General features: G+C 38.5%; 2 protein-coding genes, 1 long non-coding RNA gene and 1 pseudogene across 11 annotated transcripts in view; 1 reads left to right on the top strand and 3 right to left on the bottom strand.

Annotated features, from left to right (window-relative positions):
* The first annotated feature begins 48,552 nt into the window (after positions 1-48,552).
* LOC140859403 (uncharacterized) lies at positions 48,553-54,544 on the top strand. Its single transcript, XR_012142857.1, has 2 exons — positions 48,553-48,933; positions 54,282-54,544. It is a non-coding gene; the product is annotated as an uncharacterized lncRNA (long non-coding RNA).
* Positions 54,545-54,768: 224 nt separating this feature from the next.
* LOC105048976 (uridine kinase-like protein 3) lies at positions 54,769-131,605 on the bottom strand. Of its 5 annotated transcripts, none has more exons than XM_073261081.1 (17): positions 130,956-131,601; positions 130,667-130,708; positions 129,348-129,510; positions 112,847-112,938; positions 110,360-110,429; positions 102,302-102,417; positions 101,483-101,579; positions 99,466-99,545; positions 90,291-90,485; positions 90,089-90,172; positions 89,952-90,012; positions 61,708-61,768; positions 59,103-59,196; positions 58,956-59,028; positions 56,643-56,725; positions 56,153-56,350; positions 54,769-55,080 (listed from the first exon to the last, which is right to left on the bottom strand). In XM_073261081.1, the coding sequence occupies exons 3-16, from the start codon at positions 129,499-129,501 to the stop codon at positions 56,201-56,203; spliced, it is 1,410 nt and encodes a 469-aa protein (XP_073117182.1). In that variant the 5' UTR covers positions 129,502-129,510; positions 130,667-130,708; positions 130,956-131,601; the 3' UTR covers positions 54,769-55,080; positions 56,153-56,200. The 5 variants fall into 5 exon arrangements, 4 of the variants coding, with proteins under 4 accessions (XP_073117182.1, XP_073117183.1, XP_073117184.1 ...); XM_073261082.1 differs by having other exon boundaries at positions 130,960-131,601; XM_073261083.1 differs by lacking the exon at positions 130,667-130,708.
* Positions 79,597-89,334, bottom strand: LOC140859132 (uncharacterized; annotated as a pseudogene).
* A 2,782-nt stretch (positions 131,606-134,387) lies between the features above and the next one.
* The window catches only part of LOC105048974 (uncharacterized), a 15,973-nt gene continuing 6,181 nt past the window's right edge, over positions 134,388-144,179 (bottom strand). For 3 of the 5 annotated variants that reach the window (XM_010928495.3, XM_073261077.1, XM_073261076.1), the window contains exons 2-6: positions 139,441-139,708; positions 139,218-139,324; positions 138,938-139,070; positions 138,590-138,784; positions 134,388-134,868 (exon numbers count right to left, since the gene is read on the bottom strand). In XM_010928495.3, the coding sequence (XP_010926797.1) occupies positions 134,599-134,868; positions 138,590-138,784; positions 138,938-139,070; positions 139,218-139,324; positions 139,441-139,692 (957 nt within the window). In that variant the 5' untranslated portion in view covers positions 139,693-139,708 and the 3' untranslated portion in view covers positions 134,388-134,598. Of the gene's footprint in view, positions 134,869-138,589; positions 138,785-138,937; positions 139,071-139,217; positions 139,325-139,440; positions 139,709-142,438; positions 142,494-144,179 lie in introns of all 5 variants that reach the window. The other 2 variants (XM_010928493.4, XM_010928496.4) reach the window with 2 other exon arrangements.

Raw genomic sequence — 144,179 nt, 5'->3', positions numbered from 1 at the left:
GGAGAGAGAAAAAAGAGCCAATCGGGGGGGTCACGTCGGACGGATAGCCAGCTGGCAGAGGGCTCAAGGGGGTGGGGCACCGTGGGTAGCCACCACAGGGGGTTGGGGGGGCAGCCGCTGCTAGAGGGGCCGGTAGCCACCACCGAGGGTGGGTCGGGGCATTGGGGGGGGGCAGGGCAGCCACCGTGTGTGTGTTGGGGGAGGGAGGTGCGGCCAGCCACCATGTGTGGGGGGTGGGGGGGTAGCCACCGTGTGTTGGTGGGGGGGAGGGTGGCCACCGCCAATAAAGGGCCAAAGGGTGTGGGGGTGGGGGTGGGGAGGGGGGCGGCCGCCACCGGCAGAGGGCCAAAGGGGGGGCGGCCATTGTCGGAGGGGCCGCCGCCAGTAGAGGGCCAAAGGAGAGGGGGGCCGCAGCCACCGGCAGAGGGCCAAAGGGGGGTGGTAGAAGCCGTCGGGGGGGGGGGGAGAAGGTGCCCCGACGGGGGGAGGGAGGGGGCTGTCGATGGCAAGCGGGGGGAGGGTGTCGGATGGGGGGAGGAGAGGGCAGCCGGCGGGGGGCGGGAGGGTGTCGGATGGAGGGGGTAGCTGGCTGGGGGGGTAGCCGATAGGGGGAGGCATACCGGGGGGCTGTCAGATGGGGGGAGGAGGTGGCTGGGGGAGGAAGAGGGAGAGAGAAGGAAGAGGGGCGACGGTGGCTTACCGGCACGGGAAGCTCACGGCGGCTTATCGGCATGGGGAGATCGTCGAATGCCACCGGCACGGGGAGGATCGTTGAAGAAGATTGATGCCAGGTTTGTTTTCTTTTTTTATATATATATATAACTGAAAAAGATCATTTTGAATGGCATTTTTAAGAAAACGCCATTCAAAATGACGTTTTCTGAAAAATGCCATTTTGGAGGGCGTTTTTTAGAAAACTTCATTTTGAATGGTATTTTTTGAAAAATGCCACTCAAAATGGTATTTTTCAAAAAATACCTTTTGAAATGGTATTTTTCAAAAAATGCCCTCCAGTATGGCATTTTTCAATTTTTTTTTTCATGGTAGGTTTTCTAGGTGGGTGATGATTGGGACTGAAGAAACGCCATTTCAAATGCTATTTTTTCAAAAAAAATATCATTTGAAATGATATTTTATAGGATTTGCATTATTTATGTAAATAAGTTGATATGTGTATTAAATTGGTAAAAAAAATTTTAAATCAGATTGGTATGGTAAAGGACTCAATAAATTCAAGAAAAATTTATGACCGTCTCAAAGACATACTTTTTTTTATTTTTTTAATAAAATAGATTATTTATATAATTTTTAGAGAATTGAAGATAAATTTTTAGTCCTCCTTTAAGTAACTTAAAAGTAGCTTTTCAAATAAATTTTATATAAAAATATCTATCCATTTCAAATATAAATGAAAAGTAACTATCTATTTTGACTGAAATCATCTTTATATCCTTATGTTCTTTAAAATACTGTAATATTACACTATCATAATACGATATTCCTTTATAATAAGATAGTATTACATTATATTAATATAGTATTTCTTCATAGAAATATAGTGTTGCTTTATTATATTATATTAGTGTAGTATTTTTTTATAATAAGATAGTATTACATTATGTTAGTATAGTATTCTTTTATCATAATATAGTGTTACTTTATTGTATTATATTAGTATAGTATTTCTTGACAATAAGATAATATTACATTATCATAGTATAGTATTTTTTTATTATAATATTATTTTATAACAATACAATATTACTTTATAATAATATAGTATAATTTTATAATATCGTAGCATTACTTTATAATAGTATAATGTTACTTTATAACTGCAAAGATAATTTGATCATTTCATCCCATTTGGGTAGTTGCTTTAAGTTATGTTTCAAATGAAAAGAATATTTTAATTGAAACTTAAGTGGATAGCTATTTTTAAGTTTAAACTCAATTCAATATTTTTGATTAGTTTTTTTATAATTTTTATGTATATATATCCAAAAATATCAGAAAATAAAATATTCTTAGATGGTCTAGGGATCTCCCCCACATCCTTCCAAAGCAACCAACTAGAATACTCCATAATAAAAGCTGCCATCCAGTCAGTTGCTGAGTTCACCTCCCAAAAAATATACCTGATGGTGATGCTTGCATAATTGGTCAATGAGATCGCTATGTCCCAAAGAAAGGGACGGGTGGCGTCACCCTGCACACACCCTCGAATCCAAGTCACAATCGTGGTTGAGTCACTCTCAATAATCAAATGGTTGATCGGAAGGGTTCGACGAGTATAAGCGATCCCGACCCATACAACTCAAAGCTCAGTAGATCGAGGGCTTGAAAAGATATGTGCCCTAGCTGTTACTAGTCTGGACACAAGATTGCATATCACAAAGCCAACACCTCCATATCTGCCCTTAACGCTGTTGTTAAAGTTGACCTTGAGATGCATCAAAGGAGAAAACTTCCAAGTGATGAAAACTTAATGGATTGCCGCATGAGCAGGGTGGGAGTCTCAGTTTTTTGACGATCTCAAAGTCACATTAGTCATTTCAACTGCCAAGGACAGTGCTCTCTCCATAATAAATCTCACCAAACACTTCTTCACCTCAAACACCAGGTTATTCCTGGACAGCCAGATTTGGTGGGTAATGTAAGCTACTCTAATGCCGACCATCTGCAATGCAACCACCTTCGCATACCATCTCAACAGATCTAGAAAAACCTAGATCGGAGCCCTAGTTTGGGAGGCAAGGCTAGGCATACCCACCAGGTGCCACACCTGTGACACTCTTAAACATAGAAAGAGCACATGCTCAAGGGTCTCATTGTCCATACTACAAATCGAGCAAATAGGTTGGTGATTCATGCCTCTCTCTCTCAAGAAAGATCTAGTTAGAAGTCGCCCCCAAGTGACTTTCTAGATGAAGAGACTCACTGTTGTGTGCACACTAGTTCTCCAGATCCACCTAATATTAAGGCACATGGTAGGCTCTCTCTGATACAGACAGTAGAGATCGGCTATTAGGAATGTTCACTAAATGGTTCAAATCGTTAAATCAAACTAGACCAAACCATTTTTATCAATATGGTCTAGTTTGAAAACTAAAATGATATGGTTTGGTTTATGATTTTCATATAAAATGGTTTAACATTATAATCTGATTTTGCAAAAATATTAGACCATACCAAGCCTACCTTTTGATTGGCCCTTTTATCCTTAGCCACCCACTTCTTTATCTCTATCTTCTAAGCTTTTTCCTTTCCTTTATTGAAGTCTGAATTAAGGAGCCCTACTTCTCCTTCATTATAAAATCACTTCTCTATCGTTCACTATGGAGCCTACTTTTCCATCTATGTTTCTCTCTTAAAAAAAAACTCCATCTTTCTTCATATAAGTCTTAGGGCAAAGTCTAAATTTTGAACTTTGGAGGGTTAAATACATCTCATAAATTTTATCAATTGATACAACTGCATCATCTTGTATATCTTGTAATGTCAGTTTGTGCTTTAGATTCTAATTGTAAATTATCTTTCATTAAGATTGCTTCTTTATTTTGTAACTAAATTTTTAACTTTTAAAATCTCATATTATTAGATGACAACTATGGATGATATGCCACATACAACAAAAGTAACAAGTACAATTTCAAAGACGATAACTCAAATAGAGAGAGCAACAACTTAAATAGGTGGAGGCTTGAAGTCAAAAGGAAAAAGAAAGTAGATACAAGAAAGAGTAGATGCATGGCATCATTTTATCAAGTTTAAGAAAGAAAATGATTCCAAGTGTAATGTAACTACTATGGTCAAGTTTACAAATGTGACACTAAGTTTTTGAGTATTAGTACACTTAGAGGTCATTTGACTAGATATGCAAAGTACCTATATGGCAGTTGCAATTAGACCTCATCTAGGCAAGCACAATTGAATTTCCAACCTACCCCTAACAGTCAACAAGGAGAAGATACTTTAACAACTTGGAAGTATGATTCAGAGATTGTTAAGAAAGCATTAGCACACATGATAATTGTTGATAAGCTCCACTTTAAATTTGTTGCGGGTCAAGGCTTTAGATACTTTTGCAGTCAAATACAACCTAAGTTTCATGTTCCTTCTCGAGTCACAGTTGTAAGAGATTGCTATAAAATATTTATGGAGGAGATGCTGAAGTTAGAAAATTTTTTAAAGACTAACTATAAGAGGATTTGCCTTACTACAGACACATGGACTTTCATACAAAGACTTAATTATGTGTGTCTAACAGCTCATTTTTTTTATTACAAAGTGAATTTATACAAAAGATCTTGAATTTTTGTCCAATTTCTAACCATAAGGATGAAATCAGTAAGGTAATTGAAAAGTGCTTGCTTGATTGGGGTATTGAGAAAGTTATGACTATTATGGTGGATAATGCAAGTTCTAATGATGCTACGGTTGCATATTTGAAGAAAAAAATAATAATTGGAATGGTCATGTTTTAAAAGGAGAGTTTATCCATATGAGATATGTAGCTCATATTATGAACTTAGTCATGAATGATGGTTTAAAGCTAGCAAATGAGTCAGTTGTGCATGTTTGACTTGCGGTGAGATATGTGAGGCAATCTCCATCTAGATTGTAAAAATTTAAAGCATGAGTAAAGGAGGAGAAAATACAAATCAAGAGCTTATTATTTAATGTTCCAACTAGATGGAATTTGACTTATTTGATGCTACATGCCGCCCAAAAGTTTGAAAAAGCTTTTGAGAGATTTGAGAAACATGACCCCTTTTATGAAAATGAGCTTGATGAAAGTGAAGATGAAAAGGAAGGAAGAGGAAAACCTGGAGAAAAGGATTGGGAGATGGTTAGGAACTTGACACAACTATTAGAACACTTTTATGATTTTACTATGCATGTTTCAAGTTCAGTATATGTTACTTCCAATATTTGTTTTCATGAAATAGGCAACATTATTATTCTTTTAAAACAATGGTGTGCAAGTGATTTTAAGTTTAGTGAGATGGCCAGGAAAATGAAAAAAAAGTGTGGTAAGTATTGGGAAAATGTGGATAAACTCATGTCATGTTATTCATTTCGATTGTGCTTGATCCTGCTACGAATTTAAGTACTTGGATTTCAAGATATCTCAAATGCATGAACCAGAAAAGGCTTCAAAAGCAATTAAGAAGATGAAAAAAGCTTTTTATGCTTTGTTTGAGGAGTACAAGACTAGAAACTTGAAGCCAAGTGACCATCCAAGTGTCTCAAAGTGGTAGTGCAAGTGGTGATGATGTGGAGACCCAATTGCAAAAGAAGTACTGGGTTTGGTACATGTACAAGAAGTTGAGGGCTGAAAAGGATTGTAAGGATTTAAAATCAGAGTTGCATCGATATCTAGAAGAAAAGGTAGAAAAGGATGCTGATTCTGTTGATGTTTTGAGATAGTGGAAGGTCAATAGCACATGATTTTTTGTCCTCTCAGAAGTAGCACGTGAGGTGTTCATGATTCCTATCTTTAGCATTGGAGTTGGCATTTAGCACCAAAGGCCATGTACTAGATACCTTTAGAAGTTTTTTGACTCCTAAGGTGGTGGAAGCTCTTATTTGCACTCAAGCTTGACTTCAGGCATCTTTTAAACCTCTTGATGTTGAAGAAAAGTTAGATGAGATTGAAAAATTGAAAAATGATAATAACTAATCTTTATTTTTTTGACATCATTTATTTCATAATTATATTTCAATATTGAATTATGTTATTCTTTTATTTTATAGTTCTTAGAAGTATAGCATGTAAACCTCCTATCATTGATATTCTATGATTCGAGTCCTTACCAGCTCAAAGGAGGCATGCATGAATTGGTTTCTAAGATCAGTAGCATATTCACTTTAGATATCAAATTTTTGGAACATGTTTTTATTTCAGATGATGTCATGATGCTTATGTATTTATTTGGAGGATTATGTACTTTTGTTATGGCCAATTTGGATGGAAATTTCTATGGTTTCATAATCATGTTGCACATGCTTCTAAGCTTAATTATGTTCGTATTGTTTTTTCTACAACTTTTGCTTTTCCAGCTGTATTTATATTTTTTGAGTTTTCATTTCTATAGCAATGAAATGAAAACAATAGTAGCAATTGATTTTCAATTAAGGTACTTCAAAGTAATGAAAATTGAAGTAGCTAGAGACTACTTTGACAAGGGTTATAAATATTCTTTTACATATTTCACTCTAAATAGTTTTCATAGTGCAACACTTCTAATTTCTAGTTGGAGGATTGAAGAATTGAATGTCAAATTTTTAGTGTCTTGATTTCAAAAATTTTAATACCTTCGTTTAGTAATAGTAAATTCATTTTACATTTTTGAGCATTGCATATTCTAAATTCTCTAGAACTTATAGGTATTTTTGTTGCATTTGTAGATTTCAAATAATACCGCATAATTGGTGAATATACTTATAGAATAACAATGAGACCTAAAAATGTAATCTTCACTTTAATGATTTCAGAAACCAAAGCTATACATTGGTCCAAAAGCTATCCTGATAATTTTAATCTTTATTTGGCTAGAATATTTTTCTTTCTCAAGATTTTTCATCTTTTCTGTTGTAATATATCAAATCATTAATCAAACTAAATCAAACTATAATTCACTGGTCTGGTCTGGTTTGATTTGAGTGACAAAATGGTTTGGTTTAGTTTGTTAAATTGGCAACCATAATTTATTGGTTTGATTTAAGAATATCTCCCAACAGACCAAATCAGATCGTGTACACTTCTTTCGGCTATCACCATCCTTGAGGAGCATGAGGATCTCCAGACTTTGAGGTCTCATTTATCATGGATCGAAATTGCCAAAGAGTACACACGATCAACCAAGTGCTCACCAAACAATCAGGCAACTATCCTTGCATCCTAGCTTCTACCATCCTTGGTGAACAGCTCATATATCCTTATCAAATCCCAAACCTCCATGTTGATAAAAGTCACCACCTGCTCAATGACAGATCAACAATCCATGAATCCATTAGGACGTTCACGGATTAGCCATCCCCCACAAGCTATCTCATTTGGAATAGAACCTCAGAGGCCTATGCACAAATCTCTTTCCATAGGAAAGAGCAGCTTTGAGATACATGAATCTCCTCTCCAACCACCCAAGATCCATACTTGGCTCTCATCACCCTACTCCATCAACTGTTAGGGTCAAAAAGAAATTGGGCCACATGCTTGACAATCAAGGCCTCTCTCCTAGTGACTAGAGATTGAATCCCCAGACCATCATCTGTCAGTGGCTGGCACACAACCTCCCATGCCAGCAAGTGACACCCCTGCCTCTAGTGCTCAATCCTCACATGAATCTTCAAAAATACTGCTCGAGCTTCCCCACCAAAGTCTTGGACAGGACTGTATTTGAAAGGAGATAGACAGGCATGAAACTAAGAACTAACCTCACAAGGATGACTCTATCCATCATAGAAAGAGCTCTGGCTTGCCATCCCTCAAGTTGCCCCCGAATCGACGGCTCCACCTCCACACACTCAGATCTCCTGAGTCTATACCCTCACATGGGGACCTCCAAGTAACATAGAGGCCCACTATGCTCCATGATGCCAAGGGTGTCTCTAATGATGTATGCAACTGAACTAGCATCCTCAAGCTAAAATGCACAATGGACTTAAGGAGATTTACTCTCTAGCTCGATGCTGAGTGGTACTCCTCCAAAACTCTCCTAAAGCTGACAGCATTCCAAAAAAAGACTCGATCCATCAGCAAACAATCATCTACAAAAAGCAAATGCAAGATCGATTGGGCCTAGAGGGCCTACAGATAAGGGTCTAGATTTGGATCCCGAGATGTAGCACGCAGGTCTCATGAGAGGACGTCATCACATAGAATGAAGAGATACGAGGATAAGGGATAACCTTGTCACAGTCCGATCGTGGAAGAGAAGAAATTCGAAGGTATCCCATTGATCAAGATTATAAAGATGGGACTATAGATGCACGCGATAATCCTTCAGATCCAGCAGGGGTGAAACCCAAACTCCTCTAGGGCCCACTCTAGAAACCACCAACTCATATGATTATAAACCCACTCTATGTCTAGCTTGATCACCATGAGGTAGTGATGGACAGATGCATAATGAAGATCATGCATGAAATCTTGAGTGATGAGAACATTATCAAAAATGCTACAGTTACCGACAAATATTTCCTGCTCAGGGCAACTTAGTTGAGGAAGAATAAGTTTCATCATGCCCACCATCAACTTGGTACAAACCTTATATTAGGTCGTATACAAGCTAATGGATCTAAAGTGGCCCGACTTCGATGCATCTTATCTCTTCAGAAGGAGGGCAATGAAAGTCTACTTCCAAACAGTTGGCATCAGACCCATAGTGAAGAACTTCTGCACCACAGCCACCACTGCAGTCTAGATAATAAACCAATATCATCTGAAGAAGAGCACAGAAAAATTGTAAGGTCTCGAGGTTTTGTCCTCGACCATGGACCACACCACCCCCCGCACCTTGTCAACAATCACAGCTCCAATGAGGTTTCTATTCTCTTGCTCCATGACCATCTCACTTTGCAAGGCTGACTGAAAGGTGCCACCTCCACCCAACACCATCATCCATCTCGATCTGAAAAAGCGCACAATCTCCTACCTGATCTCCTTCTCCTCAGTCAGCCACTGCCCATCATCTCCCCTAATCGCACGAATCTGATTTCTATGTCTATAGCTAACTGTAGTCTAATGAAAGAATCTCGTATTTCGATCCCCTTTCATGATCTATTGAACTTTGGATTTCTATCTCCAAAAAATCTTCTGCAGTCTTAATAGGAAATGGTGTTCTAAAAGCTTGTCCTGGAGGTTGGCAAGATCATGGTCAGCAACCCCACCCTCTTGGTCCTCATGCTCTTGGAGCTCCATAATGACAGCCTCGACAACCTTGAGCCTTCTAAATATATTGCCCACTTCAATCTTGTTCCACCATCATAGCCTCCTTCTAGTCAACTTGAACCTTCAAGTCACTCGGTACCTGGCATCGCTATTATTGGTAGCCTCCAGACCTCCCCCATAATATCTTAAGAGCGATGGTACGAGAGCCAAAACTTCTCAAATCAGAATAGGAACTAGTAAGAGGGAGAGGTATCAGAAGTAAGCAAGATCGAACAATGATTCGAGGCTATCCTCAGCAGGTGGCAAACTAGGTGATCGAGAAATCTCTGAATCCAGCTGGCCGTCATGAGAACCCTATCAATTTTCTCCCACACTATGGCTCCATCCTGGCAATTGTTGCATTAGATGAACCTCAAACTAACAAAGCCAAGATCAACTAAGCCGGCAGAGTGAATGAAGTCCCTGAATTCTCTAGATTCTGCTTCATCCACAAACAACCTATCACCTCTTTTCTTATAGGGACCAACAATGTAATTGAAATCACTGACCACCATAGTAGGGATACTCTGACCTATCAAGCATGATACCCCTCCCACACAGTCCTTCTCTCCCTATAGTCAGTGCTTGCATACACAATAGACAAAAGCCAAATGAGATCATTCATTTTTTAAATGACAATAGCCACTTATTGAGTACATCGATAGAAAATATCCACCATTACGATATTAGTTCTCCATACAACAATAATACCCTCGACCAATCTTTGAGACTCTATAGCATAAAACCCCTAATCAGCCAGGAAGCAGCAGCGAGCATGAAACAAACTCGAATCATAGAGCCTCATTTCAACAAGCACATACAAGTCTAGATTATGAAGTTGCATGATCCTCCTATACTTTGAGCGAAAGGAGGGCTTACCAACCCCTCGAACATTCCAGAAAAGCACCTTATTGGTCAATTACTCACTAGTTGGGGGTGGGGCCTGAGATCCCATGGTCGATGCATCATCAGTTCCAATTTGATCAGTATTATTCAGATTGGGCTCAATCTACTCCCTCATAGCAAACAAAGCTGTCTTCAATTGGCCCACAATCTAACTGTGGCCCATAACCCATCCTTCTGCTACCGACTCTCCCTCCTTCCTCAATATGACTGTATTTCCTCTCTCATAGCTGACCGAGGAGGATCCACTGAAGGATAAAGATGGCATCGGTGATTGGTGCTCCTCCCCTTATTGTGAGCCATCGAGGGTCTCCTCCTAGCCCTTCTTGGTCACCACACCCATGGAGAGAGATGGTATGGACTGGTGAAGCCCTCGATCGATCATCGGCAGATGGGTTGATGAGATAGAGAAGGTCATCAGAGAAGGGGACGTGGTAGTGGGGTCCTTAACAGGCATCAGGGAGTCCTCATTCAATCAAGACAATGGCAGCTTACCTCCAATGGTATGGAAATGCAGTTCCAACAACCCTAGCCCGCTTCAAAAGGCCTAGGGCTTAGCCAATAGGGCAATAGCCCATCACCTGGGCCCACATCACTTAGCCAAAATATAGATGAGCCAGGAGAGTGGGTTGGGCTCAGAGTTTGGGCTACAAGCTATTGGACCTTAAGAGATTAAACTAGTCAAGCTGGACTCTTATCCTACGTCAAGAAGAGCTCACCCACCTTAGCCATGTACTGGTCTTTCGGGCATGGGTCGATATCCAGGCCCACATCCATAGCTACTTAGTCCAGGCCCACCTCATTAAGGATCTGGAACCTCGACCTGATTAAGTTGACTTGGCCTATCAAGGATCGACTCCTTTCTTCTTTGATAAGTGTCGACAAGTGAATTTCGAAGGTTTCTGCCACCCATCAGAATCCGTTGGCGAGCCTGGTGAGCTCTCCCACACCCTCAGCAAACTCAAGTGGGAAGGGAGGAATTTGGGGCCGAAGAGTCCAGATTGGACTCAACCTCCTTCCATGGCTTGGTCGGAGCCCTAGCTGGCCGAGGCTGTCGAATTCATGATGTCGCCACCCAGGGGCCGTGCCACGACCGCACCACAGATGCTACCACCTCACCGTCCATCAGATCTCCTCAGTCTACCTCTAGGGAAGCAAAAAAGTTCGCTAACTGCAAAGATCTTCCATCACTCATTGAACCTTCCTGAGGGAACTAACACTCATCATCGGTGTGGCCCAATCGACTGCACTTGTTGCAAATGGTCGGAACATTCTCATACACAAAGGGTTGCCAAAAGATGCCTTGGTTCCCTCGAATCGAAACCTCCAGTTTCAAGGGTTCCAATGAGTCGAGCTCCACTCGAATACGTGCAAATCCTATTTTTCAGCATCAATTAATGAACTCTGTTGGATTCCACTGATGCAGCAGAATATAAATTTTAAAAATTTTTACATACATTCAATAATTGAAAATAAATTTAACATTTAAACTAGACTATTGAAATACAAAAATCCTAGGAATACCTTGATGATTGCAATCAAATAATACAAGCATACATAACAAAAAAAGATTAGAAGCCATATACCAACATGAAGATCATGAATTGATAATCTTGAGATCTCCACAAGGCTCCAAAGTAGAAACTCTCCAATGGTGATTCATACGGAACTGATCAGGATCCTTTCTAATTTGACGTAGTGCTGCAGCCTTCTTCGTAAGCTCGCCGTTGATTGTCCTTCGTAAGAATGGATTGCACCACTACTTGAATGTCTTTGAGACCTCCACTAGGACTACTCTAGGAATCAATTTTCAAATGATCTCACCACACAAAAATTTGATCAGATGTTCAACACTTGAACAATCTGATTTTAGGACAAGCATCACATGCTTTCCTTTTTCTCTTCCCTTCCTTTCTATTTTTCTCTCCCTTTTATTTATCTTTTTCGCTTCAAATTTTTTCTATCTTTTTCTCATCTAATCTCACACCTAAACCACTCTTGGATGAGAGATCATGCCATATGGGGTGCCCCTTATATAAGGTATGAAGGGGCACCAAATTATTTCCCAAGGGGCGCCAACTCTTGGCATCCCACCTCCCTTACACGATGAAATTAATTTTCAATGTGCAAACCAAAGGAATATGGCATAGAATAAAAGGTTATTGACCAGCACAAGGACTCTTTCTCTACGTAGAAAAATTTGAACACTATTTGATGGTGCATGGATAAGAGAACGTGTGAGAATTCAAGAGTCCTTGACAATAAAGACTCTTCCACATTCAACGCATATATGAAAGGGTGTCCCAATTTATTTTGGCATGTAAGTTTCTTCCAAGAGAAGGACTCCTCCTTCTCTTCTGTACCCACAATCTGAAGAGCCATCACATGACACGAGGAATTAAAAAGAACGCATGGAACTGGGTAAGAAATTTTAGAGACTTTGTTAAGAAGGACTCTTCCTTCTTAACGCCAAAAATTAAATGGGTGTGGATTTATTTCTTGCATGTGGTTGTGGCATGGAGGAGGTTTAAAAACCAGATAAGCTATCTAATAATTAGATGGTTTAAACCTAATCCCATTAGGTCAAAGCATCAAGCTTGGATTTAGCACAAATACCTTTGCGCTGAACCATATTGGAAACTTCGGTTAATTCATATGCTAGTAATTTAATTAACCCATTGAATTTATAATAAATTTAAATAGATTGGATCAAGATCAAATCTCTATTGTGTATGATCTATTGAGTTTCAAATCTAGCCAGCAATAGATCCAGACTCTTGACGTAATCTTAATCCGATTGGATTATGCCAACTCAAGAGTCCCAATCAACTAGAACTTTTTCTAATTAATTTTTGAATTAAACTCTTTAATTCTGATGAGTCCACAAGTTAAGATTGACGTCTAGCAATGTGTCATGACTACTCGAAAGATTTGAAATTTGATGGAAATACCAAAATTTTTCTTCCGTGGTGAGTTACTATACAATTCAATCCTTCGATCACACAACATCCCGAAAAGATCATGGGCATGAAAATATGTCAAACTCAAATACTTATCCATATGTATCTCGATCTGATGATGATGACTCAATTGATGAACCAGTAGAAATTATTTCTACTATTCATCCCTGCTCTGGCCAGAGACTCTTAGAGTCATCATCTTATGAGATCACATAAGATGTTCTCTCTTCCTACAAGAAGTGATCGATTTCTTATTGACCACTCATAACCTCCATGCACACTTCACCATACCCAAAATATTCTACATACATCTCTAAGTGGCATGCTAGGGAATAAACCAAAATAAGGATCCATGTACACAAGGTACCATGGTGATCTTAGGTCAAAAGATCACATGCACCACTCTCACTAGAGAACTATCTGTCGACATGTTATAAGGCTCCATCAGATGTTCTTCTTGTGGGTTAGTTCAGTGAACTCATTCTCTAATGAGCACCTACATCCTTGTATTAGTGTCACCACATAAGTGATTGTGAGATCAACCACCCTCTGCATCGAGCATACATAGGATATATCAGTCTTACCGGTATCATCGATCTCTGACTCGATGATCCAATGACTGAAAATATTTTAGATTGAGGCTATCAAGATTTTAGGTCTCATTAGCATGATCTCGTCATGGTCCTAAAATCATTGTCTTAATCTATGAGGTTTATCATAAGCATAAAAATATATTGCAGTAAATGATAAAATACAACATCTTATAAATAAAATAACTAATATCATACAAATGAGTAGGAAGATAATACAGAAAAAGACCTTTCACATCCCCATGCGATTGGTTTGTAGGGCACTATTCTTTCAAACTCATCCACATCCATCGGTTGTCCAGCCTCTGAGGCTATTCCTAACAACATCTCCGACTACCAATACTCCATTCGTAGCCCTAGAAATTGAATCCAGACCGTCATTCATCTCACCACATTAGTATAAGGAACAAAATCAATGATCCACGATTCTGTGGCGAGAAGCTGGTTGGTAACAAATCAAGGGCCTCCGGTAAATATCACGTGGTAGTATTCCTCCAATCAAAGTCAAATGAGATGATGGTCCTCGGCTAGAGCAAAGGGTTCTGGATCATACTAAAACTTGCTCAGCTCCTTGAACTCTTTTACAATCTAGTTTGTCAGGACCCACCAGCAAAGACTTTGAACCAACACGGAGATGCCACCCCACTGCCTCCTCGATTCTTCCATGACCTCTTCTGAAAATTCTAGCACTTTTGTTCGATACCATTGCAATTGTTCTACCTCCTTCAACAAGATCTTGAACATCATCCATCGGGCCGCCTTGGTGGTCCCTGAGCCACCCGAGCCTAGGACCACTCTCCCACAGCCACATCCGGCAACAACCAGCTATTGTCACTCGGACCCTTCCCTTTCTCAGCCATTGGAAGCCCAAGCCAATGCCTTGTCATGGTTCGCCAAAATGCTCGAGAGAAATGCATGAATTTAGATGTAATCACGCGAATGACTTGGGCGCACACAAATCATCCTAATAGCTTGATTCGGAAGGTTCAAATGGCTCAAAAAATAGGGAGACTGGAGGACGTACTTAAAATAATTTAGGTTTTTCTTTTAATTTCTTACAATAGCATTTTTTCACGTGCTTTACGCATGGGTGATCCAAAATGGGTCTATAGAAATAAGGAAACAAATTAAACATCACTTACTAGATAACCAACCACTCCACCTGCCCAATGTAAAAATCAATAATTGATTAATCAATAGGCATGGTCTGACCAACACCACAGATCCTGTCATGTACTACATCATTTGACGATTAACTGAAGGGTGATTGGTATTCATATTCAGCAATAGATCATAAGTTCTTATTCATTTAACTAATTTTATGGATTAATTCAAATGGTATGCAATAAATATGTCTAGCATAATCATGTGGCATCAAACAAGTACGGTGATGTGGCACAATCTTTGAAGTTACATGTCACCGATGTAAAGCACCGCAACTTGAGTGAGAATTCTTTCAACTCAGTATCTTTCCCAAGCCAACGAAGGTCCTCTCATCTCGAACAACAACTAAAGATCCGCTTATCTCAGTACTCTTGAAGTTAAAACTGGCACATTCTCATCTGGATTATTATAAAACATTCTGTTACAGTTATTGCACAATCCTAGGCTGTTACAGCATGATCCTAGGTAGTTGTAGCTGAATCTCATATGATTACAGTAGAATCTCAAATAATTATAATATGACTCCAAGCGGTCGAGGCACTATCTTTAGGGATTTCATATCCCCCAACTATAAAAAAATTTAGAGATCCTCTATAAAAGGTAGTCACAAGATTATAATTAGAATGTTACTCTATCTCTCTGATTTCTCCTCCATTCCCATATAAAAATATTTGCACTGACTTAAGCATCAAAGGGCTTGGGCAGAGTAAGCTTTGATGAGTTCTTTGACCTTCATTGCTATCTTGTTGATCCATAGAAGAAGATAGACAAATAAAAAAAAAGGAAAACAAAAGAAGAAAAAAAAAGAACAATCAACAAAAAAATACAGTAAAGATACTTTCTCCTAGGGCTGAAATCGGATCAGATTTGGATCGAATACTAACATATCCATATCCATATTTATTTTATCTGATGAATATAAATACAGATACGGATATTATTCAGATAAAAAAATATATCTATATTTATTTTAAATGGATATGGATACAATTCAGATATTGAAAATATAGATATAATTACAGATATAACTTAGATAATTAAATTTTATAACTACAGAATCAAAGATATTACTAAATATATGATAAATCAAGTTAATAACATATTTATATGTTGTATATTTTTTTAAAAAATTAATAAATACTATATAAAATTATATAGGATTGCATGTATATTTGAATACAGATCGGATAATTGTTTATCCATATCCATATCTATTTTTCTTTGATAGATATGGATATGGATATGGATATTAGTCGGATCTTGAAAAATTTATCCATATACTGATTGATCGGATATGAAAATAGATCCAGACGGATCATATCCATACCACTTTCATCCCTACTTTCTTCACTCTCATCCTTTCTAAAAACACCTTATAATACCTCCATGCTTATTGTTCCACACTAGAATTTATGAACATCTGCCTATTCCTCTCTAGCTAGACCTACCAACAAATTTCTATGACTAACATATCCCATCCCTTTGCCTGGTGCTTCTCTAAATCTTTAGTAATCTCTAAAAGTTGCTCCAAAACCCTTCTTGCATGAAGAGGCATTGCATGAATAGATGATTTGAAGACTTCTCTAGATAATTATAGAAAACATAATGCACTTAGACATGCCAATTTCTCTATTCATTACTGCTCAAATGAGCAATATATTGTTTCGTAGCAACCTCACAATAGATTTTTTTTCTTTTTTTCTTTTACGTTAAAAATCTGATAACTTCCAAAGAAGGGAGAAGAGAGTCACCCATTATAGACAAAATCATAGAAATGGTTTGTAGTGATGGCACTTGGCTTAATCGATCTAAAAATCACCTAATCTCTACCAGAAAGGCCTACTTGCTGGAGCATTTTGTGCATCTTAGAAGTCTCCTACTCTTCTTCGATTATTATAGATCTGAACTTTGATCAAATAACTATCCTCTCTCCTTCCAATACCTTACTATTTTGATTCTCTACAACCCGCAACCTGAAATAGTATACAAAATATAAATGAAACAATATTGCTCCCCCACCTAATGATCCTCCCAGAATGAGATACCTATGCCATTTCTAAACCTTCACCTTTGTACTTCTAACAAAAAAATCTTGGAGAGAAGTTGATTGTCTCAATATTTTGCTTGAGAAACCTACTCTTCGTACCCGACAATAATGAAACTTGCTGAATAACTTCCAAGATAAGCTCCCTCTATGACTATGCATCAACCACCACCATCATTTATTAAGAAAGCCTCAATGAAGGTTTTAAGATCCTTCGCTCCAAACTCCCCTTTCCTGTTTTATCTATAGACCCACTTCCAATTTGCAAGGCTGGATCCTCCTCTGATTGAACCCCTTCCTTTCCATAAGATTCCTCTTCTAATAGCATTAATTCTTTTTCTAATGAAAGAAGGTAGGATAAAGGAAGAAATATAATAAATCGAACTGAAGAGAGGATAAAGTTGACAAGTTGAAGCATTGTCATACTAATGATCATACCAATGTACAAAACTATAATTGAATCATTTAGGGATCGCAAGACCTATCAAACATGTCAAGTTAGTTTTACTTCCTGCTGAGGTTGCTTCTATGAATCAATAAGCTGTGATTAGAGAATCAAGCTCTTCTTATGCCAACATTTTTTTCTTTTTTTTTGAGAGAAAGGAGGGGTGAGGCCCCACTTGAATTTGATTAAAGGTGAAAGGGGAGATATAAGGAAAAAAGGAATACCACCAGAAGAAAAAAAGAAGTTAAAAAAAACTCATATCCACTTGCAATCACGTTATAAAGATCTCAAATTCAAAATTCAAAATACCCCCACACAATCATCATGCATCATTCAAATTCTAAAATTTAAAATTTAAATTTCAAAATACAAGTTAGCCTGCTGCTAGAAATCCATCGATAAAAAAATAGGCTAGAAAATTCTAAGAGGAAGCACAATCAGACCATTCACATTATAAGCATAGTAGCATACTAGCAATGATCATACATGGAAAAGAGAGAGAGGCAATCATACCAAAAGGGGAAAGAGGAAGAAGAGGAGGGTTGGATTGGGGTAGGTTCCAACAAAGAGAAAGAGATAGGTAGAAAAGATAAATAGAAGAATGGAGTACCATATAGGGGTAGGAACCATCAAAGCAGCAAAGAGGTGAAAGATAGGAAAGAGAGAAGGAGAGAGGGTTGGATTTTGGAGCCTGCATTCATTAGAGAGAGAGGGGGGGAGGGGCATCATAAAAGGAGAGAGAAATAAAAATAGATGAAGAAAAGAAGTAAAGGCTAAATCGAGACATTTCAACGAAAGAGGGGGGGGGGAGAGAAGGTAGGTTTCAAATCAAGGATAAAAAGATAAGGAGAAAAGTGGGGACAGATTCAAGAGGGAGGAGCTAACATCATGTCATAGAGAGAGAGAGGATCAAAGACGAAAGAGAAGGAAGTGCCTGATTCTCATGAAGAGGTTGATAATCATACCATGAGGAGAAAGAGCAGGGGCGATAGAGTCGGCACTTAAGAGAGAATGGTTTGGCGAACTCACATCAATGCAACCATTATTGCCAAAGAGGAACAGAAAGGAATGGGATAAAAGAAGGGAAATGGAGGGGGAATAGTTTCTTAAGGGGAGGAGAGAGCATAAAGAAACAAAAAGAACTAGAGAGAGAAGATAGGGAGAAATAAGGAGTTCTTTATCGTACTATTTTTTTTTAAATTTTTTTTATCCATTTGATGCAAGTTTCAACTTATTTATCAAAATAATATAAAAATTAAAAAATACCATTTAGAATGGCATTTTTGCTGAGAAAATGCTATTCCAAATGATATTTCTTTAGTCCAGTCAGCAACTCATTCCTGGCCTACGTGGAACCCCGCAAAAAAAAAAAAAAACTATAAAAATACCATTTGGAATGGCACTTTTAAAAATGCTATTCCCAATGGCATTTCTAAAATATTTTTTTATTTTTTTGATGCTTTCACCTTAATTTAATTTTTTAAACTAATTTTTTTGGTGCATGATATGTTTCTTATTTGTACTTTTTAAATTAATTTTTTTGGTGGGTGATATGTTTCTCATTATTATTTATATTTTTTTAGTGTGTGATATTATTTTTTAAACTAATTATATGGCTCTTTTAGCATGGTATTTCCTTTCTCAACTTTTTGAGACACATCTGAAGATTTGTATCCATGTCCACAAACCACAGCATCCTAACACTTGAAATTAAATAAATAAAATATCTAAAATTTTGATAAAAATAATAATTAATAATATAAGATAGAATAAAAATATAAAGTCTACCAAAAAAATCTCATAATACTACAAATCCAAAAAATACTAAATCCCACAAAGGCATCGTGGTGCCTGTGGCCACTTGGACCTTCTCAGAAAGATCCTCAACGATCGCTCCTGCTCCTGTGTTACCTATGATGGCCCCTCTCCTATATCAGTGGACATCTCCTGGGCATACATATGAGGAATAATAGGTGCTATCGGAGCATCTACGAGCTGAGTGACCCCCTCAATCTCCTCATCTGGATCCATTAATGAGCCTATAATAAAAAGATCAGACCACTCAGATAAAGACTCATGATGCCAACTCAGACTCGGTGCTGTCATCTGGGGCATGTAGGAAGATGAAGACCATCGCATCTATGGATAAAAAAATGATGGCATATGTGCAGCATGCGATGATGATATCTGCGGAATACATGGTGATGGCATATGTAGAACATGTGGTGATGGTGTATATCTCATATCCCTAAACATGCTTTAATTATTGTCAATATCCCTAAATATGATCTCTCTATCTCCCACAGTATCTGGATCTGCTCATCCTCATCAGTCATAGATAGAGCACGATGAATGTCCCACATAAGATCCGACAAATGATCAGTTTACATAATAAAAATAAAAATAGCAATATATTATAGAACATAAAATAAAGATATAATATAACTACATAAAATATTTTGCATTAACGATTAGAAGTAAAATAAAAAATTAATGAATTGAAATTCAATATAAGATTGACATAAGGCATAATTTTTGTGGCCTTACCAACATGCACAGTAGAACTCTCACCCTCGTATTCTGAAACTGTATATCGAGACTGTCCGATGATCGATACTGTAATGCTAAGAAACCAAGCTATATAGTCCTCGGTATATGGATGGCCTCCAATATATCATTACCATGAATTATATGATCTCACCGTGCATTCCAAATAGTGATATACTCTGCATATTTGATATGTCAGTCAATATGAGCTCTCTCTCGTCGATCAACACGATGAGGTCGCTAGCTGATATCAAACTACTCTCGGATGCTCTGAATTCGACCAAACTGCCATGGCATATGATCTGGAAGGTGCCACTCCACCATATCAAAACAAATAAGCAGCATCCTAGCAATCCATATATCATGTCCATCCATACAAATCTGTGGTAATATGGATAATATTTGATCTGTGTATGGCTCCCATAAAAATTGATAGAATTAAAAATAAAGTCAGATTAATAAACTCATTTTTCAATAGACTATGAATACTATAAAATAATATTTATACATAAAATAAAATTATCCATCTACATGATCAGTCAATGTATCCAACTGACATATATAAACTCGTGTCACCTTTGTCAACACATGATGAATGTTGAATGTAACATTCCATCTGCTTGACAGTATGTTCATATTAATTGAATTTTATCAGATTAAAAATAGTACTAAATTTTAAGTAATAGAATTAATATTTATATACCTATATCCTCAAGGTGCGTCTAGTCTGAATGGAACATCAGGATTGTGCTGCTTTGGTGGCATCTCAAGCAATTATCTTCACAATGGACTGATAGTCGGCATCCTCTTCCATGCCTAAATTTATCAATTTCAAAAAAATCATACATAATACACCCAATCAGAGCTATAATAGAATGTAAAAAAATAAAATAATTTATATATCACATATCTTCAATAATACCAGATAATCATCAATCTTTGATTGATCTGTCATAGAACCCCGACACATAGTCCTATACAGACAAGCTAGTATTGCACTGTCCCAACTGAGCTTACGAGTGAAATCTAAATTTTTTAATAATGGTAAAAATATCAACTTTATCTTGTTAGATGAAGTATCAGACAAAAAGGCATCTCTTAGTAACTGAAATACGTAGCCCCTGACATACTGCCACACTATCTCCTCTAGTGCATCATCTCTAATGTGCAAATATCGATAATGATTATCCAAACACTCCATCCTCAATCGTGAATGATCAAAAAATTATACCTCAGCCTGAAATCCTAGTAATCGGTAGCACATAGCCTGCAACTCTGGAATGCTAAGAGTGGGATCAGCTCCTGTAACTACCTCACCATCAACTGATAATCCGGTGAGGATACTAACATCCTATAATGTGATGGTCACCTCACTGAATGGAAGATGAAATATGTGTGTCTCTGGGTGCCATCTCTCAAGCTTCTGTATCCGCCTAATCCGATACACTCCATAAAATCTCAGATATCGTAAATATTCTATAACTCTATCTGGGATGTCTTCTATCATGTCAACATCGGCTCATCGTAATCGGAGGTATCTGAGCTCCTGCAATAAGATAGAATAATTAGATAACGTATATACCTTTAACAAGATTCTTTTTATAAAAATATAAATAGTAAGAGTAGGAATAGAATGCTTATATTACCATCTAAGATGGTCTGTGAGTGATGGATCTCTTACAATGTAAGAATACTATGATCTCGAGGGTCCAAATGTCATTCCTCGTATGCCATAATACACTAATGAATCCAAAATAATGACATACATCCCAAGTGTATTAGAGCATGAAAAATATGATACTAATTCATTATATGAGAAATATAACTCTGCAATCATACATAGAATAATAGATAGAACAATACATAACTCTGGACATAGACTGCACAACAATTCAATTATCAGAAATACATAAAATAATACACAATTCTGAAAATACATAGAGCAATATATCTGCTGCCTTTAATTTCTTCCACTACTTGAAGTTGATGTGTGTGGAAGTAACTTGGGACAGTGACGACAATTATGATCCTATTCCCAACAAATGCCATAATAATTTTTACTTCTTATTTGCCTATCATCCATCTCATTTCACAGCTTTGTTGACTTTGGCCTACCTTTTTACTTAGGTCTCAAACGATGATGATCTGGAATACATGCAAACATATATGTAGACCTCCAATAGTCTTCATATGGTAATAGATAAAACTCACCGCTCCAAGCATTCACATATGCCACAACTGTGTATACATCATCCACAAATTCACTAAAATGTATAGTAATTTCTTGACACAGCTAAAATATGAGAATAAGAATATCTATAGATGCTCCACTTTCCACAAAAATATTTTCTGTCACTTAAAGTTACAGTTTGAAATTTTTTTTTACTTTTTAATCCTGCACTTGCTCTCCTCACAAGCACTTCATATATGCCTCATTGGATATTGACTGCTGTTATGGTATGCTGGTTAGCTTTAACTTGATCTTCTGCAATTTTAATTTCAACATGAGGAGTAAAAAAATTATTTGAGTTCTCTTGTACATATCTTGAGGCTTGAGCATATCTCGTATTAAAATATTTCATAAGACAGCAAAATATCATTTGAACACGAGCTGTAATTGACATATTTCTCACTCCTCGTAAGTTACTGTGAAAAATCTCTGATAAATTTATAGTTAAAACACCATAGCGCATGCCAGTATCATGTGCCAATGTCCACTTCTCTAGTTCCAGCTCAAACAGCCAACTCCAAGCCTTTGTATTCACTATCTTGATCCTACTCATGATAAAGTGGAACTTGCAAACTTGATGAGTGCTCCCTACTTGCCATACTGCTATTTTGAGCTGTGTATTTTTAAAGTGAGTACTGAAATTACTACAAATATGTCTTAAGTAGTATCGATGATAGGCACATGGCAGATTCCATTCAATAGACTCATCTGTAATGATATTTAATATACCTGAATGTCTGTCAGAAATTAGATATATTCCATTTCTATTTTGTGTGACATATGTTCTGCATCGAAAAAGAAACCAACTCCAACTAGCAGTCATCTCCTCATCCATAATTGCATATGCTAAGAGATAAATTCCATTCTTTGCATCAACTCCTATTACAATTAGCATCTTATTTTTAAACTTTTCATACAAGTACGTTCCATCAATACTGATCATAGGACGACAGTGCCTCCAATCCTAGATTGATGGTTGAAAAGTTTAAAAAATATAATTTAAAATCTGCACATCAAAATTCTCAGTTGGAAAAAAATTTCATAAAACAACAGTATCAGAGTTTGCATTTTGGAGTGCAGCCATATAATAAAATAATTTTGTATGAGATGACTCCCATTCTCCAATAATATCAATTAATGCCTTCTATTTTCTACACCATGCTTTCAAATATGACACTATATATTGAAATTGCTAATTAATGGCTACCATAATAGCCTCAACTTTAACATCTAGATCTTTCTCAACTAAATATCAGACTAGTGTGCCAATCATCCTTCCACTAATATATTTGTGGTCTCGACTCAATCCCGTAAACAAACAAGTGTAAGAACCCTCATATCTTGTGATCTGAAAATATTCATGCTTTTTCAAAAATACAGCATGAAGCCTCCATTTACATAATTGTGCAGTATCTGATGATGCATATTGTATGGAACATAATTTTGAATATAACTGAACTACATTGTATATCCGATGCTTCTAAATGTGATAAAGATCAACAGCTATCTTTAGCTCATCTTTACTTGAAAATATCAGAACTATAAAAAATTCAATCATTGAGGAGTTTCAAAACTGATAGTCAGAGTTCAATCTTTGACCATTACTAATACCACCACCATGATCTAAATTTAAGTTGCTAAAAAATTATGAAGGTTTATGAAGGAAAAGAAACCTGTTTTTTTGGAAGAATGAGGTGGATAGACTGGGTGCATCTAAAAATTTTCTATAACAACTTAATAAAGATTAGATCTTTACCTGATAAATAGCAGAATAGAGATCGAATCCTCAAAGATTCTGAATCCAAAGCCTTGTGTAGGTCTGAATCCACAAACCCTCTACTTCACACGCACGTCAAACTTTGCAAAAAAGTGGGATGAAGCCTCGGATTGAAACATCTTCATAAGGCAACAAGGGAGGAGAGAGAGCCTCTGGTGTGACGCCTCACACCAGCAAGAGAGGACACCCAAAGGACCTTCACTCCAAGGAGAAGAGGGATGCCAAAGGGGGAACACACCAAGGAGAAAGGTGATGCTTACTTCTTCATGCCTCTTCTCTCTCTCTTTCTCACCTTAGCACACAATCTAATTATTATGCTATAATAATTAGAGGTCCTCCTTATTTATAGATAATTTTTTATGATCCATAAGATTAGAATTTCTAATTTAAATAGACTTTGAATTAATCCTTAACTTATCAAAAAAGGAGTTCTAAGGGAGAAAGAATTGGTGCCTAACTAGGCACCCTCATGCACCTATGCCTACACCCAAGTGTAGGACGGCAACAACCAGCACCCCACCATCTCTTGGTCGGCCATGAGGAGAGAGAGTTCCAATAAAAGTAGACTTTAAAAATCTAATTCAAATATGGATCAATTTGAATCCAATTCAAACCTGATTCGAATCAATTTTGAATATGCTATCAATCCCAAACTGTTTAAGATTTAGGATCAAGTCTAACTTAAATTTATAAATCTAATTAAATGTAATTAAATTAGATCTAATCTGAAATTAATTAATACTTAAATTCAATCTCTCATAAACTTCTTGGATCAATGATCAAATCTTATTCATCTCTGAAATTGAATCTGAACCTCATGTTTAGTGCTAGCTAGACATAGTCAATTGTTTAATCCCGTATGATCCATAACTTAATTCTCAATCAAGTTAATCTATTTGTTCAATCAAGTCATGTACTTTCAAATTGAATATATAGACTTAGATCCATTCTTTCTTATGTCGCTTGACTTTGTGCGTGACTCCATAAGTTCGAATACTAAGTCGGTAGCACAGAAATAATTTTTTGTACTAATCAAAATTACCTTCTAGCAATAGTTTCTGACATCTGGATAGGTCAAATAATTATAAGATAATATTCAAGAACCTATGCATATGGTTACCGCATAATTCATCCTTTTGATCTTGAATGCTTTAGGATGGTTTAGGATTAAATTATCAACCCTGAAGGATCATCCATATTGTATTCCAACCTTTCAAATCCATCACATAGATTATCTTGATCAAGATTTTACTAATTTGAAATACAATAATGCATCAACTCTTATAATCTAGAGAGGTCAATTCCAACTTAATCCATACATAGATTTTACAAGTATTTGACTGCACTCAGTAGGCTTCCGTCACTGCATTAGAAATGTAGATAGTCCGGCACCAAAATACAGTGAGTTACTTACAAGTCACTATAGTGAACTCAGGTCTGAGGGATACTTATTCCCATACGCTTCACGAGCTACTCTTGATGGTAGAGCGCTCAGCAGATGAGTTACTTATTCTGTGACGATATACTCCTATATCTCACTTATATGCCATATCAGTATTTTCATACTCCTTGATTAAGAGGACAACCAACCTATATGGCACACAATGACCTTTACTCGATAAACATCATAGTTCTTTAATGATGTATCATTTGATCACAAACATGTTTAAGAACTATACGATAAATCCTCCTTCATCAATTATTTTATAGTTCTAAGGATTTCATCACAATACAAGAGTTCTAGCAAGGATGATATAACTTTGTGATGAAAGATGTCAAAATAATTTTTATTCATTAATTAATAATTCATATACATATTACAAAATGAGCACAATCATCCAAACGATTGGCTTTAGAATACATTTTTCAACAACTCTCATTTGAACTAAAGCCAACTGGAGCAGTATCTTATACCCATCTTCTACTTATGATAATCAAACTATTTGATCCTGAGAGCTTTAGTGAAGGGGTCAGCTATATCCTCCTTTCCGTCAATCTTCTGAAGCTCGAAGTTACCTCGATCTATGATCTCACATATAAGGTGATAGTGATGCAAAATATGCTTGGTATGCTGGTGTGACTTTGATTCTTTTACTTGAGCTATGGCTTCAGTGCTGTCATAATACAAGAGAATAAAGCCGTCAATAGAGGGTGTAACTCCAAACTTGATAATGATTTTTTACAGCCACATCGCTTTCTTTACAGCATCGGATGCAACAACGTATTTTGCTTCGCATACAGAATCGATCACTGTATGTTGCTTGGAACTCTTCCAGCATATCGCTCCTCCATTCAAGGTAAATACGTAGTCTGACATGCTTCTGCTATCATCATGGTCTGACTAAAAATTAGAATCAATATATTCCATAAGTCTCAAGTCAATGTCTCCACAGATAAGCCATTGGTCTTTAGTATTTCTCAAATACTTAAGGATTGTCTTCACAACCTTGCAATAGTTTTCATCCAGATCAGACTGATACCTACTCACTATCCCTAGTGAATATGCCACATCTGGCCTCATACACATCATCGCATACATGATAGACTCCACTACTGAAGTATATGGGATCCTACTCATACGCTCTCTCTTCTGAGTGATTATCGGACAATCTTTCTTGGAGAGAGTAATTTCATGGCCTATCGATAGATAATATTTCTTGAAATTTTTCATATTGAACTGTTTCAATATGATATCGATGTACGTGGATTGGGACAATCCAAGCAACCTTCTAGATCTATCTCTATAGATCTTCATCCTTAGAATGTAGGATGCTTGTCTCAAATCCTTCATGGAGAACTGTGATAAGAGCCACAGCTTTACACTTTGCAAATCTAGGATGTCATTTCCTGTTAACAGTATGTCATCTACATATAGTACAAGAAAGATAATTACAGAATCGTTAGCCTATTTGTAAATACAAGGCTCTTCTCCATTCCTAACGAAGCCATATATTTTGATCACCTTATCAAAACACATGTTCCAACTCCTATATGCCTGCTTCAGTCATAGATGAACCTATTTAGTTTGCACACCATAGATTCGTCTATGGATGTGAACCCTTTATGTTGTATCATATACACCTCTTCTTCTAACTCTCTGTTTAGGAAAATGATTTTGACATCCATCTATCAGATCTCATAATCTAAGTGTGCTACTATTGCAAGCATAATTTGGATAGATTTGAGCATTGCCACAGGTGAGAATGTTTCGTCATAGTCAATACCATAATGCTGATGGTAACTCTTGGCAACTAGACGGACTTTATAGATCTCCACCTTCCCATCCGCTCCTCTCTTTTTTATGAAAATCTACTTGTACCCTATGGATTTTATCCCTTTGGATGGATCAACTAGTGTCCATACACCATTGATCTCCATAGACTCTGTCTTGAATTTCATGACCTTAAGTCACTTCTAGAAGTTGGACCTTTGCATGGTTTCTATATAGGTGATCGGATCCATATCGTTATCATCTAGTTTGATAGGATCATCATCCCGGATCAAAAAATCATAGTATCTATCCGATTGATGCGACACTCTAACAGATCTCCTTAATGGTACCTCTACAGACTTTGGATTTGATTCTCCAATCAAATCCGATTCTGTGTGTGCTGATTCTTCTACCTAATAAACTTTATCAAATTTAATTTTGTTGGCATTAGTTCTTTCTCCAAATTTTTTTTTTTCAAAACGATTGTCCTATTACTGACGAACACTTTTTATTCTTCAGCGAGGTAGAAGTAGTACCCTTTAGTTTTCTTTGGATACTCAATGAAGAAGTATTTATCGGACTTTGATCCAAACTTTTCTATCTTTAAATGCTTGATATAAGCTAGACACCCCCAAATTCGAAGGTACGAGAGCACCGACCTACATCCTGTCCATATCTCATATGGAGTTTTATCAACAGACTTGCTCAAAATCTTATTTAGAATATAGCAGACAATTTTAAGAGCATATCCCTATAAAGAGATTGATAGATTAGCAAACTCCATCATGGACTAAACCATGTCTAATAGGATTCGATTCTTTCTTTCAGGCACCCAATTATGTTATGATATTTCAGGAGGGGTCCACTGAGAGAGAATTTTATTCTCCTCTAGATATGTCAGAAAATCACTGGCGAGGTATTCACCTCTTCGATCTGACCAAAAAGTTTTAATATTTTTTTCAATCTATTTTTCTACTTTACTGAGAAATCGTTTGAGCATTTCAAATAATTCGAACTTATGCTTCATAAGATAGACGTACCCATACCTCGATAGGTCATCTGTAAACATAATAAAATAATAATATCCTCTTTTGGCAGCTATATTTATGGATCCACATACATCACTATGTATTCGACCTAAAATATCACCAGCTCGTTCATCTTTTTTCTTAAAAGGTGACTTGATCATTTTACTAAGTAGACATGATTCACAGATCAGTAATAATTCATAATCATTAATTTTAAAGACACCCTCCTTGATTAACCTATCTATCCTATTATTGTTCACATGACCCAGCCAACAATGCCAAAGGTAGGAATCACTGACTTTATCTAACTTAGGGCATTTGTTCGATATGTATATTACACCAACAGGCTGTGATAATATATATATGTCCTATTTTAATTATCTATGTATAATTATAGTACCATTCATAATGATATCATAAAATTCATCTTTTATTAAAAATTTAAAATCAAATTTGGCCAAAAGGCCTACAGAGATGATATTCATCAAAAAAGAAGGACAATAATGACACTCATCTGATATGATATTATTAGACTTGAAAATAAGCTATATTGTTTCTAAAGCTAGAATTGGAATAAGATTTTCATCTCCAATATTTAAGAACCGCTCACCTTCTCTAAATTTCTTACTGATTTGTAGTCCCTGCTACGAATTACAAATATTAATGGGACTTTCGATATTCAATACTCAAATAGTAGTAGCATAAACAGAGAAATTACAACGAGTTATCATATAAATATCTTACGAAGTAAGTGATTACTTATTTTTCTTATTCTTTGACCTATTTGGATCAAAGAAAGCAATATATATAGGATAATTTTTTTTCAGTAACCCAACATTTTACAAAAAAAATATTTTGCCTGATTCTTGTCGACTTTCAATTTTTTGCTTTGCTTTGGCTTGGGATCGACGGCATGATTTTTTTGGACCTTTTTCTTTCCTCTCTTAGAGGATCGATGACTTGCAAACAAATCTTCCACTATATGCACTGGTTCCTTCTGGAGCTGATGGTCCTTCTCGAATGTCTGCAGCAATCCTAGCAAATCATGATAGTTAACTACAGGCTTGGTCATTATACAATGACTCAAGAATGATAGATAGGATTTTGATAGCAAATTAAGGATAGCATCCTTGCTTAACTGTTCTTATAATAAAAAATCAAGTTTGTTTAAGCATTCAATCTGCTTGATCATGTACAATACATGATTGTGATTGACGCGCCCTCTCATATACGAACATTGAATATTGCGCAGGAGATTTTGTGTCTCTCTGCATCCTCTGGGGTGCTGAAGGACTCATTCAATATTTGAATCATATTCTCTGATTGTGCATCCTCAAATTATGACTAAACTTGTCATTCATGGCCATCCTCATAATGCAACGCACCATCGTACGGTCACTAAGCCACTTCAAATAAGTGTCTCTTGTAGCATGGGGTGCATTAGCAGTAGATTCTTAAGGTGGTAGATCCATAAGCACGTATAGGATCCTCTCGTACTGCAGGACGATCTTCAACTTTTGATACCAACTATCGAAGTTGGGTTCGATAAGCTTGTCGTTGTCTAACAACGATCTAAATGATAGTGTGTTGGTCATAGCTAAAAAGAAGAAATATAAATCTATTAGTATATGAATTATTTTTAATCCTAAAGATATGAACTTTAGTCTAAAGGTTCTCTCACTATTTTTAACAAATTGATAACCTCTATCTCCAATTCAAAGAATTACATTAATTTCTTAACGAATACTATAATCCACACAGACTATATTTGAGCCCAAGTGTGGCTCGACCAACCCTAGTCATCCATAGATAGGTTCATAATTAGTTATTTCTCTAAACAACTTCTAGCAATTAGGTTTTGCCCCCAGATCTCTCTTTAGCAGGCGTGTAGTGCCTCCACTAAAAATTCTGATTAGGTCCAACCATTAATATGACTACACCAAGCACATCCAACAAATAAATATTCAGGTCTGAGTGTGGCTCGACCAATTTGAGCATTGATCTGAAGGGCACAACAAGATAGTTATATAAAGAATGATAATTCTAATACTTAATAGATATCAGGCATGTGGTGTCTCTAATGCCTATTTAGAATATTAGACTCATTATCATGCATCTTAATGGGAGGCTATGAACAAGTTATCTCCACAACTATATCATTTTAAAGACCTAATAATTTAAAAGATTTGATTTTATTGATTTGAGAATAAGAGAAAAAATCGATCTGTAAGTCGTAAATTCTCTCACTAACTTCATCAAGTCATGTAAAGGATTAGACATAAGCTGGTCTAAAGACATCTGAATCAGTCATCTTGACTTATCTTAATGGCATGGGTCAGATCAAATCGACTAGTGACCTAATCAAAATATAATCTACCATGTTGGCCAGATAAGTGAGATCAGTGGAAGGGATATGCCATTAACTCACCGTAGATGCCGTCTAGATCAGTAGCTCCCAATTAATAACCACTTGATCAAAATTGTCAAACTTACTTTCTATCAAAAGATTCAGGCTCAACCACTGAGCCTTGATTATGGTCCATTTAGTAAGATCAAAAATATAGACCTGATCAAGCTTCAACTATTGAGGTTAATTTAAAAAATTTTTGATCTAATCTAATTCAACTCTTGATTAGATTTAATCAATTTTTCTATTCAGTCTATATTTATTTCTAACCCTAGATCTAATCTAACAGAAGAACCTGATTCATGCTAACCCATTGCCCATCAATTTATATGGTGTCTTAGTAATCTTCAATTCTCAAATCTAGATCGTTTAAACTTAATTTCAAATTAAGTATGTGAAATATATATTTTAATTTGTAGAACTATTCTACTAAGATTTCAAATGAAGGATACCGTATGTTTTTCACATCATGAAAATAATTTTTTATACATATGTTTAACAATTAAACATGCATAAGTATGATCTAAACTTCATACATACATCACATGTATCATGATTATTTTTAGATCACTTTTGATTACATCTAATGTAATATGCTTTTTAAATTTTAAAATAATTTTTATATCTGAATCTATCTTATTGTAATGAATCACCAATCATTTTAGATCTAATCTAAACTTATTTATGATTAAAATAATTTATGAAAATCTATTCATTTTTTTTCTTCATAAAACTATATTACAATGATATCCCTACACATCATAAGAGAATCCATCAAATAGACAAAATAGAAAGATTAATCCCTTCTATCTCTTATGATCGGACAATCTGATGATCTCATCAATCCGAGTACTGAGCTACTAAGATTTGAAATCTTATTTCAAATAGGATTAATCAATATGTAATTTGATAAAATATTGTATGTCATGAATATGATTTTGATGTCATCAACCATATTCTTCATCTAATCTAATTAGATTTGATGCATCATATACATCATATCAGATTTGAAATATATTCTATACTGATTATAAAATATCAAATTCGGATCTGAAATCTTATAGAAAATTAATTAGATGCACATATGAATATATAAAGATTAATTTTCTGGTTAGATCTTATTTTGATGTTATATAGAATTTTATTAGAAATCAGATTTGAAAATCTGTCAAAACAGATTCAATTCATATATGAAATAAGTCTAACTTCATAATCAAAATAACAACATTAAAATTTTATTAAAATTAATTTAAAATAGTTTTTAAAATAGATTATTATTCTAACAAAATTCAGTAACAAAAAAATTTTGTTATAATAAATTTATAACAAACTTTAACCAACTATTAATTAGATTCTTATAATCTAATCAAAATCAGATCATAAATTTTATTTAAACAGATGTAAATCAGATTTAATATCTAAAATAAAATTTTAATTATATATAATATATAAATAAATCAAAAAAAATTAATTATGCATCTATGTATCAAAGCCTGGCTATGATATCAATTGAAGGAAAAGAAATCTGTTTCTATGGAATAATGAGGTAGATTGCCAGGGTGCATCTAAAAATTTTCTATAACAACTTTATAAAGATTAGATCTTTATCTGATACATAGCAGAATAAAGATCAAATTTTTAAAGATTTTGAATCCAATGCCTTGCGTAGGTCTGAATCCACAAATCCTCTACTTCGCGCACACGTCAAACTTTGCAAGAAAACAGGATGAAGCCTCGAATTGAAGCACTTTCACAAGACAACAAGAGAGGAGAGAGAGCCTCTGGTGTGATGCCTCACACCAGCAAGAGGGGATGCCTAAAGGACCTTCACGCCAAGGAAAAGAGGGATGCCAAAGGGGGACCATGCCAAGGAGAAGGGTGACGCCTACTCCCTCATGCCTCTTCTCTCTCTCTTTCTCATCTTAGCACACAATCTAATTGTTATGACATAATAGTTAGAGGTCCTTCCTATTTATAAATAATTTTTTTTGACCTATAAGATTTGGATTCCTAATTCAAATAGTCTTTGAATTAATCCTTAATTTATCAAAGAAAGAGTCCTAAGGGAGAAAGGATTGGTGCCTAACTAGGCGCCCTTATGCACCCACTCCTACACCTAAGTGTAAGGCGGCAACAACCAGCACCCCATCACCTCTTGATCAACCATGAGGAGAGAGAGTCTCAGTAAAAATAGACTCTAAGGATCTAATCCAAATATGGGTCAATTCGAATCCAATTCGAACCTAATTCGAACCAATTTCGAATATACTGTCAATCCCAAACTATTTAAGATTTAGGACTAAGTTTAACTTGAATTTATGAACCCAATTAAGTCTAATTAAGTCAGATATAATATGAGATTAATTAGTACTTAAATTTAATCTCTCATAAACTCTTTGGATTAATGATCAAATCTTGTTCATCCCTGGAATTGAACCTGAACCTCATGTCTAGTGCTAGCTAGACATAGTCAACTGTTTAATCCCGTGTGACTCATAACTTAATTTTTAATCAAATTAATTTTTTTATTCAATTAAGTCATATACTTCTAAATTGAACATATAGACTTAGGTTAATTTTTTTCTACGTCGCTTGACTTTTTGTGTGACTCCAAAAATTCAAACACTAAATCGGTAGCACTGGAACCGTTTTCTGTACTAATCGAAGTTACCATCCAGCAATGATTTCCGACGTCCGGATAGATCGAATAATTGTAAGGTAATATTCAAGAATCTATGCATATGGTTACCACATAATTCATTTCTTTGATCCTGAATGCTCTAAGACGGTCTACAGTTAAACTGTCAATCTTGAAGGATCATCCACATTATATTCTAACCTTTCAAATCCATCACATGGATTATCCTGGTCAAGATTTTACTAAATTGAAATACAATGATGCATCAGCTTCTATAATCCAGAGGGGTTCATTCCATCTTAATCCACACACAGACTTTGTAAGTACTTGACTACACCTAGTAGCCTTCCATCACTGTATTAGAAATATAAATAGTTTGACACCAAAGCATAGTGAGTTGCTTATAAATCACTATGGTGATCTCAAGTCTAAGAGATACTTATGTCCATACGCTTTGCAGACTGCTCTTGATAGCAAAGTGCTCAGCATGTGAGTCACTTATTTAGTGACGATGTACTTCTATATCTCACCTGTATGCTATACCAGTATCTTCACACTCCTTGGTTAAGAGGACAATCAATCTATATGGCACACAACGACCGTCACTCGATAAACATTATCGTCCTGTAATGACGTATCATTTGGTCATGAATATGCTTAAGAACTATATGATAAATCCTCCTTTATCGATTACTTTATAGTTCTAAGAACTTCATCATAACACAAATTCTAATAAGGAAGATGTAACTTTGTAATGAAGGATACCAAACTAATTTTTATTCATTGATTAATAATTCATATGCATATTACAAAATGAGTACAATCATCCAAATGATTAGCTTTAGGATATATTTCCAAACAGTTCATGCAAATGAGATTTAGATTATCTTATAGTACCACCTTTATGCAAATGAGGTTCAGGTTCTCCTACAATATCGGGCTGATCATCTTCATCACCATCTTCATTTTCATCATTATTACTGTCCTCATCAAGCCATTCTTCTTCAACCTCATTCTCATCTGACTCAAAATCTCGATTATCAGAATTTATTCCAGTGCTGATCTAATCATCGTCTTTCATTTGAGTATCGTATCCTGCACTTACTGCTATTTTCACCATAGGAGAAGTCACCAGAGAAAAAATCATCATAGAAGAAGTCATTATAGGACTTTGAATAATGAAACAATTAGGGCTAACAGTATTAGAATATTATTCTGCAAACATGATCTGAACACCAATGGTTCGCACCATAGGACTTACGAAAGGTAAGGAAGGTCCAGGAGTATTGCCTTCTTGGGTTAAAAGCCTGCTAGAGTATCCAAACCTCGGTACCATCATTTGAGTAGTATTTTCAATAGAAGATACATCTTTCTTTTTAATATATAATTTAATATATCAATATTCTGAAAATTTCAAAAAAAACATCAATATTTCTTGGACATCTTCATCATCATCAATAAGAACTAAGATATGTTTGCTCTGTATTAACTATCCTGATAAATTAGGAGATCTTCACCTTCATTTAATTTCATATTTTTCTTTATCTATAGGAATACCACTGTATAAATGATCCAACAATTCTGGACATGATAATGATGAAGACAGCCTAACCATCTGGCTCGCAGGCTGACCGTATTGCATGCTATCTTCGTCATTTTCTATTGTGCCATCATAATACAATAGTAGATGAATCCGAGCACGGACCATTTTCTTAAAAAATTTTATAACAATATCAAAATCAAAATATTTAGTATTAATAATTATTTTAATAAAATAACTTATATGATAAATGCATCCTATCATCTACTAATAGGTAAAGATAGATCCTATCCCATTCAAAAATTATATTAATTCTATAGGTAATTATAGTAACTAAACGATATGTAATAAGGATCAAAAAAAATTTTGACAGTATTTTCTCTTAGTTCTCCTCACACAACTGAAGATGTATGAGGAGAACTAAAGAAAAATACTGTCCAAAATTTTTTTCGAATCCTCTGTATATCGTTTGATTACTGTAATTATCTATAAAATTAATTATAATTTTTAAACTAGCTAAACTATCCAGTCAATTGATCAATGTACATAATTCTTCCATCCATATAAAAAAATATAAATATACGGATACCGTAGAATATGTATATTAATCCAGAGACAGATCTACAGTTCTATGCAATGCAATACATTTAAATTTTTTAAATTAGCCATCTACCACAGTATCGAGTAGTATTGCAAATGGACTGAGCTGGACCGGATATTAACCCGAATCAAGTCTGATCCAAAAATTTCTTTTCGAGCTTCGGATCGAGCTTAGATCCGATGATTTTAGAAAAAATCACATCCGGACTCATTTTCAATAATATAACAAACAACATCAACATATTAACAGATACATTAAATTAATGAGTACATTAGCTAAAAAGAAAAGACGACGGAAAGAGCCCGAGGGGAGAGGGAGAGAGACAAAGAAAAGGGGCATTGGGGGGGTGTCGGATTGAACGGGGAGGGGGTGTTGGGTGGGGGGCTGGTAGTGGGGGTGGTCGGGTGGGCAGTCAGGCAGGCAGAGAGCGAGAGAAGGAAGAGAGGGCTCAGTGGGGAGAGGGAGAGAAAAGGAAGAAGGGCATGGGGCAGAGGGCATCGGGCGAGTGGCCGGGTGGGCAGATGGAGAGAGATATTGGGAATAGCGTCCCAAAGCCAATCGTCAGCCTGTTAACGGTTGTGCTCCTTTTGTATTAGTACATGAATTATAAATAAATAAAAGTTATTTTGATATTTTTTCATCACAAATGTTTCATCTTCTAATGAACTCCTGTGTTGTGGTAAAGTCCTTAGGACTATTTAGACTCGACAAAGGAGGATTTGTCGCTTAGTCCTTAAACATGTTCGCGACCAAATGATACGTTGTTACCAAGGATGACAACGTTTATCAAGTATAGGTCGTTGTGTGCCATATGGATTGGTTGTCCTCATAACCAATGAGTGTGGAGACACTGGTATGGCATACAGGTGAGATGTAATGGTACATCTGCACTGAACGTGACCAACTCCGGAGCAATTTCTGCTGTCAAGATTTGTTCCGATGGGATATGGATATAAATGTCCCTCCGACCTGAAACTGCCACGGTGACTTGCAAGCAACTCACTGCACTTAGGCACTGGACTACCTGAATTTCTAATTCAATGACGGAAGGCTGCTGGGTGTAGTCAAGTACTTGACTTGTCGGTGCGTGTGTCAAGATGGGATTGACCACTCCAGTTTAGGAGCTGTGCACAGTCGTGTTTCAATTTAGCAAAACCTTGGCCAGGGTAGTCCTAGTGAGGAGTCACAGGACTAATTTAGTTGAGCACGATTCGGATGATATCATCAGGGTTGACAGTTTAACCCTGAGTCGTCCTAAACACAGGGGTCAAAAGGGATGAATTATACGGTAACCATATTCACGTAGGTTCTGAATGTTGCAATTATAATTATTCGACCTATCCGGTCGTCGGGTATCATTGCTAGATGGTCACTTCGATTAGTACAGAAATTGGTTCCTGTGCTACCGACTTAGGTTCGAACCTACGGGGTCACACACATTAGTGGTTCCTTTCTGATCAGATGGCTGATTATGAGTCTTATGTGTCTGGGACTCTATGATTGAGAATTAGGATTCTCTGATCATGAGTTCCACATATTTTGGGTACTGGGGTCAAAATTTTGAATTTTAAATTTTGAATTTGAAATTTGAACTCTTTGATCAGGATTTCATATCGATGGTCTCTGATGTCTGATTGCCCATCGAATTTGGACTCAATATTTATGAGAGGTTTAATTAGTGATTTGATCACTAATTAACTCAATTTGATTGAGTAATTATTTTTGGATCAAGTCCAATTGAATTGGATTCAGTTTGGATTGATCCGATTAGGTTAAATGTTGACCTAATCGCTAAGGTGGTTTAGTCCCTGATTTGATCAGGGGTTAGGTTTAGTTAATTCTTGATTTAATTAAGATTTTATTGAGCTTAATTAAGCCTAATTAAGTTAGATTTAATTTATTCTAATTGTGCTTAACCTATTTAGATTAGGTTGGCTCAATTAGGTTCAAACCACCTTGACTTTTCTCCCTGCGCCACCTCACTTCTTCTGTGCATATTTAAATTCACGAGAAGCAACTTCTCATGAATTTTCTCCACACAGAAGCCATCCCACGCCCACCCTTGTGCGCCAAATATCTGGATAAAAATAAGTTGGTTGGCCATTCAAATTCAAAAGAAAGTTTGAATTTGAATGAGCAACCAACTAATCCATGCGCCATGGTCTTATCTTGTGCGCCCCATATTTTACATGAGAAAATATTTCTCGTGTAAACTCTCCATGCACAAATCAACTCACGCCCCTTCTCTTCTCATGCACAAGTGGATAGGGATGAGTTGGTTTTGCATTTAAATTCAAATTTGATTTGAATTCAAATGTGCAACCACTTATCTTTATCCTCTCACACGGATAAGACACGTTCGATGATATTTTAAAAAGAGGAGAAAGGTGGGACGTGCATAAAAATTTTAGTAGAGAAACTTTGGGGCGTGAGGAAAGTTTGTGCATAAGGTGAAGGTCTAAAACCTTCCGAGAGAAAAAGAAAGAAAAGAAAGAAAATTGAGCGCAGGGTTTTTAGTGTGTACCCTAGGGTTTCTACCTAGGGTTTGGGAAGTGAGATTGGTATGCCACGAGTGTCGTGAGTCCACCAAATTTTAGAAAGAGATCCATCAGCCTCTCAAAAAACCATGCAAACGATCTGGAGCATCCGAGGAGTCGGCACACATTGATCGAAGGAGTTCGATCAACATCTATCATCAAAAGGGTGAAATCACGAACTAGCATTCATGAGGAGCTGATCAGACGGGAGCTTCGTGTGGACGATCCGCAGAGGCCAGATATTTGTATGGCTGTGATGTGATGATCAAAACCCTCCGACGGTGATCAGATTATGGTGATCGACTACCCGCAAAAGGTGATGTGTTCTGAACACAGTACTGTAAAAGGTTTACTGATTCAAATTTGAATTTCAAATTTAAATGCATGCTGTTGTATCATATTTAGATCCTAATGTAGGGTGAATTAGTATTAATTAATAATTTCATTGTAAAATAATAATTTTGAAAAAGATTTAAAATTACCATTTTGCCCCTGCACTAAATTTTTGCTACAAATGGTATCAGAGCATGGTTCTAGAATATGATATACATATGCATGCGTAGATTAAGGTGTAATCTATAACTTTAAATTTAAAATTTAAAATTTAAAATTCAAAATTCAAAAATTTTAAAATTTGAAATTTGAAATTTGTTAGAAGTTTCAAATTTGAAATTCAAAATTTGAAATTTAAAATTTGGTTGAAATCTCAAATTTGAAATTTAAAATTTAAAATTTAAATTTTAAAATTTGAAATTCAAAATTCAAAATTTAAAATTCAAAGATTGGAAATTCGAAATTTGAAATTTGGTTGAAATCTCAAATTTGAAATTTAAAATTTGAAATTTGAAATTTGAAATTTGAAATTTGAAATTTGAAATTTAAATTTTGAAATTGGTATATTTAGATATACTTGATCCAAGTAGCAAGTAATCTAATTGGGTTGGTTGCCATGGCCGTCCGGTCATAGGAGAAAAGTAGGGTTTAAAGGTCCTCTCTTCCCATTCGATGGGGTCTCCTATGACGGTAGGGGTGCCGATGCAATTATATCCCATACCGATGAAGCAGCGAAAGGACTTAATTAAGAAATTTATGATTTATTTTGAGTTATTTTTTATTATGAAATGAGCAATGAGATTGCTGTTTATGAAATGTGCTGATCCATTTGTGAAATGAGTCAACACATTTGGTGAACAAAAAATAAAATCTTTCAAAATTTTAAAATTTATTTTCGAAATGCCAAACCCTGACCCATCAGCCCAAGTACTTAATTAAAAGAATTAAGTGATGTCTAGTAGGTCTAGAATTGTGAATTAAGACCTAAGACAATCGCATAAACTTGTGGGTCAATGGGTTAGATGAATTAGGTCCATAATTGGGTTAGACCTAAGGTTAGCTTAAAAAATGGACTAAATGGAGTAATTGGTCAAATCTAATCAAAAATTGAATTAGATTAGGTCAAGGATACTCTAGACTCAACTTCAATAGTTGTAGTTGAATGGGTCCATGTCTTTAACTAGATCAAGATGGACTTAATTCATGGCTACGCGGTGGAGCCCTATTTACTAAGTTGATCAAAATTAAAACTAATGAACCGGTTGGTGTCTAAGGTAAGTTCGACAGTTTTGATCAGTGGTTCTTAAGTGGGAGCTACTCGCATTGATTCGATCATTGACGAGTTAATGGCAAATCCCCACCACTGATCTCACTTACCTGGCCAATCTGGTAAGTTAGATTTTGATTAGATCATTTGGTGATTAGAGCTCACCCATGTCATTAGGTAAATCAGTATGACTGATTTAGGTGCTCCTAATGCCAGCTTTAATTAAATCTTTTTTTAATCTGACTTGGTGAAGTCAGTGGGAGGATTGAAATTGGCTGGATGATATCTTCTCTACTATTCTTTAATAAAATCCTCAAAATTATTAGGTCCCTAAAATGATTAAGTTATAATGATAACTAAGTCATAGCCTCCCATTAAGTGAGTGATAATGAGTCCATTAGTTCAATGATCATTGGAGGCCCAAAGGCCTGGTGCTCATTGGCTAATGGAATTATTATTCATAATATGATAATTTGATTGAGTCTTTCTGATGGTGGTTAGGTTGGCCGGCCAAAGTCGGGCCTGATCATTTATTGATCCGATTCACTAAATTAAGTCATGTTAATGGTTGGACCTAACCAGATCTTTTCAGTGGAGGCCAAAGCCTACTGATTAGGTTCTGGGGCAAAATCAATTACTAGAAGTTGTTTAGAGAAACAACTGGTTAAGAACCTATCCATAGATGCACATGGGTTGACCAACTAAAGTTGGGCTCGTGTGTAGTCTGTGTGGATTCTAGTGCCCATTAAGGAATTAAAGTAATTTCTCGAATTGGAGGATGAGGCTACCAGTTCGTAAAAATATTGAGAAAAACTTTAGACTAAAGTCCAAGTCTTTAGTATTAATTTATGTACTAATAGAGGTCTCGTTTTTCTTTATGCAGCTATGGCCACTACCCTGTCGCTCTGGTCATTATTAGATAATGACAAGCTCATGGGACCCAATTTCGATAGCTGGTATCGAAAATTGAAAATCGTCCTAGAGCATGAGCGGATCCTTTATGTAGTAACGGATCCAGCACCTGAGGAGCCAGCTCCGAACGCTAGTAAGGCGATCCGAGACACTTACTTGAAGTGGCTCAATGACCGCACCACCGTTCGATGTATTATGCTGGCAGCAATGAATGACGAGTTCAGCCGAAGGTTTGAGAACGCCCAGCCACAGGAGATGCTTCAAATGTTGAACGACTCCTTTGGCACGCCTGACGACGTTGAAAGGCACAAAACTAGTTGTGCCATTTTCAATGCTTGGATGAGGGATGGGGCCTCAGTCACTGATCATGTACTGTACATGATCGAGATGATTGAGCGCCTAAGCAAATTGGGCTTTCCTCTGCATGAGCAGCTCGGTAAGGATGCGATCCTTAATTCCTTGCCCAAGTCCTTCCTCCCATTCCTTACTCATTTTCGAATGACAAAGCCTGCAGTAAACTACCATGGATTGTTGGGGTTGCTGCAGAACTTTGAGAAGGATCACCAACTCTATAAGGAGTCGGTGAATGTAGTGGAAGGGTCTTCTTCTCATCATCAACCCTTTGGGAAGGGGAAGAAGAACAAGAAGAAGAAAAATAAGAAGGTGCAATCTCATGCTGGGACAGTAGCACAGGGTCAGACCAAGAAGCGCAAGCACGACCAGAGCCAGGCGGAGTGCTTCTTTTGCAAGAAGCAGGGGCATTGGAAGAGGAACTGTCCTCAATACATTGCCTCCCTAGATCCGAACAGGTCAAAGAAGAAGCAAGGTAATTATATGATAACTCCTTGCAACTTTTCAATTTGTGATACTACTGCCTGGGTATTGGATACCGGAAGGCCTTATCATATTTGTAATTCGATGCAGGATCTGCAGGTCAGTAGGAGATTTGATGAAGGCGAGAGGTTCCTGAACGTTGGAGATGGAAGCAAAGTTCCAGTTCTAGCTTTAGAAATCATGAGTCTTGTGATCAATTCTCGTAATGTAATTCTGAGTGAATGTCACTATTGTCCAAATTTTTTATTAAATATTATTTCTGTAGGCCTTTTGGCCATGTACGGTTATGATTTTTTAATAAAAGAAAATATTTGCAATATCATTTTGAATGGTGTTACAATATTTGTTGGATAATTAAATAATAAAATTTACTTACTATCACAGCCTGTTAATGTGGTTCAAAACTTCGGTAAACGCTCTAGAATAGATAATGTGTCAGAAGTCTACCTTTGGCACTATAGGCTAGGTCATATCAATAAGAACAGGATAAACAGGTTGGCTCAAGAAGGAATTCTTGAAGTTAGTGATTGTGAATCACTTCCAACCTGTGAGTCCTGTCTTCTTGGGAAGATGACCAAGTCACCTTTTACTGGAAAAGGTGAGCGAGCTAGTGAACTCTTAGGTCTGGTACATTCTGATGTATGTGGACCCATGAGCTCAAGTGCAAGAGGTAGAGTTTTCTACTTCATAACCTTCACAGACGACCTATCTAGGTATGGGTATGTCTATTTAATGAAGCATAAGTCGGAATCATTTGAAATGTTCAAACTATTTCGAAATGAGGTAGAAAAACAAACTGGGAAGTGTATTAAAACTCTTCGATCTGATTGAGGAGGTGAATACCTTTCCAATGAGTTTCTGACGTATCTAGGGGAGAATGGGATTCTCTCTCAGTGGACTCCTCCTGGAACACCACAGCATAATGGTGTGTCTGAAAGGAGGAATCGGACCCTGTTAGACATGGTTCGATCCATGATGGGGTTTGCTGGTCTGCCGATCTCCCTCTGAGGATATGCACTCGAATCGGCTTGTTACCTTCTAAATAGAGTTTCGAGTAAGTCTGTAGCCAAAACACCATATGAGATATGGATAGGACGTAAGCCAGTACTCTCGCACCTTAGGGTTTGAGGGTGTCCGGCTTATGTTAAACGTTTAATTACAGACAAGCTTGGACCTAGGTCCGACAAGTGTAATTTTATAGGGTACCCAAAAGAGACCAAAGGGTATTATTTCTACCTTGCTGATGAGCAAAAGGTGTTTGTCAGCCTTAAGGCAATTTTTTTAGAAAAAGAGTTCCTTAGTGAAAAAACTGTTGCCTCTAAGGTCGAACTTGACGAAGTTCGACAGGTGAAAAAACTGACACATATTACTGAACCTGAACCAAATTTGATTAGATCAGATCCGGAGCCCATTGATTATACACCCTTAAGGCGGTCTGGTAGAGTACCACATCAACCGGACAGATACTATGGTTTCTTGGTCCTGAATGGTGATCCGGTCGAACTTGATGAAAACGATGAGGATCCGATCACCTACGTGGATGCAATGCAGAGACCTGACTCTGAGAAATGGCTAGAGGCCATGAAATCCGAAATGGAGTCCATGAAGGTCAACGATGTGTGGACATTGGTTGACCCACCCGAAGGAGTAAAACCCATAGAGTGTAAGTGGGTCTTCAAAAGGAAGAGGGGCGCAGACAGAAAGGTGGAGACCTATAAAGCCCGTCTAGTTGCCAAGGGATATCGTCAACGTTATGGTATAGACTATGACGAGATATTTTCTCCTATGGCAATGCTCAAATCCATTCAGATTATGCTTGCGATAGCTGTCCATCTGGACTATGAAATCTGACAGATGGATGTGAAGACAGCTTTCCTAAACGGAGAGCTGGACGAAGAGGTGTATATGATACAACCTGAAGGGTTCACATCCACAGATGAGTCTAAGGTGTGCAAGCTACAGAGGTCCATTTATGGACTTAAGCAGGCATCTCGGAGTTGGAACATACGTTTTGATAGGATGATCAAAATGTATGGCTTCGTTAAGAATGGAGAAGAGCCCTGCATTTATAAGTGGGCTAATGGTCCAGTAGTAGTATTTCTTGTATTGTATGTGAATGACATTCTCTTAATCGAAAATGATGTCCCTGCATTACAGGGAATAAAGATTTGGCTATCGTCACAGTTCTCCATGAAGGATCTGGGAGAAGCTTCCTACATCCTAGGGATGAGGATCTATAGGGATAGATTCAAAAAGTTGCTTGGCTTATCCCAATCCACGTACATTGATACTATGCTGAAAAGGTTCAGCATGAAAAATTCCAAGAAAGGCTATCTACCGATAGGCCATGGAATTTCTCTCTCGAAGAGGGATTGTCCAACAACACCTCAAGAGAGAGAGCGTATGGATAGGATTCCATATGCTTCGGCAGTGGGATCTATCATGTACGCTATGACATGTACACGACCAGATGTGGCATACTCACTAGGGGTAGTGAGTAGATACCAATCTGATCCAGAAGAGAATCACTGAAAGGTTGTTAAAACCATCCTAAAGTATTTAAGAAATACTAAGGACCAGTGGCTTATATATGGTGAATCGGACTTGAGACTTATAGGGTTTACAGACTCTAGTTTCCAGTCTGATCGCGATGATAGCAAGAGTGTGTCAGGATTTATTTTTACCCTTTATGGTGGTGCTGTCTGCTGGAAGAGTTCCAAGCAGCACACTGTGGCTGATTCAGTATGCGATGCGGAGTATATTGCTGCATCAGATGCTGCCAAAGAAGCGGTGTGGCTGAGGAAATTCATCACCGAGCTCGGAGTAGCACCCTCCTTTGTTGGTCCAGTTCTGCTCTACTGCGATAGCTCTGGAGCCATTGCTCAGGCGAAGGAACCAAAGGCACACCAGCGGACGAAGCATATTCTGCGCCGCTACCATCTCATCCGAGAGATCGTGGATCGAGGTGACATCGACCTTCAGAAGATCGACGGAAAGGAGAACTTGGCTGACCCATTCACTAAAGCCATTGCGGTGAAGGAGTTCAACGACTACAAGTCGAAGATGGGTATTAGATACTGCACCGATAGGCTTTAGGCCAAGTGGGAGATTGTTGGGAATAGTGTCCCAAAGTCAATCGTCAGCCTGTTAATGGTTGTGCTCCTTTTGTATTAGTACATGAATTATAAATAAATAAAAGTTATTTTAGTATTTTTTCATCATAAATGTTTCATCTTCTAATGAACTCCTGTGTTGTGGTGAAGTCCTTAGGACTATTTAGACTCGACAAAGGAGGATTTGTCGCTTAGTCCTTAAACATGTTCGCGATCAAATGATACGTTGTTACCAAGGACGATAATGTTTATCGAGCATAGGTCGTTGTGTGCCATATGGGTTGGTTGTCCTCATAACCAATGAGTGTGGAGACACTGGTATGGCATACAGGTGAGATGTAATGGTACATCTGCACTGAACGTGACCAACTCCGGAGCAATTTCTGCGGTCAAGATTTGTTCCGATGGGATATGGGTATAAATGTCCCTCCGACCTGAGACCGCCACGGTGACTTGCAAGCAACTCACCGTACTTAGGCACTAGACTACCTGAATTTCTAATTCAATGACGGAAGGCTGCTGGGTGTAGTCAAGTACTTGACTTATCGGTGCGTGTGTCAAGATGGGATTGACCACTCCAGTTTAGGAGCTGTGTACAGTCGTGTTTCAATTTAGCAAAATCTTGACCAGGGTAGTCCTAGTGAGGAGTCACAGGACTAATTGAGTTGAGCACGATTCGGATGATATCATCAGGGTTGACAGTTTAACCCTGAGTCGTCCTAAACACAGGGGTCAAAAGGGATGAATTATACGGTAACCATATTCACGTAGGTTCTGAATGTTGCGATTGTGATTATTCGACCTATCCGGTCATCGGGTACCATTGCTAGATGGTCACTTCGATTAGTACAGGAATTGGTTCCTGTGCTACCGGCTTAGGTTCGAACCTGCGGGGTCACACACATTAGTGGTTCCTTTCTGATCAGATGGCTGATTATGAGTCTTATGTGCCTGAAACTCTATAATTGAGAATTAGGATTCTCTGATCATGAGTTTCACACATTTTGGGTATCGGGGTCAAAATTTTGAATTTTAAATTTTGAATTTGAAATTTGAACTCTTTAATCAGGGTTTCATATCGATGGTCTCTGATGCCTGATTGCCCATCGGATTTGGATTCAATATTTATGAGAGGTTTAATTAGTGATTTGATCACTAATTAACTCAATTTGATTGAGTAATTATTTTTGGATCAAGTCCAATTGAATTGGATTCAGTTTGGATTGACCCGATTAGGTTAAATGTTGACCTAATCGCTCAGGTGGTTTAGTCCCTGATTTGATCAGGGGTTAGGTTTAGTTAATTTTTTATTTGATTAGGATTTTATTGAGCCTAATTAAGCCTAATTAAGTTGAATTTAATTTATTCTAATTGTGCTTAACCTATTTAGATTAGGTTGGCTCAATTAGGTTCAAACCACCTTGACTTTTCTCCCTGCGCCACCTCACTTCTTCTGTGCATATTTAAATTCACGAGAAGCAACTTCTCGTGAATTTTCTCCACGCAGAAGCCATCCCATGCCCACCCTTGTGCGCCAAATATCTGGATAAAAATAAGTTGGTTGGCCATTCAAATTCAAAAGAAAGTTTGAATTTGAATGAGCAACCAACTAATCCATGCGCCATGGTCTTATCTTGTGCGCCCCATATTTTACATGAGAAAATGTTTGTCGTGTAAACTCTCCATGCACAAATCAACTCACGCCCCTTCTCTTCTCATGCACAAGTGGATAGGGATGAGTTGGTTTTGCATTTAAATTCAAATTTGATTTGAATTCAAATGTGCAACCACTTATCTTTATCCTCTCATGCGGATAAGACACGTTCGACGATGTTTTAAAAAGAGGAGAAAGGTGGGACGTGCGTAAAAATTTTAGGAGAGAAACTTTGGTGCGTGAGGAAAGTTTGTGCGCAAGGTGAAGGTCCAAAACCTTTCGAGAGAAAAAGAAAGAAAAGAAAGAAAATTGAGCGCAGGGTTTCTAGTGTGTACCCTAGGGTTTCTACCTAGGGTTTGGGAAGTGAGATTGGTGTGCCACGAGTGTCGTGAGTCCACCAAATTTTAGGGAGAGATCCATCAGTCTCTCAAGCAACCGTGCAAATGATCCAGAGCATCCGAGGAGTCGGCACACATTGATCGAAGGAGTTCGATCAACATCTGCCATCAAAAGGGTGAAATTACGAACTAGCATTCGTGAGGAGCTGATCAGACGGGAGCTTCGTGTGGACGATCCGCAGAAGCCAGATATTTGTGTGGCTGCGACGTGATGATCAGAGCCCCCCGACGGTGATCAGATTGCGGTGATCGACTACTCGCAAAAGGTGATGTGTTCTGAACACAGTACTGTAAAAGGTTTACTGATTCAAATTTGAATTTCAAATTTAAATACATGCTGTTGTATCATATTTAGATCCTAGTGTAGGATGAATTAGTATTAATTAATGAGATTAATTAATAATTCCGCTGTAAAATAGTAATTTTGAAAAAAATTTAAAATTACCATTTTGCCCCTGCATTAAATTTTCGCTACAAGAGAAAGAAGAGAGGGCCATGGGGGGAAGAGGGGGAGGGCACGGCGGCTTACCAGCAGTAGGGCGTCGGATTGGCGTCGGGAAGAAGGAGCTTAGGCGCGGGAAGAAGAAGAAGGATAGCTGACCAATCTTTTATATATATATATATATATATATATATATATATATATATATATATATATATATATATATATATATATAACGATCTGAAAATACCATTTCGAATAATGTTTTTAAAAATACTATTCAGAATGGCATTTTTAAAAGCATTATTCTAAATAGCATTTTTAAGAAACATCATTCTGAATGGTGTTTTTTTAAAATACCATTATGAATGGCATTTTTTTTTTTTTGCGGGGTTCCATATAGGTCGGAAATGAGTTGCTGACTGGATCAAAGAAACGCTATTTGGAATGGCGTTTTCTCAGTAAAAATGCCATTCCAAATGGTATTTTTTAACTTTTGCATTATTTTTATAAATAAGTTAAAATCTGTATCAAATGGATAAAAAGGTTTTTTAAAAAATAGTACGGTAGAGGACTCGAGAAATAAGAGACTGCAATATTTGACCACCATCCCACCATATCTAGCAACTAGGTAGTAGATCTATGCATGGGATAAAGAGAGATAGAAAAGATGGGAGGAAGAAAAGAACAAATGAGAAATAAAAAAAGAAAGGGGGAGAGGGAAGGGAAGAGGGGAAAATGGCTGGGCGACGAGCGAACAATCATAGAATAACATATGGTTCTGCTAGCTTTTGCTTGTGTGTTCTCATGGTTTTGTTGCGATAGTTCACTTAGGTGGGTTTTACTTTTGGAGGTACTTTGCGAGGTGTTTCATATATTATGCCTTAGTCCTTGACGGTCCAGTTCGTTCTCGTTCATCCATTGAAAAAAAAATTTGTGCACGGCGCGCTCACGCACGAAGCTGGACAGTGCACGGAAAAAAATTTTTTTTTTTTACTGACCCTGTGCATGAGACAATCACCGCATGCGGTGCACAAAGAATTTTACTTATCCATTGTTGTTTCTGCCCATTATGGTTGACGTATCAATATATTCAAGTCGACTCATACCTCAAGTAGGCTAGGTTTAGAATCAGATTCAGATCTAAAGGAGTTTGGTTGGGTTTTGACAGAGCAAATCTTATTCCTGCCGAGCTTAATTTGTCAAATTCTTAACATGAAACCTGTGTAAGGATGTAGAGTGCAGATGATATATTAAACTCATTTCTAAAGCTCGTATTTCTAAATTTATGTATGCATGCATGCATAACAATCCATTAAGTATAATGTTATTCAAGTCATAATATTATTTTTATTACTTATGTTTACATGAATTTAAAATTTTATAATCATATTTTGTTTCCCCTCTCAATGTGCATTGCAGATGGCTGTTGCATGTGCATGCAGCATGCAATCAATCATTGGATCTAATGTAACATATGACCCTTCACCTTTGGCCAGCTTAAAAAAATAATATTAAAAAAAAAAGATGATGATGTGGAACATCAAAGTGCCAAGCTAAGCTTGAACATTGACTCAAGCTTAAATTAAACTTCATCTAAGCTCAAATTGATTTTAGCTCAACAAAAAGTTATCGAATTGATCGAAGTAGGTGTTCTACTATTCAAGATTTAGGCTCGATTCAGTAACAAATTCTCTGAACTTTATCTCAACTTCGAGACTCGAAAATAACTTTAAGCTGAGCTTAGTAAGAACTGAGCTGGATCTAGCTTTGCTCAGTTAGCTCCCTAAAGACATCTATCTAAAAGAATTCTTTGTGCACCGCGGGCGGTGTAGAACTATGCACACCACCCATGATGATTGATTCACGTGTGGGGCCGGGGTGCCACGTGCGAAAAATTTTTTTTTTCGGTCCCGTGTGGGAAGCAATCACCACGGACAGTGCGCGCGGTTGTGCACTGCTTGCAGTGCACAAAGAATTTCGCCACCTATCTATATCAACTTATCTATGTAGTTCAACTTTCTCTCTCTTCAAAACAATGAGGGAGAAAGAGAAAGAAAAATAACCGATTAGGATTTCCTTAGCTCCTTCTAATGGTGATTCTTCCATCATTAGTCAATCTAATCGACCTTGTTTGGAGAGGGTTTCCTCTCCAGGAGGGTCGAAGCGAGTGGATACACTTCATCAAGAAAAGAGTGGTGCATCATCGGCTGCTGCATCGACTCGAAGTGATGCTTATCCATTTGATCCTTCCAGAACCTAGTCTCAGGTGGCCCAAGGAGTTTGCAGCCTCAGGAGGGAGTCTTTGAAAGCCACCATGGAGCAAGTGGAGGCATTGGAGGAGCAATTCTCGCAAGTTGTCTCCTTCACCGACGAAGAGATTAATCGAGCCTATGCTAGATGGAAAGCTTTGCTTGTTGGTAAGTTCTTAGGAAAGGACTTTGCTGTGGATTTTATTGAAAAAGAAATAAAAGCAAGATGGGATGTGGTGAGACACTTCCAAGTCTCCACCCTCTCTGAAGGGGTTCTCCTCTTTGATCTACCCTCAGAGGAAGATCAAAGTAAGATCTTAGCCAAGGGCCCTTGGCCCTTGGCAGGTCAGTTGCTTGCTCTGGAGAGTTAGCATCCCAGCTTCAACCCTGCCCGTGATGATGTGAGGTAGGTTAGGGTTTTGATTCATTTGTCAGATCTTCTTATGGAGTTGTGGGATAAGGACAAGATCCTTAAAATAGTTTCCACTGCTGGTTCTCCTCTCTCCTTGGACGAGAGGACGGAATCTTCTTCTCAAAAAAGCTTTGTAGGAGTTTGTGTCCTTATGGATTCCTCGAAGGCTGCCTGCCCAGGTACTAAAATCAGAGTGAAATCGAGTATCATCTGGCAGCAATTCACTTATGAAAATCTATCGGAGCTCTGCTACTCGTGTGGTCATCTGGGTAGAGCGTTGGAATCCTGCAGCTGCTCTAAAAATCAGGAAGGTATATAGGTGTATGGCCCTTGGATCAGGGCAGCCAAGGTGTCGATCTCATCCTAGGTACCAAATGAAGGCAAGATGTAATATGATCCTGTACCTGTTGGGGGACAGTTCTCGAGTGATTGGGTCCAACCAAAAAAAATATCGAGTAAATCCCCCCCAAAGCACCCGAATGATCCGGTCTCATCTTCTAGGGCGGGTAAGGGTTCTAGATTTTCTTCTTTAATATTTGAGAATGAAGAGGTGAAGGGGTCTACTAGTATGGAGATAGTGGTTACTGATCCTGTCTCGGAGACTACCGCTCCTAAAGAAAAATGGAAGAGATCTCCCAATAAAAACCTCGAGCTTTGTAAATCATCAGGGTCTGAGTCTCCTCCAAAATAAAAAGTCCTTGTCCGGGATGAATCAGCTCTCACCCATCCACTGCCGACTCACCCATCCACTGCCCTTGTTCTAAAGTAGCAAACTTCTTATAAGGAGGTTTGGCGGCCTGTAGCTGGTGGTGGTGCCCAAGTGCAAGGTTCAAAGCAAAGCCAAGCTGAAGCTCCTTTGGACAAACTTGTTTTACCCTCACATGCAGAGGAGTCTTCTAATGTAGTGAGGGGTAATTCTTCTCAATCTCATCACTCTCATTTTACAAATCTACAACACTTGATTGGTTGTCCTGCTGTTGAGAGCAGTGATCATTTCTTTTTGTCTTCATCTGATGTGGTTGGAGGGCATCTAGCTGCATCTTCCTCTAATCAACTATGAATATCCTTTGTTGGAACTGTCGGAGTGCCGCAAAAAAATCCTTTAGAAACTACACTAAATCCTTGATCAGATAGCACAAATCCGACGTTTGTTATTTTCTTGAAACAAGACTATATGATCATGCTTCTCAGAGGGTCCTAAGGCTTCTTGGCCCCATGTGGCATTCATACATTGCTCCTGCTGAGGGCCTCTCTAGAGGAATTATTGTTTCTTGGAAGCAAAATCTGGGTAGTATTAGCTTCACTTACTCGGATCATCAAGTTATTTTTGGGATTGTCTCTTGTGACCAAAAACCTGATTGGATCCTCGAAATTGTTTACACTAGTACTCATGTCTTCAAAGAAGGAGACCGTGGGAACAAGCTGAATCTGTTCTCTCTTTGGGTCTTCCTCTGTTGTTAATCAGTGATTTCAATTGCATTCTCAGTGCTGAAGATAAGAAAGGAGGCAAAGACTTCTCTTTTGATTGAGACATTAAAGAATTCAAATCCTTTCTCATGACAACTAGTCTTGTTGATTTGGATTTTCTTGGGCCAAAATTTATCTGGTGTAATAACAGGTTGAGCTTGGGCCATGTCTGGGAGCATATTGATCGGGGTTTTGTTTCAGATAGCTAGCTTAATCTTTATCCTGAATCTAAAATTTCTCATCTTCCTAGATTTGCTTCTGATCACTATCCGATCTTGCTCAATTTATCTGATTCTCAAAGGAGAAGGAATATTCTTTTCCGGTTTAAGAAGATCTGGATGTATACCGAAGGTCTCTATGAAGCTATCAATAGAGCTTGGAAGTATAATGGCAATCACTCCTCGAGTATCCGACTCTCTATGCTTCTTCATAATACTAGGAGAGCTATTAATAGATGGAAGTACACTGTGGGCAACATCTTTGCCAAGGGGCAATGCTTGTATGACGACATTGCCCATCTCCAACTCTTTGAATCTCAACAAAATAGTCTCATCGACCGACAACATTTTCAACTCCTCAACACTTAGTGAATATAATAAAAACCTTCACATGCAAGAAGTTCTTTGGAGACAAAAATCTAGGGCCATTTGGTTGTAAGAGGGGGATGCCAATCCTGCCTTCTTTCATAGATCTACTATCTTAAGGAGGTGAAGAAACAGAATCTCTCTGATGCAAAGGGACAAAAGTGATATGGTTGATCAGTCAACTGAAATTCATGATTTGCTTCTTTCTCATTTTCAGCTCAGATGGACAGCACAATCTAATATTGAAGCTATGGACTATCCCATCTTATCCTCTTCTGTATTTGATGAACAAAACCTCAATCTTATAAAAGCTGTCTCCATTGATGAGATTGAAAATGCTCTATGGGGTATGCATCCTGACAAAGCCCCGGGGCCGGATGACTTTCCTATATTTTTCTTTCAAACCTTTTGGCAGCTCATTAAGGGTGATGTGGCCTCCGCTATAAAGTATTTCTTCTCCTACTCTGTGATGCCTGACTTGTGGAAGTATACTTATATCACTTTGATTTCTAAAACTTCTAATCTGATGAGAGCTAATGATTATCGCCCGATTAGTTTGTGCAACTCGATCTATAAAATTGTGGCAAAAATTCTTGCAGATAGATTAAAGCCTCTTCTTCATTCTTTGATATCTATTGAGCAGGGGGCTTTTATTTCTGACCGCAATATTTTTGATAATCTTCTATTAGCTCAAGAGATCACGCACTCTTTAAATAGGGCGGCTCCTACTAAGAGCTTGGTGTTGGTGAAAGCTGATATGGAGAAAGTCTTTGATCGGTTTCATTGGCCTTTTTCTTTTTACTGTACTGTCTCAATTTGGAATCAACCCTACTTCTATAAATTGGGTTCGGGTCTGCATTACTAGCCCTCATTTTGCATTACTGATCAATGGTTCTCCTTTTTGATGGTTTCTTGCCTTGCAAGATCTACCACAAGACTGCCCCCTGTCACCATACTTGTTCATTATGAGTTCGGAGGTTCTGTCCACTCTTCTTAAGTGTGCCATTTCCAATCATCTTTTGAGGGTGTATAAATCCCCTAAAGGAGGACCAATGGTTTCCCATATTCTCTTTGCTGGTGATTGTTTGTTCATTGTTAAAGCTACTGTCAAGGATGTAGAATGCTTAAAAGCTATAATTAATGCCTACTATTCTCTCTCTGGCCAAGCTATAAATTTGACTAAATCTCACCTCACCTACAGCCCAAAGATCTCGAATTCTATTAAAGCTCACATTCGGCATATTCTTTCAATTAGGCTAGTCCAAGGTGCTTGGACGTACTTGGGTCTCCCTTTGTCTCCTCGGTGGCTGAATGCAGGGGATTTTGCCTTTCTTCACGCAAAAATGATCCGGAGAATCGCATCTTCGCAATGGAAAACTCTCTCTTTGGCTGGAAGGGCTACTCTACTGCAATCTTTGCTCTCATCGATTCCACTCTATACCCTCTCTTGCCTTCCTATTCCCAAATGTGTTCTCTACAAATTGGAAAAGGAATATCGGGCTTTCCTCTGGGGCCACCCCATTGATCGTAGAGGAATGCATCTTGTTGCCTGGAGTAATGTATGTAATTCTAAACAACTTGATGGGCTAGGCCTTGTCTCTCTTGATACTCGACGGGAAACCTTTCTTTGCAAGCTTGCTACCCAGATTGTTCTTAATCCCACTTCCCTCTGGGCTATGGTCGTTAAAGACAAGTATCTTTTTGCTGGTTCCTAGAACTCCTACATAAAGCCTAGGCATACTTCCTCAATCTGGGCCAAAATCTGTGGAGCTGCTGCTATTATTCGGTATCAGTTCATATGGCCAATTGGAAATGGCCGCTCTATCAACATTCTTGAGGATCCACGGCTTACTTCTATTCACCTTAATGCTTGGCCAACTTTTATTGATATTGACTCACCATTGGCACAGCTTCCTATCTCTGAACTCATTGCCCCTGGTCGGATGTGGGATGAACACAAGATTGGTGAGCTCTTTCCATCTGATATGATGAGCCAATATTGCTAAGATCCCTATTGCTACTAATGAAGGCCCTGATCAGATTACTTGGAATTCTACAAACTCTGTGCTCATCTCCCTCAAGGATCTTTACCCTCTGGTTGCTCCCTCTCACCAGCTGGGTGGGGACTCTTCCTTCCAACGGATTTGGGGCCTTCATTTGCCTATAAGAATCAAGTATTTTTGGTGGAAGGTGATTTGGCAGGGCTTACCTTGCAAAGTTATTTTAGCCTCACGTGGTATTATTGATGTATCTCATACTATTGCGATCTCTATGAGGATATTGCCCATGTTTTGTTTGAGTGCCCATGTGCAGCTAGCTGTTAGGAGCAATTCCATCTATCCACTGCTGATAACACTCGTCCAATTTCTTTCCCCCACTCGATCACTCTCACGTACTCTTCGGTTTCAAAGAATTTTAAAGCTCTATGGGCTACCCTTACTGGGCAGATCTGGAATGCTAGAAATAACCGTATTTTCAGCGATTCTGTTAGTACTCCTACCCAGGTAGCTCGCAGCATCCACTCCTTTCTTATCCCTGATATCATAGCATGCTCTTTTACCACCGGACAGGCTCAATGGAGGCATTGGTGTAGCTTACAACTGTCCAGCTCTGCTGGCAGTAACTTGATCGCCCACCATCCTTGGCTACGCCCTCCCTTGGGATTCCTTCAGGTGAATTTTGATGCTGCAGTGGCTGAAGGTAAAGTTTATTCTGCTTATATTATAAGGGATGCTGGAGGCATTATTTTTGCTTGGGGAGCTAGAGCCTTACCTCCTCCTCCAGTTTTTTATGCCGAATTAGTGGCAGCATGGCTTGGCTTGTTGGTTGCTGTCGCATATCTTAGAGCATCTAGTATCTGGTTAGAAGGTGACTCTATGAAGGTTATTTCCTTGATTAAATGTTCTTCACCAGATGCTGCTAATAATTTGCCCATTTTAAATGATATCCTCCACTGGTCGGCTTCTTGTTCTAATTTTAAAGTTTCTTACACTCCAAGAGGAGCAAACCAGGCTACTGATTGTATTGCTAAGGCTGGTCTTAATGAAAAACAGGATGACATTGCTCACATTGTTTCAAACCCCTCTTTCCAATCTATTCTGCAAGCTGATGTTTCAAGAAACAATGCTTTGAGGAGGGATCAACATGTATTTCCTTGCCATATGTCTTCTGCTGCCGGTTCTTCAAAAGGGAAAGTTTTCAGCCATGCAACCCCTACTTCGTTTCTCTGCTACGCGCCATTTTGAAGGAGAACTCCATTTTGCTGTCTCCTGTATTTTGGTTTTCAGTCTTTAAGCTGTTTATTTTCCTCTGTTTCCAGGCTGTGTATTCTCTCTTTTATGTTTAACGCAAGCTGTGCTCCTTTACCAAAAAAAAGACACCTATCTATACCCGCTCACCGGTAAACCAGTGAATATAGTTCTATTACATCTAGATAATTAGGAATAGCACTACAGTATGGTACATATCAAAGGCAGGCTGTAATCTTCAGGCATGATTGAATTCAACAGAACAATGAATGAACACCAGATCTTACACCAATTAGGAGGAATCAACAACAAGATTTCCATTAAAATGGCAAAACTTCTACAAAATCTGGAAATAGGCCAGAAATAAACATCCTAAATGATAAGAATTAATACAACTCAGAAGATTAAGCATCAACATATGTAATGACAGATTATATTTTTGCTCAACATAAACTGACGTTGAAAGTGACTTTGCAGGCATTCACAGGTCCAAAAGGTTGGAAAAAAAAAAAAAAACTCAAAAAATGCTTGAAGTTGCCGCCGAAGAACCAGGATATTGTTGTTCACAATTTTCATTTAATTGGAACCAAAAAATCATCCATACCTGCAACAAATAAAGCAAATTTAACTGTTCTATTTTTATTATTTAGAAATGACTAACATTGCAAACTGATATAATACCAACAAACTCACACCCAATACTCAATAAAGCATGCCCTTTCATCAACATAATCACTAATAATTTTTGAAAGATAACCAAGGTGCTGTCTAATAAACCACAGTCATCCTTGTCATCGTTCAAACCTTTTACCATTAAATATAGATTCACATATGACGCCAATCAAAAGGGAGGACTCATTAGAGAAGATTTTAGAATCGTCACTAAAATTGATGGCAACCCTCTAAAACTGGTGCAACAGTTCTAGCCAAGGAAAATTTAGGCAAGAGAGGGGCCTGCAATGGAACCTGTATGGTTGGTTGGCAGGCAGGGAAATCTACCTTATTAGTTATACTTTATGCTCAAGCAACCTAGTACCGACCCTCCAAAATCACTTCAGATTTACAAGTCTATAAGGAGAGGCAAGACAATAACATTTGATATTGGGAGGTGTCAAAGGCACAGAAATTATAAGGCAAAGAGTGAAATGAAATGCAATCTCAGAAAATATTATATACTTGCAACCTCCCCTCGAATGCAAGATTTGCCAATAAAAATCTTCGAATATTTTATTATAAATCATTTACTTGATTTGAATGGATATCTGTTACATTACATATTTTTCCTTCTAAAACTGAACTCACTTCTTAGCTCAAGCAATCACACAGCAAACTTGTGCTCAAAGTCAGCTGACAAGCTCATTTTATTAGCACCATGCATATCCCTCATTATGCAATATTTACAACAACAGTGATATTATGCAGAAATCTTCTCACCTAAGCTCCAATGAAGTATTTAAAATATAATTTATTTTTTAAAAAAAATACTAATTGAAGATGAGAAAGCACATATCATTGTGAAACTCAATTTATAACAGATGCAAGATTAATGTCACATCTTGTTCCTTTTAGGGTTATGCCATGGTCTGTCAGTAAAAGTTAATTACCCATCCCCTGCTCCATCATGGAGATGTATATGTCACTACTTAATCTGAACTGTTATAGAAGGAACAACTTACTTGATTCAATGTGAGACTCTTCTTGGATGTTATTAAGAATGTCGCCTGTTAATCATCATCTGTTCCGAAATACCTATCTCCAAACTCACCCATGCCAGGAATGACACGAAAATCTTCATTTAGACCATATTCAATCTCAGACGTCACAATCTTGATTCTCGGGAATTTTTTGCAAACAACATGCACCCCTTGAGGAGCCTGGTCATGTGAAAAAGAAATTACATCAGCATGCTTCCACTTAAGCACTGTAAAACATGAAATACAAGACAGTAATTTAGAAGCAGCATAGTTGAACAAGAAAAGGATCCCTGTCTGATTAGTTTCACTGGAAAGAAATCTTGCCAGCAACTGTGTACTCTGATAACTTTCATCTCTTATTTAACAAATACTTGACATTATAAAGCAACACTTAAGATGTCCTACACCTAAACATGAAATATAGGACAACTGGCAAACACATATAAAAAGTTCCAGCATCATATACACTCACAGAAATGAGATTGAGAAATATAATGTTGGCTTCCTGTACCCCCTTCTGCAAAAGCAAAGAAATAGCTTGGACAGCTGAGTTCCCTGCACAAGAAAAAAAAAATTAGCAGAAGTTCTACAATAGTGGATGGAAGGCAATTAACTAGAACAAAAATATTGGTTTATTAGTTCCACAAATTCAGAACAAAAGGCAGTCATGCACCATCCAACCATAGACTTTATATTAGCAGTTGATAGAAGCCATGTAATGGAGCTTCAGTTTCAGTGAAAAACTGAAAGGCTAGATCAGCAGATGCATTAGAAGCCCTTGTCTACCATTCGCCCAAGGGATGTTTGTGAGACAGGGAACGTGTCCAATTGACTTTCTATTTTGTGTAGAATGTCCTTATCAGAAAAATCAAAACCATTGCCATAGGAGAGTTTTTCTGATTGCAGTCCAAAATAAATGGCCTATGTGGTAATAAAGATTTGTTATGACTAACACTAAGATTGCCAGAAGCAGATAGAGATGGATAATCAGCGCTACGACATCTGTCTCCTTGCTGCACGATATGGTTGAGACTGAAAAAACTTTCCCGCATAAGCAAACTGATGAATTAACTCCCCATTCAGATATATATCACAGCTAGAATTTTTGAGCCATGGACAAATTAAAAAGTAGTCTTTAATAGGATTATTTAAGAGAATATGGAGTTTTCAGTTTCATGTTGAGCAAGCTAGTTTAAGTTTAGCTCAAAAAAGCATCACCATTAAGAGTTATATTATGAGATGCATATTATTCAGCTCTGGTCAGCTAAATGTCAGCATAGGTAGTGAATGTTGATTTAAAGGAGCTGGTCAAAACCACTCCCAGGCAGTGTTGCTTTCATGGAAGATGGCTTCGGGAGGTTGCAGGTCAGGTTGTGTTTGCACATCCTACTATGTAGTGTATGCAGAGGACCTGCAATATGTTTTCTGCAGAAAAACAAAATTCATTCGAACACCAAATATACTTCGAACAAAACGTTGCAATTTGATATATGGTCACTTGTGCATGGAGCAGTTTATTTTAGCAAATTAAGCAAATATCTTGGTGTTGTATTATGTCTCCTAGTTCTTCAAGAATTTCCCCAATTGCATGGAGAGGTACAAGAAAAGGAATGGAAGCATTTCAGATGCAGGAATAAAGTAGAATATGGATAGGTTATTTTTAGAGATTCAATGAGAAAGTTTTTGACATGGAGTGACCTACAGGTAAGCTCAGACCATGGAAAAAGTTGGTCCAGTGAGAGGTGGAAGCCTTGAAGGGAGGAGAAAGAAAATGTGGTGGAAATTGGTGGGGATGACATTGAACATGCTGGATGGTGACATTAGATCATGGGAAGGGCAACAGCCTGTGCTTAAGATCTTACACTACTTTTGAGCAAAAAGAGAAAGAAAAATAAAAAAAGTCATATCTCGAAAATTTCAGATAAAGACCAGAAAGACCTGTACAGAAGGAAGGTTTGAAGTACCACAGTACCAGGGCATGCCAGTCATGTCTCAGTGTTGATGTTACCGTGGTATATCCACTCATGGTCTATCAAAGATTTTGAAATACTGTCATATGGTATGGTATAACATGGTATCGTATACCCTCAATAGGCCTCAGGGAATATCATGATGCAGTATGGTCAATTTTACTAACCTTGTCTAGAAGATTTCAGCAATTCCCTTGTTGCTTTTTTACTCTGGAACCAAATAGGGCCACAAACAAACCAAGCTATTCATGAATGGCTTATCTCAGCCCTGTAAAGAGCTCATTTGAGCTTGGTTTGGCTATGAAATGAGCCAAAGATTCAAATGTTTAACATGAGCAGGAGCTTGGCTCGGCTCAACCAAATGCTCGTTCAAGGCTTCAAGCTTGGTCCACATGGAGAAAAAGCCAAGCTTGAGAACACCGTCTCAAATTAGGCTCCATCTCTAGGCCTCAAGCTGAAGCCACGCAGCCTACTGCATGGCTTGGAACCAAAACTGACCCTAATGCCAGAGGCAGAAAATTTCAAGAGAGCCAGTTCTGTTAAGAAAAAACAACAATACTGAAGACTCTTAATTAAACTGGCAATGTGGTAACAAAATAAACCAAAATAAACTGAAATTATTTGCAAAAGAATCTATTGCCAATTACTGTAATTACCAGATTGACACACTATTATTTGTTTTATTATCAAGTCATATACATAGCCAAGGGGATGAAGAAACTGTCTAGAGGACTAAGGGAAAAAGATAACTTATTCAGGCAATTTCAAAGCAATACATGCCAGTGCAAAGTATGATATATTGTAAATGAACCAACCTGTGCCTAATATAGGATCCAACAACAGAACATGCCTATCTGAGATGTCTTTTGGCAGATTGTGATAGATTAACTACAACATAGTCAAACAGTCAGATAATCAGCCACAGCAAATTTAGCAAAAAAATTCAGGAGCTTTGTGCAAACCTGCTGACCGTTATCTCCTTCCCTATGAATAAGGATCTTCCCGATCTTGATGCCTTTACAACATGCCCGAAGTGCATTCTCCATGCTTTCGCCACTAGAAATTGTTACAAAAAAACTTATTCTTAAGCTTTCATGCAATGTGTGTGTGCGTGCGTGCGTGAGAGAGAGAGAGCAAAGTCCTGAAACGTGCTCTGAGCATTTTCAGTGTTTATTAGAATGGATGCACTTGCACAACCAATGCACAACCGACAGCATGGAGAAAGTAAAACATTCCACAACCCCCCACCCTGCCCCAAAATAAGACATGCTACCACCAAGAAAAAGAAAGTAAATGAACCTTAAAATTAAAAAAAAAGATTTGCATAAACCTATTACATATTACATATCTCTGGCTTATAGAATGCATCTGAAAAAGGAAAAAAAAAAAATAGATCACACCAAGCGAAAATTTACAAGTAATTAAATTTTTTGTTTAATTACTTAAGTTCTACTTGCATAGAAAAGTTTATTACATATTAAAGAATCTAGAGCTTGCAAGCCACACAACATATCCAGCATAAAATTTATATACATGTATGTGTGTGTGTGTGTGTGTGTATACATATATATATATGGGAAGACATTATAAACACTAAATTTTGTACTAAAGAATAAAATTATAGTGACATAGATAAAGAACTACTCAAAAAATGGTTGCACACATGACAAAACACAGGAAGATATGTCCACAAAAATGGTCACATAGCGAAAAAACTCATAAAGACACTTGTCCACATTCACTCTATTTTCCTTAGCTGCTGGTCCATTCCTCCAGCCTCTTTTCTTTTGCCTTGTTTAGTTCCCTAAATCTTTTTCTCTCATTGCATATGACAGAGGGGTGGTGTCAAAGAATGAGAGAAAAGCACCTTAACTATTCGATGGAGGACTCATATCTCATAAATGTGAGGAGATAGTAGATGATGGGTGGATGTGATCTTAAAAAGTAGTTAGTTAAAATGTTTTCCTATGTACCTCCAAGCTATATGAAATGCAGCCCAAGTTAAAGAATTATATGAAAGTTACATAGAAAGACTGGTCTAAAAATTGAAGCCTTCACTAAACCAAGAAAGAAGGGCCTTGTCACAGACTGAGGCAAGGCGTTCCAGGTCTGGACTTCACCCAAACTCTATGGACCAGCATGCACAAAACTTTGGCTGGCTGAAGGAGGTATAGTTCTCTAGAAGGCTCCAGAGGTCTCTACTAGAAATATTTTGGCAAGAAATTTAGGAGACAAGATATTTTGGCTAGATATTTCCATAGGATATTTCACTGGATACTTCGAGACGTAGATATTTTGTATTGAAAAGACTATAATGCCCTTAGGAAATTGACAAGTGGCATAATTGTAGTCACCAAGGTTCTAAATCCTATGGGACAAAAGTGTCCCAGTTTCTCCATGGAACGGGTCATCTCGCTATCCCATCCCCTCCCAACAATCATTCCAGTCATGCATCCCGATGGATATCCTCCATCTTTCTCCCCTTCTTTCCTTTCTTCTTTTCTTTCTTTTCCTCTACCTTTCTTCCTTTCTTTTTCTTTTTTCTTTCTTTTCCATCACCCTTCCTTTCTTTTTTTTATTCTTCTGCTTCTTTACTTTCATTTTTTATTTTTCATCTTTCCTTCCTTTCCTTCTTTTCTCTTTCTTCTTCTCTCCCTGCATGAATGGGTTTTGGAGTCCCGAGCCCCTCCCGGTTCCGTTTTCTCAAAGGAACAGAATGGGACAGCCGGGATGCCCCCCATCCTGTTGGGGCGTAAAACCTTGGTAGCCACGTCTTTGCAACCAACACCTATAAATAGGGGAGGAAGGCTTGATCTATAACCAACTCTTCACTCTTTGTAATACATGAGTTTTCCCTTCACTCTTGTGCCCACTCTCTTCCACTCTCTGTTTGCCAAGTTGCATAGGTTGGACACCTTGTTGCCAAGGGTTTGGCACAAGCCTCACTAAACAATTTGCATTATGGTGAAAGGCTTATTCAAGCCATGCAGAGGTTGTCTAAACACCACACAGGCTTTGGACAAGGCAAAATCCACAAGACCATGAAAGCCTTCTTGACAGAAGCATCAAATAGGCAGCCAGGTGCCAGTGGGATTACCTGCTCGATCCTTGGAACATGCCAGGTGCCTAGGCAGCTGACCAGGCACCTAGGCTGGACTTCAGCTTCCTGTGACAACCTTTCTTTCCAATGCTCAGCAGCACTATTTTTGATATCATATAGAAACACAAAGAACCAAATTGAAATATATATATATATATATATATATATATATATATATATATATATAGGAAAGGGAAATTAACAACAGCAAATAAAACAAATCTAAAAAACTTTGTAAACTGTGAATATGTATTTCTATGCGATTGTAATGTAATTCCTAATTCAGACAATATTCCTTATTGAGGGTACCAATATGATAGTAGCCTGAAGATGAATTCCTGGAAGTTCCAAACATTTCATGTTCCCAATATCAGAAAAGATTGCAAAAATGTCTGCTCATCAAAAAAGATCCACAAAATACCAACAATACTAAGACTGTAATTGGCAGTACAACGTTAAAAATATACCTTCTAATCACTGAGATACCGCATAATCTTTTACAAAATTCCACACCAGTATATACTGATCCTGCATACAGTAAAGCAGTATAAGCAAATCATCTGGGTGTGTAAGAAGTTATAAAGAATAAATTGGCTTTGTATGACAACATAGTTATCCACGACGAACATTTTTAAGGGAGTAATTCTCAAAAAACAAAAAATCTTACCAAAAAAGCATACAACTTACACTACAGGGAACAATATACCACATCATTAAACATTTCAAAAGTTGTTTAGCAAAGATATAACTAGAAAAGCATAGAATTATTTATATATTTGCAGTATCCATTCAATTAATTAGTCATCAGAGGGAGAGCAAAATCCTAAGGAGGCAAAGTGGACGAAAATAAGATAAGAATATTTTTATAAATTATTAAACATATAGATGACAATCGGGCGAATAAGAAAGGAGACGCTATTCACAACTATAGAAGGCTTCACAGTTGGAAGATCTAGAGATTAGATACATCAGAATAAGTTAAGCCTTAAAAGGAAAAGGCAAAAGGGTAAAGACATGGAAATAGATGAAGTTCCAAGAACTGTGGAATATAATTGGGGAAGTCCATTAAATTGGGTTTGTAAAATAAGATAATGTCCATCATCGGGAGGGGCATTGGGGTTCACATGAGAAAACAGAGATTGACAAGATTAAACTAAGTAACAGAGATGGATCAGTTTATTTCATGCAAGGGTTCTCTTTTGGGAGATTCATGAGGATAATCAGCAGAGAGAGAGGAAAAGTTGATGTTTAGTTTCTACACCTGGCGAGCATGAAATGATACCACCTGTAATTGTATGTCAGCTTTCAGATTAAGGCATCCTATGATGCTGCGTTAAGGTATTAAGGAGCTGTAATAGGGTGCCAAAACAAATATGGGAAAAGAAAATTAGAATGACTAATGTATTCCAAGCTCCTATATTCCAGATGGTCATAAAATTAAGATAAAAGCAAAAAAAAAAATCTACCTATGTTTTCTAATGACCCCAACAAAAAGTATGATAGAGTACTCATAAGCTATCAAGATGAAGAGTATATCTTGGTGCTGCAATAACTTTACCCAGGAGATATAATAAAGTGGCAAAATTAGTGAGTCAAAGACTAGTAGAGCGAAGAGTAGATTTAAGTAAAAATCAGTCAAGGAAAGCAGTATCGTCCTGAACCACCCATTCGGGGCACACCAAACCATACCAAGGGCAGACCGGCATGGTTTCACCTCCTGGTCACAGAAATTTGGTGAGGGAGAGAGGGAGAGGGGGGGGGGGGGGGAGAGAGAGAGAGAGAGCTAAAAAGCCCTCCTCTCCTTAGTCCTCTATAGGGGCCACAGGGGAACCCTTGTTTCAAAATAAAAGAGGGGCCGCAGGGGGAACCCTTGTTTCAAAATAAAAGAGGGGCTCCACCCCTTTTTCTTTGCAATTTCTTAAGTCAAGTAGGCAAACTTCACTTAAGAAATTACGTTAAAAAGGTTTGTGGTGGAGCCCTGCTTTGTTTCAAAATAGAGGCAACTCATGCAGTCCTTACAGAGGAATTGAAGAGAGGAGGGCTTTCTAGCCCCCTCTCTCAGCATCGCCCTCCTTTCTCAGCATCTCTCTCCCCCTCCCTATCCATCTCTCTCCCTCCCTCCCTCCCTCACTCTCACTCTTCCTCTCTCTCTCCTCCCTCACCAAATTTTCTTTGTTGGTATACCCCAAAACGGCACGACATGGGGTTGTACCATGCCGTAACCCCAGCAACTGATATGGATCCTGGTATCAGTATAGCTTACCTTGAATCAGCTATTCCAAGGACAAGTACAAAGGCAATTTTGTGAGTGCCATTTGCAAATACTATACATAAATCAAACTAAAGCTATGATTACCACTACATAGTATTTGAATACCCAAAGATTCCAGACTATGATGAAAAAGTAGAGATTTTGAATCCCCATGGTAAAAAAAAAGAAAGAAAGAAAGAAAGAAATCAAAAGGGTGCTTATACAGGAATTTGGTAGTCAAAAGTCAGAAGAGCATGCCTCCAAAATTCTGGAATTCTAAACTACTAAAGTTCTCTAGAATTTCATCTGGAGCTCATCAATTGCATGCTCTCGCCCTTTCTATGCTTGATGACCTTCTTCCCAAATCTTTCTTCAATGTGCAACTCTGTGTCTTGGCCTCCTCCCAGCAAACTTACCCCCTCTAGTTGATAGCCCTCCTAAGGTCCTCCTCTAGTGATCCAAACCATAATTTACGTGAAGTCATGTACACTACACTTTCAAAAATTCTAGATTCTAGAAGTGTCGACATTTTTTGGACAGTTGGACATAACCCTCTTAAGTATCCTATTGACATCAGCAAAAAATGTTGACACATACACTACCTTTAGGAGTGTCATTCAGGGACGTTATGCAAAGTTCCATTATATTTTTAACATAAAAGATCAACTTAAGAATTTAACACATCTTAAGCGACTTTAAATGTACCAAAAAAATAATTTAAAGTTTTAAACCACTAGCAAATTTATGGCAATTCAATATTTTGGTCAATATGTATATTCTCATTTTTCTCCTAAATTTCTCCTTTTTGGATGATCGTCAAAAAGTTGGCTCATTTAGTAATATCTATCTTTGTGTGCATACATGCACGCCATGTCCATATACCTAGCTTTTTGGTAGCTATTACATCTGATACTTGAGAACACTGAAACACTTGGCACCGATTCCAATTATCGAGGTAATGGTACCCTAACTCTTGTTGGCCTCTTTTAGTGACCTTATCTCCTACTAGTTTCCTCATTAATGACCCCAATTCCCTCCAAGGCTCCAACCATCTTTGACCTATTTTAGTTGGCCCATTGTCATTAGCATTAATACCATTACCACTGCCATATATATGACCATCATGTTTCACCTCCATGACCACCACCACAGTCGCTACCATTGTTTGCCAAACTGGACCGAATCACCCAGTTCGGCCCATACTGAGCCAAACCGACACAGAATCAAGTTGATTCAGCCCTGAAATCTAGAACATAGTCCGAACTGCCCCAAACCAGTTCGAATCAGACTAGACCAGGCGATTCGGCATGGTGCAGGGCCGAACCAACCAATTCGGCCCTTTTTTTTTGTTACTATTGCTATAGTGTTTGGCAGTGGGGGAATTTAAACGAAGACTTCTGAGAGGACGAAGAGAAGTCTCTGACTTCTCTTCCTTCGGTTTCATCCCATTTCCATAGTAGAAGCAACAAACAAAACGAGGAGAACTCATCTAATAGAGGTATGTGAGCTTATCTCCCGCATCCATTTCTCCTCTTCCTCTTCTTTTGTTTCGAGACTTTAAAAGTTGTGAAAATTAAAAAAATAAGAGAAATTCATGCCAAGATTTTTTTATTTTGGTATGATTTCATGATATATTACAGATCTATGGATGATCTACACAATGACATAGAAATCATTAATTTTTATTAAATATATAATTTTTTAAATTAAAAATATATTTTTGACATAAAAATTTATTAAAAAATAAAGTTCAAAAATTAACTGTTAAATCAAATATTGTTTAGGGGCTTACAAGCTACTTTCGACATAAATTTGATATCCTTCCATCAAAATTTTGACACATCATATGCATAGTGGCCTAGGCCTAAATTTGAATGAAATTAAAAAATAAATAGCATTTCATACATGCCTACTACCTTAGAAAAATATATATGACATCCATGGGAGGAATCTACATGGATCTAAGACTAAATTATTTTTTCATAATTTTTAAATTTTATAATATTTTTAATTAAAAAATAAAAAATAATTCAAAAATAAAAAAAAGAAGAATCAAATTTTACTATTTTTGCCATAATTATTGAACCATTGTGATTGTTCAACCATCATAAATGGATCATCAAGAAAGGAGTCGGAACGTGATATTGATTGGGATCACAGGCAAATGCTCTTAGGTTTGCACCATTGGAGATTAATTGGTGCAACACAGAGTTCAAAAAAGAAGAGATAATTAGGTTGAAACAACACTTAGTTGATGGTTAACCCGATGTAGCTATATGCTGAAGTGCCTATAAGAGGTCCGTCAACTAATGAAAAAGTACTTTGCTAATTTTAAAGCAGAGAAGGACAGGCTTCAAAGAAGAAGACGGAAATAGACCATCGAGCCGTGCAACCATCTTCCTATCACTCTAGGGAGTCAGAGAAAGCATCCGCCCCAGATGATGAGGAGCACATATTCAGGCTGGCATTGATGTGAGCTTGGAAGATTAGTGGTGGCTTGAGGAGTTGGCCAAGCATAGAACTCAATTTGGGCCATCAATTTATGAGTTGAGGTCGGACTTTGCGAGTACTGTAGAAGAGTCAAAGTTTAGAAGGACCTCAGTTAGAGAGCCCATTGGTAGAGGCATGAGCTGTATTACTTGTATGTTGAAAGCTTTTGGCAATAAAAAAAGTCCTCTAGAGAGATTCCAGCTGGAGTCACTGTTCATGACTTAGATATACGCCTCCTCTAGCAGAGATTCCAAGCAACAGAAGGCTGATAGTATGTTGAAAAAGGACAAGAAAAATGATATGTGACGAAATATTGCATCCTAATTTCACTTCAATCATATTCCAGCACATGTGGCAGTTAATACATATTATCACTCTACTATTGCATCTATACAAACTGCCAGTCCAGGTGTAGATCCTCCAAGATTCAAGAACATTTATGATGAGCTTCTTGGCAACAATGAGGAACTACAGAAATGGATTGCATCATATCATAATAAATAGCCGATGTATGGACTTAAGATAATGTGTGATGGTTGGATTGATCCCACCTAAGGTTCGTAGACTTGGTATCGGAATTCATGTCGATTGCCATCCGATATGGTATGATACGATACCATATCGTACTATATCGGATCGTACCGATAATAAAAAATTCAAAAAAAATTTCATCCAATGGCAAAAAAAATCAAATCGAATCAATACCGTACCGCACCATACCGGACCAAACCGCTCGATATCGAACGGTTTGAGCCGATACCGTACCAAACCGACCAGTTCGGTCTGATTTAGACTTTTCTGAAAAATTGATTCGGTGCAGTTCAGATCATTTTTTGAAAAATCGATCTGAGTCAAACCAATTTTCCGTCGGTATGGTATGGTACAGAGTGTACTGATCAGTTTGGACCAATATGGAATACCGTGGTCCCTCCAAATGGACCATTATCAACTTTCTGACATATTATGATGAAAAATAATTTTTTCAGAAGTCTATTGATGCTTCAGATCATGTGCACAATACCGCATATATCTCAGATTAATGAAGGAGGTGATCGATCAAGTCAGAGAGCAAAATATTGTGCAGGTTATCGCCGACAATAATAGGCCACGGTATACGATTGCAGGGGAGATTCTGATGCAGCGATGACCACATATATTCTAGACACCATATGCTGTACATTGTATCGATCTAATGTTGATGGATATTGAAAAGCTTAAAAAAGTGTAAAAAATAATCAACTTAGCGTAGACGATTACTAGATTCATTTACAATATATGGGTCCTGTTGGTGCAGAATTCCGCCGACATCGGAGAAGCTGGAGTCGAGAGGATCGCGGCCGCCGTAGGGACCTGCAAAGAAAGTCTAAACCGGAGTTGGGGGTGCTCTGGCAAGACCCTCCGACGCTCAAGTCAGTACTCTGCTTCAACAGAAATGGAGCACTCGAATGGAATTTTAGCAAAGTTTCGAGATAAAGTTTAGAGCTTAGAGAAGAACGTATCTGGGGGTCTCTTTTATAGACGGGAGAGCGTAACTGATTGATAGCGACGTCCATAACTGCCTGGTAGTGGGCCATTCGGAGCCACGCGAAGTTTGTTACGGAGAGTAGTGGCGTCAGTGGGCCATTCAGGACCACGTGGAGTTTGTTATGGAGAGTGGAGTGGTGTCCGTTGTCGCGACTTGCCAGAGAGTGATGGGGCCACATGGGATCTGTTACAGAGGGCGGAGTGGGGTAGTGTCCATTGTCGCGACTTGCCAGAGAGTTCGGGCCTGACGGCTGAAGCTCGACTGGGACGTCTGATGGAGCGGAATGGCTTTCTGTCTCAGCAATCTAAGAGAAGCTCGGATGTTTTCGAGGTTGCTGACGAGTCCACTGTTGTCGGATGCCTTGGACGCTGATGCTACAGGCGGAAGTCATCTGCTGTAGAAGCTCGGATGGAGATTTTCTGTTGGAGAAGTCCGGTAGGAGTCCGATTACTAGAGAAGTCCGTTTGGAATTTGCCTGATGTGGAAGCTCGTTTGAAGATTGTCCATCGGAGAGGTCCGATTTCATGAGGAATCCGACAGAGGGTCGTCCGACAGTGGAGTTCGGATGGCACTGTGGAGGTTCGTCCGCTGGAAGAGTCTTGAGGACACTGGGGAAGATCGAACGTTGGAGAAGTCTGGGATTCAATTTCTGTTGTAGAAGTTCGGACGGAGTCTGGCTCTTGTAGGAGTCTGAAAGGAGGCCGCTTAGTGTAGAAGCTCGGACGAAGACCGATTGCTGTAAAAGCTCAAATGGAGACTTCTTATTGTAGAAGCTCGGATGAAATCCGCTTGCAATAGAAGTTCGGAGTAGAGATCCGACTGGTGGAGCCCATCCGTTGTAAAAATTTGTCTGGAATCCATCCGCTGTAGAAGTTCGGCTGGGATCCGGCTCTTGTAGGAGCTCGGCTGAAATCCGGAAAGCGGTCGACCACCGTAGAAACTTGGATGGAGTCTGGTTACTGTAGAAATCATGCTGTTGGAAAAGCTCGGACATTGACGAAGTCCGAAAGAAGTTTGGAGTAAAGTCGCTCGTGGCAGGAAGAAGTCTGAAAGAAATTCAGAGGGTAGCCGATCACTGTAGAAAGTCGGCTGATAATGAAGCCCGGAGAGCATTTGGAGCAGTCCGGTATATGAATGGGGGAGCTCATTATTGAAGAAATCCGGATGGTATTATGGAAGCTCGGACAACCGAGGGAGTTTCGAAAGACACCGCATAAGGTCGGAAGCCGAAAGAGCATTGGGAGGGTCGGCCTTTTATGAACTTCGATTGGGGGTATTTTATACCCACCACCAGTCCCCCTACTTTCGAGTTCGGATTCCGAATGAAGGGAGTACAGAGAAGCTTTCACAGTCGAAGTTGCCTCCCTCGATTTCCGTACTCGATTGTTTTCAGATATTTTGGTGTTTGGCATGCTGGTGCTGGAGTCTTTTCGAATCGAGGAGACTCGAAAAGATTTTTTCCAAATTTTCGCCGGAGCGTTGCTCTAGGTACGGCACAATAATGATTCTGTCAGTCGCCTTTAGCCGTCTGCCACGATGAGTGGGCCACGCGGCGATTATAGATCGGCCAGAAGAGTTCTGCAGTCATTATTGCGCCGGATCCCGTTGCCTATTTAAACCCGCCCCCCTCCTTCAGAGGTTTCACCTTACCTGAGAATTCTGTTGGAGCCCTTCTTCTTCCTCGAGAACTTCGTCTTCCTCCAGCGTGTCCCTCTCAGTTTTAGGCGCTCTTCGGGTCGATCCCCATCACCCTTGCTGCCTTCCTGCATCTTTCGAACCAGCTTAGGTTAGTTCTGGAACCCCTCTCTTTCTTGTTCTTCTTCCATTTTTTTTTATCCTTCGCGTTACGCCCATTCGGTTTCCCCGCGAGCGCTTTGCCTCTTATTTTTTTCCAATTTTTTTGGGATTTTTTAGGGTTTTCTCTTGATTCAAAATGTCCTCCAACACTTCCTCCTCTAGCAGTTTTAGGAGTTCGTCCGTTCCAGCTCCCCGAAATCTTAGTTCCGTAGATAAACCTCGTCCGATCTTTGTACCAGACATCATTCCGAGCACTCTGACTTCGGACGAACTCTTGCTGATCAGGATTCAGTACGAGGTTCCTCCAAAGTACGAGTTTGAGCTTCCCGGGCCAACTGACCGGGCTAGCGTCCCTCCTCCTGACCGCTTCTGCTTATATCAGGAAGCCTTCCGCGCCAGGCTTCAACTTCCGCTTCCATCCTTTGTCGTTGCTTTTTTTCGTTTTTTGAATATTTCTCTAGTTTCTGTAGCGTCGAACTCCTTTAGGTTTCTAATAGGATTTCTTTCCCTCTGTCGCTTAGCCGAAGTCCAGCCAACCCTTTCTTTGTTTAGGAATTTTTATACCTTCAAGCGTCACCCTTCGGTCAAGGATTGGTGGTATTTCTCCCCCCAGTTCGGTAGAAAGGGGTTGCTGAAAGGTGCCCCCTCTTTTATCCACAACTGGAAGGAGAGATACTTCTATGTCCGATGTCCGACCATGGAGCTGGGGTTGCCCCTTGGGGCTCCCTGAGGGACTCCGTCCGCCGAGCTTCTAGCCTGGGAAAGGACGACCTTGAAGCCTCCAACAAACTCGAGGCTTATCCAGCTCCTCTCCTCTCCGACCTCCTGAAGGAGCAACTCTTGTTTAACGTCGGCCTAAGCCCTCTCAACCCTGCCAGTATATATATATATATATATATATATATATATATATATATTGTCATTCGCTGCTTCCTCCTTCTTCTTGTACTTTTTCTAAGCTGTGCCGATCTTCTTTTGTTGCAGATATGGACCCATAAGAGGAAAGGCGCCGCATCTTCAGGGGTGGCGAAGAGGGCTAAGGTAGAAGAGATGAGCTCGGCCGCGCCTGCCCAGGCGGCCATTGCTGTCGACGCCCCCTCCGATGTCGAGGCCGCAGTCCCCCGAGCCTCTTCAAGAAGCCCCTCGGCCGAGGTTCCCGCTCCAGAGGCTCGTCTCGAGGAGGCACCGGGGGCCGAAAGGAGGAAGAAGATGTTGGCCCGCAAGAGCCGCAGCAGCAGGACTGCCATCGAGGAGGCCAACGGCTCCGAAGAGGACCCGGGGGAGAATCCCTTCAACAATAGGGATTTGATAAAGAGATTGATCAACGGGTGCGTCCTGCCCAAGGTCGTCCACAGGATCGTCCACGCCGATCCTGAGCAGCGGGTCTGGGACTCTCTAGGGTCTTTTCTCGAGGTAGATCAATTTACTTCTTTCTTCTTCTCGCTTCTTTACTCAGCTTATTCCTTAGCTTTTATATTGACCCCCTGGCTGCTCTTGCAGATTGGGTACCAGCTCATTGCCAACATTGAGGCGATGAACAACGCTAAGAAAGAAGCGGCCCAGGCGGAGGAAGATCGCTTGGCTGAGGCCGTCCGCCTCAAAGAGAAGATCGCCGAGGTCGCGAGTCTCCAAGAGGCGCTGCAGAAGGAGGGACAAACCTCGACAGATCTGAGGGCCGCCTTGGAGGAGGAAAGAAAGAAGGCTGAGGCCGAGGTCTCCAAGTTGAAGGCGCAGATCCCGACCCTGATCTCGGAGGCAATGGTCCGGGCAGTGGAGGAGTTCAAAACCTCCTCCGAGATGAGGGATCTGAAGGTCCAATTCGGCCAGGCCGCCCACATCAAGGGCTTCGAGCTCTGCCAGGAGAAAGTGGTCGGGAAGTTTCCCGAACTGGACCTCGGCTTCCTGGATGAGGCGTCCGACGATGAAGCCGGACCTTCTAAAGCCGCTGCCGGTCTTCCTCCAGCCGGAACTTCTTCGACTATCGCGGCTGCCGCGACCGACCTTCCGGGGGCGTCGAGCTCCTCCACTTCTGCCCCAGAGGTTCGAAACCTCTAATTTTGTATTTTTTTTGTTGCGACTTTTCCTCATTCTCTTGTACTTAAGAAGTATTTAATCAATAAAATCGGATTCTTCTTTATAGAGAGCTCTTTTTTCTTATTCTGCATCCTTTTTCTTCTCTTTTATTTTCTTGCACTGATTTGTGTTGTGACGCTCTTGTCTCCCAACAACAGTGCCCTGTCGAAGCTCTTCCCCTGCCATAGGGGATCCCTTTGAAGTCGACGATTCGGGACCTGAGAAAAGAAGTTCGTCATCTAACGAAGAAATCAAAGAAGTTGGATGATGAACTTCACCGACTGAGGAAAAGCCATTCGGAGGCCACTGCGGAGGCTACTCACTTTCGAAACCTCCACAAAAAAGGCTTCATGGACTACACCCGAAGGAAGGCTGACTTCATGAAGGAGCTTGAGGAACTTCAAAAACGCGCTAGCGACCGATCTTGGACTCAGGCTTCCAAGATCAGCTCCCTTGAGGTCGAGCTGGCGGCTGTACGGGAAAAGATCGGCCAGTTGAAAGGAAGCTCGTCCTGGCTCACGACTCAGGCCAACCACGATCGGGACTGATCGAAGAAATTCTCCGACCTCCAGAAGCAGCTGCAAGACACCGAGGTGAACTACAACGCCTACCGAGTCGGCTGGTGCGGGCAAGTAGACGACTACCGAAGGAAGCTCAAGACGGCGACCGACGAGGTTGCCCGCCTTCAGAGGCAGGTGTCTGAGAGAGTACAGGCCATTTCGGTACAAGGCTCCGACGAGCTCTGCTCCTTGAGAGGGACCATGGAAGAACTGTCCATGGCCCTTGGGCAGGAGAAGGCCGAACTGCAGCGGCTGAAGATTCAGCTGGCCTATGAGTAGCAGGCGGTCAAGGATGCCGAGGCGGAGTCCGAAGTTCTGAGGAAGAGGCTTCGGGAGTCGGAGGGCGAGAGTCGGTGGTTCCACCAGATGTATCGGGAGATGCTGTTAAGAAAGAAGGAACTGGAAGAAGAAGTTGAGATCTTAAAGCAATCCCTGATGATGGCTGGAATCGAGAGTTCGAAGTCGGAAGAAGCCGAGCTTCCCTAGAGCCTTTTTTACCTTTCGTTCTTCCGTGTATTCTTTTCATTTTCTTGTCATTTTTTTTTCTTTTTTTGGCCTTCAAAGGTTTTGTAACGCGCACTTTACTAATGAAATGAAAAGAAATTTTTTCATTACCTTGCCCATTCTTGCATTAAGTTGTCGTTTATCGAGCTTCTTTTGTCTTCTATCTTATTCGATGTCGACGTTGTTTGAAGATTCCGGGTCATCGCCGTGTTAATTCGCCCTTTTTATTCATGATCGAAGGTCTTTTCGAGGCCATTCGAGTTTGACGCTCTCTCCTGGTGTTTGAGCTTGGGGCCCGAACTTCTCGTTACTTTGAGGAAGTCTATTTTCTCCTGTCAGTGTTGGGCTCCCCCTTAGAGACTGAAGATTTTTGACAAAGATTTTCTTCCTCGTTGAGAAAGATCCCTTGAGTCTTGGATGTGGTTCGTTTTTTTTTTTTTTTATCTTTGGTGTAGCTCGTCACTTTTTTCTTTTTTTCCTCCCCCTTTCTTTATATTTGGACGAGGGTTTTCCCTCCGCTCCTAGCGGGATTGTAGGGGTGTAGAGGAGCTGCTGAGGGGCTTTTCTCCTCATCCGATCTCAAACGACCAGATCTTCGTTTGTGTCAGGACGAGGTTCTCCTCTTGTTTCCGACAAGATCAATTTCAGCCCTTGTTAGGACGAGATTTTCTCCTGTTCCTAACAGGGCTGTAGGGGTGCGTAAGGGCCGTTGCAAGGGCCTCTCCCCCATCCGGTCTCTAAATAACCGGACCTTCGATTTGCTCATGTTAGGACGAGGTTCTCCTCCTTTTCCTAACAGGACTGTGGGGGCGCATAAGGGCCGTTACAAGGACCTCTCCCCCCATCCGATCTCTAAATAATCGGACATTCGACTTTGCTCATGTTAGCACGAGGTTCTCCTCCTGTTCCTAACAGGACTGTGGAGGCGCATAAGGGCCGTTGCAAGGGCCTCTCCCTCCATCCGGTCTCTAAATAATCGGGCCTTCGACTTTGCTCATGTTAGGACGAGGTTCTCCTCCTGTTCCTAACATGACTGTGGGGGCGCATAAGGGCCGTTGCAAGGACCTCTCTCCCCATCCGATCTCTAAATAATCGGGCCTTCGACTTTGCTCATGTTAGGACGAGGTTCTCCTCCTATTCCTAACATGGCTGTGAGGACGCATAAGGGCCGTTGCAAGGGCCTCTCCCCCCATCCGGTCTCTAAATAATCGGGCCTTCGTTTGTATCGAGACGAGGTCCTCCTCTTGTGTTTAATTTCGATTATCTGAAGGAGCTACTCCCTGTCGTTACAAGCTCATGCCAAAAGAAAAGGTATGCAAATATTAAGCTTTTGTTTAAGGCAAAGTTATTGGTAATACATTCATAGATTTTTCGAATCCCATGATCGCGGAAGGTCTGCTCCCCATCGGGGTCCTCCAGAGATGGTGTTGATGATTCCAATTGGAGGCCGATCTCCAGGCTATTCTTCCCTCCTAGATGGCCTGGTTATGGTAGGGCCCATGACCGATCTTCTCTACTCTCAGACCAGCGTCGGATGAATCTGTCGAGCCGACCTCGTCTGATGAGCTCCTCGATGAGTCTGATGAGCTCCTCGATCTCGTCTCGGAGCTGAATGCACTCCTCCATGTCGTGGCCGTGGTCACGATGATAGAGGCAGAACTTGTTAGGGTTGCGCTTCCCTAGGTGTGTGCGCATCCTTTCCGACCTTGGTAGCTGCTCCCTGACCTCCATCAGTACTTGGGTTTTTGAAGCATTGAGAGGGGCGTAGCTGTGGAATCTTCTTGGGGGAGAGTTCCGCCGAACTCTACGGTCCGGGCTTCTCTGCCTACGAGCCCGGAGAGGAGTCTGGACACGCTTGTGTCCGGAGGGAGTTCGAGAACATGGCCGAGCTTCACTCGGCCCCTTTTCAGCTGCAGGCTTGCTGGAGTCACCCGCCTGCCGCTCCTTCACGGTCTCTTCGTCCTTCATCTTAAAGATTTCCTCTGCTCGGGCATACCCTTCAGCCCGAGCTAGCAAATCAGCGAAGTCCCTGAGATACTTCTTTTTCAGGGTAAACAGAAGATCGTTCTTTTGAAGACCGCTCTTCAGGGCGGCCATTGCAACTGACTGGTCCAAGTTCCGGACCTCCAATGCGGCGGCGTTAAAACGGTTGACGTAAGTTCGGATGGATTCTCCCTCCTTTTACTTCATGTTGATGAGGGACTCCGAACCTCTCTGGGGACGCTGGCTGCTGACGAAATGAGCAGCAAACTGGTGGCTCATCTGATCAAAGAAGAAGATAGTACCCGACTTTAGTGCCGAGTACCAGTTTCTTGCTGCTTCCTTCAAGGTAGACGGAAAAGCTCGGCACAGGATGGCATCTGACGCACCATGGAGCAGCATCATTGTCCAGAAGGCCTCAAGGTGATCAACCGGATCCGCGGTCCCGTCGTAGCTCTCAAATTGGGGAAGCTTAAAGTTTGGCGGGATTGGTTCCTGCATAATCATTTGAGAGAAAGGAGGGTCAGTACAGATATCTTCACCGTAAGCAGGGGGAGCATGGCGGAGCTCTTCGATCCGCCAGTTCATCTCCTGGAACCTTTGATCCAGGAGATCCTCTCGACTGCGAGTCTCGAGGGTCTTCTGGCAGAACAGAGGTAGGGACCCTCCGGGGGTGGAATCATGATCAGACGGAGGGCTCTCTGCCCTCTGCTTTCCCCTTCCGGGGAACACAGGGCGACTGGCCCAAGTAGGCCGTCCGATCGCCAGATTCTGGAACTCCGACGATGCTTTTCCAGCCGCACAGATGCCTGCGGCTGCTGCTGCTGCATCGCCTGCACTGCTTCGATGAGGCCCCTGACCTGCTGAACCAGTAGGTCGAACTGCTCCATGCCGACCGCCGTTGCTGGAGAAAGAAGAGCTGGAGACGAGGCCGGAGCTTGCGGATCTCGCTGAGATCTGGCCACGGAGGCCGTAAATCGCCTGGTGGATGCCTTTCGGGGAGGCATCAGGTGGGGATCTGGTAGGAGAAGAGGAAGATGTCGAAGAAGATGATCGGAGACAGTCCCGTTGAGCACTCCTTTAAGAACAAGGATCCTGCGAAGACACAAGACCCTCCCTCTAGCGCCAATTCTGTTGGTGCAGAATTCCGCCGACACCGAAGAAGCTGGAGTCGAGAGGATCGCGGCCGCCGTCGGGACCTGCAAAGAAAGTCTAAATCGGAGTTGGGGGTGCTCCGGCAAGACCCTCCGACGCTCAAGTCAGTACTCTGCTTCAACAGAAATGAAGCACTCGAATAGGATTTTAACAGAATTTCGAGATAGAGTTTAGAGCTTAGAGAAAAACGTATCTGGAGATCTCTTTTATAGACGGGAGAGCGTAACTGATTGATAGCGACGTCCGCAACTGCCTGGTAGTGGACCGTTCGGGGCCACGCGGAGTTTGTTACGGAGAGTAGTGGCGTCAGTGGGCCGTTCAGGGCCATGTGGAGTTTGTTATGGAGAGTGGAGTGGTGTCCGTTGTCGCGACTTGCCAGAAAGTGATGGTGCCACGTGGGATTCGTTACAGAGAGCGGAGTGGGGTAGTGTCCATTGTCGCGACTTGCCAAAGAGTTCGGACCTGACGGCTGAAGCTCGGCTGGGATGTCTGATGGAGTGGAATGGCTCTCTGTCTCAGTAATCTAAGAGAAGCTCGGATGTTTCCGAGGTTACTGACGAGTCCACTATTGTCAGATGCCTTGGGCGCTGATGCTGCAGGCGGAAGTCATCTGCTGTAGAAACTCGGACGGAGACTTTCTATTGGAGAAGTCCGGTTGGAATCCGATTGCTAGAGAAGTCCGTCTGGAATTTGCCTGATGTGGAAGCTCGTCTGAAGATTGTCCGTCGGAGAGGTCCGATTTCATGAGGAATCCGGTAGAGGATCGTCCGACAGTGGAGTTCGGATGGCGCTGTGAAGGTTCGTCCGCTGGAGGAGTCTTGAGGCACTGGGGAAGGTCGAACGTTGGAGGAGTCCGGGATTCAATTTCTGTTGTAGAAGTTCGGACGGAGTCCGACTCTTGTAGGAGTCTGAAAGGAGACTGCTTATTGTAGAAGCTCGGACGAAGATCGATTACCGTGGAAGCTCGAATGGAGACTTCTTATTGTAGAAGCTCGGATGAAGTCCGCTTGCAATAGAAGTTCGGAGTAGAGATCCGGCTGGTGGAGCCCGTCCGTTGTAGAAATTCGTCTGGGATCCATCCGCTGTAGAAGTTCGGCTCGGATCCGGCTCTTGTAGGAGCTCGGATGAAATCCGAAAGGCGGTCGACCGCCGTAGAAACTTGGATGGAGTCTGGTTACTGTAGAAGTCCTGCTGTTGGAGAAGCTCGGATATTGACGAAGTCCGGAAGAAGTTCGGAGTAAAGTCGCTCGTGACAGGAAGAAGTCTGGAAGAGATTCAGAGGGTAGCCGATCACTATAGAAAGTCGACTGATAATGAAGCCCGGAGAGCATTTGGAGCAGTCCGGTATATGAATGGAGGAGCTCATTATTGAAAAAGTCCGGATGGTATTATGGAAGCTCGGACAGCCGGAAGAGTTCAGAAAGACACCACATAAGGTCGAAAGCCGGAAGAGCCCTGGGAGGGTCGGCCTTTTACGAACTTTGGCTGGGGGTATTTTATACCCAACAGGTCCTATCATTAATGCGGTGATATATGGGGGGAGACATTGACATTAGGTGTCTCATGGTTCCCTATGAATTATATAACATTTGACAGCCTTATTGATAAGAAAGTATGCCTACGTCAGATATTTATCAGTTTTGAGTGGCCAAAGAGTGGATATGCTAGGGTAGGCATTGAGGGGAGCAATGTGGAGAACTTAGTGACGAGACAGACATTCTGACAATGGGGTGAGAACATAATGAAGGCTATCGAGCCTTTATATGAGGTGCTTCGGACTATAGATAGTGAAAGATACTTCCAGATGGGCTTCTTATATCACATAATGGAGAGAACAAAGTATCAAATTAGGTCAGTAGATCTGAAACATGCCCATGAGTACATCCAATCATTGAGCATCGATGGGACTATCAATAGCTAGAAATTTATTTCTCGCAAGTAAGCAACAAATCAAGAATGCTCTGAACATTTGATTACTCTTGTATTTGTACAATATGTTTAATTATTTCTAAAATTTATCTATAGCTTATTATCTGGACTCGAAGTTCCAAAATATGATACCTAGGATAGGCATGGATGATGACATTCTGACGTCCCTACGAAATGTGATATAAAAGATGGAGCCTGGTCCAGAAATCATAGCAACGTGCATACAAAAAATAAGTGAGATTGAGTGATTTTTGTTAACTTAATTATATCTTCAACCAGTAACACATTATAACAAATATATTTTTTATAGATGAAAAAGTTTAGGGAGGACACCGATAGCTTTGAAACAGATGTGGCGGTCGCAAGCAAAAAAAGTTACATCCAGATAGATTATATATGATCGACAACTCTTATTTGACATTATATAGCTACTAATAAGTCTAATATGATACAATTTTATTTTTAATTTTGTTCAATCTTAATGCTTTTACAGCTGAATGATGGGTCCATTTTGGATTGGCGGCTCCTATTCTAAAGCAACTTGCCATCCGGATCCTCTTCTGGATGGTCTTTTCGAGTGACTGTAAGCGCAATTGATCGATTTTTGTCCTTATCCAGGTAAGGAGAGAAACCGTCTGACAAAAAAATACCTCAACGATCTTGTATATGTTAACTACAATCTAAAGTTGAGGCTAAAATACATTCAAAAGGAAGTTGACTTGAAGTACTCGGATCCAACTATAAATAACTTTATTAACGATGAGGAGCATCTGATGATCGGATGGATTGTGGGTCAACAGCAGGAGTTGGAACTTGATGAGGCAGGAATGCCTCCACGACTAGCCAGTTTCATAGCTAGTAAGGTTGGGGTGGATGTTGAGCAATAGGCAACCAATAATATTTCATCCAGATTTCCGACTGATCAGCCATAGTAGACTTCCTCATGAGGCACAAAGAGAATGCAAGCAGCTCCTCAACACACAGACAAAGAAAAAGAAAAAATAGTTGCAACCCCGATAGAGAGGGTGGAGCAGTCAATTGATCCAGTTCACTTAGATTCAGAGACCAGACAGAGCAGTGATGGTATATTCTTCTGATGGCCATGAATCTGATAGTTATAGAGGAAGTGGAGGACAGAAAACCACTATTTATGAGACAGTCGCAATGTGGTCTTCGATTCAGTGGTGAGTACCAATTCACGTATGCCATATAGAATAGTAACCACAATATCTAAGCTGATAAAGTCCATGAGGATACAATTTCATACAAATGACAGACTTCTCGAGATCATTCAGGATATCATACAGCTGTAGATGATCTCGCACGTAGAGTTGGATCTATGGAAGTATCAGGTTCATCATATTCTGAATCCTCTTATCCACAACCACAGAAAGCTTATGATCCATATGGATATGGATATGGTATGTCTTAGGCATTATCTTCCAGTGGCTACTATCCTATGCAGTCCAAAGTATCTTACAGATCGGATTTTGCTGCCGGTATGTTCGGATAGGCCCTTCCACATTCGTATTGTTAGTCCGAGGACACCTCTCAGAGCTAAAGCTTCAACAAGAGATCTGGAATAAGTTACAATCCATCTCACATACCTTATGGGATGAGCACAGAGGACTATAGTACTGCATGGTTAGAGGAACAGGCAGATATTTCATCATATTATATAAATGATCCAAATATTTATTAATAATATTGGCACTCAACGAGATTCTAAATCTCAATATATATTAATTATTTATTTTTTTATTTTTTAATTGATTTGAGTATTTTAAGTTCAATATAATCTAGTCCTTGTAAGATTGCTTTCCTCTAGCATAACATTATGTTAGATTCATATCCACATCACATTTAATCGCAAGGTATATCAGAGTGATACAAACATCAAATAACATCAAGAAACATCAATTTGGGCTTAAAATCATTCAAGAATAATGAGAAATTGATTAGACATCTTAGAAATAAAAAAAATTGAAAATAAAACAAAAAATAAAAAAAAATTGGCGTGTCGGTTTGGCTAGTAGGCCATGCCGTACTGAGTGTCGATATGGTACCGGTACCATACCATACCGACCAACGATCAATACCATCTCCAGTACGAGTTCAGCCTTCCTTGGTCGCTACCATTGCCACAACCATCACCATTCTCACCTTCATCAACATCATCACCAGCAGTACCACCATTATCATAATTATTATCATCTCTATCACCATCATCATCACTTTTTCAACCTCCATCATCACCATCACACTATGACCACCATCACCATCATCACCTCTTCAACCTCCACTAGCACCATCTTACTATAACCACCATCACCATCTCCTACTACCATACTACTGCAAAATAGTTGTCATCATCACCACCTTCACCATCCCAATCCTCTCCTATACTATAGAAAATTTTCCTAAAAATATTCCTTTGACATCCAAACAATTGAATTGTTAAATTCCAAAGTGAACTTGGGAAACCCTATAGGCATATGTTTAGTCCCATATTGGATATACATTGAGTAAATCTTGGGTACATACACAGAGCCAAAGAACCCAAACAATACCTTCTACCAGGCTTTTTTGGATGAGATCCTGGGTTGTTACAAATGGTATCAGAGCAAACTTGGCTCATGACCTATGTGGATTAGGAGACACTATAGCATGGGCCCTTTTGGGACCGTCCACGAGTAGATCATGATATTTATAATTAGATTTCTAAAGAGGATACTAGGGCTTAAAACTGGAGAATGTGAGGATCCATGCAGGCATCTGTTTAGCCCTACATTTATGCATCAGGTAGATTTTTTATACATATACTACACCAACCAAGGAATCCAAACAATAACTTATGCCTAGCTTTTTTGTATGACATCATGGGTTGTTACAAAACTTTTCGTGGAGCAGTCTCTTGATGCATCATTTGCTTATTAGAGTTTATTAATCTTTGGTTCCATGAGCACACAAACAAGGCCTAAATTGAAATTACATAGAATACCTTTAAAGGAAACGGAAGCTTAGATCTAAATGGGCAATCAATCATAACAAGGTATGCCATCTTGGTATCAGACCCCATATTGACACCACCTTGTATTGTATCGGTATGCCTGATATAGAGGCCAGTTCGAATTATCGAGCATCGATATGCCTCTCACACTGTGTATCGGTTTTGTACCAATACGGTATGCCCCGTTCCTCCTAGTTCAATATGGTATGGCATACCTTGATCATAATTGATAAACAAAATGTGAGAACATGCATGGGTATGTTTAGTCCCACATTGATTGTGTTAGGAAGGTCTTGCATACTTAAGCAGAGCTAACTTGGCCTATAGTGCATCTACCTATGAGACTGCACCATGGGCCTTTTGGAGCTGACCACGAGCCAGTCTTGGTGCTTGTGATTGAACCCTTCCTAAGGATGCTAATGCTTAATTAGTGATAGTGCAAGAGGACCTATGCTATATGTCGAGTCCTACATGGGGTGTGCATCAGGGAGTTCTTGGGCTCTTAAGTAGGGCTAAGTATACCAATTAATAATATCTAGCTAGCCCCTTAAGTAGGCTGAGGCATATACATTTGGACTTTGGTATCCTTAAAATTCAATTTCTAGAAGGACTCAAAAGCACCAATGATAGCAGATATGGTCAGTAATGTAATATATATGACCATTACTATGGTGTTGAAGCATTTGTGGATTGGTTGAAGCTACTCAAGTTAAAATTGTATAAAGTAGCCTAGAGAAAAGCAAATTAATGTGCACCAGCCAAGGTTCGCTGTACCGGTACCGGACGGCATGCCGGTGCCGGACTGGTACGGTACGGTATCGGTACCATATCGACACACGGTACACCAAGGCATACCGATCCGATACCGGTACACAATATTTTTTTCGATTTTTAATTTTTTTTTGGATTTTTGAAGTTAATAATTGATAAATACAACCTCAATATGGCATTATATTGCATATTATTGACATATTTGGGTTCAATTTGGAGTTAGGTTGCGGTACAAAGACTCTTGATCCAAAATTTCAAACATATATTTATTTACATTATATTTCAACTATGTCATCTTAAAACTAAAGAAAAAATATATAAAATACGCATTAAAATGTATCTAAATATTTACGTACAAAGCACAATAACTGATATACAAACCTTAAGATGTACTCTGTATTTAATTTCTTGTCGAGTGTCTGTGACGCTCGTAGATGTCTGGATCAACATAGTCTGAAGGGATATCAGTCCAACCCTTTAGCCAAGCTGCACCGTACTCTCGAATATTCATCATCCCATAAGGCATCCTCTCTGGATTGTAAGACATCTCAGACCTCTCGCTAAAATTCTGACTCTGAGAAGTATCCTCGAGATGATGGTACGGTTGTGGAGGAGCCCATCCAAATATACCAGTAGCAAAATCTGATCCGTAAGATGCTCCAGGCTGCATAGGGTAGTAACCACTAGAAGATGATGCCTCGAATGCACCATATGCATATGAATCATAGGTGGCTGTGGATAATAGGATCCATAATGCGAAGATGACCCAGATACATCTATGGACCCTACTCCACTGTAAGATCGTCCGCAGCTGCATCATGTGCTAGACGACCTCTAGGAGTCCATCGTCTATATGAAATCGACTCCCCACGATCTCTACCGACTCATCCACCATGATCCCTATCCTGTGTGACATGCGTAAACTGAGACTCACTGGTGAATCGAATATCACCTTGTGGCTGTCTCATAAACGGTGGTCTCCTATCCTCCAGTTTCTCTCTGAACATCAGATCCATGGCTACTACTACCAGTATCATCATCACTCTCCCTGGTATCCGTATCTGAACTAGATAGCTCCTGTACTCTCGAGAGTGGTGCACATACAACTGTCTTTTTCTTTTCCCCCTTGTGCCCCTCTGTGACTGAGTTTCCTGTGATTGGAAGGATGGATGCCTTCTTGCTGGCTGTCGGGAGGATCGTCTATACATCTCTTGCTAGAATCTCTGGAAAGATGTATCGGATAGCGAGTCATGTGATGAATGAGTCCCTTGTGTCCCCTCAAACTGTGGCTAATCAGCTGGAACCCTATGTGGAATATTTTTTTCTGTCCATTGCCCTGGATCCACCCTGATCTCCCTCGCCACCACACTGGCTGGTCATGGAGAGGGTCCTGGTTCATCAAGCTCTGGCTCCTGCTGCTGACCTACAAGCCATCTGATGATGGGATCGTCATCCTCGTCGGCATAATCATCCACCGTCGGATCAGTGTACTTCAACTAAACTTTCTTCTGAATACATTTTAACCTCAACCTCAAATTGTAATGAACATATACAAGATCGTCGAGACATTTTTGTGTCAGACAATTTCTCTGTTTGCTATAGATAATGACGAAAGTGGACCAATTACACTCACAGCCACTAGCAGAGACCGTCTGAGAAAGAATACGGACAGCCATATATCTCAAATTTTCTGCTGACATTCCAAAATGAATCCACCATTCAGCTATAAAAGCAAAATTACATATCAAATTTGATGATATTATTAAGCAAAATTACATATCAATCTATATTGCTCATTATTGATATGTAATTTACCTGGATTCATCTGTTTTTTGCTTATGACAGCTGATGGGACTCCAAAACTATCTGATCCCTCTCTAAATTGTTTCATCTGAAATAAAATATATTTATTATTTATAAATATATCAGATCGAATTCAGTTGAATAATTACATCTGTTTTAAACTAGCATACCTCTTGCAGATACAACGACACGATTTCTGGATAGGGCACCATCTTATATATGACATTGCGAAGAGTAGCAAGAAGCTCGCTATCCATATCTATCCCCGGAATAGTATACTGAAATCTCGGATTCAAGTAATAAGCTGCAGATAAATTTCAAGATTGATTAAGCACAATTTTATTTTTATGCTTCGAAAAATATTTTAAAACATTCTTGAATCCAACCTTACCAGCTAGATGCAAATTTCTGCCCATCTGATAGTCCCAACGGCGCTCAATAATGTTAATGAATTTTTGAGCATGCTTGGGATCATTCTCACTGATCTATTTCTTTGCCCTCTCCATCATGTAATATAGAAAGCCCATCTGGGGGTATCTCTCGCAGTCCACGGCGCGAAGCACCTCATATAAAGACTTGATAGTCTTCACTACCTTCTCAGCCAGCTGCCAAAATGACTAACTCGTCACCAAGTTCTCCACATGACTTTCATCAGTGCCGGCCCTCGCATATCTGCTCTCTTGCCACTTAGCACTGACAAACATCTGACATAGGGCTGTTTTCTTCTGAAGAAGACTATCAAGTGCTATGTAGTTGGTAGCAAACCGTGTGATACCCGGTCGTAAGATCTCCCCCCCAGTATACGTCCGCATCAATGAAAGAACCCATGTGTGGTTGTAGATGAATCTAGTAATGGTCTGGGCCATCTCCACTACCTGCTGCACCCTGCGAATCTTTTCGATATCCATCAATATAAGATCAATGCAATGTGCAGCACATGGGGTCCAGTATATCTGCGGTCGCTGCTCCATCAGCAACTCTCCGACAGCCTTATATTGTGGTCCGTTATCTATGATGACCTGCACGACATGCTGCTCACCCACTGAATCAATCACCTCCTCCATCAGACCAAAGATATACGTGGCATCGTGCATCTTATCTGAAGCATCAATTGATTTGTGAAAAAATATTTTTCAATCACAGTATGTCAAAAAATTAATGATGCTCCGCCTAGTAGAACCTGTCCAACCATCACATATCACTGTCAGACCGTATGTAGGCCATTTATTTTTATAAGAAGCAATCCATCTCTGCAGATCCTCCTTGTTGCTGTCAAGAAGCTGACCATATATATCCTTAGGTCCTGGAGGATCTACACCCTGACCGACAGCCTTTATGACTGAAATAACAGATCGATAGTAAGGATTGGCTGCTGCATTTGCTGGAATATGACTGAAATGAAATCATGATCCAATAGCTCGCCACATATCCTTCTTCTTATCTTTTTTCAGCATACTGTCAATTCTCTGCTGCTTTGAATCCTTGCTGGGCAAAGCATGTGGATCTAAATCCTGAATGCTGGCTCCTGCTGGAATATCTCTGGAGGACCTCCTCCTACTGCCAAAAGCTCCCAACAAAGAAGACATGCTGCGTCTGCTCTCTCTACCACCAGGCTCTCTGATTGAGGTAGTCCTCAACTCGAATTCTCCCCTACCTGTCGCTGATCCAGATCCTGATTCGTAGCATGATGGTCCGAATCGCTCTCTGTATCGGACCACTCCTCCTGCTGGTACTGATCCGCCAAGCTCGTCTGAATGGCAGCCTCAATCTATGCCTCATCATCTGAAGCAAAAGCCTCTGACTCTCTAGAGTGATAAGAAGGTGGCTCCGCAGCTCGACGGTCTACTTCGGTCTTTTCCTGCTTTGCCCTTTCTTTCGCTGCTTTCAAATCAGCAAAGTACTTTTTCATCAATTGTCGGACCTCTTGCGGATATTTTCGACACATGGATACATCAGGATAACCACCAGTCAGATACTGCTTCAACCTAATCACCCCTCCTTCCTTGAACTCTGTGTTGCACCATTTGCATCTCCAATAATGCCGAGCCGAGAGCATCTCACCATGATCCCAACCGATGTCACGCTCTGGATCTTTCTTCTTACTCATTTCTGCAGGTATAACAAAATACTAATTATTTCAAATTAACTGTAATATAACACTAATTACATATATTTTTTATTTGATAATATTTTTTACTATTTAAATATTTACAAAAAGAATTTCAAAAAAATCTCAAGTTAGATTCAAATATTTCAATTATTTTGAATCATTCTAAACATTATTCTCAATTTCAAAACTAACACTGATTTTTTATTTTTTTAATTTTTTAATAATTTTTATATAAATAAATATATACTATAAAATAGCTGATTAATTAAAGTGAACGAACGTCATGCTCTAAATTTTTTTCTTATAAATATATGCAAGTATAACAAAACACGATAGTTTAATGATAATTAAAATAATTATATATAATTTTAAAATAATTTTAATAATTATTTTAAAACTTATAAATTCAAAATAAATATGTTATATGCTTCAAATAATATTTTTAAATTAACTAAAATATAACATTATTTTTATATATTTTTTATTTTATAATTAAATTTTTTAATTTTAAATATTTGAAAAAAAAATTTGAAATTAGATTTAAGTAGCTTGAATCATTCTAAACATGATTCCCAAACTCAAATTTTTTTCCTAAAATTTAATTTTTTTTAAATTTTTAAATAAATAAATATTTAAAAATATTTAAAAAATATATAATTAATAAAAATTAATAATTTTGATGTCATCGTGTAGATCTTTCAAAAATCTATCACATATAATTAAATCATACCAAAATCACAAGATTTTGGCATGATTTTCTCTTATTTTTATTCTTTCTCATTCTTATACTATTTTTAACAACAAAAATAAAAAAAAATATTTACTACGAAAATAACATATTATCTTACCTTCGGCCAAAGATCAGCCTCTCTTCGAACCACTCCTACAATTTGACGGAGTTTTTTTTTTTTCTAATTTTTTGGAGATCTCAACGGTTTCGTTGAGACCTTCATATGCTTCGGGAGTTCTCTGAAACTTCTCAGAGAACTCTAACACCTCTCAATCATTTAAAAGCTCTCTGACCCCACCCCTCCCCCCTCCCCACTTTTTGCATGTGGGGATGTCGGCACGGTTCGGTTCACGCCGAACCGGTCCGAACCGATCCATACCGTCCGATTTTGGGCGGTATGAACACGAACCGGACCGAACCGCTCGGTTCGGTGCGGTTCGGGGAGTTTTTCGAAAAAAATATCCGAACTGGATCGGTAATGTACCGGTCCGGCTCGGTACGCCTCGTATCGGGCGGTTCGGCCCAGTACGGCAAACCCTGGCACCAGCAAAGAGTAAAATGAGGAACCACAAGGCAGAAGATGAATAAGTTGTAAAAAGCATAATCTTGGAGATGGGAGAGAAGGCAAAATGATCAACAGTATGACGGCGGGTTTCCACACAGCACTCTTAGCACTTCGAACAAATGAACATCAAGCATCAATACAGCAATTTGTTGATCTCATATTCTACATGATATCTCAAGTCAAGTGGATCATTGATAAATTACCAGCCTACACAAATACACATACATTTCTAGATAGAAATTTCAGTGGCCCATAGTATTGTTCACAACTTGCACACTGACTTAAAAAGGTTCCAAGAAACCACACTGATTTTATAACATTGACACTTAGGATGAGCACAGCTACTAGGTAATGATGAAAATCCTAGACATTTTAGATGCAAGAAATTCATTTACCACATATTAATGCTGGTTTAGAAAGCATTCTATTACATTGCTCCTCGGTATGGAACTCATCGTCCTTGGGGACTAAACATATAACTGCTCATTTGCACTTACTAAGGATTTTTAAAAGAATGCCAACCTCCACAAAGCCTTTAATCACTTGCAGAGCATGATCTTGATGCAAGACGTGATTGAGGAGGAAAGAAGATGTGTGAAACTCATATACTTAGTCATGTTAAATTCTGATGGATCTATGATTCTTTCTCATTAGATGGATAAATTATTGTCAATATCAATTTGACTATAATTTATCCGTGTGGATAATTCTATTTGGACACATAAATGGGCTTGATGAGCTTATGTATTATTGACTAATTATAGATGGAACCTAACTGTTTGGACCCATTCTATGCATGTAAGAAGATAGCAGTGGCTGACATAACTAACACAGGGATTCTGGTCATGCAGCAACTAGTCATGGCCATCTTAGTATTTTTGATCAACGGAAAAGGGAAGAAGCATGCCTTCGAGACCTTGCATCAGTTTGCCATTCTTTTTTTCCCTTTCCTTTTTTCTTAAGAAATTATATGATAGCAGGGTTGCTGCAAAATAACAACACATACAAGTGTACAACAATGACAGGTTGATGTCTTGGCCTCTTAGGCTTCTCCAGTCAATTCTTATGCTCATTTCAAAACCCGGAGTCTTTTAGAAGAATCTAGAAATCACTCTGGGTTTTGTTGCTCAGATTGAGGAAAATGAAGTTTCCAAGCTGAAGCAGCTCATTTATTGCTTGAAGGTTTTAAATACTGGTACCGGACCCCGTGCCGGCTACCGGTCGGTATGGTAGCATATCGTATCATCCCGTACTAGCCCGTACTGACAATAAAAAAAATCCCACCCTACAGCTAAAAAAAAAACAAAGAAAACTAAACCATACCGCACCGAACCGGTGCCATACTGTATCATACCAAACCAAACCGCGTAGTATCGGGCGGTTTGGGCCGATACCGTATCGAACCGACCGGTTCGGTCCGGTTCAGACCATTTTCTGAAAAACCGGTCTAAACCGAACTGGTTCCCCACCAGTACGGTATGGTACGGAGTGCACTAACCGGTTCGGGCCGGTACGGAACACCATACTTGAAACAATAGAATAAAGCCTAATGCAGCTATTGAGACTGTTGCCAACAGGACTTGCGAGAGCTTGTTGGGAAGACGTCCTGAGATTGAATCAAGATGGTGGCATTCCTACCATATTTCCAAAAGGAAGAGGAAAGAAAGAAAAGAAACCGTGAGTTTGGTGCCAAAAGGTGCACTATTGATAATTAGCATTCACAAAAGACGATCGTTCAAGACGTAACGACATAATCATCCCCCTTGTATGCAGGGATGACATTGTAATTATTGGAAGCAAAAACAGAAAAAGTTGAAATTTCCTGGTGACCAGTTTACAACAAAAGATCTTTGTAAGCAGAACTTAGGAGCTTAAGGTGCATATTTTGAAGGAGAAATCAACATTATCTGGTGGAAGAACGTGACAAACAAAAACTTATGATAGACCAACTGACCAAGGACTATTTCTGGACAATCCAGGAAGACACTAAAGGTTGCTTTGAGAAATTAATCGACTTCACATTTCATTACCAGATATTTCATAAATTCATGCATCATCCAAGAAAGCACTATTTGGATGAAAAAGTCAGAATATTTGGATATCTGACAAGTGCGCCTCAGAGTAAATAGAAACATCATGCACGAACAATGTTTTGAAAAATATAAATATAATCTGATTTTGTTGGGCAGGCTCATCAGTCTGTAGGAGTCGACGGTTGATGCTGGTAAACTCATGGGAGAAAAATTGGTCACTTTGACAAGTAAGAAACAAATGTTATGGCCAGATCTAGTGACTAAACTGTGTTCAAAGCTATTTTATCACGAAGACTAAGGTTAATGTAACTCTTATTTGAAATGAAATTTTAATTCAAAACCCATATATTACTGTGTTGAGATCATCTAGCAGCACATAACGTGCCAACAATCAAATTTATTCATGAAAATTAAACATCATGAAGAGAACTATGAAAGCAAGTTACAAAAATACACAGTAATCTTAATGCAAGGTGGAAGATATGTCTACATATTGAAGTTATCATTTCATACCTAGCAGAGTGGAAGAACTATCAAAATATACATTAAGACCAAGCACAAGATTGGTAACATGTTCTCAAGAACTTTGAGTAAATGGCAGCCATTGGTGCTCACCAAGCTTGGATGCTTTGGTATCTGTATTTTAACAAGACACGATTTCTAAAGATTGGTTTGTCTACAGTTTGGTCATGTACATAGTTCTATTTACACCCAGGCATACTGGGTTTATGTACAATGAACTAATCGAAAATGACCCTACGTATTTAGTTTTGGACCTGTTAAGTATACTGCAAACCTTAGGCAACATCGCTTATTTTGTAATGCAGTCAGTAACTGTTTATCCATGCTTAGACACGTACATAAGTGTATTCCTCAAGCCTTTTTAAACAACGTATTAATCTGGATGCTTCAAAAAAGCAGCATCAATGTTTTTTTCTTCTTGCTGAGGTCAAACTCTGGACCAGCAAGGCTTCAAAGATTGACTATCATACCATCATTTTAAGTCCTTCAGACTTCGAATGGGGGACATCAAGATGTCATATTCATGCTTGCAAAAGTTCATAAAATTATGAATGTACCACTCAGGCAGTCTTAAGACGTTTTAATCATATGTGTGTACATACATACACATGCATGCATGCATGTATAGATATGCTTGCATAGAGTTGAAAAAGAAAGGAAAGAGAAACTTTCAACTACAGGGTATTGGATTGAATCAACACTATCATAAGAAATCTTTAATTGTTAAATAAAGTTCAGAAAGATGATCTAAATTTAAATGGCTTATCTCTTCTATCTACGAGATGGATAGGCTATTTAGCAGCATATATTTTGCACAAAGTCAAAAAAATCTTCTAAGAAGCTCAGTGTGCTAGTCGAATAAATGTCTTCACAATCACATGACAGTCAACCATAGCTACTTACCAGTTGGAGTAATCACCTGCTTTTCTTTAAATGGAAGATGACCTAAACCATGTTCAACAACCTATTTGTTGAAAGATGTGCATGATCAGTAATATCATTTAAGTAATACTTTAATAACTAAAACAAAGGATACTAACCAAGCGAATCAACCGATCCGAATAAAATATGAAATCATGTTTAGTTGTATTGGCATCACGTATAAGTGTATGCATGCCACGTATCTGGTAAAGAATATGCCAGATAATCACCAAGCGAGAATTTCAGCTTCTGCTTAAAAACCCACATGCTCCAAGAAAAACTATTAAATGACCAAGTTAATGGCCTATAGGCAGCAAGTACCTGAAAAGTCGATTGAATAACATAAAGATTGGAATATATTTTACAAAGATTATGTTGCCCAAGTTTTGTACGAATATGTTGCACAATCAAGTCAACTGCAACATGGTTGTCTCCACCACGAGGAATGATAATATCAGCATACTTCTTAGTTGGGAGTATAAAGTCCTCAAAAGCAGGCTTCACAAATTTTGAGTACTGCATCAATGAACAACAAAACTAATGAGTACAAGAATCATGCCACAAAAAGAATCCAAGATTAACATGTACATAAGGTAGTCATAAAGTAAAAACATAACTTCACAATAACCAACAAGCCCTATTGCATCTATGCAAAGCAATGCACTCACTTGGTATTCATTCATGTAAAGCTCTATCCTGGATCAAGCTAGCATTTTCAAGACATTCAAAATGAATTCCATACAAGTAGTCTTATGTCATTTTGAACCTAACCATTCTAATTTCCAAACATGATCTTCTTCATGCATCTAAAGCAAGGTTTGCCATACCGTGCCGAACTGGCCGGTACACCCCATCTCGTATCGGACCGGTGGGGAACTGGCACGATTCGACCGATAAAATCGATACACCGGCGGTACCGAAGAAAAAAAAATGGAAAGTGAGAAAGAGAGAGAGGGAGGAGGGGAGGGAGGTGGGAGCCGTCGGAGGGCTTCCGAGCCCCGTATCACCCGATAGGGCTTTCAAGAGAGCAAGAAAGAGAGAGAGAGCGCTCGGAGGGGGGCGGAGAACCTACCGGACATATGGTGCCTCCGTTGCGAGGCTCTCGGTGGCCGGCGAGCCGACGCCGACGGCCTGAGGGCGGTCGAGCGGGCGGAGCCCCGCCCTTCTTCTTGTTCGAAACAGACGACGTCTGTTTCGATTTTTTCTTTTTTTTGTTTTAAACTTATGAAGTCGGCAACTGGGTTGCCGACTTAAGAATTTTTTTTTTAAAAAAAAAATCGTGAAGCCGGCAAATCGTTTGCCGACTTCACTTAAAACCATATTTTTTAAAAAAATTTGTGAAACAGGAGCGATGCCCCTGTTTCACGCCTGCGGCCTCGTGCGCGTGGACTGCGCCATCCGGCAGCCACGGCGGGCCAGTCGGAGGCCGTCCGACGGCCCCGCCGGCTCCTTCCCCTCCCTCTTTTTTTTTTCTTCCTCTTTCTCTCTCTCTATTTCTCTCTTTTTTTCTTCCGATTTGGGTCGTCGGTTCGGTATGGTATGAAACCATACCGAACCGTACCACCAGCCGGCCGAAACGGCCGGCGGTACCGGTTCAGCATACCTTGATCTAAAGTATTATTATCATGCATCTAAAGTAGTATACTTACCTCAAGGTAACTCATGTTCATGATACACTTTGAATTCAGGTAAATTCACAAAAGATCTTGTTTTCACTAACCTTAAATTCAATAGAATGTTTTCAACTTCTATTAATCATTAAATTAATATTCTGCATATCCTTGGTCTATGAATTTGCACAAAGCTTAAACGTCATCCATATCCCAGCAAAGCTTACAAGCTATTATTGTGGTTTGGTTCAAATGCTTCAAGGCCATCATGCTCCATAGTTTCCTCATAAATGAGGCATTTTTAATAGAACAAGGCAAGATGCCTCCTCTTCAACATCAATGGTAAGTCCATCAGTGACAAGAATAACCATACCCCAACAGAATGCATCTTTAGAACTTGTTCAGTGCCCCAAAGAGGCAAGTATTAATTGAGTTGTCATAGGTTAAATTGACAATAAAAATGAATTATTTTGTTATTTTCACAGTCATATAGTTTTGATTAAGAATTAGAACTAGTTTTGGTCAAATCAAATGCTTAGATTAAGTCTAGAACATGCTGGAATGGTACAGCACAATTCATACCTTCATTTCGGCAATATTTGAAAACTTGATTCCATGTTATGAAAAGAAAGAAAAGGTGATGCCTGATGGTATAATCAATTTTTCGGAAACAATACAGTTTTTTCATCTTCTCCATCATCATTTGCTTCTCTTTTCTCTTCAGTTGGATCTAGTTCAGCCTTGAGGCAGAATGGGGCCACCACATGCCATCCTAAAACTTGGGATGGAGGATGTCCCAACAAACCAATAAGGATGCAGGATGGGCCTGTCCTTATTCGGGATGGTACCATCTCCCACTGGGATTTGAAATCATGGGTGACGACATAATCAGTTTTATGGAAACAATCCAGCTTTTTCACATTCTTGGCCATCTTACACTTCTCTTTTCCTAGGTCAATTGGATCTAATTCAGGCTTGAGGTAGATCATGAGTTCATGACACGATTGTCATGTAGGCTTGGATCCATTCCTCTCACATTGTTTTTACAAAATCTAAATTTATTTCAGACCTCTGCAAATATTGCAAATGCGAAATAAATTTCAAATTCTAACTTATTGAAGAATCAAGTATTCAAATTATTTTTACACCATAAATCTAAGTGCATGCTCCAACCTAAACAACGCAAATGAATATTGGATGCATCAGATATATACAATGAGAAATTGAGAACCCTAAACCACACACAAAAGCTTCTGTAAGGTTAACACATCCCAAATGTAAATGTACCATGTCATAACTAGGAATATGTAATATGGACAATTCTAGACCTGCTACTTCAATATAAAGACCAAAATTAGTTCCTATACTTCATGCCTCATTTTTATGGTATCTATTCTAAAGAGTAGGAAGCACGAATACTTCAAATTGAATGTTGTGTCTGCATTGAACATGTATTAGATATCGATATTAGTTAGATATTTGTATTACATATGTCCAACTCTTAGTTATCCTATTAATTCAATTAAAAAAGCACTCCAGATCAGGGTACGTTGAACCATCCCAAACCAAGCAATTCAAGGCTTACTGAACCGGCCAAGAACTGAGATGGTTCGACTCGTTGTAATTTAGAACCCTCAACCCTAACCCCCTCGATTGTGTTCGCCCCCCCCCCCCCCTTTTCAAAGCCTAGCCGATGCCCTTTCCCTTGATTGGCATCATCACCCTTGATCAATGATGATGCCGATGCCATCCCTCTTTAAGTATTCTAATCGACATGCCTCTCTATCTCTCCCCCACCCCTCCCTCCCTCCCTCTCCTCCCTCTTCATCTTCTCTCTCTCACCCTGGTTCTCCTCCTTTTAGGTTTAGGGTTAGGGTCTCTCCCTCTCTTCCTCCACTTCTCCCAATCCTTCATCTCCGATACACCTTGGCTCAGTATGGTATGTGGCAATACTGTATTGAATCAATTGCTTGCGGATATCACCCCCGATACCAATTTGGTGAACCCTGCTCCAAAAACTTCTAGTATTCACTACTAGATACTCCCCTACTACCTCCAGGAATAAAGGAGGAGTTTTTCTTTCTTTTTTTATGAATGTTAATGAATGGTTAGTTTTAGAGATTGTGATGTTGATAATATAGCATAGAATATGGTTGGGGTCTTTGAATTTGGATGATAACTAAATTATGTGCTTGCGAAAGTTGATGCTATCATATAAAATATGGACTACATTATTTTGATCGCTTATTGTTGTTCATCGATGCTATTTTACACATATATGTATAACAAAGTTCACTATGCCGATATCGGGGCCCAAACCAATCGGCCGGCAGTACGATTCAATATGCCCCTATATTGTTTCGTATTAGGCTCGAACCAACACAGCCGGACAGAGAGAGAAGGAAAGCGGGGAAAAACTGAGAAAAGGGAAAGGAAGGAGAGGCACAGAGAGCCTCCAGAGGCCCGTTGAGATCGTCGGAGGGCTGCTACACCCATAGGAGGGCCAAAATGTTAGATGTATGCCCTAGAAGCCAATATGACAGACACATTATAATAATTCTAGGATATATATTTGTACTTAAACTATTAAAATGGATAATTTCTATCCATTCTTATGTTGTGTCCGAGAATCATCCAAAAAATTAATAATTTAAAGAAACATATTCTAAAGAGTTTAGAATTTGAAACATGTATAATTAATTCCTAAATTGCTCCCAATCAATGGATCATCATAGAGACGGTGATTGATCCGATTAGATTGACGCACGGATTGCTTCCTTCGGAGTAGACGAATCTCGAGTCTACGGTGTAGAGATACTGAACAAGAGTGCGGCTGGTTGTTGGAGAACATTGGTACTGAGCATGACCATATGAGAAATCATATGGATGTCTACTCACTCATCAGTGATCTTCTCGATGCTGTAGTGGTGTGAGTGATTTCTTGATCTGCGGTGCCTCGACTGCTCACAGTGGGGTTGCTGTAGTTTGACTACATATAAACATGATCCCTAGCCATATGGGTTCTTGTAGTGGACATTGGCGGTAGTAGGTTCACTGTAGGAATAGGATGCGCATTTAGATGGGATCTATCAATCTTAGTAGATAAGGAGTAATCCTATAGGATTTGAGAAGCTAAGTCCATAAATCTATGACCACAACAAAGTGATTGATGGAAAGAAGTTTCTATGAGTATCACATCCGGACTTGAGCTAATCGAATTTTTCATATGATGGATGTTAGGGTTTGACGAGTTTCCATAACTTCCATCTTGTCGGGACTCACGATAAAGGAACTGAATCACACGGTAACTACACCTAGAGGTTCTACTTTCTATTCTACTGGATTGCCAATACATGCTGCTAAGCGTCACTAGTGGATTGTGAGAACTTATTAGGATCTTTCTGGATCGATGATCCTTGGTGGGTGTGAGTTAGAAGTATTTTAACCCATTGAAAAGAGTTTCAATGATATTATTATAGAGATCATAGTATATCTCACTGCCAAACAGAATGGAACGTATGAGGTTACACACAAAAGAGGTTCTTGACTGATCATATAGTTGAGTTACGATTGAGAATCGTAATGAAAATTAATTATCAAAATGATTGATAATGCAAAAGTTGCAATTGAAAGACTAATTAAGTGTTAGTAAATTGTAAGAGGATCAATTAGCAATTAGATTGCTGTCTAACTCAATTTGATTGAGCTATGGGATTCAAATCAGATCTAACTGAATTAGATTCAATTTGGTATGGTTTAAATTTGATTAGATTAAGCCTAATTGATTTATGAGATAACCCAATTACATAACGAGATCAATTCCTAGTTTGACTAAAACTTGCTTGAATCAATTTTCTAATCAGATTAGGATTTATTTCAGATTTAATTGAGTTCCTATTTGGACCAAGAATTAGCTTGATTTGGATGCTATCCAATCCTAAGTTGGTTAGGATTAAAATGCATTTAAATCATATTTAAATCTGCACCTAAAAGGAATCCTAATTGAACTAGGATTCTCTCTCCACTAGCGCTACCTGTGTTCACACCTACAAAAGGGACACCACATTGGATTTTGCGCCAGCCATGGACCACGCCTAAAGCCCCACACGCCCTCTCTTATCCCCTCTTTTGGATAAGGATCAAATCAAATAAGATCTGGTTTTGATTGGATCAAAGGAGTCCTAGTTTGAGTGGGTTTGATCCTGTCAAACCTCGTCTTATACAAACTCTAGCCTTATCACCTTGGGACGCCTCCTGTTTAAATAAAGGGGTTTGCGGATGTGGAAAGGGATCTAAAAACCTCCTTTTGGGCATGGGTTCTCTTCGAGGGCATGGAAAAATTCAAGGGAGAAAGAGAGGTTCTCTCCTCTCCAGGTCTTCTTCCTCCTACACCCTGTTTTCTTCGTTCTTGAGATTGTCTTGGAGATTGAAGGAGATCCTGTTCAACCGTCAAGGAAGTATTCTCTATAAGGGACCTAGAATCTTGGGGAGAACAAAGAGCCTTCGATCAGATCAGATCTCGAGTGAATATCCGTAGAAGCCAGGCACATATGCGGCTATATCAGAACCTAAAGGCATCCACAAATCCGAATTCAAGGAGTTTTGTGATTCAGGTATATGATCTGATCATGAATTAATTTTTATTCTCTGAAATCAGATATTTTATGTCTTATTTATCATCATATGAATTAGATCTATAGGTATTTGATTTAGATCAATGCATGTGTAGGATTAAATCTGATTTAATTTTGTCTTCCACTGCTTAAATTCAAAATTGTTTTGAATTCTGCATGCAAAATACCTAAAATCCAACACAAAGGAGGGCCAGTGAAGAGGGGGGGAGGGAGAAGGAAAGAGAGAAAAAAGAGAGGGGAGGGTAGGAGAGGAGAGAGAGAGAGAAAGAGCCTCTGAAGGCCCATCGAGGCCGCTAGAGGGTTGAAGGCGGCCAACCAAAATAGAGGCGGATGCTCCTGTTTTGTGTTCCTTTTTTTGGAGGGGATATCGGGTGAAGTTCACAATCCGATATCCCTAAAAAAAGTATGAAGCTGGGACGTTCGCCCCAAATTCGATGCCCTCTAGCAGCCTCAACGGACCTCTAGAGACTCTCTCCCTCTCCCCTCCTTCCCTCCTCTCTTTCTCTCTCTTTTCTTTCCTTCTCCCTCCCCCCTCCTCGCTAGCCCCCAATGGGCGCAGTGGCCCTCCAACAGCCCTCCAATGGCCTCTAGAGTCTCTCTATCCCTATCCCTCTCCTTCCCTCCCCCCTCTCTTTCTTTTTGTCTCTTTCCTTCTTTCTCTCCCTCCCTTATTTCGAATGTTGAAACCATCCAGGTCTGCCAATGATATGATTTGGCATGCCCCAAACCACATGATTCGGGATGGTTCCACCTTCTAATGTGAGATATATGTGTTATTCATTCATGCTATTATGGTTAGGCTCTTTGTTTCAAACAAAACAGGAGAACCAGATGGCGGAGCCCTTCCTCTACCCCTCCACAACCCTCCGCCGGCCTCCTCCCTCTCCCTCCCTTCCTCCCTCTCCCTCTCCTACACCCTCTCCCTCTTTTCCTCTCTCCCATTCTCTCTCCCCGCCTCCGTCGGTACCTCAAATGAAAGGGAAGAAACAAGCTGGTCTGCATTCGGTACAGCTTGGTATGCCCCGAACTAAATGGTTCAAGGAGATATGGCAAACCTAGGTGCAGGCCCTCCTATGTCGCCACCAAAACACTCTACATAACACCTAGGCCAATTAGCAAGTGTCTGTTGGAACCATACTAGGGCTTATATTGGTCGAAAACAGATTTAGTACAATACAAGTCTACATAGTATCGTGCCAAGGCATATTGAAGTAGGGAGAGGGAGGAAGAGCGAAAGGGAGGGAGGATGGGAGAGAGGGGGAAGGCTTACCAACAGACTGCATGATAGCATCATAGATGGCGAGTGAGCAAGTGTCCAATGAAAAGAGAGAGGGAGGGGAGAGAAAGGAAGGGAGGCTTACCAGCTACCACATCATGGAGTCAAAGAGGGTGGAGCGACGGACTGGTGATGGCATTGTGGCTCAAAGGGGGGGACACAAGCGATGCCCAGTATGGGGAGTGAGGGAGGGAGGGAGAGAGCAACAAAGCCCTTAAAGACTCTCAAACCATCAAAGGAGGGGGGTGAGATTTTATAACTGAACCGGCCCACCTTGCTGAATCATCCCTACTTGGTGTCAATTCGGTTTGGTATGAACAGAATCGTCTGATTTGGGTCATTTTGGTGATCTTTGTTCTTAAGAAATTGCTGCAAATAGCAAAATGAAAGAAAAGAAGCAAGGTAGAGAGAGAAGAGAGCTGAAGAGAAAAAGAGATGAGAGAGAGAGAAATTTAGTTGTAACAACAAAGGTTTTAAATCTCATGGGATGAAGGTGTCTCGACACCTCCATAGAATGAGACACTCCGCTGTCCCGCCCTATCCCGATAATAGTCCCGTCATGCATCTCAGTAGATATTTTTCTTCTCTCCCCTTCTGCTTTCATTTCTTTTCTTTTTCCTTGTCTTCCTTCTTTTCTTTTCTTTTTTTCTTCTATCTTCTTTTCTTTTCTTTTTCTTTCATTTTCTTTTCCCTTCCTTTCTTTTTTATCCTTTTTCTTATTCTTTCTCTTAACTTTCTTCCTTCTTTCCTTTCTTTTCTTCTTCTTTCCTTTCAGTTTTTTCCTTTCTTCATCTTCCTTTCTTTCTTTCCTCTTTCTTCTTCTCTCCTTGCATGGATGGGTTTCAGAGTCCCAACCTTATCTCAGTCCCATTTTCTCATAGGAATGGAATGGGATAGCCGGCATGCCCTTCATCCCGCCAGAACATAAAACCTTGGGAACAACTAAGAAGTTCTCCTAGTCATCAGCTAGTTTATAGCTTTATACTGGTTATAATGAACATTAAAATCTCACTAAAATTTATATTTCTTAATCTATGATCATATTTAAATTTCTTATTTCTCTTAGCCTAAACTTAATCTATGTTTATATTTCCTGAAATCTCATTATCTTCTAACTCATCAACCCAAATGCCAACCAAAACGTAGACACTAACCCTTCCTCACCCTCTTGGTGTTACTGTATATAATTGCAAAAATGTCAATGGTCTCTATACAATCATTTAATTCACCCTATTTTTGTCCACCCATTAATTTCGTTCTGCAAGTAATCAACCTTTTCCAATGTTGGGAATTCATGTCCACTAGTCTGCATCCTTTCCAAAAGTTTTCATTGATTTATAAAGCATGAAAAGTAAACTCTGCTGTAAAAGATAAAAGATAAGAGTTAGAAATCCTAAGATTGATAAATCAAAAAATAAGAATTAAAAATTTAAAATTGATTAATATGACACATACGTAGACTTAACAAGTAAACAAGCAGCGCTCTTATCAAATTTTGGCAGGCATGGGCAAGACTAAATTCTTTGCAATAAATTTTATGAACTAGTTGTAAAAGCACAAAGAATCATTTCTTAGCAATGCTGTTGCTGGAATAAAATCTCATATTCATGTACAATATATGGTCCTTTTTTTCTGATGAATGCTTCATGTAACCAAAGTATCTTGGATTTGTTCATAACTAGTAAAATTTTATTTTCACTCTCTTCGACACAGCTAATCAAGAAAAATAAATCACTGAAAGGCATAAGTGAATCTAGGAAGATACTACAGATCACGCAAATATATACTAGACTTGCAAATCTTACATGTCAATTTGATGCAGCATATATTAAGTCAAAACAATTGTTAATATGCCACTACTCGCTAGTAAAACTACACTAGATAAAACCAAAAAAATAATGATAAATGTTCAATGTAATGGCAAAATATGATAGAACTATTTCGCAAAAAATTCGGTATATTAAGAATTATGTAACCTGGTCTAGTACTGTTCTGATATCTCTACTCTTGTCAACAGTATCACGTCGTATCCGCCTTGCCAACCGTATATCAGCATCTGCCAGAGAATAACCAAAATGAGAACAATACCAACTCTACTGAAGAGACCTGGTGAAGTAATAAACCACACAAATAATTGCTAAGATGATCCTAAGTGCTAAGATTATCTAAGTTAGATATAGTAATTGAATATTTATACTCAGTATATGTCGCACTTATCATTCATATTTCATAAACATACATGACATGAGCGCTGCTGCAGCGCCATGATGTGTCTTTGATGAAAAGTGCTCACAGTAAGAAATTCTGAAAACTGAAGTGTCTGGGCAACATTTGTTGGAGGTATTTCATTAGAGTTACAAGAAATATAACGAGAGTAGTTGTAATAGGCATCTTGTAATTCTCAGATTACTGGTTGACATATAGGGGATGCTTGGTTCGTGACCGGAATCGGAATCGGAATCGGAATGGCTTGGAATCAAAATCGAAATCGGAATGGCCAATTCCCTTGAAGCGCTTGGTTCATGACCGGAATCGGAATCGGAATCAGAATTAGAATGAAAATTTGAATCCATAGAGGAGAGTAGGGATTGAGTTCTATATACATTGAGCCATTCCCATTCTATCCTGGAATCGAAATCGGAATAGACTCCTCCCAATCAAACTGTTGGAATGAGAGTCACCCATTCCGATTCCGATTCTAGACCCCCACTCCCCCCAACCAAGCAACCCGATAGTGTATTGATTGGGAAAATTAGAGGTCCTTAGATGGTACTGTTCCAGTACCTTGACACAAGTGGTCAGAAAACTTGCATATAGATGTTAATGCATAAGAAGCAAACTGACTTAAAGCCTAATGGTGGGATCCCTCTTCCATTAAGGAGCAGGTTCCACATTCGGCTTCAGGAGGTGTTTCCTCAGTGCTTGACAAGGGAAACTCTTTCATAATTTTTTCAAAATGATTGGTGATGCTCCCAAAATTATTCTCAAAGAAGAAGAAATGCCTAGGAAAAAAATCCCCCTTCACATGCACAATCTAATGGCCTGTGCATAATCTGGCGAACAAGAACAGTGCATTTAGCGATCTTAAACTTAGAGTTAGAGGTATTCTAAATCTCTGTAGATATTGCACATTGTCAGAGATGCAACTAAAAATTGAATTTCTAATCTATTTTAAGGTTCCTTTTTCCATTACTCTCCCATTTCATCTTCTGTCCATCGCTCTATCTTCCATGCTAGCATGCACTGATCTTTCATCCACCAGTGAACTCCAGCATATAGATTTTCACCTTTCCATACATCTATGATGGTTATATGCAACCTAATAGACTTAATGGGATAAAATAGAACCGTTAATGTCTTGCATGACTTAGTGTAATGATAGTAATAAGTTAGAATCAGTATCCGTAAAACCTATTGCATGATCATGCCTAGTGAAAACTACATAAAGGAAAAATTCATTGCGCGTTATTATGTTCAGTCATGGTAAGACTAAATTCCTGGATAAATAAATGGAAGCAAAATTTGCTGTACCGATTGGTACCATACCATACCGATACCAAACCAATCATTACCATACCATACTGCCACCGAGCTAGTATGCAATCTTGTACCATAGGGACACTTGGTATGTCTCGCCCTCTCGTACTGTACCATATGCCAACACTGTAAAAAGATGGTACTGGTACCGAGATGGCGAACCTTGAATGAAAGTTTATAATTTTCAAGTTGGAATAAAGGCCAAGGATTTCATTGATCATAATATGAGATGAGTGTACTCACAAAAATGTTCCACATGTTGCTGACAAGAAAATAGGCTTGTAGCAATTAAGTTACAGCGATCATTCATGAAGAGGAGAAATAGCAAAAGGGTGTTTTGTTCATTTAAACATGCATGCCTGGAAGTAGTTATGTCACTCATGGTGCGTGTATAGCATTTTACAAACACATAAGTCTATATAAACATACAGATATGCATGGGAGAAAGGAAATAACCTGTATCTACAAAGATCTTTATGTTCATCAATTCTCGAACCCGTGGATCATGGAATATTAAAATCCCTTCCAAAATGATTACATCTGAAGGATTAACCTGACAAATTATCACGAAAGTTGGGAAAAGTAATTAAAAAATGCAAAACAAATCATCTGAGAAGACAACGAAAATGCATACAAACATGTGGCCCAAAATATATGAAAAACATATAGACATTGGCAATACTTGAGTTATATAGAACAAGAAAACATACCAAAGCAGATTCCAACCATTTCAAAGCAATATAAATTACCAGATTGGCAACAATTCATATCAAACCATCAAGTACTTCTGTACAGAATCAAGATGCAAGTGAACATCAAGAATTAATAATTAAGAGGAAAAAAAAAAAGAAATGTTCCGGTTCATATTCATGCATATCTGAAATTATATCTTGAATATTATGACATATGATATATTTTTTAGGAGCAGAAATTAGCTTAATTAGAAAAAGTCCATTGGCATTTTTGTCAGATAAGTGCAGAGAGGTTATGCTGTAAACATATGCAAAGAAAGGTGAAACTGATATTTTAACAGACAATTCATGAAAAAATGGTGTTTTTATGAAATATATTTTTAAAAACACAAATATATAAAAACAAAAATATATAAAATTCCATACAGAACAAGTGAAACTTCTTATAAAATAAGACTTTTAATAATATATAGTGCAGTTCCAGGTTTTTCATATTATAAATGTGCACATAAGAATATGAATTACAACTATTCCGAAAGTCCAATGTATCTTTCTTTACAAATAAAAGAAAAGTTAAATGTACCTTTCGTGCTGGCAGTATATTCCTATGAGTTTTGAAATCATAGTTAGGGATATTAACAGCCAGCCCGCTTTTCAAGTCTTCCATACAGGAAAGCAATTTTTCAGTGTCAAAGGCATCTAGCATTCAAAGCAGATATTTCATAAGTAACTTGATATGACAAATCAAGTTGCCTGCTATATAAGATTAATACTCGGAACTACAGCATGTAATCACACATAAAGACACTTAAAAGGCATTAAGTTTTTAAATAATAAAAGAAAATTAACTGATATTGAGAAAATGAATACCAATCCAATACAATGAGCTACAGCCATAAAAGAAGTAGACTAAGATCTCCAAGCCTTTGAAAAAAGATCCCTTAAAACCGCAAACCTTAAATACAAACTGATGTCAAGCATCCTCGTGTATGGAAGCAACTCAGATCATCTGACTCTAGGTTCAACTAATGAGATCATTAAAATCAACCAAGAAAGAACAAGTAGATTTCCACTTCTTTCCCTTTTATGATATTAGTTCTCAAGCAACTAGATAATACACAAGAACAGACAAAGTTAAAAAGGGATGCTCCAATCTGAGATAAAAGCTTAACAAATGGAGGATTAACCATCAAGTGATTGAAATTAGAGCTGATGCTATAGTCACAAGCAATGAAAACAAACTATTGCCGAGGTAAAAAGAAGGCTCATGTTGCTGGAGATGGGTCAAATCAGAGCTGCAAACCTCAAAAAACCTGGATAGAATTTATGAGGTAAATTTTTAGATGACAGAGAGATATTGCCAAATGCAATCCTAAACAGAGCAAAAGTCTCTACATCTGTCTTTCACCCTACCTCAGTATGATGTAAGCAGGCGAGGGGAGGTCTTAATAATTGGATCAAGTATTCAAGTTAAAGTTAGTACTTAGTAGAAATGTACCTAGTACAGGAAGGCTACAACATAAGCTTTGAAGTTAGGAACGTCAAGCGTCCTTTTTTCTAAGGGAAAAAATTGCTGGAAAATATGCTTTATATAATTAACCCAATTAAAACTTTAAAATTTCAATTAAAAATGTCCAATCCTAGCATGGGAGCTAGAGGATTGAATCCATGGTGTAGAGGAAAAAGCTCTTTTAGTTTATGTAACACCACAAGTATGCTTTATATACAGTAATCCAGATTCACTGGTTCAGACAAGGAGAAAGGAATTCATAAGAAGTAACTATATGTAGTATTCAGTCACAATGTTTCATATCTGCAGATGGTTGTACACGTAAGACATGTATCATGGTCTCATTGATATATTTCATATTAAGTTTATCAAGTCTGCAATATTTAATGAGTAGATTTGTTGGATGGAATGACCACTCAACTAAGATCATAGGATTGCATAATTTAAAAGAGGGAGCTTGCATGATAGTGAGATGAGAAATCCATACATGGTTTGATCGAATTGGATGTACAGGAAAATTATTGAAGACATGCAGGACACAAAGTAAGAACATGTTTGAGTATGGCACGTATGATTGACTTTAGAGTTGTTCAAATTGAACTCTTTGGCTACTTAAATCAGATATACTTGTAAATAAACTAGTTATAGTGCACATGCAAAGCCCATGGTACTTAAAAATTTTAGATATAAGGTAAGTTTTCTAAAAAAAATATGCATGAATTTTGCACTAATATGTCTCTTTTCATGAAATTTTTCCAAGATTTACATTCTTTTGTTTTGCTATGTTTTAAAAAATTGTTTAAGATTTACGTGCTATATTATATTTTTTCCCAAATATTGTTTTTTTAATTTTGCTATTCCCAACAAAATATTATGAATTTGGACCATTGGAAGATGTAGGTCTTCTATCATGATAGAATCATAGAAATCCCAGGACTATTCCATCTCAAACTTGAACAACATCAATGTGTTTTCTTTATTTTAGATCTTCAACAAAGTAATGTGATTGCAGTTATTTTTGAAGTTGAAAAGTAGGAAATTCAGCCATTTTTATATAGTTTAATGATTAATCATTTTTAATATTGCTGTACGAGTCAAAATTCGCTGAATGGATATCAGATGGGGTGCCAGCCGATGACCAATTCAGCATAGTACAGGTTTGTACCATGCCACTCGGTTGCATACTAACACAAGAAGAGCCAAAGAGGGGGCGGAGGGAGAAGGAGAGAGAGGGTGGGAGAGGGAGAGGAAGGGGAAGAGAGAGGGGGAGAAAGAGGGCTAGAAAGCCCTCCTCATCACATTGGCAAGGGGTGCCCTTTTTTCTTTTTTGCGAAAATTTTGAATTGAAGTCGGCAAATTCCCTGACTTCAATTCAAAATTTCAAAAAAAAAATTATCAAGTATCCCTTATTTCAAAATAGGGACAACCCCCTGCGGATGAGACACTTTCTCTCAGACACTCTATCTCTCCCCCTCCCTCCATCTCTCACTTTTTTCCTCTTTATCATTCTCCCTCTCCCTCCTTTTTGAACCGATGGAGAGAACCATGCCAACAACTGATCGGTTTGGTTTAGTACACTTTGAACTAGCCAATTCAGCATAGTTCAGCAAACCGTGGTCAAAAATAGTGTTTTGGGACTCTCCTAATGGTTAATACAATCAAGAGGTATTTTCATTATTTTGATTTCCCAGTTTTTGTTAGGTTCTATTTGGAACAGATTTTGGGCCGTTTGAACCCTCAGTCCTATTTGTAAAAATATCAATGTTGGGAGTGGTTTGGATAAAGGCTATGTGGGTGTGGCATTAGGTGGGTTAGACGGTTTAGGTAAAGGCTATTTGGAACAAATTTTGGGCCGTTTGAACCCTCAGTCCTATTTGTAAAAATATCTATGTTGGGAGGAGCGGTTTGGATAAAGGCTATGTGGGTGTGGCATTAGGTGGGTTAGACAAGAAGTTTGAATTTTGAGACGAGAAGCTTCTCCAAGAAACCTTAAGCTTTAAAAGCTTACCAGGGTATCTCGCAAGGGTACTCTTCTCTCCTATCTATCTCTACAGTTGCTGCTCTCCCAGCAAGGGTTTCAAGCATTGAAAATGAGGGCATGAGGAGTAAATCATGTGGATCCTTCAAATTTCTCTATTGCTGTGCATACACAAGAAACCAGCATTCTGTCATTGTTACCTTTTCTTTTGTAAAGCTATTAAGCTCTACATTTTGGGTACTCTCTTGGATCCAAGAAAACACTGATCTTTGTGCTCTAAAGTTGATATTAGTTGTGATTTTAGTGGAAAAATTCTCTTTCCCGTTTTGGAATTGTTTTGTTCCCATGCTGTGCTGCAATTTATGAAAAATTCGTGGTTGCTATTTAGCGGAGTAATCTCTAGGATAGGTGGAATTAGCTTATTTTTTGTTATCAGTTTACTTCAACTATATAAATATAAATGCATATTTCTTTACTCCTTGATGGGAAGCCAACAATAAATCTTCTCGACCCAAACTTTTTGGTACATGCATAACCTAACACCAAGTATAAGTTAATGGATGCACCTCAAATAGGTTCAAAAGATTCACATAAAGATTCAAGGCAATTGGAAAGGTAAAAGGAACACATTTATTGTAACACCCTGAACCAAGATAGCAGATGCCTAAGCTGAGTTACTAAATCTTGGGGGGCCCAAGAAACCTATTTCTTATTTAACATACATTGCATTACATCTCATTGCACAACATAACATGAGCATACATTAAACTTTTAATTAGGCTAATGATAATGAGGTAGAGTTAGCATATGGGTTGTGATTTGAGAATGAGATAGAATGTGAGTAGTGTTAGTGGGAATAAAGGTATTCTAGGAGTTAGCATGCAAGCATTGCATAACTTAGAACTGAGTATGAAATTTCAAGAGTGATATATGGTAGAATCATGATAAAATGAGTGAAACATAAAATGGTATAATGTGGAGATGCCATGCCAATTACAAGAAGTACATAAAAATCATGTGAATGTATGGTGGGAAATAAATTGTGCATGGGTGGCAGTTTTGGAATTTTGTGTTAAAGTGAGGGGCAAAATGGTCTTTTCCCCAAAATTTACATATGTCCTCTTCCACCTTCACCTCTTTCCATTTTTATTTTGTGGTCAACATCTCCTTGTGCCATGCAGCTGCTTGCTTCTACTCACCCAAAGTCTGTCCACCACTTCCAATTTCTTTTCCTCTTTCATTTTCTTTCCTTCTAACAACAAAACCCAGCAGAGAGAGAGAGGAAAAGCTAAAGAAAACAGAAAGGAACAGCCTTAGTCTTGAGAAAACAAAGCTGAGACATCTTGGTTATTATCATTGAATTGAAGTTTGGAAGGTTGAGAAGAGGTGTTGGAGGATTTAGAGAAGACAGAATTCTGTTTGGTGATGTTTGGGTTGTTTCGGCAAAAGGGTAAGGATTTCCTCGCCAAATCTGTTTTTGATTTGAAGTTTTGGATGTCTAATACATGAATCATCATTTTTCTAATTAGGGTTATGTTTTAGGGTTTAGAATATTAGGTTAGTTGCTGCCTTGAGATTGTATTCAAGTAAGTTGTGATTGTTTAGGTTAAGGTGAGCTAGTTTGAATGAGGATTGTTGGAGGGGCTGGAATATGAACTTAGCTGCTGAAATATGTTGGTTTTTCATTGATTTATCAACATATCTAAATCAGAGCTGAATGTGAAGGATGAGATTATGGTGTGTGCAATTGGCATGAAGTGTAAAGGTTAGAATGAAGGGTGTGCTGTGTTGAGTGAACCGTTTGAGGGTTAAATTATGGTCATGTTAAGCTAAGCAGTGGGAAGGTTAAATAGGTATAAGAAAGAGAAATGAAATATAACAATGTGATATTAAATGCGTTAATGCCGTGAGGAAGAATCTAAGATACAATTGTGAGAATAGTTGAAAATTTAGCAATGGCAAATTGGTTAAGTTGGTGAAAGGTTAAATCAAATGGAAATGGACAAGCATGAGGCAAATCATGCATTCTTGCATTCATGCATCATATAGAGCATTGCATTGACCAAAGTGTATTTACAAATGTACGGGGGAAGAAAATAACCCTAGGGAAGCTTTTGGGGAAATGAGCACCTAGAAGACACAATAGTTAGTCTAATCGGTGAGTGGTCTTCTTTCTAATATCGGTGTTTTCTTATTTTATGATATTTTAGAAATGACTTATTTTAAATTGAGAAACTAGATTCGAGTTATGCTATATTTCTATACAAATGTGGAAACAGGCTGTGATGATTTGTTTAAGATTATGTTATAAATATATAAGTATATGTACATATATATGTGGTTTCAAAAATGGTTTGAGTAAGTTCACCACCACCCAGATAATCGATTGGGCAATCACGTGAAGAGGCTGCCTATGGGAATGATCAACCTATAGTGTGTGCCGCCCGTGATAGAATTATAAAGACAGAAGCCCAGTGGGGCAATTCACCAAGCTACGCAGAAAGGGCTGCCCATGGGAATGGTATCCAATGGAGCAGAGTCGCCCGTAGCCAGAATAGCACCCAATAGATCAGAGAATTAAAGAAGTCAACATGCACGTCTGACAAGCAAAGAATGGTTTTATGATATGCTCATGAAACTTTTATTATCAAAGCTTGTGAAGTATTATAGCATTTTTGATAGAATAAACTTAAAGAATATTTTATGGGGTTGTTATTTTTTATTTATGGTATGCATGGTCTGAAAAGTTTATGAAGTATGAAGGAAAAAAAATTTTAGCTAAGTTTTATAATATTATATTTTAAACCATCCTGCTTCCTCAATTATTAGACCGATGATCATTCACTGGGACATAAGTCTCATCACTCCACTTATTTTTGTAGACTTGAGGCGTACTTGAGCATGCTAGTGGATTGCACTATATCATCAGCATTCAGCACTAGTCAAGGTTGGGCCACTTTAGCTCTGAGAGGTGCTTTTGGGATTGTCAATATGTATAGAGTGTTGCATGTACGTTGTAAGACTTAATATATAGAAGTTGAATATAAGATGTTTTGAATGATATTGAACAGAGTAAAGTGTTATACATATCTGTGAGATAAATAAGATTATGGGTTTTTTTTACGGATTGAGACAGAATGATCTAAATTACAGCAAGCTATGCCAGACGACCAGGATTTACTAGTAGCTTGTGATTCCGGGCACAAGATGCTGGTAAAACTCTACTCGGCTGTCATACCCTTGCTCGGTCAAGGGGGAAGGGTGTGACATTTATATTATTCATAAATTCATAATATGAAAAAGCATATTTTACGGTGAACATTTCTTATCTGTACCAAATTTTGCATAAGGAAGAATATTCAGCAAGGCCTTCATAGTTTTGTCGTTGTTGTGGCTTATGAAAGCAAAGAAAAAGAGCCTAATAAAAGATGTCAAATCTATGTTTCACACATAATATACTAAGCTTGCATTCATCATTTAACTATTTATATTTCCTTTTCAATATCTAAGCAGTTTCTTTGCAAAGTACTTTACCAAGCAGCTGACCAAGAAAGACTAGTGTTCAGGTGCTTTCTCATAATGCCCCTTCTAGCACATAAATGGACCTCAACTCATTCTCTGGCTCTCTGCAATCCAATCTAAGGCCAGAATTCGACTTCCACCAAAGGTTGGTAGTTCTCATATGGGGCAATGTAGAAAGGTTTCTTTTCCCATGAAACATCACTTCTAGCTACTGGGAGAGGGACTGAAATAAATTCTCCATGGCATGGTCCAAAGTTAGAAATCCACTCCCATCAGAAACCGAAACAAGTTTGTAAATGTACATGAAGATATGTATTCACAGGAAAGATGCATCTAAGATGGAAAGCGCTGTCGCTATGACCTCTCGATCTCACATTATGCAAGCTACAATATGAGGATTTGATGTATTGGTAGACACAAATTGCAACCAATGAGCATGATTGTGAGTTGTATGAGGCAACTGATTCACCAAGACCTCATATATTCTTCACTGTAAAGGTATGGTTTGTCAATGTAATAGTTAACAAGTGATCAGGTTGGAAGCACATAAAGCACATCCGCACAGGACAATCCCTAGTGGTGCATGTTGAACAAGGAATATGAGACAGCACTGCACGAATGATTAATTTGATCAAATGATCATCTCTGACACGTTGATAGCAGTGCAGACTGAAGCAAAAATATGATATGGATATTTCAGTTTGAGCAAAATTAGCCCATGAACCAACCTAAACTGGTTGATTCAAGCCTATTTTTGGTTTTCGTTCTTGCCAATCCAATATTGAACTCATCATATTTCTTTTTTTTCCATTTCTTCTTAACCAAATTATGTAACACTCATATTTTCAGTCCATCTAAACGATTGAGAAAGTAATAACTACAATTTTGAATCAAAAAAATAGGGCTAAAATTTGCACAGTTCTTGTAGATTTCAGTGCCATCTAATTTTCAATTAAGTGTCAAGCCTGAGCTTCTTTTCCAATTTTAAATAGCATGTTGTATTAGTATGAATTATTATTTTTCAATTTAAATATATGTAGAAGTACCAAATTTAAATATATTTTAAATTACTTGCTGATGACAAGGATGGGAATGTTAGGTTTAGGATTTGGATTCAAGAAATGGGCAAGAGCATTAGGGTATTGGGCAAACGTTACACCAAAGATGTCACACGGCATTGATTTCTTCGTTTAGTGAACCACCAATTCCTAACGTAAGTTAGCAGTCCTGTTAAAACTGAATAATGTAACCACATTTAATCAAGCTGAAACATTGTTTTTATCGCAGTATATTGACAAGGTAGTCTAGGTAGCATGATTGCAGGGACGTAATATGAGTGAGGATAAAAATTGCATTTATGGATTTATGTTAGTTAGCCTACCCATGTAGATTGTAGGTACATATGAATTATATATTCATTAGAAGTATTTATTAAGGTTCTTTCTGACCATATTACAGCTGTGGGCTAAAGATGAAAAATAGGTGAAAAGGATGGTTGATGATTAATAAAATGTTACTAAATTAAATGGAAATAAGAGAAAACTATGACTTATTTAGTAATGTGAATGAAAAGGTTACATGTAATCAATGCCATAATTCTCTGTAGTTAAATTCTTCAACAATAAACATACCGGGATGATCAAAGTTATATTCATGAACTCGAGCCATTTCCTCTTTTGACAAATTGTAGTAAAAGGATTCCTGTGTTATCAAGACAGGAGTAGATTAATTTATATCATAACCAAAGACTTTGTCAATTGTTACTGTATTCATCTCTATCACATATGGCAAATGAAAAATACATGCCAAAATATATTCATGAGAATGTAAGATAAAGTATCTAATAACTTCATAGTAATTTGTTTGTCCCCAAAATATACCAAATAAATCTTAAATAATTCCATGAGAAAAGCATATTAGTACCTAATTCATGCTTATCTTTTTTAAATTAATCCATGTCATGGAATGTGGTACCATCTCGAACCACCCAGTTCGGGATATACCGAGCCATACCAAGGGCAGACCAGCAATGGTTTCACCCCTCAGTTCATGAAACCGGCAAGGGAGGCGGAGAGGAGAAGGAAAGAAAAGAAGAGAGGAAGAGAGAGGGAAAGAGGGGGAGGGAGGAAGGGACGGGGAGAGGATTTTCAAGCCCCCTCTCCTCCAGCCATGGCATGATGAAATAGAGAAAAAGGGCCCCCCTATTTCATTTTGAAACAGGGGCTCCACCCTGTTACGCTGCAGTGGGGGGCTCGAAAACCCTCTCCCCCTCTCGGCCTCTCTCTCCCTCCCTCTCTCTCTTTTCCTCTCTTTCTTTCTCCCTCTCTCCTTCCCTCTTCAGCTCCTCTTTGCCAGTATGCCATGAGTTGGCACAGCACGACACCGTACTATACCATACTGCTAGTATAGGTCTCAATACCGGTTCTGCCAACCTTGATCCATGTAAAATTTTTAGTAGTAGTGCATGCATTTTAACTAGTTTACTATATAAGTGATGTAATGTTATATGAATCAACAATATATACCAGCTGGTACAAGCATACGATACTGAGCCGATATGGTACTGCTACCATATAAGGGCCTAGCACACCCCTACCAACATATGGTACAAGCATTGTACTGACTCCAATAGTATACCATGTATTTAATATGGGGCCACTACCAAACTTTACCAACTCATATCAATAAAATATTGATAAGGGTCTTGTGCCTACACTAAAAACATTGATATGAACTTATATATAGAAGTATATGATTAAAGAAGTTTGGTTGTTTCCAAGGATAAGATATTCCAAAAGAAGTAGCAATAGGTACAATGAAATCAGACCTACTTGTAAGGGTGTCAATTAGTTGAATATGGGTCAAGCATAACCAACCTTCTTCAGCAGGACTGACCCCACAATTTAGTCCTCAACATAACAAAGTCAGGTCCAGTGAAACTTTCAACTAGGCCCAAAATGTTATTTCAGGCCCAAAAGGGTTGCATAGCCACCGAGCGAGCCCCTTGGCATCTTAGTTTATGAGCTCAAGTGACATAATGGATGCTTATAGTAAAGGGTCATGAAGAAGGAGATTATGGCAAGTGCCACTTAAAGGAATGAAGCAATTTAAGTTGATGTGAGCAAAGTCAGAGATTAAGAATTTCTTCTACTTCCATTTTACTATAAGTCAGAAATCAACCTCTAACATTGTTTCAAACTTCTGCATAAATTTTCTCACAAGCTCCATTCATGTTACATTAAAACTTCCCTCCCTCACATACAACCTTCAGTACAAATTAACTTCCCTCTTCTTATAAGAACCCTCAAATCTTTGTCATACATGCCCATACCATCTCAATCGACTCTAAATTAATTTATCCTCAATTCTGCAACCCCAAAGGTTCCTTTGATATAATCCAACCAAGTTTTCAACCTTTACCATGCATCTACTTTAGTGTTCTCATTTTTGATACACAACTAATTTTCCTAAACCCCCTTGATTGCCCAACATTCTAGGCATACATTATTTGTAGATTTGCAGGCCCTGTTATCATTCTATAAAACTTCCCTTTATAACTCCAAGTGTTGATCACATAATACCCCTAAAGCACCTATCCACTACACCCAAGCAGCTCTAATACTGTTGCTTTCTTCATCTATCTCTCATTACTCGGTATCATAAATCTCAAATAATGAAATTCATTACTTCATGGTATCTCTTATCCATTAATTTTAATTGGACCTCATCTTCATTTCTATTTACGTTTTGCAAATAAAATTTTATTCTACAAACCAACTTCAGTTTATAATTATGTTACTCCAGGACTTGCTATGATATTCTGTCTTCAGTAAGCAGATAATACAATTGCAGTGTACTTTTTCACTGTTCATATAAAACAGATGAAATAAATTTAAATAGATTTAAATTGCACCATTTGAAAATAGTTAGTCTTGGTATATCATTCCGCAGATGATATAGTTGCTGCAACAGAATCACATGTATTTTTCAACTAGAAACCTTTTCTAAGTGATGCTCGAAACAATAAAGAGTCATTCTTGAGCTCTCACATTCCATATCCATTTTAGATATTTAGATCAACTAAAGAACTTATCAAAAAATTTGGCACAATGGTTTACCTGGCTCACAAGGACAGCACGCTGGTCATGAAGTTGCTCAATGATCATATCACAGACAGTCGTCTTTCCTGAAGCTGAACCACCAGCAACACCTGTAGATGGTTTACAAACCATATTTTGAATGAAATTCAAGAGATTGAAGTGCTCAATTTTCAGTAATTTGCAAAGTGAAAAAGTAATAGCAATTGCTCCAATATAGTAAGGATACACACACACACACACACACACACACACACACACATACATATATATATATACATATATATATATGCATAAAAATATACACACACATCTATGTATAAATTGGTACCGGGAAACCATGTTAAAACAAAAGCTGCCAAGATGTCATGAATGAAAATGCTAGGATGAACATTCAAGACAGCCATTTAAAATTTTCCACTTCCAAGGCATGGCTATGAAACTTTAGAAAATAGAAATTTGTTCATAATAAAAAATACAATCAGTAAAATTTAACGAGGATTATTGGATAAGATCAAATCTAGGAGACTTAAATGTTCTGTAGACTTGTTCATAAAGACTATTGATGATGGTTGCGAGTTTGTAAATCAAGAAACATTCCACAAGGCAATGACACAAGCTGACTGACCTTCATAAGGAATACTAGAGATGTAATGAACCAGATAGCCCGACTCATTGTCAAATTCATATTTGGTCTTTAAAGCACATTGCTACATCAAGAGCATAAATAATCCTCAAAGGTTGGCTTGATTAGGTCCGGATTAGGTTAGGTTCCTCTGCAACTTTATAACATTCATGATTTTTAAGTAAATAAGGACTCATTTGGTTTGTGGGAAGAACTTTTCTTTCTAGAAAGTAATTTCTTGGGCAGTTATTTTCTAAGAATAAGATTTTCATATATTTGGTTGACCATGAAAAAGTAATTTCTTATAGAGTGGCTTATGTTTGATTGAGCACCAATTTTCTTGAAAAAATTTTATAGAATACCTATTATACCCTTAATAGATATAAAACCATACATTTTTGCTCCTAAACTTTATATAAATAATAATATTATATTTGTATTAATATAAATATAATATTATAATATATTATAATATAATATTAGATCATAATAATTTACTATATTAATATAATATTAATATATTTTAATATTTTAATATAAAAAATTATTAATATAGATATAAATATAATATTATTTTAATATGAAGATCTTGACATATATCACTATTCACTATTTCATCCTAACAATCCATTGATTATTTATCAAATCTTAACTGTGAATCTTAAAAGGATATTTTTGGGGGAAAAAAAAAGCACCATCAATTTCTATCTTATGGAAAGTTTCAAAACCCATTTCCCCCACTGGTTTGCACTTTCCATGAAATGTGGGAAGAGGTTTTTCCATTCTCACTTCTTTTAAAACTCCAACCAAACAAGAGGTCCCCTCTCCAGTTCTCAAGAATTGCCTCTTCCCCCATCCACTTCCTGTGATCTAAATGAGTCCTAAGTTTAAAAAACAAAGGTATTAATTTGATTATCTATAAGGACACACTGCAGGGACCACACTCAAAATCACAATGTGTTAGTTAATTGTCCATGCTAGAAGGGCATTTTAGTATTGTTTCTTCATCTTTCAATAACACTTGATTACTTAATAGAAGAAAGAGAGAGTGTGGCCAAAGAATGAGACTGCCCATATCCCTTCTTTATCTATTCTATACCTTCTTTCCAATTTTACTTTCTCTATGCCACTTACCTGTCTTATCCACCTGATTTACGTTACTCCTTTCGAGGATATTGCTTATACAGGGTGAGGAATCAATATTTCAATATTCAAGGAAGTGTCTCCTTAAAAATGAATTTCCCAAGCCTATGTAGTTCTAAACTTAATGGCAAAAGACAAGTTGAATGTTATGTGAACTTAAGGACTTTTCCTAGTTCATTTCATGAATTTTATCTTTGAAAAAAGAAATGCATAAAATTATTATCACTTGAGTTTATTCAATATTACTGGATATTGAGGTGTTAAAAAATGGTCTATTTTTAGCTCTAGGCTCATCGGACTCAACCTTAGACCAGATCAACCTAGTAAAACATGTAAAAAGCTATCCTTAATTAAGTAAATTCGGAGGAGCCAAATCTCACTCAAGCCAACAAGCCCTGACAAAGCTTGCAAAGAAACCCCTCAGCCTAGTTCATTAACACGATTTAGAAATACCATGCATGATATTTAAATGAAGCTACTACTTAGACACATCTCCTCTTGAAATAACCTTGAAGACAGCTCTATTGCCTATGTGTCCCCCTCTATCATTGAACTGCACTGTCTTATGCTAGTTGGTGTAAATGCTTCCTTGTAAAAGTTTTGACATCGCCACAAACCCATTCAACACCCATAGACCACCTTGTAAGCAATGGTTATTTTAACCCTTGAAAACCGCAATATAATCAATTCCTTTAGGCAGTATAACCCACAAAATAAGATGGAAAGAAGCCCTTATTCCATGGTTATGCTACCAAACAACTAAAATTGGCCAAGGAATAAGAGTTATGGGGTATAATTGGGTCCAGATTATATCATGGAATAAGTAAAACTCGTCCCTTCTAAATACCTTTTTGCCCATATCCACTTTAATCTAACCAAAAAGTGGGTCTATCATGAAATTTAATGCACTTTATTCCCTCACATGTACTGTGCATTATCCCTCTAACAAAATGCCAAAAAAACTCTATTTTGTGGTATAAGTCCTATCCCTCCAAAGTAGAACATATAAACATTTAAAATTTATCCCGCCTACCAAACGCTACCGTAGAATTAGATGATCAAAGTATGCCATTGGCAAGAAAATTCTTTGGCTGCTTTATTGATTATATATGATAAGACATTGAAAATTTCATGAAACAATTGAAAAGGTTGTAAGCATATTTATTAATACAAAAAGTAATATTTGTAATATAAATGTGAACTAGCAGATATAAAATGACTAGCACCTTTTATGATCCTACAAAGGATCAACTATGAACCAAAGAAAGGAATTAGATAACAATGGGGCTTCAATAACCATATTTTTTAGAGTCCATATGGACAATTAATTGCATTTAGTATGTATATCTACAATTTGCAAGTTCGTCATATTGGTGCATATTGCCCCACATTAGGGATACATACTACACCAGTACTAAACCGAGGGAGGGGAGGTACATACAGAGTCTCAGGATGCCGAACCCACTCTCATACTAGGCATGCCAACATTATAACGTGTTACTGATATCGGATCCGGTATCAATTGCAAATCTTGCTGCATACAATCTTCACGTCATATTTTATGTGATATTAGATGGTTTTCTCAGCTCGTTATTGACTGAACCTAGCATATTGAGTATATTTATTATAACAATCCAAATACTACTAAGAAATGTGTCTATGTATATCTAAACTTGGATGTATATCACTACATTGACATACCATATTCGAATTAGCACCATATTAGCTACAAAATTTTGGAGACTAAGATATATGATCTTTTCTTATTGCACTTTTGAGGATCAACAATACTTGGACTTGATAGAATATATGAGCTCTTAAAACTTGAGAAATGTCTTTGTATTTAAATGTCGCTATTCTGATCAAATCTTTAAATTGTAATTTGTCCATGAGCTAAAAAAAATCAACTTCTTGTTTTTATGGAATTTGAATTTTTGAGTATTTTATTGACTCAATTTGGGAGTGGTTCCTTATTTGCATTTCCATGTAAATGGAACATTTGCATAGATATTCATGTAAATAAAATTTATCATTTGTAGATTCTATTTGTCTATCTTCAGTAACCTACCTACAAAGCAACAAACTTAATTAACCTACATTACGGCATCGCAATAGCATAAATGGTGATTGTAGTAGCAGTAGCAGGTGCAACCATCCTCATCCTCCTTGTGCAGACAAAGAAACCTAACATTGGGAGGTGTGAACTTGAGCTGAAAATTTGGAGGAAGGTATGTCGATGCAATTGATTGTTATGAGACAAAACCCCCATTACAACACGTATGATGCAAGGTGTTAGAATAGATAGATGGTAATTAGAAGAGGAGCAAGGGCAAATCACTCTCTTCCAAGGCAGAAAACACCACTTTGACCAACCACTCCAACGATACAGCTCTCACACACTCACTCGCACACCCTGGGAATCGACCAAAAGGGACGAGAAAGAGAATATAGAGAAGGCAAGAATAATTCCCACAAGAGAATTCTCACTAATCAATAATTCAAGTATCTCAAGTACAATTACAAGGGGAGACCTAATGGAGGTTTTTAAGTACAAGGGGACTCTTTTCTTCAACTTTCCAATGTCTGATTCCAAATCCTATTCCAACTCAAAGAACCATAACTACTAACTTTCCTAATAACACTAAAAGTTCAAAAAAAGAAAGTTCACAAAAATCAAACACCCTAAAATTAACTAACATCAAACTTTCCTAATGAGATAAAACTCACGTTGTGTTTCCTGACCCATGTAGCTAAGACCCTCGACCCATTTTCCTAGGCGCTCCGATGTCAAAACCCCGGCCTTGATCACCAACTTGCATCCCCAATCAACTTCAACCAATGCATTGAATGGAGAAAGGAAGCACATCTCAGCAGATTGAAGCTGAAATAGCTAAAGATGTTCAAGCGGGAGCTTAACTCCCAGGGCAAATGGGGCCGATCCTTGGTCATCATCAAGTCCATTGGCTAGGCCCAATCAAAGGCCCAAAAGGATAGCATCTTTGTTTATGAGATTGTGACCTTTAAGTGTTGGATCATTATATGATTTATCAACCAGCTCTAGGCAAGATCAATAGTCATAATAGCTCATAGCAAGGATTCAGGTCCCAGCAGGACATCTCGCGAGACATCGAGATGGGGTACATCCCATGTGTTGGAATAGGACTGTCCCGCTAGTATCCCAACATCCCGATCGGAACTTCTTGAAACATCCTCTGTCCCAAGTATCCGAACTGGATTGGACGGCTGTGCATCCCATTCCATGAAATAACCGGAACAGCCCCATCCCACGGGATTTAAAACCTTAACCCGTAGTGCCCTTTCTTGAACATAACAGAGCCAAGGGCACGCTCGTTGAAGGAGCTATATTAGTATAGTTGGTAACAGCGAGGACTTCTAGCAAGCAAGTGGCAATGCTGTACAAAATGTCCAATTTTTTCCTTTTCCTTTTCTATGGATTTCTTTGCAACCAAACATACTATGATACCACTAATTGAATGTTTTTCAAACCATTCTCATATGATTCAACAAATCTAGAATTATTTTTATTTCATGTGCTCACAATTTATTTACCAATTATCACTCAAATAAGAAACACTTATAGGCTCTAAATTAGTGATGATATCAATTGGTGGTGGTAGCATTTTTCCCGGCTGTTTACCATTCTTGCTTCTCATATGCTTTTTTACATGAATGTATCAATAGATAGATTAAAAACCATAAAATTTAAATTTTGTTAATTTGTTGTTCTAAATTAGTTATCCACAATCTTTCTGGATTATTGACCAATTACAAAATTTTTTATGTGAATTCCTTTTCGCAATTATTTTTTGTTGTTGCCTCTTCCATGCTTGTTCTTTACATGAATTTACATAGCTATGATAACAAGCTTACATTTTTTTGTTTTGTTAATTTATTTTTTCCAAGATTAAGCATCCAACCTATTTCCAAACTATGAGGGAATTGCATAAATTCTTTTCCTAATCCAACCCTTTCCCTTGGCTGAATTGTTCTACGACCTAGGGTGAAATAAGGCATGGTCAAACTGCATTAGGTCATATATAATCTAGTTTGGCCCTTGCAAATCTAGCATGACCCCCAGATAGACCGTATAATATTGCTGCAAAAGGAAGAAACCAAAAGACATCCTCTTGCCCTCCTAACCCCAAAAAGATCTTGTGTTCGACCTCCTATAATACAATGCACACTTGCAAAGCACTACTGTTAAATCGTAATCCGTTTAAAACACACCTCAAGATAAAATGCTTCTTTGTTCAGAGAGAAAAAAGTGGGGAAAAATTTTCCATCAATGTCAAGAGCAGGGTTTCTCGTACCGGCCCGAACCGGTCGGTACGGGGCATACCGAATCAAACAAGGGGGGAATCGGTGTGGTTCACCCACCTTTTTCGGTAAATTACAAAAATCGCACCGAACCAAACCAAGCCGGTTCGGTGCAATTTGCCTGCAAATCAAGAGAAACTGACCGGTTTCTCTTGGTTCGGGTCGGTACGACTCAGAACCGAGCCGTACTGACAGGCCATATGAGGGGGGGGTGGGTTGCCTTTGTCTCCTTTGATTCTGAGAGCCTGAGACTCTCAGAAATCCAAGAGCCTCTCTCGAGAGCGAACGATGGAGTCCTTCCAAAAAAACAAAAAAAAATTCAAGAAAAATTTTACAACTCCTTCGACGAGGCGACAAATTTCGACCAGAAGTAAGGTAATCCTTTGTTTCATCACTAAATATTTTATTTTTCATGTTTTTTTAGTCATAACCACTAAAAAATTGAAAAATAAGAAAAAATCATGCCAAATTTTGTGATTTTGATATGATTTCATTATATGTTGTAGATCATTCGATGATCTACATGATGACACTAAAAATCATTAATTTTTGTTAAATATTTTTTTAAATATATATTTATATATTTAAAAAAATTATTAAAAAATTTAAATTCAAAAAAATATAATATCAAAAAATTATTAAAATATCGTATTTTGTTAAACTTGCAGAAATGAGTAAGAAGAAGAATGCAGAGTATGACATTGCTAGGAGCATGGTGAGATGCTCAGCTCGACATCATTGGCCCATCATTGGAGATGCAAATGATGCGGCACAGTTCAAAAGAAGAGGGGTGACTAGGTTGAAGCAACATTTGACTGATGGTTATCGGAATATGGCCATGTGTCGAAAATGCCCACAGAAGGTCCGACAACTTATGAAAAAGCACTTCGCTGATCAAAAAACAGCAAAAGAGAGGGCAAAGGAGAAAAGGACAGAGATGGACCGTCGAATTGGAGAGCCATCTTTCTATCATTCCAGAGAGTCAGAGAAGGTCTCTGCTCCATATGTCGAGAAGGTAGAGATTGAGGTTGCCGTTCCGATAAGTCTGGATGAGCAGTACAGGCTAGAGGAGATGGTCAGATATAGAGAGCAATTTGGACCGTCATTCTATAAGTCGGGATCCAACTCTGCGACCATTAGAGGAGAGTCTGAGTTCGGGAAGATCACCTCTGTCAGGGAGCCAGTCAGTAGAGGGAGGAGTATTTCATCGATGCTGGGGGCTTTTGACAGTAAGAGAAGATCCGACAGAGATATTTCAACAGGGGCTACCATTCATGATTTGGATCCACATACTTTTTCTAGCAAGGATTCAAAACAGCAGAGGATTGACACTATGCTGAAGAAGGATATGTGGCGAGCTATTGGATCATGATTTCATTTAGCTATATTCTAGCAAATACAGCGGGCAATACTTACTATCGGTCTGCCATTTCAGCAATACAGACTGCCGACCCTAATGTAGATCCTCCAGCACCCAGAGATATTCATGATCAGCTTCTTGACAGCAATAAAGAAGAGTTGGAGAGATAGATCTCTTCTTACAAGAGTAAATGGCCCATATACGGACTGATGATGATGTGTGATGGTTGGATCAATCCTACTAGACAGAGTATCGTAAATTTTTTGATATGTTGTGATGGAAAAATATTTTTTCACAAATCAATTGATACTTTAGATAAGATGCACAATGCCGCATACATCCTTGGACTGTTGGAAGAGATGATTGATTCAGTTGAAGAGCAAAATATCGTACAAATCGTCACAGATAATGGACCGCAATATAAGACCGCTGGCAAGTGGCTGATGAAGTGGCGATCGCATATTTACTGGACACCATGTGCTACACATTGCATTGACCTGATATTGATAGATATTGGGAAGCTTCATAGAATGCAGCAGGCAGTGGATACAGCCCAGTCTATTACTAAATTTATCTACATTCATACATGGATGCTGTCATTGATACAAAAATATACTGAGAAGAGATCTTGAGATCAGGTGTCATATGGTTTGCTACAAACTACATAGCACTTGATAGCCTTCTGTAAAAAAAAGCAGCTTTGCGTCAGATGTTTATCAGTACCGAGTGGCAGGAAAGTAGATATGCGATGACCAACACTGTGAAAAATCATGTGAAGAACTTGGTGACCAGTCAGTCATTCTGACAACAGGCTGATAAAATAGTGAAGATTATCCACCCATTATATGAGGTACTTCGCGCTGTGGACAGCGAGGATACCCCCAGATGGACTTCATGTATCACATGATGGAGAGGATAAAGCAACAGATCAGTGAGATAGATCCTAAACATGCCTGAGAATACATCAACATCATCGATCATCGCTGGGACTATCAGATAGATAGAGATTTGCATCTAGCGGGTAAGCATGAATTTAAAAATGATCTGAATTTTTTTTTTTAATCTTTTCTTTTTTTGACACTAAAAGTTTACTTAATCACTGTGAAAGTTATTTTCAGCTTACTATTTGAATCCGAAGTTTCAGTACAACATATCCGGGATAGATATAGATAATGAGCTTCTTACTGCTTTCCGTAATGTTATATATAAGATGGTGTCCGGTTCCGAAATCACATCCATGTGTCTGCAAGAGGTATGTTAGGTCAATTAAGATGCGATCATTTAACTTAATAATATATTTGTTGCTAAAATGAATATATTTCTCACGGATGAAACAGTTTAGAAAGGAGACAGATAGTTTTGGAGTCTCATCGACTATCATAAGCAAAAAGATGATGAATCCAAATAATTAATATATCAACAGTGAGGACTTTGTCTAAATTACATGCCTGCTAATATCATAAAATCTGATATGTAATTTTGTTTAATTTTCTGACAGCTGAATAGTGGATCTATTTTGGACAATCCGCACCAAATTTGAAAAATGTGACCATCTGCATTCTTTCCCAGACAGTCTTCACTAGTGGGTGTGAGCACAATTGGTCGACTTTCGCTCTTATCCACAGCAAACAGAAAAATCGTCTGACACATAAGCACATCAATGATCTTGTTTATGTGCACTATAATTTGAAATTGAAGCTAAAATATGTACAGAATGAAGTACAGCTGAAGTATATGGATCCGACGATAGATGATTATGCCATTGATGATGAGAATCCGATGATTGGATGGCTTGCAATCTAGTAACAGGAGCCGAAACTTAATGAGTCAGGATCTCCTTCACGATCAGTCAGTGTGGTAGCTAGGGAGATCAGGGTAGATCCAATGCAGTGGTAGAAAAAAATATTCCACATAGAATTCCAACTGATCAGACACAGCCTGAGGGATCACAGGGGAGTCATTCATCACGTGACTCCATGTTCGAGATACAGGGCCAGATATTTGAGCGACAAATACTGAGACGAGGCTGGTCACAAAAGGGCATTGAGGGAGCTCGAAAAGATAAAGAAAAAGAAACGGCAGTTGCAGCACCCTCGAGAGTGCAGAAGTCAGTTGACTCAAATTCAGAGACCGGCGGCAGTGCGAGTGATGGTAGTAGTCATGGATCTGATGATCAGAGAGGAACTGGAGGATCTGATGATCAGAAAAAGACTAGAGGATACGAGACCACTATTCATGAGACACAGCCATAAGATGGTACTTGATTCACTAGTGAGTCTCAATTTACACATGCCACACAAAATAGAGACCGCGGACAACCTGATAGACCCCATGAGGAGACGATCTCATACAGACGACTGCCTCTCAGAGGTCGTCCAGCGCATGATATAGCTACAGATGACCTTGCACGTGGAGTAAGATCCATGGATGTTCTGGATCATCCTCGTATTATGGATTCTATCATCCCCAAGCTGCTTATAAGCTATATGGATATGGTGTATCCGAGATATCGCTTCTAGTGGCTACTATCCTATGCAGTCCGGAGCACCTTATGGATCAGATTTTGCTACTGATATATTTGGATGGACCCCTCCACAACCATACCATCATCCCGAGGATATCTCTCAGAGTCAAATGAGCAAGAGATTTGATATGTCTTACAATCTAGAGAAGATACTTTATGGGATGAATATTCAGGATTACAGTGACACTTGATTAGAGGGATGGACTGATGTTCCTCCAAAGCATGCAGATGATCCGGATGTCTACGAGTGATACAGACATTCGACGAGATATTAGATTAGCAGAGATCCTGAGATTAGTATATTATTCTTTATAATTTTACTTTAAATATATTTATTGCATTGTTTTAGACTTTTAGTGTTTTAGACTTCTTTTTTTTTTGGATGATAGAATTGTTATATGACTTAAATAAACATTAATTTGGATATAAAGTAGTTTAAAAAGTAATAAAAAAAACTTTTGAAATCAAATTCAACTAAAAAATCAAAAAAAAATGATGACGTACCGCTATCGAATCGATACACCATACCGTACCGACATACGATATGGTACGGTATGCAGTACCCTACCATACCGCATTGAAACCAGTACAGGGCTCAGTATCGGTTCCAAAATCCTTGATCAAGAGCATCAATTTATTCATTCTTTTCACCAGAAAAACAACCGGATACCTTGTCTTCCTTTCACTTCAATACATGTATCTTTCCTATCAATGTCTATTATTAAGGGAATAACAAGCATGATAAACCCAAAGAGAAAAGCCATCAACCTAGAATTGATAATTGTATACAAGAGAATATATAAAGATCTCTTACATCCACGTATACACAACAAATGCAAAAATGGGGGGGGGGAGAGAAAGGAGTGGTTGACGAGGATTCTCAATACCCCTTAAACACCACATTTCTTTGACAAAGAATTAATCCAGCCCATTTCTATGAACCTATTAACTATATACTAGTCAACCAGATGTTGCTAGTAATTTAGTAGACTCAAAAAGAATAATCATTATTGCATGTCAAAACCATTTTAATAATTTTAGAAAAAGGTTCATGATATTGTTCATGATTTTTCTAGTTTGGCTGCCAGATCATTTTCCATGGATAAAATATTCATTGTGCTTGCAGTACTGTGTGATGGTTAAGATCATTATTGTCTATTGAATCGACATAAAAAAGGAAGATGAATGATAGACATAGAATGTAATTTATTTGAGATATTTAAAAAAAAAAGTTAACCCAATTATCATGAATCTTTTATGGTATCTCTTTGCTCATAATAAAATGCATCAAGGATGTGTGATTTTGTTGGCTGCATGGGAAAATGCCATTTATATCCTTGTCCTAAATAAGACTAAGCTTTCTAGCAATTATTTACAACCAATCTACACATTTCTACTAACTGATTTTAGCTTTAAGAGAATGATCTAAAGGCACTACCACCTACTCATCATGCCTTAGCCTCTTTGCAATGCCACTGGTATCACAACAAAGCCCAATCTCCTCTATTCCTTCCACGATAGAAATAAATGTTGGGGGGTCTGGCCAGGATACCACCACCACAGGACCTTTTCGATACCACTCGTGTTGCAATTGATCACGTGTAGACACCGCAAGAAAAAGAAAGAAAAGAAAAATACAAGACAAGAGAAAACAATCAAGTGCATGGATCAACCCAAGGCTTTTACGGGGCATACAAAGCTTCACTATGAGAAAAAAACAAATACAAGAGAAGATCCTCACACTCTCAACCCTTATATATAATCACTCTCTCAATTAGAAGCTACCTTTATAAAGCTCTCACTAGAACTAAGGAAGATCTCTCCGCCTCACGAATCTCTCAGTGCCGACTGCCACAAAATAACCTTAGGGTTAGCACTTATTTATAGCCCAAAAATCCTCATCCACAATGTGTCAAAAGGCCCTCATTGGAGTCCTGTTAGGACTATATCCGAAAGCGAGTCTAACACCTCTTTGATCACATCAAACAACCTCTCTAGCCGCTAGATCAAGACCGCAAGCCACTCTGGCCACACGATCGCGCAAAAACAAGCCGTAGACCCCGTAATTCGCCCGTAAACCATCCTCGATCCACCGTAATACTGTGAGCCGCAAGAAACGAACGAGAAACTGCCCGTCGGTCCATATGGACCATGTGAAATGGGGCGGAAAATGCCCGCCAATCCATGGTGAGGCGTGGACCGCGTGGAGCAGCCTCCCACGTGCATGCTGGCATGCTCGCCTGCACTGGGCCGCGCCCGCACGCTCGTCCACGCGTGCTGGGCCTGAGCTCCACCCAGTTGGGCTGCGGCCTGCTGTCAGCCCACACCAGCTGTGGCCCCCTCTAACTGCTCTCGATCTGCTTCTTCGCACATATCTCTTCCATCTAGACTCCGTTTGAGCTGTTCTTGAGCTCGTTGGATTCCATTCGTCGTCCTGGATCTCGTTCTAGGCTTATTGTAGATCAAATCTCGAGACATTTTCCTCAACAATAAAATCTAGATTTCACGTATAAGATAAGAGCCTTGATCGAAAGCCAACTAGGCAATTGACAAAGCAAATTGATCCAATAGATGCTTCTCTTATTTCAAACCAGCTCTAGTTGCATTATTACATCACACCACCAAGACACAAGCTCACCGGTATATCTATCCTCCATCACCTTCGTTTGAGAAGCAAAAAGAACCCAAACCACCAAAAGAAGAAAGATGAATAACTAGATAATTAGATGTGTTACAATCATAGAAAGCAAACGATTATCTCAAATAGGGAGAGGCACAAACTTGGATGACCATATATATTATTACCAGGTCCTTTCAACACCTTTAAAAAATATCCTTCCTAAATGGAAGCCGATACTAGGACAAGCTTGCTCTACCTTAGCCAATTCCTAAATAACTTTTCCTGAGCATAGTTTAGACCTTCACAGCAACCCCACATATGTAGATTAATGGGATAGCATAAAACAAGGTGCCAAAATAGCTTTACTCTATATCAAACTTATTTCACTTGAAACACATCAATGCAGCCAAGATTTGCAATCTCAATATCGAACCTTTATCAGTAACATCTTGGTACAATGTTGGTATGCCTAGTATGCAGGTTGGTTTTGCATATCGATACTCCATATGCGCCCTACCATGTAACGGATCAGTACCGATATGGTATAGTATGCCCGATATGCACCAACACATATTGGTATGGCATACCATGAATGCGGCACAAACTAAAACTATATAAACCGAAATAAATTCTAACCAACCCTACTAAGTATCAGAGTAACAGGCGAGTTTTGTCCAAATTTAGTCCCTAGAACAGCTAGCCATAGGCTTAGTTAGTAGTTTATATATTCTTAATCTTTTTTTTCAGATCTAGATCTAAGCATCATTTTTAGCTAATTTTATATGTTTGAGGGTGTCACAATGAGATCCAACTTTTGAATTCATTAGATAACCAAACAAGCTCCTTTCAAGCAAGTTGTCATGGACTGAAACCAAGGCTTTAAATACCAATAGGACAATGAGGCATCATACTGTCCCAAGTGTTAGGATGGGACAAGTTGAGAAATGGGCTAGGATAGGACAGGACATGCATTGTCCCGAGTGTAGGTACACTAGGCATCCTACTCCATGAAAAAATCGAGATGCCTCCATCCCACGATACTTAAAACCTTGCTGGAAATAGATAAAAGTGGGAGAGGTACATGGCTTTTCTCCTTTTCTTGAAGCATTAGGAATAGTTTGTGAAGTAAATGCTTCAAAATAAGTTGAAGAAGGTGGTGTGATTAGTTTTGAAGAAATTGAAAAACTTTTTTCTTTTAATTCTTCACTAACCACTACTATCTTCCACCTCTTGTTTCCTTTGTTGATCAAATTCAACAGAATATTGCATATCTGCTCCAAAAAGAACACTGCTACTTGCTCCTTACATATTTTCAATATAAATCACAAATTTGAATTTTGTTTTCCAAAATTTTAAGATCTGAAATAAATTTGGGATCACATTAGATGGTGGAACAGATCCATTACCTTTATGCATTAGTTTGGTATAGAAGGATGACCCAATTATATGGCAAGAGTGACCATAGCAATGCAAAGACAACATGGCAAGAGGCTTCAATGAAAAAAATAAACTTATAGGTCGAATGCCATTGTTTATTGTATGGATGCCACTATGCCATGTTGCAGAAGATCCTACACGCTGAGAGTGCAACAATTTACAACAGAAAATTGATATTTAGAAGAAATAGTGAAAGAAGTTTTGATCTTTGAAAAATATCAAGATTAAAAATTTCAAAATTGTAGTCCAATTGTCCAAAATCACATGATCATACATCACCAAGAACAGAATATTCACGATTCATATTTGGAATACAAGGCACTAGATCCAGTCCCGTATTAGCCATTAGAACTTGGAAGAACAGCTGCAGAATCTGATCATTGAATAAAAGCTCAAAATTACTTGAAGTACATGATCGAAATTTGATTGCCTAATGATCCAATCCCTACCTGCTTTGAAAATCCAATGATGCTTGACATCCATCAAGTGATCAAAAGTTTCAAGATTGATAAACGAGAAGCATCAAGACAACAATCTAATGTCCGATCATGAGGAAATTGATTGTGGGACTTGAACAGCAATTTATGAAGATCCATCAATCGGACTTATATTTGACATTTTGAAAAATGTGGGAATGTGTATGCACAAAGATAGCATCTCATGTAGGTGTGGCAATGGGTCGGACCAGGTCAGGTTCAGGTCTGGTCAAGTAAGGACAGCAACATACAAAATCATGACCCATACACAACCCAGCCCGAGATTGCTGAGACCCCTGATCCATACCCACACACACAAGTCATTTCAAGTCACCCATCAAACACTAACCTAAGATATTTTACCAGATTAAATACCTAATAAAGCTAATCTAACATATCAAAATCCAAACATTACCAGCTAATTTCCTGAATACATTGACTAATTTGTATACAACGAGTTCTTACTCCAAGTTCATGAATAAAACAACATAAATTGTTTCAACTCAAATATGATCTCTTCCCTCATGACCCAAGTTTGGTCAAAGCTCCTACCCATAGCCAACTCATTTAAAATTCAAGTTAGAATATTTGACCCATATTCTTTTGGGCTAAGATAATTTTAAGAATAATCCAGCCCAGATAGGGCCAAGTCGGGTCAGATTTTGCCACCCATAAACTAATTTATGACAGTGTTGGTAGATTCAATTGGATGAGCCCTCATGTCAAGAAATTAATGTTGATTAACTTTTTCTAATTTCTATGTTTAATTACATCCATAACTTTTCAAATCCATACTTTAAGATCCAAGAACCATTTTAGCATAATTATATGAGTTTAGGGCATGTCTATATGAAATGCACCTTTTGAATGGTTTAGATGCATTGAATTTTCATTTCAGCTGTTTTGAAAGCACTAAATTTGATAAAGATATGAATGCTTTTATTCTTAGTCACAAGCTCCCTGCAGGGAAAGCACCAATTTGGCCAAATCAGTAGTCCAGATTTAGTCTAGGTCACTTATATACGATAAAGAATACAGAATAATTAGTCAAGAGTCCTGATGAAGTGTTTCAACCAGTGAGGCCTTGCAACCAGATAAAGAAACACACACACACAGAGAGAGAGAGAGAGAGAGAGAGAGAGAGAGAGAGAGAGAGAGAGAGAGAGAGGAGAGAACATTCCATTATTGTCTTGGCATGTGCAACAAGTTTCTACCGAAGGGCAGAGATAGATTTATGATGCCATAAAATAAAGTACTGTCCAATTGTAATCCTTAGCCCATGGTCCATTCCGATCCTTTTGGTCCAGTCTGAAGATCCTAGTCCATCATATAATCAGGTCCAATGCCATTTTATTTTAATTTCCTTCTCTAAAAGCTCCAACTTCTTAAATGCCCGAGGCAAACCATTTTGCTATCCCTGTTTGACTTCAAAATACACCTCTTTTTTTATACATTAATGAGTTTGGTGAGATGGTGTATGTAGCAATGTTCTGGCAACAACCAAATATCATGCTGCTGCTACGTCCTAAAAGAGAAAAGCAGCCTCCTGGCAACAATATTTGCTATAAGAGAAATTTCCTTTGCTAGAAAAAGTAGAAAAAAAGGAAATGCTTTCAATTTTGTCTTGCACAATCAACCCATGGTGGAGATCCATGGGTGATGGGATGGACCAACTTGTTGGCACATAAACCAAGGAAATCTTGGATTTGCACTGAAAGTCTTCTAGATACACTACTAACTACTAAGCACATCACCTCTGCAGAATTATCACAACTTTTAGGTCGATATCTCTAATCAAGTAACTGGGTCATGCCAAATGTTCAACCAAATAACCAAATAGGAAGTTTATTAATCATATGTTAAAACAATCATTAGTTCTATGATGCATAGAATAGAATGTGCATTAGTATTACATAAGAGATCCAGCGAACGCAATTCCAAACACCTATACAACTCAATGCATGGATAAAACTTACTCATTTTTAAGGACAATACTAACCTATTACAAAAGGTTCTCTGTGGCCATTCTCTGTTGCTGAAGTTGTTGGCAGCTCCTTTTCAGAATTTACGATCTCCAACTCATCCAGGTGAAGTCCTGAAAAATGAACTTCAGCTGATGTTTCTAGCAGTTCTTCTACCGATTTGGAACCCATGTAGACAGGCTTGAACCAAAGAACAACAAATAAGAGGATACAGCACAGTTAGAATATTTAATAAAAGTGATAACAGAAAAATTTTATGGTAACACAATGGTATCACTAACATTATATTAGCTTGATCAACATAACTGATGCTACAATAACTGATAAAGTGTTAACAAGATGATTTATAATGATCTGTATAAGAAATATTGTGAGATAAGCATAGGGCACCATTAAGATGGCAGCATATACCATAAAGTCAATACCTTCCAACTAAAATATATTAAAGGAATAGTGTGAACTTCTGGATTTGAGATTTTGACAGAATAGATTTTATGTTCATGTTCAGATTTCGACATTGTTGCAGATCTGAGATCTTATTGAGTTCTGAGGGGAAAAAAGAGAGGGGGAAAAGGGAGAGAAAATAAATACTGCTCTTCAAAATCATCATATTGGGTTGCCCTACAATTTAGTTAGCATTCAAAACCTAGAACTGGCTTCCATCAATTCATCTTATAGATTCTTTCTAGAATCTATAGTAGCTGTCACATATATTTGTTGCTTCATGAGAATGTATTTACCATCAGTGACATTAGTTTCTTCAAATGCATTTTATTTTTTCTGCTCATCTTTGACCCTCTTTAGAGCCAACTTACAAAGTTTCTTCGAACTCATGAAACTAGTAAGAAGCTTCACTCCAAAACTATGCATTTGAATCTAATCCTCCATTTCCACAAGCGATACTACCCCTTAAGTTTCAGCAGAACATCTATTGAACATAAATTCTGCTTCAGCTCGCAAGTGGCTTGATAACCTCTAAATGGCATGCAAACAGTCTCAGAAGCATCCTCGTTAACAAGGAACTTCAATAAATTGTTTGAAAGATTGGTGAAATCTAGCTGAAATTGAACGAGTCCAGCATTTCAAAACCCAACAAGTGACAACTGAACAGTCCTAGAGATTAACAGTGTCAAGTCAATGCCCAAGGAGAAGCTAAAAGAACATTTAGAAAAATATCTTCTTTTCCCTTGCCTACAGAGAACATACGGAACTAAGACCAGAACCTAACGGCCTTCAATTTTAAACTTACAAACATTAAAGAAAAGGGGGAACGGCTCCTTTTTTCTCTGGTAGAACACAGGGTGCAGATAGCAAGAGAAGGAGAGATAAACATTACCGATTACAGCTCCTCTAAAAAGTGCACTGACTCTTTCCTTGCCTGCAAAAGATCAAATGACACCAATTTTCAATAAAAAATGCAACGGAAAAGCATTTGGCTTGAAAACTCGACACCAAAGGCATCTATTAGGTATGATTGGACGCAATGCGCAGACCTTGATCAAATCCCTAAACTTAAAACCGCAAAACCCCAACGCTAACCCAAGGCGATCCGAAAAAACAATTAGATACTTCGCAGATGTCAGATTTAAAGCAATGCGAGGGATCCAAGAAGAACTAATCCGTACCTACCGATCAAGATCCTCTCCGGCTTCGGCGCCGGCGAATCTCGGATCCAGCCAGATGGATGCGAAATGAGAGCTGTGGACGTACCGATGACCGTCGCCGCCTCCGGGGCCGGCGATCTCGACGGTGTGGCGAGATCGGTGTGGGAAGGGCGGGCAGGCAGATCCCACGGCGATCGGGAGCGAAATCCTAGGAAAGGAAATGGGCGACAACGCTCACGAGGTCGGGGAGGACGAGGTTTTCTTTGTAGGCGGGACGGCGACGGGCGGGTAGAGAGATGGAGAGCAAGAGAGTCGGATGAGAGCGAGCCTCGAGCACCTTGCATGCGCTCGAGCACCGGGCGCATCATATATACCAGGAGCGGGTCATGTGTCGGGGCACCTCTGATGGACTTCCTGCAATACCATCACCTGTCTGCCAGCTTGCACCTTACGGAAATGTGAGATCCGCAGTGTATTTTGGGAGTCCTGGATCGTACGATATGACAGCTGGTGCCCATCTGGATAGGTTGGAAAGTATTCTTACAAGAGTATTTGCACCGGAGATGTCATTTTTCCGAGTTCAGGGACCTCTAGGGGCGATTCACCACGCGACGCTGAAAGCGAGACGGGATTGAGCAATCGTGCAACGACCTAAACAAGGAGAAATTATTCCCCACGTTCCGTACATCACCCATTTTTATTACCCCATCCATCAAACGAGAAAATATTCGTTGCAGCGGTGACATCACGTCACCGTTGCAACAAACCGTTGAAAAATTGATAATAAGTAAAATACATAAAAATAATGTAAAATATTATTCACAAAAATCAATATAAGATATAATAATTGATGAAATATAAAAATTTTTATTAATTTATTACAAATTTAACATAGCATCATCGTTGCAATGAATATTTTTTTTCCACCGCATCTAACCCATCTTCAAAAAATTAAATAAATAAATAAATATTATAATTGATAGTATATCCAATTAAATGATGCTTAAAGAATATTTTTTTAAATAAAAAATAAACATCAATAAATGAAAGTGGATAATATAATATCCATGCAGGTTCATTTCCGTATCCAAATTTATATAGATAAAAATTTGAATACCTATTTTTTATTTATATTTATCAAAAAATAAATATAAATATAAAGATATAAAAATATAATTATCTAACCAAATTATTTGATTCTATTTATAATCTTATTTAATTTTATATAATAATTATAATATTAAAAAAATAAATGATCTCATTATTACGATGCTACTAGCTTGATTTATCTTGTATATAATCATATTTTTAATATTATAGTAATAAAATCTAATTATCTAACTTATACAAATATTTGTATTTATATTTTTACTATCCAATTTACAAGGCATCTGTTTAAAACTAATATCCAATGAATTTTTACATTCAACCAACGTCATATTCGTCAAACAAGATAGTTTTGGATAGAAATACGTCGGTATGTGATCTCTATCCAATCTGTTTCTGGGCCCAGCCATCGGGATACCTTTGAAATAGATAAGGAATGCCGCATAGAAAGTTTTCTCGAAAGTATCTTACCGATTCTGGTGGACCGGGGGCCGCACCACCAGATATCGCCTTTGGTTCCAATTGGTGCTACCAGGCCCAACCGTTGGCACCAGACAGAGTCCAATGCCGTGTGGCATGAGATAATTGGTCTGTTACACAAGGTTGATAGGCCCCAAGGATTTTCGAAGCCCCAAAAGAAAATTTTGATTTCCACGAGGCACAGAGAGTTGGCGTTTCAGCCCGCGAATGGCAGCAATTACCAGGTGCCACATGGCATGGAGCATTTTTCGACAGGGGGATATCAGCTGGAATCGGAATTTCCTGTTGGGAGATGCACATAGGATTCCATGGCCAGAATTTTTTTTTTTTTTTGGAGAGGACCTCAGGGAGAGATTCAAATTCCGAAAAGTCTACCTAACGAGCGGCGCGATGGGGACCCAGGTTGGTTTGGTAGATTTGAAGGCGATGCTCTCCCTCTTTTTTTTTTTCCTTCTTTTTCTTTTTTTCTTTTTATTTTTATTTTTATTTTTTTGGTTGGTTTCCGTCCATTTCAAAGTCATGTACTCTCGCCTTCCCAGCTGCCCTCTTACCTTCAAAGAAAACAAGCTTCATGTACCGGGAAAAAAAAAAAGGGAAACAAGCTTCATGTATCAAAATAAAATAAAATAAACAAGCTTCTTTTCCCATGCAAACTATCATTTAAAACAGAATTAGCTTGGAGTTTAGGTGTCACTCCTGAATTAATTCTTTTTTTTCCATCTTTATGTTTCTCTCCTACTTTTAAGGATGGAGCAATGTTTTGTAAATTCATTCCAGATCTTTTCGAAAGAATGATGACTCTTATATAAACTGTCAGTCTGGCCATTATCACCATCGTCAGTATAATATACCCTCTCTTCAGTATTGAAGCAAATTTTGTTTAATATAGTTTAAGAGAAAAGAATAGAAAAAGGAAATTCTATGCTCAGCATTTTTTTCCAATGATGTGGCAGTAGCAGTTACCTGACTCATCTATTGGATGAATCTACAGCAGCCACATATGATCAAGAACTACAGACCAGACTATGGAGCAGCAGCCAACAACAGTTGTGAAAAGTGCATATATAACAAATGATCCGAACCAGGAATATATGGATACAAGAGGAAGTTTTTTGGTTATCTATGAGTTTTAATAAATAACTATAAAGCATGATTTGTGTAAAAAGAATTTCCCAGAAAACAAAACCTATTTTTTATAAAACTCATTTTCCAGGTTCTGTGAGACTGTGATTATCCAGTTTTAGCAAAATTGCTTCTGTTAAGAACCAAACAATCATGTTTTTGTGAAACTCATTCGGTTTGATTTTTTTATAACCACGTTTTATTAAAGCTCGTGAATCAAACAGTACCCGAGATCAGCATATTGTTCTCATGCCACGCAGCCTATAGGGGGTAAAAAGAGCATATTATTCCAGAAAAAAACATACAGATCTCTACATTCTTAGCCTGTTTTCACAATTCTGAAGGGATTTCATTTTATATTATTTGAGAATTTCCATGTTAAACCTGCAAAGATCAAAATATTTTCCCCAGATCTTCCCCCTTTTTTTCCTCAATAAAAACCAAGAACAAGATAGTTATCATGCTTCTAAATAACTGTTTTTTTAAGAGCTTAGTATGAATTCCTGAAATTTAGTTTTATAAGGATGGCTGTGGATAGAATTGAAGGTACACCACTAATGATGCTGACCTATCTCTGCCCTAAAAATGTCCCTAGCAAGAACATATATAATCATCATAAAAAGACATCTCAATGCACAAGGCTTCCACGACTGCAAGGTCTGCACATCCTGACGCAAGAGGCATCTCAGTACGAAATTCTCTCCAAGCTCCAAAAGCAAGATAAGGTGTACTGAAAACAATAGATAAAGAAAAGGACAAACAAACAACTATGATTGATATACTGAATACCAGCACTTGAACGAAACATACAATCACCACAATTAATACGAGTGAATGTGCCAAAATATCAAGGCCACCTCATGCCCCAACTGAACTACAATCTCCCACCGTCACAGCATATACAAAATATCAGTGCAAAAGTAATCGTAGTACAATGGTATGTATACCTCATGGGTTAGCAACCCAAAACCAAACCCTCTTTTGGTGTAGAGGTGACACGAAGAATTGCCTGAGCACTTAAAGGGGATAGTTTGGCTTGGCAGAAGGCCTCCCAAGAACTTGCAGAATCTTCGCTTGGTAAGGCATGAGAATTCTCATAGACAGTTTGCAATTCCAATGCCAGTGTCCTAGCAGCCTCTCTTGATTCAGGAAGCTGATCACTAAGCTGAGATGCTGCAATCTGGATGAGCTTATCAATCCCGTATGCTTTAATTCCTTCCAGACCCTACAAAATATAGGCCAGTTGAGTGTGCTGAGCATGAAAACAAGCAAGCCACAGGTCCACTCGAATTATCAGTATTAGTACCATACATAACCTAAAACTAGAAGTTGTGAATTTGTTAACTAATGATGCAATCTTTAAGTGAACAACAGATCAATGAAAATGTTCAATTGAAAAAAGAGCCTAGATGATCTTCAGACAATAGAATGGTTTGGTAATATGAATAACAGAGAATGAAGTGGAAAATGAAAAAAGGAATGCAACATATATTCAAGCAATCTAGATAGACTTGGATTTCAAACTTCAAGGCTGTTTTATGTCATAAAATTTCTAGCAGCTGCTAAGGAGTCTTAATAATAAGTTTGCCTACAATCACACTTAAAAAGAAAAGCCAGAACCTCAAGTCTGCTTGAGGTTAAGCCTGTAAGCAAGGAACCTCAACAAATCCTAAAAACACGATAAGTATCCCCTGCATTGCATTTACCTCCAGAAAAGAGCAGCTGAAGTCTGCAGCTAATCTACAGAAGTATTAGTTGGAAAGGGTCCTAATAGCTACCCTTTTTGGATAGTTTAAAATCACCACTAATATGATAGTTTGAATCAAGGTCCGTAGTCTCAATACTAGGCACCACACAGGTACACTACCAGTTCGGTATGGTATGGTATGCACCTCATAACTCCTGGCCCCTTTTTTATCAGCCATATCACAGCACACACGAAATCAGGCAATATGTGTCGGTATGAAGTGAAACAAGGTGGCTTCGCTCAGCTACGGACCAGTTCTGGGCAGAACCAGCAAACCTACTTGGTTCTGCACTGAGTCGGTACAATTCACCTCCAACTGGGTGGTTTGTGTCGGTTTTGCAGTCCTCGGTTCAAACTAAGGTAAATGCACCTTTCAAGTTTCAACTGACAACTGAGAATGGCGAGGCACTCTAACCACTTCCAGCTTTTTACTTTTTTCAAGTTCCTGTAACATGTTCAAGGGACCAAAGTAAACCTTAGGGCCAATAGAAAGTTTTAAAGATTTACCATCAGTTCTCACGTTTAATGTTTTGACCTTTCTAACCAAAAAAAAAATCCAATAGGGAAGGAGAACCTAGATGATTCTGAATTCTGTTATTTTTGTCAAGGTTCAGATGGGAGCGGAGATCCTAGATAAATCAGAATTCTGCCATTGTAATCCTCTGGGTCAATCAAATTACCAACACTTGGATAAACAGTGAGAAAAATTTATAGGACCTTCCACTTGCAGAGGATTTACCCTTATGATGTATAATCCGTGAGGCTAACAACAGATAGAATGATACTGCGTGCTGTTTATTTGACCTATGGTAAATTAGTGCATAAAAAAAAATATTACTGTTCCAATCATAGTCCAAAACACTAAAGTTACACATATTACAGTTCCAACCATAACCCAAAAGACAGCTTTACAGCAACCCAACTCCAGCCTGAATGGCTAAGGCTCTTGTTATGTATAATATTATCATTCCAAGTTGGTTGAAAAATTATGTGTTCCTTCTCAGAATTTTCAAAAAATGATGCAACAAATAAGACATTTTCAGCATTTCAAAAAAGCAAAGCAAAAAGTGAGAAAATGAGTAAACAATACCAACATGCAGTGTCAGCCACATTAACCATCTTCAGGTACTCCATACTAATCAAGGACACATCCACTACCACAACAAGCTCCATGAAACTTTTTATAATGTTCCATCTGATATCCAGATCCTTTTGACAAAAGTCAAAAACAAACTCAAGATAGGGAACTTCACATTATCAGTAAGCTTTTGCTCCACATGATCAAACACAAGGTAGGAGTTTATTCCGTCAATTTTTATTTTCTACTGCTGCTAACTAGAGAAACCCCAGCTCCTCTATCTTGAAAAATTACTCTTTTTGCTTCCATTCAGGTATCATAAGTGCATGACTAAAAACCCACACTTTTATCTGCACTAAACAGGTACAATTATTGCACTCAAAGTTAAGCCTCAAGTTTCTGGAAGCAGGATTTAGATGATGAGACTAGAAAACATTTCCTGTGGTTCTCATCAAATCTCCTTTAAAGATTAACCTCATACAATCCTTCATTTCATGAGAGATCCTGGAGCGAGAGCTACATGAAAGCAATTTCTCAATTACATGTTACAGGTAATACCAACATGAAGTGATTTCATCCCTCCCCCACCCCCCCCCCCCCCGCCCCTGCATAAAACTTCAGATACAGTGATTATAAACTTTCAATTTCTGTGGAAACCATATGATGGAGGTTTCTCAATAATGAATGACAATCTGGACTGCAGATAGTGGATTCACCACAATAAAATTATACATGATGATTGTAAATTCAACTATTATATATTTTCATAGGGAAACCAAAGCTCTGGCATCACTATTAAAAAGTAAAAACAGATGAATAACCAAGTGACTTCTGAAAGGATGATTTTGACTGCACGCCACATTTCTAAAAAGGGTTCACAATTACATACAATTGAGCCATAATCTCATAGAGTTGGTTTCCAGAGAAATTCTTCTATAGCTACTTTCACTACCTGATCAAAAGTAGCTTTTGCATGGTTCCCACACGACAGGAACTAATGACCAGAAATTTGACAAAATGCTAGCCATAATATGACACAAATTCATAGAAGGTGAGTAACTTAGGTCCTAAACTTATTTCATATATTATTCAATAGCTACTTTCACTACCTGATCAAAAGTAGCTTTTGCATGGTTCCCATACGACAGGAACTAATGAGCAGAGATTTGACAAAATGCTAGTCATAATATGACACATATTCATAGAAGGTGAGTAACTTAGGTCCTAAACTAATTTCATATATTATTCAAAAGTAAGAATACCTGATGCAGAAAATACAAATTTGAAGAGAAAGGACTGGTCATTATTCTTTAAATAGCTTGAAGACAAAATTCCATATGAACCTGATCAATCTACATCCTCCACCACCCATTCAAATCTATCATAGTTCAAATCAAGATTTTACATCCCGGTAGGACGAGGGGCATCCCAACCTTCTTGTCCCATCCAATTCCTATGAGAAAATAGGACCGGAACAGGGTTGAGACTCCGAAACCCATCTATGCAAGGAGAGAAGAAGAAAGAGGAAAGAAAGAAAAGAAGATGAAGAAAGGGAAAAAGTGAAAGGAAAGAAAAAGAAGTAAACGCAAGAAAGGAAGGGAGATGAAAGGGAAAGGAACGAAAGAAGAAAGGAAACAGCAAGAAGAAAAAGGAAAATAAGAAAGAAAGGAAGGAATAAGAAAAAGAAAAGGAAAGAAATGAATGTAGAAGAAAAAGAAAGAAAAGAAGGAAAGAAAAAACAGAAAGGAAGGAAAGAAGAAGGAAAGAAAGATAGGGGATATCTACCAAAATGCATGACCAGAATTGTAATCGGGACGGAGACAGTAGGGCATCCCGCTGCATGGATATACCCAGATATCTCCATTCCATAAAACTTAAAACCTTAATTCCAATTTAACTAATTGACTCGACTTCCCAAGCAAGTAAATTGAATTAAAATTGATGAATGACCTGATGAATCGATAGGTCAGTGAGCTACAGGAAACTATTGCAGGATAAAATTTGGTATAAGCATAAAATTATATAACAATGTAAATATCTCTATTATGGCAGAAAAATTTCCAAATGCAGAACCTAGCTCAACCATCGAGCATAAATTTTTGCTGTAAGATATAAACTTACAAGTCGAGGTACACTCCTGCTAAAACACATAGATGCTTTTGCTCGTATCCGAGGATTCTTATTCTTCAGATATGATTGCAGTTTAGGCAATAATAAAGAAGGAGAGATACAAGTTGTCATTGCTATTAGAGCTGTCTCAGCAGCTTCACAAACGAAACGTTTGTCTTGCGAAGATTTGAGAAGCAACTGCAAAAGCTGAATCCAGTATATACAAACAGCCAAATAAGTATCTTTTAATAATTCGCATGGTACACTGTCAAGCATGTTACATATAGACAAGAGAACAATTTGGCATTAGGAACAGCTGAAAAATAGAATGACAGAAAAGGTTACAAAAAGGAAACATACCAGAGGATCAGATGAATCAACAACTGAATCGCTATAGATCTTAAAGATGTCTGCAGATGTCATAATTGCAGTCTTGCAGACAGCACTTCTAGGATTTTTCAAGGATTTTACCATCAAAGGAATCACAGTTCCCCTATTACCAAAGTATAAACAATAAAACGGCATTAAAAGATGTTAAATAAAGCCTAATCATATCTAATACAGAACTGTTTGTTGAACCAAAAAAAATACAACTAAATTATACATCTCAAATAAAATATTGCATAAGACAGAGACTTACAACATCTCAAGCAGTTTTTCCTTATGATATATTGCTAATTGGCGCACATTATTGAGTGCTTCACATATTAGAACCCAATCCTTTGAGTCTAATCTTGTTAAAAGTGTCTACATAAAATGAAGGGACATTAAAAACTTGTTATATATGAAAACACACTTAGAAAGTCTAGTATACATGGGACATACAAATAAAGCAACCAGGAATGTAAAAGGATTAACCATACATTAAGACTTGAATCCACATCTGAAAGATCTGTCAAGTTCTCAGAATCTATGTACTCAACCTCTGAATTTCCTGCCTCTACTCCATTATTCCCTAGACTAGCTTCTGAAACTTTGTTCAGGCATTTGTCAACTTTTTCATTGCTATTCTCAATGTAAGGCCTGATAAAGCTTCCTTTACTAGAACCATCAGTTTTCCTCTCCAATCCTGGAACAGGAAGTACATTGAGATCTCTGAGAGCCTTCCCTGACATTTTTTCACCTTGGAATCTGGGGAAAAAAGAGAAAGACAAGTAAGGATTGCATGACATACCAAATCAAAACCATCAAGCCTTGTCTCAACCAGATGGAACTAGTAAAACAGCAAATATAGGCAAAAATTGAGATGGCAAACATAAGTAGATTTTAACAACAAAACAAGACAAAACTGATATATTGAAATGCATAAACATAATAATCATATATTTTCCAATTAACTTAAAAATTGAAATAATAGTGATACACTATCTTGATCAAATTGTACATGTAGACTAGAACTGAGTACTTAATAATGGCTTCCCGCTGAAAAGCAAAAGAACCACAATAGATGAGTTGTTTTTGAGGAATGTGGAGGAGAAATAGAACCAAAATAAAACAAAGTATTGTCAATTTCCAAATGATAGTATGCATGGCATGCATAGATGCCTTCACAGATATTGTCAATTCCTAATAAAAAGTATGCATGTCACACATACCTGCCCTTAGTGGTATAGCACCATAAGTTATGCTCATAAAAATTATTAGAGTAAAATTACATAAGAATATAAAAAAACATGTAAAACTCAAGGTCCGCAATCTCGATACCTAGTACTATATCAATACACTACCGGTTTGGTATGGCCAATATGGTATAGTACTGATCCTGTACCAAGACAGCTCACAACCTTTTTCTCACTTTTTTATCACAGTACTGCATGAAACTGAGTGGTACGTGTCGGTATGGTATAGATGCACTCCAATTTTTGGATGGTACCAGGTGGTACAACACGGTTCCGCTTAGTTCAGGTCAGTACAGGCAGGTTCAGGGCCTGTACCAACGTGAATGGTGCTTCCATAACAGTTCCAACCTGGAATGGATCAGTACCAGTTCAAGGTTATACAGCAAACATTGGTTCTCCTACTAAGTAGTACCTATTAATGATTGATAGCTAGTTCTTGTGCAAAGAAAGGGATGGTTGCTAGCTCATTGTATAATATCACAAAGGCATTGTAATTTCCTAATTGGAATGATCTGTGCTAATAGGAAGCTCAATAGTGTCAAAGTGTTCAACAAAAGATGCATTATTGTTTCTGCAAACTAAATCAATGCAATGCACCATTGCATACTACATGGTGGACATGCTACAATCTGATGCAGCCAAGGCTATGTTTTGATGGAAAAGGGGAAAAAAATGCACGAAACAAGAAAACAGCGAAAAGAAGAAGAAACTCTCTTCTAGAGTTTTTTGATTCACTATCACCAAAATAAACTGATTACAATGTTGGCCAAGGGAGCCATATTTATAGGAAAAAAGTCCTAATCTAACAGCAAAAGGAATCTGAAACAAAATAGAAAAAAGAGTAAAATAATGATTAAGACTCCTAATTCGTCTAAAATTCTTCCGGACTCCCGTTGACCTGTCAAACACGAGAATCCAGCCCCGAAACTGATTGTGACAGCAAAGCATCAGGCTCGTAGAGCACGAAAAAAGCTTTCCGAATTGGGGTCATAATAGCGATTCTGATATCGGACGAAAGAGTTACATCCGTTCTAATGCGGCAATGTCAAAATCGATTTTCAAATACAATCAGCTTGTTTTCCGACCCTTTCGAGCCCAGTCCATCGAATCAAGGTATTGATCGGTTAAGACGTCTTCGTCACAATCGCTAATTGTTCCGATCACTAAGTATGCTGTCTCTTTACAAGTTGTTTTATTTTCCCTGAGATATATAATTAGTTGGTACACTTGAAAAAAACTTGACATGATTTGTTAGAATTCTCTAGCATACCAAGTTAATTTTGGCCCAAATGCTACTGTGAGAAGAATGATCAAGATGCAAGTCTATGGCATACAAATATATATTTGTTTTGGTGACTTAAGAGTTAAATCAACTAATCATTGCACGCAACTAAGACAAGCTCCAAAATAACTTCAACATATAATGATGGCTTGAGATCAACTAAAAATTCTCATAATAAAAAACAAAAGCAATCTACAGCACACAAGTACCCAAATGGTTTAAGATACAAAAAAAGATGCTCTATTTCATACTACTTTTCTTCTAAGAACAAAGGTAGGAGCACCAAAATGTATTCATAAAAATGATGAAAATTTACCTACGTCAAACACCTGTGGAAACACCTCCCAAGATTTGAACACATAACCTCCTCCAAGTGAGAAGGGTGCAAGCACAAGGCTATAGCCCCCCTACCATCATTATACTACTTATATAAGTCCATCATGTCCAAACTAGCAACTTAGCAACCATACTTAAATGGTACTGATTAACAATTAACTGTATGGGATGTTTCCACTAGAAACTAGGCGAGGCTAAGAGAAGAACATGACAGCAAGAAAAGAACATGCTAGTGAGACAATAAGATCTAAGGAACAAGATAACCATATAGCATCAAGACCATACACTGCACAGTGTGGAGGGGGATGACGAAAACATGAGATAAACAAAATGGAGGTGACAATATAAAGGTGAATGAGGTACCACTGAAAGGGAAGAATGATATCAGGTAAATACGGAATCTTTTGGATTACTTATTAGATATATTGTTTTGCTTAGTTTGGTTCATAATTGGCAATCCACTCTTATTAAATGAATTAAGTTCACTTCTAGTTTCCTAATAGAACTAGAGAAAATGTATATAAACCCCATTGATTTGGATTCTTTGAAAAATACAAGATATATATGATTCATTGAGGTAAAATGATTAGAATTCATTAAGACATCTCAACTCGACTCAACTACCTTAATCCCAAACTACTTGGGGTCAGCTTCGCATGTCCTTTGCCTCCATTCTGCTCTGTTTAAGATTCATGAGACTTAACAAGATAAAAATGATATAGAAACATTTCTTAAGAGTTAGAGAAGAAGATGAGAAATTTTGTTACAAGTAGAATAAACCTTAAAATACGATTGCTAATTTGTGCATCCTTTCAGACTAATATGAAGTTATGAACAGTGTAAAAACCACTTTAATCTGGACCATTTCAGAATTCACTTATGATATAGTGAATAAAGCAACTATTATTCAGCAGTCAGGACTCATGCCGGCAACACAGCTCCAAACTCATGGCTTAAAAATTTAAAGCAAAAGCTGACCGAGGACAACTCGCATGAGCATGGTCGCAGAGAATATGTCATGACTACCATTTGTAATAAACAACAGAAATAATGACTCAAATGATATGCTCTGAATTAACTGTGCAAGGCTTATCGAAAGCACTGCTGGAAGCATGGTTGCTCTGACTGACATTCACCAGACAACTTGAGGATCCAGCAGGTGCCATACATAACATGCATCAAAACATGTAGATGTGCAATGCGTCATCAATGGTTGTGCCCTCATGTGCGCATGGACATGAATCTGAAGCCTATGTGCCAGTGTTGCACCAGACTATCAGAGTGGGCCAATGAGAATTGCATCAGATGCACCTCTAACACCATTATCTTAGATCATAAACATTAATGAACAAATCAACTCTCAGCAATTCCAAGTTCAATTGAACAGTGACACAAACAGTAACGTATAGTGCATGTTTATAGATAAAAGCCAGGCTGAAAAGATACCAACCCCTAATTATGAATAATGTCAAACTTAAAATGTGCCAGATAATCCTCTTATGAGCAAACATACAAAAGCAACAATAACCATATATCTACTCATATGTTTTTAGAATTACTAGCCTAAGCTGAAAAATTTGTTTGTTATGCAGCAAAATAAACAGGAAATATTTTATGTATTAGCATTACAGAATATGAGGAAATGCCTAAACTATTTCTTCGAGATCTGAGATTATAATTTTGTTTCTCAAAACAATGGAAAATTCACAAGTACTATGCTTATATAGAAGTAAACAGAACATTAGCCCAGACCTGAAGAGACAAATTGAAAAAGATTTAATTCACCCGAGAGAGGGAAGAGGGGGAGACAGAGAGGAATAAGGGAGGCAGGACTACAGATTGAGCCACATTCAGAAATGACAAAAAAAAAAAAAACTTCTGCATATACTGAAGTTTCTTTTGCAACAGGATACCAAAAATCAGAAGATCCCAACCAGAGTTTGATCAAGTTGCTGGCACTGTGGCTGAATACCGATGACAGTGTTGATGACAAACATTCAGAATTACTCAAAATAGTGTACAAAGCATCTCTACATATGTGTGTTTCTTTGTTACAAAAGTTTTTTTTTTTTTTTCTGAGCAATGATGATGTATCATCAACAAATTCAAACCTTATAACGACCAATGAAGCCACAAATTGGATGCGAATTGTCAATTAGAAAGATCATAGATGAAGCATGCATTCAACAAGTGAAAAAGGAAACAACTCCAATGTTTTAAATCCTGACACAATAGGGGCATCCCGGCTGTCCTGTCCCATTCTTTTGAGAAAAGAGGACCTGGATACGGGCACAACCCCAAAACCCATTCACATAGGAAAGAAGAAGAAAGGAAGGTAACAAGAAGAAAAAGGACAAAAAAGAAA

The sequence above is a fragment of the Elaeis guineensis genome, chromosome 7, assembly GCF_000442705.2.
Source record: "Elaeis guineensis isolate ETL-2024a chromosome 7, EG11, whole genome shotgun sequence".
NCBI lineage: Eukaryota > Viridiplantae > Streptophyta > Magnoliopsida > Arecales > Arecaceae > Elaeis > Elaeis guineensis.
This window is presented reverse-complemented; position numbering and strand designations above follow the sequence as displayed.

What these genes read in the sequence shown, in the direction of transcription:
- LOC105048976 (XM_073261081.1), bottom strand. Translation starts at nt 129,501, where the DNA reads ATGGGTTCCAAATCGGTAGAAGAACTGCTAGAAACATCAGCTGAAGTT. An exon ending in GTGCTGTCCTTGTGAGCCAG is followed by an intron (nt 110,430 to 112,846) that starts GTAAACCATTGT and finishes TTGATAACACAG; the next exon opens with GAATCCTTTTACTACAATTT. An exon ending in AAAGATCTTTGTAGATACAG is followed by an intron (nt 99,546 to 101,482) that starts GTTATTTCCTTT and finishes ATTCTCTGGCAG; the next exon opens with ATGCTGATATACGGTTGGCA.